Source organism: Phacochoerus africanus, chromosome X (assembly GCF_016906955.1).
Source record: "Phacochoerus africanus isolate WHEZ1 chromosome X, ROS_Pafr_v1, whole genome shotgun sequence".
Taxonomy (NCBI): domain Eukaryota; kingdom Metazoa; phylum Chordata; class Mammalia; order Artiodactyla; family Suidae; genus Phacochoerus; species Phacochoerus africanus.
The window spans coordinates 72,166,529-72,288,424 of NC_062560.1; the positions used below are offsets into that span (position 1 = coordinate 72,166,529).

The following is a 121,896-nucleotide window of genomic DNA, read 5'->3' on the forward strand; positions in this document are numbered from 1 at the left end:
TCTTTGAACTTCTGTTGTGTCCGCTGTAACGTTGTTTTCATGTCTCAATTTATTAATTTGGGCCTTCTCTCTTTTTTCTTCAATCTGGCTAAAAGCTTATCGATTTTGTATATCTTTTCAAAGAACTAGCTCTTAGTTTCAATGATTCTTTTTTCTATTTCTTAGTCTCTACTTCACTTACTTGTGCTCTGATATTCATGATTTTTTTCCTTCTACTAGCATTGGGTTTTGTTTGTCCTTTTTCTAGCTCCTTTAGGTGCAAGTTTAGGATGTTTACTTGAAATTTGTCTTGTTTTGTAAAAGAAGCTTGAATAACAATTAACTTTCCTTTTAGAAATGCTAAAAAGAATGAAAAGACAACCCACAGAATTGGAGAAAATATTTGCAAATAAAGTGACTGACCAGAGATTAATCTCCAAAATTTATAAACACCTATGCAGCTCAATACCCCAAAAAACAAACAACCCCATCAAAAAATGGGCAGAAGATCTAAAGAGATATTGCTATTGCTGGTCTCATAGATTTAGGGATGTGGTTTGTGTACTTTTTGTTTTTTTTTAATTGGAGTATAGTTGACTTACAATGTTTTATTAGTTTCAGGTGTACAGCAAAGTAAATCAGATATATTTATAGCTATATAGATATAGATAATTTTTTCCAATATATAGTATTTCGAACTGTTGAGTAGATTTTACTGTACTATACAGTAGTTTCTTATTAATTACTATTTTATACAGTTCTGAATAGTTTCACAAGAATGGGTGTTAACTCTTCTTCAAATGTTTGGTAGAATTCACCTGTGAAGCAATCCAGTCCTGGACTTTTGGGTGTTTTGGAAGTTTTTAAATCATAATTTCAATTTCAATACTTGTGATTGGTTTGTTCATGTTTTTTTTTCCTTTTTCCTTTGTCAGTCTTTAAAGATTTTACTTTTCTAAGAATTTGTCCATTTTTTCTAAGTTGTCCATTTTATTGGCATATATTTGCCTCTAGTAGGCTCTTATGATGATTTTTATTTCCATGGTGACAGTTATAACTTATTTTTCATGATTTAATTATTTTTATTTGATCCCTCTCCCTTTTTTTCCCAATGTGTCTGGCAAAAGGTTTATCAGTATTGTTGAAACTTTAAAAGAACCAGCTTTAATTTTCATTGATCTTGTCTATTGTTTTCTTCATCTTTATTTGATTTATTACCATCATTACAACCCTGAAAGTGCCTGATCTCATATGGCTTCTTCCACTTGTTGAGATATGTTTTTCATAGTTTGGGAAGAGGTAGAATTTTGATGGTGGGTTCACACACATTCACACTTTTTACACAGACAACATTCCATTTATCCTCTGTAAACCCTCCAGCACCCTCCAGGGTTCAGCTCCCCACATCAGTGGGCAGGAACCAGCCCCAGGATCCCCAGGGCCCCAACCCACCCACCTGTGAGCATGCTCTATCTTCAGTCCCAGTTACATTCATCAGGGGGCAGAAACAAGCCACAAGAAAACTGCAGTCCCACAGTCTGCAGCCCACACTAGCAGGCCAGATCCTACCCTGGGATAGACTAGGCCTGGGCTCCACCCACCAGAAATTAATACAAATTTCAAGACACCCCAGGGCATACAGTGAACTGTTTCCAGAATTGGTTCTAACCATCAGTGATCAAGAACCTGCTCTGGGATCCCTGGGCCCTGCAACTAGCCTCTAGGACCTGATTCTGCCCACCAATAGGCCAGAGCTAGACACAAGAAATGGCTTCATTCACCAGTCGGTATCCAACAGCCCAAGAAAGCTACCAAATATTATCTTGAGACTTAGCCTAAAGATAGATCTCTAGATAAGCCTAAAAATACCCAGGGAAATTTTTGGAGATATATGTTTGCCTTTGTTGTATCCCTATCTGATAACAGGTAATAACATGGCATATGAGGAAAAAACACTGGCTTGGATACAAGGGACACAGGTTCTAGAGATAGTTTTGCTGCTAATAAGGTTTATTATCTTGGGCAAATCATCATCTTTTCTGAACCTTAGTGTCTACATATATGAAATAAAATGATAGGACTTAGACTTTGAAAGTATCTCAGATTTGATGAATCAGTACACATATTGGTGAGATATTTCATAAGCATTATGAAAGCATGGGCTCTTATTTGTCTTTATAACTGTATATTCTTCATCCATAAACATTCAATAAATATTAACATTAATTGAAGTGACCCTTTCTCTCAGACTGAGAAATTGATACTCTCTAATTTTTAAAACCCAGAAGAGTGGATTTTTTTATGTACCATTATCTTATGACTCTATGATTCTCCTCTCAAAGAATAATTTCAATGCAAGAAACATTGAGCACCACTATGTGCTAAGCATTGAGAAAAAAATACTACACTCTTGGTGGAACCATTAATGGAAGACAGGAATGGAGATTGTAAAGAAAAGACCACTTTGAAGGCACACAAATTTATATTTATACATAAGTCATGTACATTAAAAGTATTTGGATAACAGTGCTATTGTTCACTACTAGCATGCACTTATTGGCATAAATAAAAGAAGAAATCTTCTCTAGGACTCCTAATTTTAGAAATCCAAAGCTATAATGAAAGTGATGTCACAAAGGCCAAAGGAATAAATTGGATATAAGCATGAGGCTGAAAAGGGGGGAGAAAACTACCTTTAACTGATAGGGTTTGGAGAGAGGGGTAAAGCATTTTTTTTAAAGTTTTCTTGTTGCAGTATAGTTGCTGTACAATGTTATATAATTTACAGGTATACAATATAGTGATTAACAACTTTTAAAGTTTCTATTTCATATATAGTTATTGTAAAATATTGATTATATTCTCTTGTTATATGATGTATACTTGTAGCTTATTTTACACCTAATAATTTGTAACTCTTAATCTCCTACCCCTGTATTGACCATTTTTCCTTCCTTCTCCTCACTATAAATTTCTCTGTACCTGTGAGTCTGATTTTTTAAGTTAGATTCACTAGTTTATTGTAATTTTTAGATTCTACATACAAGTGATATCATACAGTATTTTTATTTCTCTGTCTGACTTAATTCACTCAGCATAATGCCCTCCAAGTTGATCCATGTCAGTACATATGCCAAAATTTCATTCTTTTTTATGGCTGAGTAATATTCTGTTGTGTGTATGTGTGTATATATCATATCTTTTTTATCCCTTCATCTGTTTACGGACACCTAAGTTGCTTCCATATCTTGGTTATTGTAAATAATGCTGCAGTGAACATTGGGGTGCATGCATTTTTTTGAATATGTATTTTTGATTTTTGAGTATATACCCAAGAGTAGATGCTGGCCATATGGTAGTCCTATATTTATTTTCTAGAGAATCTTCCATATTGTTTTCTACAGTGGCTGCATCAGTTTACATTCCTACCAACAGTGTATAAAAATTTCATTTTCTCCAAATCCTTATCAACGTTTGTTATTTCTGGGGATTTTGAAGATAGCCATTCTGACAGGTGTGAGGTGATATCTTATTGTGGTTTTGATTTGCATTCCCCTGATGATTAGCCATGTTAATATATTTTGAAAATTAATGAGAAGTGGTAAGTTTAACTCCTAAAATCATTTAATTAAATCATTTTTATTAAAACTTGTAATAGACATTTTCAATTTAATTTTTAATTATAAATTAAATCTCTCTGGCTGTCTTACAAGGAAAATATTTTATTTTTAAAAATTTTATTAAAGTATAGTTGATTTACAATGTTCATTCAATTTCTACTGTACAGCAAAATGACCCAGCCATATATATATATACATATATATATATGCATATATACACATTCTTTTCTGTACAGTAGGACTCTATTACCCATCCATACTAAATGTAATACTTTGCATCTACAACACCAAACTCCATTTCCATCCCCTTCTGTCACCTCTCCCCCCGGCAAACACAAGTATGCTCTCCATGTCCATGATCTGTTTCTGTTTTATAGACAAGATCATTTGTGCCCTATTTTAGATTCTAAATATAAGTGATATCATATGGCATTTGTCTTTCTTTTTCTGACTTACTTCACTTAGTATGAGAATCTCTCATTCCATCCATGTTGCTGCAAATGGCATTACTTTGATTTTTTATGGCTGAGTAATATTCCATTGTGTATATTTACCAGATCTTCTTAATCCAGTCATCTTATCTATAGATGGACATTTAATCTATTTCCATGTCTTGGCTATTGTGAATAGTGCTGCAATAAACATAGGGGTGCATGTATCTTTTTGAATGAAAGTTTTGGCCAGATATATGCCCAGGAGTGGAATTGCTGGATCATATGGTAGTTCTATACTTAGTTTTATGAGGTACCTCCATTCTGTTTTCCATAGTGGTTGTACCAACTTACATTCCCACCAAGAGAGTAGAAGGGTTCCCTTTTTCCACACCATCTCCAGAATTTGTTATTTGTTGACTTGGTAATGATGGCCGTTCTGACTGGTGTGAGGTGGTACCTCAATGTAGTTTTGATTTGCATTTCTCTAAAAGTAATGTTGAGCATCTTTTCATGTGCCTGCTGGTCATCTGTATGTCTTCTTTGTAGAAATGTCTATTTAGGTCTTCAACCATTTTTTAATTGGGTTGTTTGTTTTTTTGTTGTTGAGTTGTATGAGTTGTTTGTATGTTTTGGAGATGAAGCCTTTGTTGGTTGCATTGTTTGCAGAGATTTTCTCCCATTCTGTGGGTTATCTTTAATTTTTTATGGTCTCCTTTGCTGTGAAAAAGCTTTTGAGTTTACTTAGGTCCCATTGGTTTATTTGTGTCTTTATCATCGTTATTTTAGGAGGTGGATCAAACAAGATGTTGCTGTGATTTATGTCAAAGAGTGTTCTGCCTACGTTTTTCTCTAGGAGTTTTAGAGTATCTGGCCTTACATATATGTCTTTAATCCATTTTGAGTTTATTTTTGTGTGTGATGTTAGAGAATGTTTTAATTTCATGCTTTTACATGTAGCTGTCCAGTTTTCCCAGCACTACTTATTGAAGAGACTGTCTTTCCTCCACTGTATGTTCTTGCATTCTTTGTCATAGATTAGTTGATCATGGGTGCTTGGGCTTATTTCTTAGCTTTCCATCCTGTTCCATTGATCTATATTTCTATTTTTTGTGCCAGTACCATGCTATTCTGATGATTGTAACTTTGTAGTATAGTTTGACATCAGAGAACCTGGTTCCTCCAGTTCCATTTTTTCTTTTCAATATAACTTCGGCTAGTCAAGGACTTTTGTGTTTCCTTGCAAATTTTAAAGTATTTTGTTCTGTTTCTGTGAAGAATGCCATCAGTAATTTAATAGGGATTGCATTGAATCTGTAGATTGCCTTGGGTAGTATACTCATTTTGATCATACTGATTCTTCTAATCTAAGATCATGGTATGTTTTTCAGGGAAATTATTTTATAATAAATGTTTTGATAAAATAAATGGCTTAAATATCTAAATGAATTTTTTCATATTGTCTTCAAAATTTCAAGAGAAAGGTCTTGTCTTCTAAAAATAGAAACAAGGGTCAGTATTTCACTTTCATCTCTTAGGATCTGTCATATTCTGAGTTTATTTCTGTCTCTGTAAAATGTCAAAACTGTATATCCAAATAATGAAAAATTCAACTAACCAATTGCTTAGCCTGTGCTACTTTGGGAAAGACACATTCATGATAGTTTTTTAATCTTTCAGAGAAGATATTATGTACAGCCTACAACATTAAAAATATATTACTGTACTTCTCACAGAGTAATGAGCAGAAATAGATGTCTTCATTTTAAACTAATTATAAAAGAGAAAATGTTTGTTATTAGAGGTTTGAGTGTGTTTGTACAATTCTACCACTCTGTTCTCCCCTTCATAGTCCTCAACTAAAGAGAAATTTCTCAACCTCAGCACTATTGACATTCTAGGCCATGTAATTATTTGTTTTGAGAAAGTATCTCATGCATTGTAAAGTGTTTTAGCAGCATCCTTTGCCACTACCTAGATGTCATCTCTAAGTTTTGATGACCAAACATGTCTCCAGATTTTGCCAAAAGTCTCCTGAGAAATTATCTTCTACTGATAGCCACTGGGCTAAAGAAGTGCTATGTACAGAAAAGAAAACAATTGGGGAAAAAAGCACTACTTCATTAATAATGGTCAAGTCCCTAATATATCTCCAACTTCATACCTTTATTCCCACTAGTAAACTGTGATGGAGTACTTGATTTAGGACTAGAGATCTAAATGAGGCTTTCTACTCCCTCCTTGTGTAATGCTTACCACTCTGGAACCAGAGGACAGAAGAAGGAAATTGTAAGCTAGCCCCAAATATCTAAAACCAAAGAAGCCAATCTGATGGAAAAGAGGAGCTAGAAGAAATGAAGCATAGCATAGTTGTGTCAATTTATGCTAAGAACATGAATGAAATATAGAGTAATAATTGTCCTGTACTCTGAGAGATTTAATTGTTCAGCAATTGTAATTTTTATTTCCAAGTGGGAGCTCATGGTCTCTGGTTGATTCTTTTTCATAACAGTCTGTGCTTATTTTATAAGTGCCGTATTATTAGATTTCTCTGAGAATAAATTTAAAAGTCTTTTTTTATGTTCTTTTATGATCCCTAAATTATGTCTCTTCTCTATGGGGTCAAACTTTCTAGTTATCTTGGTCTTTCTCTTCCTTTCAATTTATTTTGATAGATATGCTTTCTTCCAATTTTTTTAACTTAAAAATTGTTTTTTCCTGTTTATGACTGAAGAAATATGAATATTTCTTTGGGCTGTTGTGTCAATGGGTGGTTCTTGGTGACTGGCAGTCTTTCTTTAAGGGCAAGACTTCTCAAATTAAGGTTCGTAAATCCTCAGAAAGCATACCATGGATAGAATTCAGGGGACCCCATGACTTGGACAGTTGAAAAAAATACATTTTATATTGGTTAAACTCTACCTGAAATTTAACATTACTTTTAATTGTGAGTGAATGAAACAATAAACCATAATAGTATCATCAATACTGATGATTTTTTAAACAATTGAAATTACAGATATGTTCATATCACATATCATAACCATTGCAAATAACTCAAAATAACTTAAAATAATTTCAATGTTACAGTAATTGTTATACTGCTTCTGTTTTATTATTTCACTGTAGACAATTTTTCAGTGTTGTGTGAACTGTTTTTCAACATAACTGATTCCCTTTGTAATCCTATATACTTTATTTTACACATTTAAAAATATTTTGAAAAATAATCTGAAAATGAGTTTACAAACTTCAACAAAAGAGTTCTATAGCACAAAAACCTTGATTTTGGCATTGGGGAGGGATGAGGAGCTGCAACTTAGCCTGAGGTCTCTCAAAATATCAGAATAATTGTGTAACGAAATCTAGCATGTATTTTGCTTAAAGACATGTTAATCATATTAAATATCAATTCTATCTTTGGGCTTTCCATATTTATATATTTCTGTTTGACTTGGATTTATTAATTAATTACTATTAGTCTGTTATAGTTTGAATAGTAATAACCATAATTGCCATCATTTATTATGCACCAACTCTGTGCCAAACAAAATTCTAAGTGAATTATATTATTTTCTATACTGTGTTAACATAGAAAGATCACTGGGCTAGGGAACAAGATACATTGATCCAAAAGGCATAGCTGTCTCTGCTCTGCCACTGTGATCTTAGAAAAAAATCACTTTATCATGGTTAAATTACTTTCTCATCTATAACATAGGAATAGTTACATCTGTTATACAGGCATAATTCACAGATACTGTGGGTTCAGTTCCAGACCACCACAATAGAGTGAATATTGCAATAAAGCAAGTCACGTGCATTTTTATTTGGTTTCCCAATGTAAAAGTTACGTTTATGCTACACTGTGTTCTATTTTTTTTTATTTTATTTATTTATTTATTTATTTATTTATTTATTTATTTATTTATTTTGCTTTTTAGGGCCGCACCTGTGGCATATAGAGGTTCCCAGGCTAGGAGCTACAGCTGCTGGCCTACACCACAGCCACAGCAACACCAGATCCGAGCCACATCTTCAAACTACACCACAGCTCATGGCAACACCAGATCCTTAACCCACTGAGCAAGGCCAGGGATCAATCCCACAAGTTCATTGTTCCTAGTCGTATATGTTTCTGCTGTGCCACAATGGGAATTCCTACACAGTGTTCTATTAAGTGTACAATAGCACTATGTCAAAGAAGTATATAACAATTTTAAAATATTATTTAAAAATGTTAACCATCAGCGAGTTTGCAATGGTATCTTTTTGCGGTAGTAAAATCAAAGATCACAACATACAGATCATCATAACAAATACAATGATATTTTTAAAGTGTAAAATATTGTAAGAATTATCAAAATGTGATGCATAGTCACAAAGTGAGCTAATGCTGTTGGAAAAACTGCAAGTAGACTTGCTTGATGTGGGGTTGCCACAAAGCTTCAATTTGTAAGAAATTCAATGTCTGTGATACACAGAAAAAATCAAGCACAATAGAAGGAGGTATGCCTGTACCCAATTTATAGGATTTTTGGATGATCAGATGAGACAATGAATGTGAAAGTGCCTGAAAAATATTATGCACTATGGAAGCTTGGTAAATATTTTAATAGTTGATAATTAATTGTTTATATAATTAAATTTTATCTCCTGAAACTAAAAAAAAGAAATTAGCATTAAAAAGGGACATGCAAAAATATCTGGAGAAAATGAAAATAAATATCATAACACAGAAAATTGCATCCATTTCCTTAATAAAATTGTATTCTTTTAATGCCTTAAAAATAGTAAAATCTAGAGTGCCCATTGTGGTTCAGTGAGTTATGAACTGACTAGTATCCATGACGATGTGGGTTCAATCCCTGGCCTTACTCAGTGGGTTAACAAAAATTGGGGGAAGGAATGAAAAGAGGGAAAGTAATGAAAGTGTGCTATGTTTCTTTTATAGAAAATTAAAAATCATAGATCGCATATGAAGTTGATAGATCAAGGTTAGAGGCGCAGCATATTAGAGTATGAAGACAACTGCAAAAAGAACTAGAAATAGAAACTTTATTATGTTTACTTGTGTGTAATGAGGTTCTTGGTGATAGGTATGTGGCAGGAGGATTTCAGGTTTTATTGTTGATATGTTTAATATTCTTGTTATCATTAATAAAGATTACAAATACAATGAAATGAAAATCTTCCATGAAAAATGGAAAAGATCAAAACTGACATAAGAAAATTCAGAAAATATTAAACACACCAATGACTATATAAGAAATGAAAAATGTTATCAGAAACACTTCCTTAAAAGGATACTGACACAAAAGTGTTTATGAACCATATTTTTCTCACATTTTAATACAACAGATCATTTTGATGCTGTGTAAACTTTTTTGAACTAGTATAAACTTGTTACCAAAAAATTAAACAAAGGAAACTAATAGCATGGTCTATTTTATAAATATAAATACAAAACTTTGAAATATGTGGTACCAAATTGATTCAGTGGTATATTAAAAAACAACACAACATGCCAACATATGTTTACTCCAGAAATTCAAGAACTTAAGAGTCAAAACAATTAATTTAATTAATTGTATTAAGATTGAATAATAAAATCTATATACTAGCAATTATATAGCTATAGAAAAGTTGATACAATTAATGGTAATTCCTGAGCTAAATAATAACTCTTCTGTATTATTTTTAGATGCTTTGTTATGTTGTGTATTACTTCTTTAATTTTAAATGAAGTTAAAATGTTACTATTGCCTAGTCTAACAGAGATAGCAACTTAATCATTATAAACACATTCAACCTGGTGGATTAATTAGTTAATTTGCATGTCCTTTTCTTTATAGGATTTTATAAATTTTTTCATGAAGGCAAAATCCCAAAACTGGCCCAATTGTAAGTTTCTGTTTGTTGGCTCTGTTCCCTTTTGTTTCCTGTAAATATGTTTTCCTCAACTGCTATTTACATTGAGGCACTAAAGCATAATTGCTGATGTTTGACTCTATCTCAGAGGTGCTACAGAATTTTTTAATGGTCACATGAGCAGATATTTATTTATATATGTGCATGCCAAATCAAAATTGCCTGTTAGCAAAAGTCATTCAATGGAGGAGTTCCCATCATGACTCAGTGGTAATGAATCTGACTAGCATCCATGAGGATGCAGGTTCAATCCCAGGCCTCACTCAGTGGGTTAAGGATCTGGTGTTGCTGTGAGCTGTAGTGTAGACTGTAGATGCAGCTCAGATCTGTGGCTGTGGCTGTAGTGTAGGCCCATAGCTACCGGTCTGATTTGACCCCTAGCCTGAGAACTTCCATATGCTGTGGGTGCTGCCCTAAAAAAGAAAAAAGAAAAAAGTAATTCAATGGACACATCTGGGGTCTAAGAATTGGACATGATCAAACTTTAGTCAAGTGCATGTATTTTCCTTTTGTCAGTCATTTTTTCACGTTATCCCAGTTTCATAATGTAATTTTAGTGGAATTAAAGTAGAACACATAAAAATTGTATAAGCAATAGCTATTAGCTACAACTATCCATTTATCCAAACCTGCTATGCCTTAACCACTTATTGGTCTTCTGCCTGGCTTTAACCATTTATTGATAGCATCACACAAATGGTTTGGTCTTACTGGATAATTGGATTATAAATTTGGGTAAATGATATGGATCAATAAAATAGGTTTAAAAATAAAGATGGGCAAAATAATCTGACTGCTAATTAAACTTAAAAAATCATCAAGTAGCGGTAGTGTTTTGTTTTTAACGTTGTGATGAGATCATTCTTATAAGAAGCCCACCTTTTGGTGAGTCCTAATAATTGAACAGATTTTCACTGTCATGATAATTTTAAGAAATCTGACCTCACTGAACAAGATCTGCATATCAAAGGTGACATTTTCATAAACAATTAGAATGTTATCCTTAATTTGAAACCCTACAGACTCTTTAAGAGAATTCTAAACAATCTCACCAGGGATTAGTAGACCAAGATAGGCAACTGGTATAATAAGAGATTTGGGTTTTCAACCAAACTCTGTCAACAACTAGCACATGTCACTTGACTTCTGTTAGATTTCTTTCTTTATAAGTAGAGCAAAAAAAAACAAGATAAATTATCTAGAAAGTCCCTTCTAGCTTAAAGATTTTGTAGTTCTAATATGCTGGAGAAGACTTTATCTGGAAAAACCTTCCTTCTATAGTAGAGGGAGGAGGTAATGGCCATAATTTGAGGAGTAATTTTACAAAATTATTGCAATCTTAGATGCCCCCCAAACATTTATATCAGTGTGAACTCACAGAAGGAAAAGGTGGCCTACTGCACAAGTAGTACCATGGTTTTAGAATTCTAAGATAAATTGTCCTCTTTAGTAACATTTCCTTAAGAGGTAGCTGACCACAGGAAAAAATGTGTAGCTTGGTTTGGCTTTGTGAAAAGGCCTGTACTTTGAGCATAAACTCTTCAAATAAAAATGACTTGGACTATCCAACTGAAACCTGCCAGAAAACTTGTTCATATTAGTAAAACCCTGTGAGATTAGAGAATATTATAAAATTGAACAGGATAAAGCAATAGTAATTTGATAATTAGTGTAACTATTACAGGTTGGACTGTAGAGATATGTGTTTCTAAAAATGCACTAAATTTAATAACATTATATAGCTGTAAGACCCTTATAATCAATATAAAAATATCAACTGGATTTTTAAAGAAAATGTCTAATATTATAAATTTAGGCTTTTGAGGAAAAGCAATATATGCATTGGGGAGGAACTCAGTACATAGAAGTATGCTGAGATAAAATTTTCATGTTTATTATATTGAGATGTTTTGAAGGGATGAAAAAAAGCCTAATTCCATTCTCAATCATGTTCTTAATCTTGTTCACTTGGTACAGACAAAGATTGATTTATGTCCAACAAGTGTTATTTTCACTTAAACCAAAGCAAAATTTTTGGTACAGCTTTATTGTTTTAGGCTATTTATCTACACATAGAATAAGAAACCCCAAAATATTGTGATTAAAACCATTTGTGCCATCTATTAAATAACAGTAATAAAATGATAGCCAGGAATATAAAGAAAACTTCCAAGATACTAACAAACTATAAAATACATAAGAACAAATTTAATATGAAACATATAAGATACACATGGGGAGAAATGCAGAATTTTTCAGAGAGGAACAGAGATAGTCTTGAATAAGTTTTATATGGCCATGTTCCTGCCTTAGGAAACTCATCATAAATATGACAAATCTCCTGGAATCAATTTTAAGTGTAATTCTACTTCAATCAGAAGTTTAATGGGATTTGTTTGGAAGTTGATCCTAACTCTAAAAGTTTATCTGTGGAAAAAAAGCATCAGAAAAATCCATGAAAAAAATTCTAAGTTTAATTAAGAGGTAATTAATTAAATAAATTAGGATAAATAAATTAAACCCTAAAAAAATCCTCAAATATACTCTAAGTGTATAATGATTAATATACTGTTGTTATGGCAATAATATATACAAAATGCATATATAAATATATATGAACATCAAAATGAAACAAATTAGAAGATCAAGAAGCAGACTAGTATAAAACATAATTTAGTATATTATGAAGGCAATATTTCAAATTATGGAGAAAAGATGGATTATTCAATAGATAATGTGGGGCAACTGTCAAGACATTTGGAGAAGAAAAATATACCTAAATCACCATATACCATATACAAAAATAATTCCAGACATACTAATGATTTGAAAGCAAAGAAAATTAAACACTTCTAAACACGATGCTAAAATCAGAAAACAATATTAATATCTGTGACTAAATAGTTAAAACTGTATACATACAAAATGCTATAAAAGTAAAAGACAAGATTTTGGGGGGGAAACATTTATGCAACATATATGACAGACAAAAGGTTAATATCCTCAATATATCAATCGGTAAGAAAAGATTTACAGACCAATAGGAAATAAATGGCTAGAAGATAGTTAAGAAATATAAATGGCCATAAGTAAATAAAAGATAAACATATTGTCATTTGTAGTAGAAAGAAAAATTTTGTCCAATATCCAAGGGTTGCTGGATTATGTTAGACTTGTGAAAATGTAATTATTTAAAATCTGCATTGTTATGGTATCCAAACTGATTTTTATCCTACGTTTTTGCAGTGTCTTGTTTTAGAAGGATCTTGCCCTCATTTTTCTCTGAGGAAGACCATTATTTTTGGTCTAGAACTCAATTTCATGCAACGGCCTGTACTGAATTGGGTCATGGGAAATGAGAGGGATGGCTTTGGATAAAAAGACAGTCTAGAGGAATCTCCTTTTTTAGTTGGAAAAGATACTGGTTTATTTTGAAACAGTCAACTCTCTACTGGTTGTCACATCTGAATGTAAGTGTACCGGGAAGGAAAGAAAATCTATGTATTATCACTGAGTTAAAATAATCCTTAATCTTTGTACTAATATTAGAGAATATCTGACAAATAAAGGTATGCTCATAATATCTAATATTGAGAAATAGGTCACTGATGTTACTTTCTGTTAGAAAATAATTTATAGGGAAGACATTGTAATTAATGATTTTGAAACCCAAAACACCTGGTTTGTAATCCAGGTTCTTGTGCTTATTAGCTTCGAAAGATTGGGCAAGTTACTTCTCTGAGACTCATTTTCTTCATTTTCTCAAAGCAAATAATAGTATTTACCAAGTATTTTCATCTCTCTCTTATATATCTCTCCCTTTTAAGTGGATCCACCCTATAGACTTTTAAACATACTGAAGTCTTTCTATTTAAATAAAAGGCAGATAAATGACGTAACTTTTAATGATTTTGAATGCGCCCTAAGACGACTATTTTGTGCAGAGGAGAAGGCCCCAGGCCTCATATGGATCCCATACCTCTCCAGTCACATCTTGTTCCATGCACTCCTGTGGTTTTTACCTTCCAGCCACACTGGCCTTTTTTAAGTTCCTCTAATGTGCTATGTTCCATCTATCTATAGAAACCTTCCATACTCCCTTCCTTCTTCCTGAACCCCTCACCTGATTAAATCCTAGGCTTCCTACAGATCTCACTTCAATATATCAATCTTTTAGGATAGCCTTCCCTGATCTTTTTCCCCTGACTTGATCAATAATTATTAATTCATGACATCATGTACTTCTCTTTCATAGCATTTAACATATTTGTAGTTTTGCTTTTTTTTGGATTCTTGTATTAAAGTCTATCCTCTATGAATCATAAGCTTTCACAAGTTTCTCTCTGTCTCTCTCTTTCTCCCTCACTCCCAACCCCCCATCCCCAATAGATCAACAGTGTATCCAGCTTGTGGCACAATATATATGCTCAATAGATATTATCTGAATTAATGCAAAGTTGTGATAATTAAATGAGTTAATGTATATAAAGTACCTTTGCACAGTGCTTGTCACATAATAAGCCCTCAATAAATGTTACTTCCCATCATATTCTTCTATCCCCTCTTCCTAAACCAATGTTAAAAATGTTCTATTTCAGGAGTTCCCATTGTGGCTCAGCAGTAATGACTAGTATCCATGAGGATGCATTTTTGATCCCTAGCGCCACTCAGTGGGTTAAGGCTCGGCATTGCCATGAGCTGCAGTGTAGCTCACAGACACGGCTTGGATCATGCTTTGCTGTGGCTGTGGTGTAGGCTGGCAGCTGCAGTTCTAATTTGAGCCCTAGCCTGAGAACTTCCACATGTCGCATGTACAGTCCTAAAATAATAAATAAATAAATAAATAAATAAATAAATAAATAAATAAAAATGTTCTATTTCAAGTGTGAAATATTTTGAGTTATGAAATATTAAATTATTTCATCTTGCTTTTATAGCCTCACATGGTGAACATCATTCAACTTATCCTTGTCCAAAGTAAACAGGAAAAAACATAGTAAATTCTTTCTGTAATGTTTTAATTTCATTGACAGAATATTCTTAAGATTAATTAGCTTAATACAAGCTGAATCAAAGTTGTAGTGCCTTTTTCTTTTTTTAATCATTTATTTATATATATATATTTTTTTCTACTGTACAGCATGGTGAACCAGATAGACATACATGTAAACATTCTTTTTTCTCACATCATGTGCTCCATCATAAGTGACTAGACAGAGTTCCCAGTGCTACACAGCAGGAACCCATTGCTGATCCATTCCAAAGACAACATTCTGCATCTATTTACCCCAAGCTCCCAGTCCCTCCAACTCCCTCCCCCTCCCCTTGGCAACCACAAGTCTGTTCTCCAAGTCCAACAGTTTCTTTTCTGTGGAAAGGTTCATTTGCACCATATATTAGATTCTAGATATAAGTGCTATCGCATGGTATTTGTCTTTCTCTTTCTGACTTACTTCACTTAGTATGACAGTCTTTACTTCCAGCCATGTTGCTGCAAATGGCTTTATTTTGTTCTTTTTTATGGCCAAGTAGTATTCCATTGTGTATGTATACCACATCTTCCTAATCCAATCATCTATCAGTGGACATTTCGGTTGATTCCATGTCTTGGCTATTGTGAATAGTGCTGTGATGAACATGCGGGTGCATGTGTCTTTTTTAAGTAGAGTTTTGTCTGGATATATGCCCAAGAGTGGTATTGCTGGGTCATATGGTAGTTCTATGTATAGTTTTCTAAGATACCCACATACTGTTCTCCATGGTGGTTGTACCAGCTTCCATTCCCACCAACAGTGCAAGAGGGTTCCCTTTTCTCCACAGCCCCTCCAGCACTTGTTATTTGTGGACTTATTAATGATAGCCATTCTGACTGGTGTGAGGTGGTACCTCATGCTAGTTTTGATTTGCATTTATCTAATAATCAGTGATGTTGAGCATTGTTTCATGTGCTTGTTGGCCATCTGTATATCTACCTTGGAGAAATGTCTATTCAGGTCCTTTGCCCATCTTTCAATTTGGTTGTTGGCTTTTTGCTGTTGAGTTGTATAAATTGCTTGTGTATTTTAGAGGTTAGGCCATTGTCAGTTGCATCATTTGAAACTATTTTCTCCCATTCTGTAAGTCATCTTTTTGCTTTCTTTTTGGTTTCCTTTTCTGTGCAAAAGCTTGTCAGTTTGATGAGGTCCCATTGGATTATTTTTGCTTTTATTTCTGTTGCTTTGGGAGACTGACCTGAGAAAATTTTTTAAGGTTGATGTGAGAGAATGCTTTGCCTATGTTCTCTTCCAGGAGTTTGAAGGTGTCTTCTCTTATATTTAAGTCTTTAAGCCATTCTGAGTTTATTTTGGTGCATGGTGTGAGGGTGTGTTCTAGTTTCATTGATTCACATGCAGCTGTCCAGATTTCCCAGCAATACTTGCCCAAAAGACTTTCTTTTTCCCATTTTATATTTTTCCCTCCTTTGTCAAAGATTAATTGACCAAAGGTGTTTGGGTTTATTTCTGCATTCTCTATCCTGTTCCATTGGTCTGTCTGTCTCTTTTGGTATCAGTACCACACTGGCATGATGATTGTGGCTTTGTAATATTGCCTGAAGTCTGGGAGAGTGATGCCTCCTGCTTGGTTTTTGTTTGTCAGAATTGTTTTGGCAATTCTGGGTTTTTTGTGGTTCCATATAAATGTTTGGATTGTTTGTTCTATCTCTGTGAAAAATGTCATGGGTAATTTGATAGGGATTGCATTGAATCTATAAATAGCTTTGGGTAGTATGGCCATTTTTACAATATTGATTTTTCCAACCCAGGAGCATGGAATATCTTTCCATTTCTTTACATCTTCTTTAATTTCCTTGATTAATGTTTTATAGTTCTCAGCATATAAGTCTTTCACCTCCTTGGTCAGGTATATTCCCAGGTATTTGATTTTTTGGGGTGCAGTTTTAAAAGGTATTGTATTTCTATATTATTTTTAAATATTTCATTTTTAGTATATAGAAACGTGACTGATTTCTGAATGTTAATCTTATATCCTGCTTATTTGCTGAATTTGTTGATCAGTTCAAGCAGTTTTTGGGTTGAGTCCTTAGGGTTTTCTATGTGTGTTATCATGTCATCTGCATACAGTGACAGTTTTACCTCTTCTCTTCCTATTTGGATGCCTTTTATTTCTTTCGTTTGTCTGATTGCTGTGGCTAGGACTTCCAATACTATGTTGAATAACAGTGGTGAGAGTGGGCATCCTTGTCTTCTTCCAGATTTTAGCGAGAAGGCTTTTAGCTTTTCTCCATTGAGTATTATATTTGCTGTGGGTTTGTCACAGATGGCTTTTATTATGTTAAGTTATGTTCCCATTCTACCCACTTTGGTAAGAGTTTTTATCATGAATGGTTATTGGACTTTGTCAGACGCTTTCTCAGCATCTATTGAGATGATCATGGGGTTTTTGCCTTTTCTGTTGTTAATGTGGTGTATGACTTTGATTGATTTGCGTATGTTGAACCATCCTTGTGAACCTGGGATGAATCCTGCCTGGTCATGGTGTATGATCTTTTTTATATGTTGTTGGATTCGCTTGGCTAAAACTCTGTTGAGAATTTTTGTGTCTAAATTTATCAAACATATTGGTCAATAGTTTTCTTTTTTGGTGGTATCTTTGTCTGGTTTTGGAATTAGGGTGATAGTGGTGTTATAGAATGTCTTTGGGAGTGTTCCTTTTGCTTCAACTTTTTTTAACAAGTTTAAGGAGAAATAGGTATAAGTTCCTCCTTGTATGTTTGGTGGAATTCACCTCTGAAGCCATTTGGTCCTGGACTTTTATTTTTAGTGAGTGTTTTTATGACATATTCAATTTCATTTCTAGTGATCAGTCTGTTCAGTTGATCTATTTCCTCTTAATTAAATTTGGCAGGCTGTAGGTCTCTAGAAAGATGTCCATTTCTTACAGGTTGTCGAATTTGTTGGCATAGAATGGCCTATAGTATTCTCTTATGGTTTTTTTGTATTTCTGTAGTAACCATTGTGATTTCTCCTTTTTCATTTCTTATTTTGTTTACTTGGGTTGTTTTTTTTTTTTTTTTTTTGCTCCTCTTTTTGGTAAGTCTAGCCAGAAGTTTGTCTATGTTGTTGACCTTTTCAAAGAACCAGCTCTTGGTTTGACTGATTTTGTCAATTGTTTTTGGAAGCTCTATTTTACTGATTTCCTCTTTGATCTTTATGATTTCCTTCCTTCTGTTGACTTTAGGTTTTGCTTGTTCTTCTTTTTCCAATTCATTTAGGTGGTGGGTTAAGTTGTTGAATTGAGATTTTTCTTCATTTTTCAGGAAGGCCTATCTTGCTGTGAACTTCCCTCCGAGCACTGCTTTTGCAGCATCCCATAGATTTTGAGTGGTTGTGTCTTCATTATCATTTTTCTCGAGGTATTTTTTAATTTCCTTCTTGATTTCCTCATTGACCCACTGGTTTTTCAGTAGCATGTTGTTTAGTCTACATGTAGGAGGTTTTTTCTCACTTCTTTTCCTACGGTTGATTTCTGGTTTCCTGCCATTGTGGTCAGAGAAGATACTTGAAATAATTTCTATGCTCCTAAATTTGTTGAGGTTAGCTCTGTGCTCCAGGACGTGATCAATTCTCGAGAATGTTCCATGTGCCGTTGAGAAGAATGTGTATTCTAATTTTTTGGATGTAATGTCCTAAAGATGTCAATGAAGTCTAACTTTTCTATTGTTTCCATTAGAATCTCTGTTGCCTTATTGATTTTCTGTCTAGAGGATCTGTCCATTGATGTGAGTGGGGTGTTAAAGTACTGCTATTATGATTGCATCCCATCAATTTCTCATTTTATGTCAGTTAATATTTGTTGTAGGTATCTGGGTGCTCCTATATTAGGGTCATATATATTGATGATTGTAATATCCTCATCTTGAATGGATCCTTTAACCATTAAATAGCGTCCTTCTTTGACTTTCTTTATGGCCTTTGTTTTAATGTCTATTTTGTCCGATATGAGTATTGCAACTCCTGCTTTCCCATCTGGTCCATTGGCATGAAACATCTTTTCCGCCCCCTCACTTTCAATCTATAATTGTCCTTTGCCCTAAAGTGAGTCTCTTGTAGGCAGCAGATTGAAGGTTTTTGCTTTTTTATCCCACCTGCCACTCTGTGTCTTTTGATTGGAGCATTCAGTCCATTGACATTTAAGGTGATTGTTGATAGAAATGTATTTATTGCCATTTTAAACCTTGTTTTCCAGTTGGTTCCATGTTTCTCTTTTCGTCCTTTCTTTTTTTGGTTGGATGATTTCCATTTATGTTTGGATACTTTTCTTTTCAGCTTTTGTGAATGTAATGTTCAGTTTTGATTTGTCATTTCACTGTTTTTTAAGTACGTTAACCCCTTCCTATATCTGCTTGCCTTAGCCTTAAAATCATATAGGCTCAAACACGTCCTTAAAAAAAATGAAAAAGAATCTAATTTTTCTTACTTCCCTTGCCCACATTGTATGAATTTGATGTCTTTTTTTTTCTTTTTCTTTTAACGTCTTCACGTTTAGGTCAGTATGCTGGCTTATTTAAGCGATTGCTTTCCAATTGTGGTTTCCTCCATCCTAGATTTTCTTCTTCTTTTTTTTTTTAAATTTAGAGAAAGCCTTTCAGTATTTCTTTTAGAATGGGTTTTGTAATGCTGTACTTTTAGCTTTTGTTTCTTGGAGAAATTCTTTATTTCCCCTTCTGTTCTAAATGATATTCTTGCTGGACAGAGTATTCTAGGTTGCAAATTTTTTCCTTTCAGCTCATTAAATATATTGCCACTCGCTTCTGGCCTGTAGTGTTTCTGTAGAGAAATCAGCTGATACCCTTATGTGGGTTCCCTTGTAATTAACACTTTGCTTTTCTCTTGCTGCCTTTAGAATCCTCTCTCTAACTGTTGCCATTGTTATTATAATATGTCTTAGTGTGGTCCTGTTTGGGTTCAACTTGTTTTGGGGTCTCTGTGCTTCCTGTATCTTGATATCAGTATCCTTTAGATTTGGAAAGTTTTCAGCCATAATTTCTTCAAATATATTTTTCAATCCCCTTTTCTTTTCTTTTCCTTTTGGAATTCCTATTATGCATAGATTGGCCTACTTTATATTATCCCATATGTCTCTTATATTGCTTTCATGTTTCTTCATTTGGTTTTCTGTTTGCTGTCCTGATTGGGTGATTTCCATTATTCTATCTTCCACGTGACTAATTCATTCCTCTGCATTATTAATTCTGGTCTTTATTGCTTTTAGTTCAGTTCGTATCTCTGCAAATGAATTTTCTAGTTTTTCTTAGCTCCTCCTTATATTTTCTAGTTCCTTTCTGAGGGAATCTTCATTACTGTTCATATCCTCTTTTTTTTTTTTGTCTTTTTGCTATTTCTTTGGGCCACTCCCGTGGCACATGGAGGTTCCCAGGCTAGGGGTCGAATCGGAGCTGCAGCCACTGGCCTACACCAGAGCCACAGCAACGCGGGATCCGAGCCGCGTCTGCAACCTACACCACAGCTCACGGCAACGCCGGATCGTTAACCCACTGAGCAAGGGCAGGGACCGAACCCACAACCTCATGGTTCCTAGTCGGATTCGTTAACCACTGTGCCACGACGGGAACTCCCATATCCTCTCTTAATTCCTTCAGTATTTTCACTATATCCCTTTCAAACTCAATGTCTGTCAGACTGCAGAGGTCTGTTTCATTGTTGACTGCTTTAGGTGAGTTCTCTTGTTGTTTTTACTGGGAATGGTTTCTGAGCTTCTTCATCTTGCTTGTGTTGTTTTTGTTTTTTGGTTTTTTTTTCTGTGAATTTGGGGAAGCCAAACTGTAGTCTTTAAGTCTATTTCTATTCAAGAATACCCGTCTTTTTTGGCGTGGGTGTTTGAATCTTTGCTGTCTCTTTCTTTGGTATGAGCAGTCTGTCATCCCCAGGATGCTACGTGTGTTTTCAGGGAGAAGGGGGCAATGGGTAGGGCCAGCAGTCAGTGCCTGATCATTGTGCTCTCAAAATAAGCAGAGACCTGCAGGAAGGTGGCACAGGATACTCCTATATGCAGGGCCCTGGGCAATGCTAATGTGCTCTAGAGCGATCTGCAAGGTGACCAGAGAATTTGGCTGTAGCTGCAGCAGGGTGCATGAGTTCCCAGAGAGGTGAGAGCAATAAAGGCTTGTGTTTGATTGCAATGCCCTCCTTTGAGGTGATTGGAACCACAGGTGGTGCCTGTTCAGTGGGAGTGGGCCATGATGTCTCTAGCTTCTGTGATAACTGTGGTGGTTTGCCTCTGCCACCTGTAGACCATGTATGAGGTGATCCATCTTACTTAGCCCACATAGGAGGTGCTGCACAGGCTGTTCCTAGTTGTAGGATCCTGGGAAGTGACAGAGATCTGGCATATGGATACTGCCTGAACACTCAGTGGTGGCAGCAGCAGGGCCAGTGTGTTCACAGGGGTACATGAGCACCAATAGTTGATTCGGTCACAATGCCTTCCTCTTTGATGCCCTTGGGGTGAATGGGGCTGCAAGTGGTGCCTATTCACCAACCCCTAGTGGTGTCGGGCCACTGCCACCTCTGGAGCCAGAGATAACTGCAGCGGTTTGCCCCCACCACCCATAAATCATGCAAGAAACACCTGGTCTTCCTTAGCCTCCACAGGATGTGCTCAACAAGGTGCTCTTAGTTACAGGTTCCTAGGAAGGGACAGTGATCAAGCGCGTCTGGGCCCCTCCCAGAATGTTTGGCAGTGGCAGCTGTGGTGCCCATGTGTGCTCCTGGGGGAGCGAGAGCAACAGCAGGTGGTGTTCCATTGTAGTTTCCTTCTCTGTGATGCCTTCTGAAGTGGTTGGGGCTGCAAATGATTTTTTTTCAAATATCCCAATGTGTGGTAGGCCACACCCACTTCTGGAGTCAGGGATAATTGCAGTGGTTTGCTCCCACCACCTGCAGGTCTGGTCCACTCTAGGCTAACAAGCGGCTTCCTACTGCTGGAGACACCAGGCCTATGGTGGGCTGGCAAGTGACTTCTGGTCATGAGGGGCTGAGCCTGAGAGGCAGAATCTAGGTGGGTAGAGCCCCTGCTTCCTATGGGGAGCGATATAGATCAGTACACAGCTTACCCAAGATCAAGGCAGGCCCCAGAGCACTGCAAAGTGGCTCAGGCTTTCTGTGGGGCAGATTGAGGTGACCCGGAGCTATGTGGAGCCACACAGGGCTTTCCCCAGGTTGGGGCAGGGCTAGAGTCCTCCAAATTGGCATGCAGCTTCTTGCCAGGTCGGGGCGCAGCCCGGATAGCCGCTTCACCGCTTCCCAGTTGGCGGGGGGGTGCTGTTCCCGGGATACTCCACCCTCTGCCATGGGGGTGGGCAAGCGCAAACCACCTGGGGTGCAAGGAATTTTCTATGGTGGTTGCCTGCCCCTTCTCCTCTCCCCTCTGCAACAATGACGCCTTATCTCTCCTGTGGGTCCTAACCTTCTCCCATGATCCCTCTGCTGTGGCTTTCCACTCACCAGCCCTTAGTGTACCACTTCTCCCACCCATGGCGCACTGCTCCCTAGACTCTTAGGCTGTCTCCACACGGTCAACCCCAGCCAGCTCCCAGGGACTGACCCCCAGAGTCTAAGTCTCAGCGCCCAGCCCCCACCGAGTTTCTCAGGCTGTGGTGTCTGCACCAGTGGTTCAGATGATCTGTGCTTCTCTCACTCTGCTTCTGGGTTCTCAGACCTGCTGCTGAACTTTCCTTGGTGTTTTGGAGATCCCTCTGACTCTGCAGATGTTTCCGTTGGTTATGTGGCTTCCCAGGGTGTGGGTTGCCTTTCTCTTTCACAGCTCCCTCTTGGGAATGCTAGTCCTGTCCTGATTCCTTTTCTCTTTTTTTCTTTTGTCCCATCCTGATTACTTTTCTCTCTCTTTTTTTTTCTTTTGTTCTACCCAGTTATGTCAAGGGTTTCTTGCCCTTTTTGGAGGTTTAAGTTCTTCTGCCAGCATTAAGTTGATGTCCTGTGCAAGTTGTTTTACATGTGGATGTGTTTTTTTTTATGTGCTTGTGGGAGAGGATGAGTGTGTCCTCCTACTCTTCCACCATCTTGCCTCTCTCCTCTCCAGTGCCTTTTTCAATGGATCCATTTTTGTAAGTATTTTTTCCAGGTGACCCTTTGTTAAGTTGATATTAAATAAATGATATTATGATATTTTTAATTCACTGATTGATAATTTTATATTTTCCTATAACTTGAATATTTCTATAGAAGCTTTTACTTAGAGATTACAATGTGTGTTACAAACATTATGACATATTAATACTCTGTTCCTTTTTCTTATGCTTGAAGAAATTGTGACTCAGAAAGAGTAAGTGACTTGATAGGCATTGGTAGAATTACAATGATCAGATCTTGCTGTGTTCCATAAATACTTTGGAAGATATTATTAAACCGTATCATGACAATTTCTTAGAAATTTCTTGGGTTGCTTGCAGTGTTAGAGACAGGAAGAGAAAAATAGGATAAGACAGACACGGGGAATAAATGGCCATGTTACAAATACTGGCCTCTGATGCTTGTACAGCAAAAAATTTAATGTTTAGTAATTATATATATTTAGATTTTTGAAGAGCTTTAAAAATGAAAATAATTGTATGTGTGATCACCATTCTATATTAAACAACTTAAGGTTTTAAAATGTGTTAAGTTTGCCGTAACTGCTGCCTTTGCTTGTCTTTGTTGAAATATCATTTGTCTGCTTTGAGTGCCCTAATGATGTTGAAAGCTGTTTAAGTATTTTGAAATAACTTTTTATAATCATTAACAGAAGAGTTTGTTGTTACCATCGTTGGTTTAGTAAATGCACAGTCCATTTGCTTTGCAGAAAGCTATTTCAAGTGCATGATAAGCAAACTACATTCTTGAGTAAGCTGTTGTTGCGAGACATGTTTTTATAGTATTTTCTTAGCCTCTTTGCTGAAAACTCCATCTTGTCCTTCCTTACTTTGTCCTGTCTTCCTGCTTGAGAAATAGTCTCGGTGACGGTAAATGACTTAAGCTTAAGAACAAAGACCTAAGGGCAAGGGTTATTCGTGGGGTCAGCTGAATGTGGATATAATACAATGGTCTAGGCGCACTGGACCTGTGCAGAATGGCATGCCATTTGCACAAGCATGATATGTCCTCTAAAGAATAAGAGAAAGAGGAGCCTCATGACCAAGTGGTTTATGAGTGGTCGTTAACAGAATATGCATTAGAAAAGAGAACCAAGGTGCAAACCTGGGCACCCAGGGTTGCCACAACTAAGCATGCCTTTTGCAGAAGCACAGTGAGGATTCTCTGAAATGCTATGCATAGATAGCTAACTCAAATGCTAATGATTCTTAAATGCCTAAAGTTTAGAGTAAAAAGTTTAACCATTTACCAGCTAAGTGACTTTTAAAATAATAAAAAAATAATAAAATAATAATAATAATAATTAAAAAAAACTATACCCTGCACCTACAACCCCCTTTTCGAGAGCACAATAAAAGCAGTGTGGTTTCTTGAGGCGGGGCTCTTGGTCCCTGAGACCTTGAGTCCCCCGGTTCCCACCTTTACTTAAGATAAATGTCTCTATGTCTTGTTTTAGGTTAACTTTTTTTCCTTAAGTTCCATAGCACCCATTCTTCAGCCCCATCCTGCTGAGCTGGTCTCGGCAAGCAGTCTTGAAAAATGTCTTCACCCTGGTAAACTGGCTCTCAGCTCTTCAAGTTCTAACTCTGTCTGCTAAGTCTTTTCCTTACAATATCTTATACTTTCATTTTCCCATTTTTTTGTAGGATACCAAGGCTGACGGATTTATATATCTACCTGAATTCCGAATTGACTTGGCTCCACATTGCGGAAGAAACTGATAATTAGTAGTAGATCCTCAAGTCCAGGGTCCAGACCAGCACTACACAATAGAAATATAGTGCAAGCCACATGTAGAATTTAGAATTATCTGGTAGTCATATTCCTAGTCCTTCAGAAAACTGGAATTCTAGAATTATGTTGTGATTGGACTTTGTGGTTAAGGGATTTCTTAGGATTAACACATTATTTATATTACTTTCAAATTAGCACACTACTCTAGTGTATTTTGTTTTACCTGCCTTCATTTTATTTGCAAAATACTGAAAATATCTCTTATCCTTCAGAGGAAGACTCATAATACATAATTTTCATTGAGTCTTTATTTGTCTTACTACAATACCTACAATTTTACAATGTTCTTTAAGTGATACATTGTCTTTCCCATCACCTGATTCCTGTAGTTAAAGAATGTAAGCATAAAATCATTAGCAAGCTTGGGAGGAGCTAAGTCAGTCAGCAGTTGTTATTTTTCCTTTGTTGATTTTTTTATGGCTTAAGTCACATACATGAGCTTAGCTCCATCAACTAAGGGCTTATAGGAAATCATACAAAAGATATGAAAGAAGTATGACTTGCTTCTGCTCTAATACTGTAGAAGATATTTGATAAGTTAAATATTCTACCAATTTTGAATAAATTTAGTGTGTTTTAGAACTTAGGGACAAAAATCACTACCATTAAAATAGCAGAAAAGCCTCTGAAAGCCAAAATTATCCCTTTAAAGCTATTATATCTGTAAAATTAAGATCTTAAGAGGAAGGCAGTATAGAGCTAGGAGATATTAAAAGAGGAAATATATATAACTTAATGTTATACCTTCTCTATTGTGTTAGTCAGACTCCTTTTTTTGCATATATTTTTTATCACATTTCAGAACAGATATAATGAAACTAGAGAAGGAACAGGGAAGATAACTAAATCCAATCAAGGGGATCTAAAAGTAGATTTCCAAAGAAATGTTAAAGAAATTTGTATGGTTTAGAGGAAGAGAGAGTGATGTAATTCATTATTTTAATGTAGAACTTTTAAAATTTTACAGAAGGACAGAATATACAGTTGAACAATTGAAAAGAAAACTGCAAAGAATTTTGTTTAAATCAAAGCAGAAGAGCTTAACATAGAATTGGCTACTGAGGAAGGTGGTATAGTGTCCACCTTTTGTTATCTTAAACTCTCTCAGAGACTAAATATTCAATCCTAAAATAAGAAGTAGAAACAAATTTTTCTCTTAAAAAGCTTTCCAACTCTAAGATTGCACACCTTCTTTAGTGTGGACTTAAGAGTGTGTGAAGACAATACTTATCGGCATATAAGGCATTGCCCTGGAAGAGAGCATAAATTTTTCACATCTGGCCTGTGATATAAAGGAGTGACCTACTTTTTTTCTTTTTGGCTTCACCCACAGCATGTGGAAGTTTCCAGGCCATGAATCAAACCATGCCACAGCAGTGACTGGAGCCTGGAAATTTTGGTTCCATTCCTAGGAATAAAATGTGGCTTATGCCATCTAGAGGAATACCATCAAATTGTCTTTTTAAAGTGTTACTTACCTACTCTTTGGTTTTGGAAAACAAAAATCAAATCATTATCAGAACTTGGTAATTACTTGTAGTACTATGTCTCTTTATATCAATCAGACCTATGTCTTTCCTTTTAAATCAGAGTTTCTGCTTATCTTGGTCACTCCATGGAGGCAGAAAGAGTCCTTTACCATCTACCTTTGAACTTAGTGCTGATATCAAAACTGATAACACCATACAAATACCCAATCAGAAAATATTTTATTATTTACATAATGACATTTTCTGGGGTGATGAGGACAGTGCCCCTAAATTAATCCAAATATAGCTTGAGAGAGGAGCAAAAGGAAACTGGCTTGGCTTTTCTGGTGGTTAGAAGCTGAGGCTAGGGTGAAGAAAGGAAAGAGGGACAGTAGGGTTTACAAGCTGTCAGCCGACAAATATCATAAATGGACTTAGAGTCTTTATTGCCCTTCTCAAGATGTATATTGTCCTATTTTACTATATTTAAATATATAAAAGGAAAATATAACTACATAATTTACATTGTCAGTACTAATAGACACTTTCTCGGCAAATATTCTCTAGGAATATTACTCAGGTGACCCACACAAAAATAGATAGAGACAGCCACTTGCCCATTTGTATCCTCCAACTTTGGCTTGCTTTCCTTCCTTTTTATGCCATTGATAAGTGAGAATTTGTAGTTAAAAATATGTAAGTGTATTCCTCCTGTGCTAGACATATGTATATTCTAATACCAGAGTTTAGAGGCCATTTGCAATTGAAAAGATCTCTCTTATCCCAGTTAATAAAGGAAACTCAAAACTCTAAATCAGATCCAACTAGAGTGATATCACACCTAATCAAAGGTATATAAATAAGTAAATAATCAGTTAAGGAGAAAGATGTAGAACCACTGTGCTAAGCTTTGATTCATAACCCAAATAGCATAATCATTCTTATTTTCTCCAACAAGGTATGCTTGCCTATACAGTAAACATTCTGATGTTATTTGCAAATATTAATATCTATACCTTCTTAATCATTCAAAAATAGACAAGTGAGGAAGAAATATTTGTAAGATAAAATATGAAGTAGGATATACCAGCAGTTTCCATACTTCTCTTTAATCTGTTATGTGAACTAAATATTAAATTAATTCCCTCAAAGTGGACTATTCTGCTGCACAATGTAAAAATACTAATGCTGATTCTATGACAGCAAAATTATTCAACTGCAGAGAAGAAAATATTTCTATTCAGTTGTACAATGTCACCTAGTATGTGAATACTTAATACATTTAAATTTTCAATTTTTAAAATGGATAAATTAAAAATTAATACTTCGTATTCTAAAATATCATATTACAAAATAATCCTTATTTTATTTAAAAAAAAACCCTGGGCTTTTTTATCAAGCACTGAGATTTTTTTGGACAAACTGTTTGTAAAGTGAGAAACAAATATGAATGCCACACACCTTTTAAGAATACATTCATTGCAAGGACCATGATATATTTTTAATTGATAATTTGCATAAACAGTAAGAAATATCACCCATTTTTACTGTTATTTTATTTTATCCAAATTCATTTTTTTTGTCTTTTTGCATTTTATAGGGCTGCACCCTCGGCATATGGAGGTTCCCAGGCTAGGGGTCAAATCAGAGCTGTAGCTGCCAGCCTACGCCAGAGCCACAGCAACGCGGGATCCAAGCTGTGTCTGCAACCTACACCACAGCTCACAGCAACACCAGATCCTTAACCCACTGAGCGAGGCCAGGGATCAAACCCGCAACCTCATGGTTCCTAGTCAGATTCGTTAACCACTGAGCCATGACAGGAACTCCCCCAATTCATTTTTTAGATAAGCCACACCCTCAACCTGGAACATATTGAACTGTCTAATTTTTAATATCATAATCCCCTCTGCCTTTCAAAAACAGCCTGAGTGCCTTAAACTGTAACACTTGCCTTGAATTTCCCTTGCAGGATTATAACCTAATTGTTGAATTTTTCAATTTTAATAGGCATTCAGTGTTCAGATAGGCCTTTTGTCAATTACAGTATATTTACATTCACTTTACAAAAACATAGGAACATTGCACCTTAATAGATTTAATATTAGGGAACATTGAAACATCAAAGAGTTTATGATGTTGAAATATTGATATGGAGAGAAAGAACATTCATTGAATTTGATTTAAATAGAGTAAAAACAGGAAGGCTGATTCTTATATGAATCACCGGATATTTTAGTTTTGGTAACAGGAAAGTCAAACTGGTTCAAGCCAAGAGTAGTGAATATGCTACTGACACTGTATGTCATAGAATGCATAAGGAAAAGTTTGCTGAGTAAAAAAAATATCAGTTGCTGTTGATGCAGCAAGTCTTTTTTAACTTAAAATTCCAGAACTTGGAGTCCTGATTGTGGTTCAGCAGGTTGAGAACCCCACATTGGTCTGTGAGGATGTGAGTTCAATCACTCACCTCGCTCACTGAATTAAGGATCCGGAATTGACACAAGCTGCTATGTAGGTTGCAGATGCAGCTCAGATCCAGTGTTGCTGTGGCTGTGGCATAGGCCTGCAACTACAGCTCTGATTCAACCCCTAGCCTGGGAATTTCCATGTGCCACAGGTGTGGCTGTAAAAAAAAAAAAAAAAAAAAAATTTAATTGAAATTAAATGTATTTATGTGGTGAGCCAATGAATTAGCAATAGAACTGTTGGGGATGATCTTGTTTAATTGTACATTTTCCCATAATATAGCCTTTTAGATAACTGTGAACTCCATAAATATTTATATAATGATATCTTTTAGCTTTATATAAATATTTTGTGATTTAGGCTGTTTTAATATATTAAGGAACTATTCTACAAAAAGCTAGTCTTCAAAGATATTAGCAAAAGATTAAATTACTGAGTAATGCATCTAAAAGCTAACAGCAAGCCCTGGCACCTGTATCCTTTGCCTAATCCCAATAAGTCATCCCACTTAAAATACTTAACAGCCTTCCCTCTGATTTGACCTGTACAAACCAACAAGATAAAATAGTTTTCTATTCCAAAATGCCACCCTTAATAATGAAAAACTTTAATAAAGGAATTAATTTGGACAGATTTCCAGCATAAAGTGTGTTCCTGAATACTAAATGACAATTTTTGATTTCCTGAAAAGTTACAAGCAGAAATGTGTTAGCAGAAGCTATGTGGAGTTCCTGTTATGGCGCAGTGGTTAACGAATCCAACTAGGAACCATGAGGTTGCAGGTTCGATCCCAGCCCTTCCTTAGTGGGTTAAGGATCCGGCGTTGCCATGAGCTGTAGTGTAGGTTGCAGACGCGGCTCAGATTCTGAGTTGCTGTGGCTCTGGCGTAGGCTGGCGGCTATGGCTCCGATTCGACCCCTAGCCTGGGAATCTCCATATGCGCAGGAGCAGCCCTAGAAAAGGCAAAAAAAAAAAAAAAAAAAAAGCTATGCAGTGACCCCCTTAAGCAGGCTCAGAGAGAGAGGTTATTTGTATACCTTCCCATCTTTTTTTTTTTTTTTTTTTCTTTTTTAGGGCTGCACACATGGCATATGAAAGTTCCCAGGCTAGGGTTCGAATGGGAGCTACAGCTGCTGGCCTAAAGATCTGAGCTGCGTCTGCGACCTGCACCACAGCTCATAGCAATAGTAGATCCTTAACCCACTGAGCGAGGTGAACCCACATCCTCATTGATCCTAGTCAGTTTTGTTTACTGCTGAGCCACAAAGGGAACTCCTTCCCATCTTTTAATAAAAGAAGGGAACTCAAATATTTCCACAGATACACCCTATGAACCACAAAGTGGAACTGAATCTAAAGTTGAAGATATAGCCCCTCATCTAGATAAGTGCCACAGCCAAGAAGATTTTTAGCAGAAAAATAGGTTTGTGTATAAAACCCCAAACATTGGGGTAGTGGGAGAGCTGCAGAACTTAAAAAGGGAGCAGTAAGAGGAAATGTAAGATATGAACCATAAGCGATGAAAAAAAACCCTACTGAGTTAGGTAAATGACAGTGGAAAAAAGTGATCAGTATTTCCTCAATGCCTTTTCTTTTTTTACTGGAAAGTTCATGTGCCAATATGGATACATGTCATTTTTTGTGTGTGTGTGCGTGTGTCTTCTTGGGGTCACACCCATGGCATATGGAGCTTCCCAGGCTAGGGGTCTAATCGGAGCTATAGCTGCCGGCCTGTGCCAGAGCCACAGCAATGCCAGATCCCAGCTGCATCTGCGACCTACACCACAGCTCACAGCAATGCCAGATCCTTGACCCGCTGAACGAGGCCAGGGATGGAACCCGCAACCTCATGGCTCCTAGTCAGATTCACTTCCACTGTACCACAATGGGAACTCCCAATTTTTTCTTGAAAAGAAAATTTCAAATAATTATAAACAGAAATATCTGTACATACTCAAAAATGACTAAAATTAATGAATGACAAACCTGTATCGATTAGATAAGAGAAAGTTACAAATTTCGCTGCACATCTCTATTCATTTAAAGCAATATTTAAAGAATGTCTTTTGTGCTAGAATCAAAACTACACGTTTAATCCAGAGTGGCAATTCCTACAGTGAAATGTGTTAAGAACCTTTCTTGATCAAGTTTCATACCCTTGTTTTACAGAAAAGTACTGTTAGAAATGTTCCATCAGGGCCTAGCAAAATGCCTGGCAAGTAGTGTCCACTCATCAAATTTATATTAACTTAAATGTATTTAACTGGAGAATCATACTATGTTGAGAGTAAAGTCCTAATAAATCAAGTAGTGTCAGTATCCTCCTTTCTTGCTAAAGTGGAGTGCAACTATGGGAACAAGGCAGTTATAGACATGGTTGTTCTTGTAAAAAGGTGTTTCAGGAAAGTCTCAGCACATTAAAGTGCCTTGCAAGCAATACCCACAAAAAACCTATCCAGGGCTTAAGTTAGTATAGAGATAAACAAAAGCAATATTGTATTTACCAAAAAAAAAAAAAAGAAAGAAAGAAAGAAAGAAAGAAAGGAGTTCCCAAAATGGCTCAGCAGTAAGGAACTTGACTAGTATCCATGATGACGCAGGTTCAATCCCTGGCTTCACTCAGCTTTGCCATGAGCTGTGGTGAAGGTCACAGACATGGTTTGGATCCCCGTGTTTCTGGGGCTGTGGCATAGACCAGCAGCTGTATCTCGGATTTGACTCCTAGCCTTGGAACTTCCATGTTCCACGAGTGCAGCACTAACAAGATAAAAAAAAATTTTTAGGAATTATACATAGCATAAGTTCAGCTTTTGACTGACTAAAAGGAAACTCAATTTTCATAAAATCCTCTAATATTACAGATTAGCATCTATTACATCTATTATACTGAAATAGATGCTGATGGAGGTATAGCTGTCTTATCAGAAGTTGTTTTTAAGAAATCTGAAATTATGAATGCATTCATTGATTAATGGAGCATTTACAAAGAAAATTTGTTAATTCTAATAACATTTAAATGAATGAACCCTCAGTGTACAAAGTAGAAGGATATTCAACACTGCATTCCATGTGTAATTACAGTTGCTCATAAAGGAAAATTATTTCAGCTATTTAAAAGGTGTAAGATCCTCAAATAATAATAATAATAAATAATAATTTTTTAATATTAGGGCAAATTTTAGATCACCTGTAAAATATATCACTACCATTCAAATGTTTTCTCTCTCTCTCTGATAGAGTGCTAGAAAAGTGTACAAAAGCAACCAGCAAGAATTAAATGACAAAATTTGATTAAAGAGTCTTTGCCTCCTTTCCTCCTCCATTCTACACCATTCTGGGGTGGGGGGACTAATGAGTGTTATTTGGAAAACCTCAGTAATGCTTATTGAAGAAGGGTGAATGAAGTAAACGAATGGGAAGAACTATCTACCAATAAATAATGGAGAGGTAGCTACATCTTTAAGTTTTAAATTTGAAGGTTTTTATATGGAAGCTAAAAGTTGCATTATAATTGCCTGGGACTTCCACATGCCATGGAGGGGGAATGAGAAGACAAGAAAGCCATTAATCTTCTATAACAAACAAAGAATATTCTCAGAACACTGAACTAAAAATCAGTGCCCTAATTAAATCACTACCTTATTAACTTTAGCAAGTTGTTTAATCTCTCTGGACTTCAGTTTACTTATACACAAAATAAAGACAGTACTGTGTGGTTGCTGCGATCCCTTTCTGGTTGTACTGTAAACTGTTTCCATAATTGTTGTAAAGAAAACTGAATTCTTTGCTTTCTGTCTTTTTGCTTCTAGTGCTTTCCAAGCCTCCCATGCAGAAATCAAGAATTTCTACTTTGCTCTGAATATTCAGATGAGATGAATTAGTAAGTAGTTATCATTCATTCATTGCTTCAACTTTATTTACTGAGCTTCAGTTACATGTCAGGTACCATCCTAAATCCGGATAATACAATGTCATGTTTTTTATAAAAAGTAAAATGATATTTTTTTCAATCCTGCTAGAGCTTAGTATAGTTGAGTAGATCTATATTAACTGAAAGAAAACTAATATGCTGGACTGTAGAGGAAGGGGTAGCATGATGCAAGTTGAGGATTTGAATTTTAAAAGAATGAACAATAAAATTTAAAAGTTATGTCATGTTTATCTTTATCATTTCACTGTCCATAAGCTGGCAACCATTCTGTGCCACTAGTTTAAAGCTTATCATCTTTTCAAGTAAATCATATGGTATCTCTTTGTATTTCAAGCATAGTCCCTACAGAATTTGATAAATGCAGTTTTTACTTTTGTAACAAAAAATTTTCCATGTGAATAAAATATGCACTATAAGACTTAATTCAATTAGAGAAAGCAACAGATTTTTGTTATCTTAAATTACATCCTACTGATTTTAGAGTATGTTGCCTAATGTCATCAATGCAATTTTGATAATAAGAAGCTCTTATGTTCATGTTTAATTTAGATTAAAAAATAATTAAATTACCTATAACTTGAAAGGGAAAATTGCTTATATTTATATTCAACGTGCCATAAAGAGGGATTATTCTTCTCTTAGTGAATTTATATAGCCCACTCTCGATCTTATTTGTCAAATTTAATCCTAATTGCTAGTCTATTATTTATGCCCCTGAGACCCAAGCACAACAACATTCTTATTGTCTTGAGAAAAAAACAACCTGACACAGCACTTAAGTAATTAAGTTGTCATAAAAACAAAATAAAATTCTGACAATATTAGAGATGCTATGTGAATATTCCTGTAAAAGGGCTGAGTCATGAGTGTAGCTCTGAACCCTCTGAAAACACTGGAAATACACAAATGTGAAAACAGTATGTTCATTCTGTTCTGTTGAGAAGTGAAACAGGAAAATTATTTGGCTTCTGAAAGACAATAAGGATTAAAGGAGAGTGTTCTTATTTTATAAACGGGAAAATATGAATATATTTACTGGCTTAAAGGAAGGAGCCAATTAGGGGAAGATTAAAAATATATTGTTAATAGACTTGTAGTTGCTGAGGGGGAGGAGGAGGGAGTGGGGTGGTTGGGGAGCTTGGGGTTAATAGATACAAACTATTGCCTTTGGAATGGATTAGCAATGAGATCCTGCTGTGTAGCACTGGGAACTATGTCTAGTCACTTATGATAGAGCATGATAATGTGCAAAAATAGAATGTGTACATGTATGTGTAACTGGGTCACCATGCTGTACAGTGAAAAAAAAATGTATTGGGGAAATAACTATTAAAATAATAATAATTATTATTATTATTACTGTTAAAAGAAATGGCTGATGAAGCAGAGGCAAGAGAGGATGAGATCAAAGATGTATGTCAGGAATTAAGTTTTTAAAAAGAGTAAAAGAGATGAGGATGGATAGAAATGCAGGCAACTGGAGTTCCCGTCGTGGCGCAGTGGTTAACGAATCCGACTAGGAACCATGAGGTTGCGGGTTCGGTCCCTGCCCTTGCTCAGTGGGTTAACGATCCGGTGTTGCCGTGAGCTGTGGTGTAGGTTGCAGACGCGGCTCGGATCCTGCGTTGCTGTGGCTCTGGCGTAGGCCGGTGGCTACAGCTCCGATTCAACCCCTAGCCTGGGAACCTCCATATGCCGCGGGAGCGGCCCAAGAAATAGCAGCAACAACAACAAAAGACAAAAAAAAAAAAAAAAGAAAGAAATGCAGGCAACTGTGTAAAGAGTAGAACTGAAGGTTCATCATGCTTTTTGATTTCCTATTGTCTTCATGAAGAAGGAGGCAAGGTTCTCTGAAAGCTAAATCCATTAAATATTTTTAAAATGATACTAGAATAGTAAAGATGTGTCATTACACACAAAGAGAATAATAGAACTGAGTCTGAAACATTTGAATATTTGCACTAAACCACATTACAACAATATGAATGATTTCAGGTAAAAGGAGCTTTTAGCTTAGACTATTAAAAAGTTGCCTAATTCACCTTGATTTTCAAAGTACAAGCACAACCTAAGCGAATACATTCTGTAATCAGTAAACCAGTAGAAGAACTGTGATAGACTTTAAGAATCTTAATGCCTGCTTTGTTCTCTCCATCAAAATTATTTTCTCTCCTAGTTATGTTAGAGAAATTTTAGAATTATTCTATGATAAGCCTTTGTTGATTGAACTTGACATATTGATTGTAAAGCAAGATTGTAAAGTAAAATTCTTAACCCTCTTTCAAGAATTTTATGTAATTTAGAAATTTTCAGAAGTCATTTGGTTTAAAACAAGTAGTTATATTCTATTATTTTTTTTCTCTGAAAACACTATTTCTGTTGAGTTATTTCATTGGGAAAGTGAAAGGAGAAAGTTTAGAATTGTTTCAATTAAAATATATTTTATCTGTCTAGATAGAAATATAATTTCTTTCAAATTACACAACTGTATAATGAAAAATAAATCATTGAGAATGGATTGCTTTATGTTACATGTTTTCTTTTGAAAGTGAATTAGAGCCTCCATAATTTGAAAATAGTAATAATTGATGCAAAGAAACTATACTGAGTTTAAAAGATCATGACTAAATATCATCCAAATGAATGCAGTTTCTATAATCTATGCTATGATATAAAAATATATAATAGGAAAAGGCTTTTAAACTAAATTCAATCTTACTTTAAAAATATATCCAATATGGGAGCTCCCGTCGTGGTGCAGTGGTTAACGAATCCGACTAGGAACCATGAGGTTGTGGGTTTGGTCCCTGCCCTTGCTCAGTGGGTTAACAATCTGGCGTTGCCGTGAGCTGTGGTGTAGGTTGCAGACGCGGCTCGGATCCTGCGTTGCTGTGGCTCTGGCGTAGGCTGGTGGCTACAGTTCCAATTAGACCCCTAGCCTGGGAACCTCCATATGCCGTGGGAGCGGCCCAAGAAATAGCAAAAAGACAAAAAAAAAATCCAATATGATTTTCTCTTGAAGAAATCTTAACATATATTAGCATCAAATTTTTCAAAGATTGTGTGCCTCTTCATTTTAACAGATGTGACATCTGAGACACTGATTGGATTAAAAGTTAGGTCCCAGATTTGGCTATCCATGTTAGAATACTTAAGATTTTGTATAACCCTGGTTCTTCACTCCATGTATATAAACTTTTCTTTTATAAAATGATATATAATGTTTCTATTTTGTTTAAAATATTGTTTTTACTTTATTATGTAATACAAAGTTATTAATATTATTAAAGTATTTATACAGGGCTGTTTGAACATAAAACTAAAGAGGAAATTCTCTGCATAGACATAAAAGAGTCATATGTTTGCTTGTTAATTAGATTAGCTACATAGAAAGAAAATATTTGCACACATAGCATGAATTGTTATGTTCACTTGTCAATGGTTGGGATGTCTAGGCAAGTTCATCTGATTATTTCTTTCACAAATCTAAGTAGATATTGCTTGAAAAGAGATCAACAGAATCAATTTTCAAATCAGATAAAGTACTTGATCTCATGAGTAGCATTACTTCTAAAGACTCAGAAACCTTAGAAAATATGATTGCTCTTAAGATTTGACTAATTTGGAAAGATGAGCTCATTACAGAAAGTCTGTATACTTTTGTTTCTGTTTGGAAAGTCAATTATCATTTTCTTCTTGGTAAAATGAAAAATAGAAAGATTGGAAGCTAGAGTTGCTGGGTAAACTTATTTGATCAGTAATACAGTTTAAAACAACTCAGAAATTTCTTACATGCTTGTAAAATAGTAGATGCAAGATAAATTTATCTTTGATTTTTGATTACTTACACAAGATGATAAATACCTTGGCATTAAAGCAGGAAAAAACATATATAATGTGGTAAGATATAAAAATATTAAAATGCTTCCTTCACTTATTATCCAAAATAAAAAAGAGTGCCTACGGCAAGAATAAAGAGTATCTCAAGATACAACATTACAAAATACATACCATAGATATTAATACAAAGAAAATATGAAAGGCAGTCACTACAATTCATGTTTTAGAATTAAATGAAACTTGTGATGCACTAAGTATCTTATTCTTAAAACCAACATATTAATTTTGGCTTCTACCAATATATTGCATAATTTATTTAAACAACAAAATAGATAACATATTGATCCAAAGTAGTCTAAAAATTGACTGATTAAATGAACAATCACTTAGATACACTAGGTGTTAACTAACCCCACCAGTTAATCCAATCAAAGTTGAAGAATTATTGGCATCCGTAGATAGCCTTGCTTGTTTGTTTTTATCTAGGAGTTGTTTTATATTCAAGTACTGAGTTTATTAAATTACTTGTATATGTTTATGTAAAGAAGTTTCTAATAACATTTCAGGGTATATTCTGCATCATACCCTCATATTATCCTAGTCACTCTATCAAGTGCGAAAAAGAATATTCTTAGTGTTAAGTATTGATAAGAAAAAACATAAAAATAATGAGCATGAACATATTCTAAACAAGTTTATCTTTATGTATTTGTTTTTCTTAGACATCATTCAATGGCCCCTTTAAAAACCTCAACAACTTACCTTTTTCCTGAGTTTCAAATTCTAGTTTTTATACTTACATAGAAAATTTTCAAATTTATCTTGTTTCAATGTGATTTATATTTTCTATATCTCCAACAGTATTATATCTATTACAAAGGCAATATGATTAGGAATTTCAAATATATTTTTGCTTGACTGTCATATAAGAAATAGATAGGGGTAAATTCTATTTCCAACTACGATGGGATAACAGGTGCCAGACTTCACCTCAAGCCTGAAATAACTAAAAAACAGGACAAATTATATGAGAAATGATTTTCAAGGCATTGAAATGACAATAAATGACGGTAATCCCAGAGACATTGGAAACAAATATAATTAAGCCATGCTTCTTGTCTTGAGAGAGTTTCCAGGCCAAAGAACAAGGAAGGGAAACCCAAGCAGAGCTTGACAATTCCCTAAAATGAGGAGACAGATCTAAGAGTTGAGGGAGACCAAGAAGACTGTAATTTGTAGAGGAGCATACTGTAGAGGAAAGAACTATGCAAAGAAAGAGCCTTGTAGATATGTATAAGTTCCACCTCCAGATTCAGCAGAGTACTGTTCAGCTCATGCCCGTGAGGAAAGGTGGCAAGGGTGGAGAAAGAACCTTCTGAAAGGATTAGATGAAATCTCCCACACAGGAAATTCACCCTAAGGACAGAAACAGAAGGACAGACAATGCATCCAAAGTTCTGACTAGTCTGGGAGTTCCCTATGGGACTGTTATCTGCTTCATCTGTCTCAGAGCATTGACAGGACTGGCAAACTTGTTTTGAAACTGCTGAAAACAGTGATCTTTATGGTACATTAGGGCTTCAGGTGTGCAGACATACTCCAGGGGGAGCAAGAGAATATGGGCTGCTGAAAAGAAACAAGAACAAATCACTGTGATAGCTGAATTTTGCAAATGACTTGACTAGACACTTCTCCAAAGATGATATACAAGTGGCCAACAAGCATATGAAAAATGCTAAAAATCACTATTAATCATAGAAATGCAAAGTAAAACCACAATGACATATCACTTCACATCCACTAGGATGGCCACTATCAAATGAACAGAAAATAGCAAATTTTGATCAGGATATGGAGAAGTTAGAACACTTGTGTTCTACAGGTGAGATGGTAAAATGGTACAACTACTATAGAAAAAAATATGGCAGTTCCTCAAAAAATTAAAAATAGAACTACTTTTTGATCCAGCAATCTAACTTCTGAGTACATATCCAAAAAAAATGAAAGCACCTTTTGGAAGAGATATTTGCACACCCATATTCATAGCTGCACTATTTACCATAGCAGGAGATTGAAGTAACCCAAATGCCCTCCAACAAGTGAATGGATAAACAAAAATGTTGTATGTATGTACAATGTAGTACTATGTAGCCTTTTAAAGTAGGGAAATCCTGTCACATGTTAATAACATGATGAACCTTGGGGACATTACACTAAGTGAAATAAACCAGTCACAAAAGGACAATACTGTATAATTACATTTATATGAAGTATCTAAGTTAATCAAATTCATAGATATAGAGAGTACAATAGTGGTTATCAGAGAATGGAGGTGGAGGAAAGTGGGAGTTATTTAATGCATAAGGAGTTTAAATTCTGCAAGATGAAAGTTTCTAGAGATCTGTTTCACAACGTTGTAAGTATACTTAAATAGTACTAAACTGTAGACTTAAAAATGATTAAGATGGTAAATTTTATGTTTCTTTCCGCAATAGAAAAAAGCAATGTATTTCATCATAATAACTAAAAAGGAAAAAAAATGAACATCTCAATACAGAAAAAGCATTTGACAAAATGTATTCCTAATAATGACTCACAGTAAACTAAGAATAGAAAGGAATTTCCCTAATTAGATAAACAGTACCTATAAAAATACAGCTAACATGATACTTAATCATGAAATACTGCAATATTTCCCCCTAAGATCAGGAAATAAGCATTGATATTCATTCCCACTTCTCTTCAACATTATACTTGAACTTTACCCAGTACAATCAGGCAAGAGAGAGACACTAAAAGTATACAGATTGGAAAGGACTAGAACTATCTTTATTTGAAGATGATGACATGATTACCTATGTAGAAAATCTGTTCAAACCTACATGAAAGCTACATGTAACAATTAATGCCACATGCAAAAACTAATATGTGAGTTTAACAAGGTTTCAGGGCCTAAGATAATATACAGAGATCATTTCTACGAGTATCAATCAGAAATTAGAATTTTTACATGTCATTTAAAATAACTTCAAAATATATTAAATACTTATGGATTACTAAAAAAAAAAAAAAAAGATGTTCAGTATCTTTACACTCAAAACTACAAAACATTCCTGAGAAAAATTTAGAAAAACCTAGATAAGTGGGAAAATACATGGTGTTCATGAGTCAGAAGACCCAATATTAAGAAGATAGCAGTCTTCCACAAATTTATCTTAGGTCTCATTGAAATCTCAAAGTTTCAGCAGGAAATTTTTTGTATAAATTTTCAAGCTGAATCTAAAATTCATATGGAATTCCAAAGAACCTAGAATAGGTAAAACAATTTTTTTTCATTATTTAAAGTTCTATTGAGGATGGGATTAAGATGGTGGAATAGAAGGACTGGAGATCAACTTCCCTCCTAAAAACAACAAAATTCACAACTAAAGACTGAGCACTCTTCACCAAAATGGAACAGAAGCCTTAAAAAGATACCCTACTCCAGAAGAAAAAGAGAAGGCCACATCAAGAGGTAAGAGGGGCGATTTCACAATATAAAAAACCTCATACCTCCCAGGTGGGAAGCTCCACAGACTGAAAACTAACTGGTTCACAGAGACTCACCTACAGGAGTGAGAGTTCTGAGCCCCACATAAAACTCTCACATGTGGGGATCTGGCATAGGGAGAAAGAGCCCCGGAGCATCTGGCATTGAAGGTCAGTGGGGCTTGTGTGCAGGAGCTCCACAGGACTGGGGGAAACAGAGACCCTATTCTTAAAAGACACACACAGACTTTCACGTGCACTGAGTCCCAGGGCAAAGCAAAGTCTCCAAGGGAATCTGGGTCAGTTCTTGGAGGACATCCTGGGAAAACAGGGGTGAATGTGGCTTGTTGTGAGGGAAGAACACTGAAAGCAAAGCTCTCAGGAATATTCAGCTGCCGTGCCTTTCTCTGGAGGTGGCCATTTTGGGAAAATCTGGCCCCACCTGTCAGTCAGTGCTGAGTAGCCCCAGGGCAAACAACAATTCAGGTGGGATCACAGCCCTGACCATCAGTCAACAGGCTACCTAAAGACCTCTCAGGCACACAGCTGCCTTGAATCCCATCCAGAGGCAAAGCCCCACCCACCAGAGGGATTAGAATCAGCTCCACCCACCAGTGGGCAGGCATTAGCCCCTCCCATCAGGAAGCCTACACCAAGCCCCCATACCAACGTCAGCCACAGGGGGGCAGACATCAGAAGTAAGAGAGGCTACAACTCTATTATCTGTAAGAAGGTCACCACACCAAAGACCTATAAAAATGGAAAGACAGAGAACTATAACTCAGATGAGGGAGAAAGAAAAAAACCCAGAAAAACAGCTAAGCCATGAGGAGATTCTCAGCCTCCAGGAAAAAGACTTCAGACTGTTGATGCTGAAGATGATGCAAGACATTGGAAATAAACTGGAGGCAAAGATGGATAACTTACAGGAAACACTGAGCAAAGAGATACAAGATATAAAACTGAAACAAGAAGAGATGCAAAATACAATAACTGAAATAAAAAATTCACTAGAAGGAGCTAACAGCAGAATACAGGAGGCAGAAGAACAAGTAAGCGAGGTGGAGGGCAGATTAGTGGAAATTATGGATGTGGAACAGAAAAGAGTAAAAAGATTGAAAACAAATGAAGAGAGTCTCAGAGAATCTGGGACAACATTAAATGCACGAACATCCATATTATAGGGGTGCCAGAAGGAGAAGAGAGAGAGAAGGGGACAGAAAAAATATTCCAAGAGATAATAGCCAAAAACTTCCCTAACATGGGGAAGGAATCACTCACTCAAATCCAGGAAGCACAACGAGGACCATATAAAATAAACCCAAGGAGGAATACACTGAGACATATTAATCCAAATAACCAAAATTAAAGACCAAGAGAAAATCTTGAAAGCAGCTAGGGAAAAGAAACAAGTAACATACAAGGGAACCCTGATAAGGTTATCAGCAGATTGTTCAGCAGAAACTCTGCAGGCCAGAAGGGAGTGACATGATACACTTAACGTGATGAAAGGAAAAAATCTCCAACCAAGATTACTCTCCCCAGCAAGGCTCTCATTCAGATTTGAAGGAGAAATCAAAACCTTCACAGATAAGCAAAGGCTGAGAGAATTCAGCAACACTAAACCAGCCTTACCACAAATACTAAAGGAACTTCTATAGGCGGAAAAGAACAAGAGAAGAAGGAAAGAAAAAAGAGCAACAAAAGCAAATCCAAAGCAATGAATAAAATGGCAATAAGAACATACATATCAATAATTACCTTAAATGTTAATGGACTAAATGCCCCAACCAAAAGACATAGACTGCATGAATGGAGATGAAAACAAGACCCATATATATGCTGTCTTCAAGAGACCCACTTCACTTCTAGGGAAACATACAAATTGAAAGTGAGAGGATGGAAGAAAATCTTTCATGCAAACGGAGGTCAATAGAAAACTGGAGTAGCAATACTCATTTCAGACAAAATAGACTTTAAAATGAAGAATATTTTAAGGGACAAAGAAGGTCATTACATAATGATCAAAGGATCAATCCAAGAAGATGTTATAACAATTTTAAATATCTACGCACCCAACATAGGTTCACCACAATATGTAAGGCCACTGCTAACAACCTTAAAAGGAGAAATCAACAATAACACAATCATAGTGGGGGACTTTAACACCCCACTCACAGCAATGGACAGATCATCCAGACAGAAAATCAGTAAGGAAACACAGGCCCTGAATGATGCATTAAACCAGATGGACTTGATATTTATATGACATTCCATCCAAAAGCAACAGAATACACATTCCTCTCAAGTGCACATGGAACATTCTCTAAGATTGATCACATCCTGGGCTGCAAGTCCAATCTCAGTAACTTTAAGAAAATTGAAATCATATCAAGCATCTTTTCCAACCACAATGCTATACGACTGGAAATCAACAAGGAAAAAACTGCAAAAAACACAAACACCTGGAGACTCAACAACATGCTACTAAACAACCAATGGATCACTGAAGAAATCAAAGAGGAAATTAAAAAAGACCTAGAATACCATGACAACAAAGATATGACACCCCCAAACCTATGGGATGCAGCCAAAGCCTTTCTAAGAGGAAGAGTTCTTAGCAATAGCAAGCCTTTCATTCTTTTTCCTATGATAAATAAATCTTTGAATGATGCTTTTTTGTTTTGATCTTTTTAGAGGAAAAAATCATTAATTTTATTTTAGTAATAATTATTTTGTACTTGTTTTATAAAAACTCAGTTGGTTTACCATGAATGCACACTGAACATGGTACAAAATCATCAATAAAATCAATCCACTATTCTCAGAATGTCATAATGGACAACATCCTAGAGATTTGGAGTAAATTTATCACTGGTCAAATAAAATCTAATTTTTACATATTTACCATTGTAGTTTCTTATATCTTTTTTCTTTTCTTTTTAAAAACAACTTATGCCAAATTATCATATTCCCAGATTCATTTGTCCAAGTGCATAATGATCAGTAGTCTATATTTTTCAAAAAAAAATGAACTGAAAAAAAAACCCTTACTTTTCCACCCTTTTAGATACTGCCCTGTCTTACCTTTGTTCATAAGAAGACTTATTTATACTATTGCCTCTAATTCTTCACCTTTTTAAATCATTATTTATACTAAATATGTAATACATGAATCCACTCTCATCAGGAAAATTTCAACTGATACAGAAATATGGAACATTAAAGTTGTGTTCACTATCCATACTTATATTTTTATGGCCCATGGTATTTAGATTATTCATTGTAGTACTTAGACTATCTTAACAACTTTTTTACATATTATTGACACACTTCCTCCAATAATTAATTTTTGTTCATCAAAGATCTAAGGCAACCAAAAAGTAACAATAAAATACAAATTTAACAAATCAAAGAAACAATGCAAATGGTGGAAAATACACTAGGGAAGTGAAACTGAAATATTAAGTAGAAATTAAATGAGATAAAATGTCCTTGATGGGCACATATAATCTTTGTGTACACACTAACTAGTAAGAATATAATGGGATTTCTAGAAAAATATTATATAAATATGTGAACAAAATTATTTTCTCATATTTTTCTTTGAAACTTCCAAATAATCTTGAGATAACTAGGAGAAAAACCACTCTATGCTCTCCCTGAGCAACCTCATCTGTAGATCACCTATATACAAGATTAAAAAATCTTTGTAGACAGTTTGGATCTCTCATCTGAGTGCAACTGAATGCCCCACAAATATCTCATACTTGGCACATTCAAAAGTGAACACATATCCTCCTTCACTCCACTGTATAACTGTCCCTGGCCACATTTAATTGTGAGAAACAGAAATTTACTCAAGGTTGATCAAATTTTTTTAAAAATTTCTTGAAACCCAACTGGTTCAGGGCAGAATAGTTATAGGATTTTTCTTTTCTGCTTTAGCAGTGAGATCCTCTTTTATCCAGATTGAGAGATACTTGTAAAAAAAAAGTATGGCGTATTTAATGCTCCTTTCCAGTAAAGGAAATTTTTATTTCCAAGGATTTGCGAAGGACGCGAAAAATTAAAAATTAATGTATTATGAAGGACTGGGGACACCAGGCTCTTTATTATGATCATCAGATCCTTTCGTGGTGTAGAGATTTTATAATAAAGTCTTTTATGAATAAAAGCCTAAAGAAAAAGTGGGTAGGAACAGTGGGGCAAAAGACAGATTGAATCCTGGCCACATTCTTGAGTGCCATAGACTGTAGTCTGGAAGGTGCTGCAGCTGGTGGGTTGCTATGAAAGGCACTGTGCAAATACCCCAAATCTCTGATTAAGCGAAGAATTCACACCAACACCATACCCTAGAGATGACTCACCTGGTTAGGTCACTCAACCTGGGTGGGAACTTGCCATGTTGTATCTCAAAGTATTGCAATGAGACAGGCTAAGACCTGGAACCTTGGACCCTTTGCTGCGGTACTTGCATCTGGACAAATATCTCCTCAAGCAAGAGAGTACAAAGACATTATAACTGCACAAGTGCACAGTTGGGATAAACTATGAGCAAAAAGGTACAAAATGACCAAAACCCAACCGACACTTCTGAAGAGTCAGGGTACTGCACAGGATCCCTGCACACAGCACTCCCAAGGGGGTGGGCAGACAACCTAAGCTGCCCCTCCGGCCCAACCCATGAGTCAACCCCTACTCTCACCCCATTTAAGAGATCAGCTCATCCCCCTTCAGGGAGCAAGCGAGGGAACTTGTTTCTTGTTCTCATTCTGTCATGCTGCAGGAGAAGGCCCAGTAAAGCCTGGCCTGAGTTTTCCTGTCAGGCCTCTTATCAATTTCTACTGATTAAAGAGTCCAAGAACCTGGGTTAGTAACAGCAATACGGAATTAGCATAGGAATTGGGCCTTCCTGCTACTTCCTACTATTCATAACCTCCAGAGTTTGGGCTGCAGGTTATGTGTGTGGTCTAAATATTTAAAAATCAGAATATTTTGTTTTGAAAACTTGGAACTGAGTAGAAGGGACTGCTCTAATGTTTGCCAAAGTATCTCTCTTTCTATTGTGGGCCTGAACTAATCTTGAACTAATCTTCTTTTATTTGTAACTTTATTTCTTTCAAAAATGGGAAAATTCAAGGTAGGCTCAAAAAAGCTATATATTTCTTACACGTCTTGTCCTTCACTCATTTACACTAACAGATTTTGAACATTTCTGTGACAACATATTTGACAACAAAGATGAAATTAGAGAAGTCAGTACAACTATAACTCAACATACACATCCCTAAAAATCAGTGTACCATGAAAACACATAATAAAAACTGCAGAGGCTATGGGGAGAATAAGATTAGGGTTTCAGCCCCCAAGCATTTCATCAGTGACACATTACAAAAATATAGGAACTTAATACACATTTTTCTTTGTCTTCTTAGGGCCATACCCATAGCATATGGAAGTTCCCAGGCTAGGGGTTGAATTGGAGCTGAAGCTGCCAGCCTATGCCACAGCAACACCAACACAGGCCATGTCTGTGACATATACCGCAGCTCTCATGGTAATGCTGGATCCTTAACCCACTGAGCGAGGCCAGGGATTGAACCTGCATACCTGTGGATACTAGCTGGATTTGTTACCACTGAGCCACAACAGGAACTCCAATAAACATTGTATTACACTTTCATGCATGTTAAAACAGTTAAGAAATGTATAAATACTGTATACAATGCATAGCAAAATTACCTAAAGTTTGCTTTTGGAAGTAGATGTATGAAAAGTTGCAGCCTGGGAGTTATTGTGAAGTAGTTTTACTTCAGATATCAAAAGTTGCAATATTCACAGCCTTAAATCCTAGATCATACTATTCTTTCTTTCAAATGTAAGCCCTTCAAGAGATGTATATAATAGATAACTATTTCATTAAAATTGAAAATGTAATCCAAAGTAATCCTTTTCCTTCAATTAACAAGTGTTTCACTGCTAGAAATTCTTCTGTAGCATCACCCAAGGCTGAAAGCTTTGGAAATTGCACCAATGTTTTAAACCACCACACCAAACACTACTCAAAATTAAAGGAGCCACTTCTGGAGGATTCGACAATTTTCATTTAAAGCCTTTGTGTATAGATAGTGCCTTCTCATTGATTAAGAGAAAGATTGTTCCCCAATATTCTACTGTTTAGTCTTCAATCCATAGACTCATCAATCTTTTCATTTCTTCTTTTACTTTAGGCTTCATTCATGATTTTATATTTATATTTATTTTATTTTATTTTATTTTATTTTCCCACTGTACAGCAAGGGGATCAAGTTATCCTTACATGTATACATTACATTTACTTTTTTTCTCCCCCACCCTTTTTTCTGTTGCAACATGAGTATCTAGACAAAGTTCTCAATGCTATTCAGCAGGATCTCCTTGTAAATCTATTCTAAGTTGTGTCTCATAAGCCCAAGCTCCCGATCCCTCCCACTCCCTCCCCCTCCCATCAGGCAGCCACAAGTCTCTTCTCCAAGTCCATGATTTTCTTTTCTGAGGAGATGTTCATTTGTGCTGGATATTAGATTCCAGTTATAAGTGATATCATATGGTATTTGTCTTTGTCTTTCTGGCTCATTTCACTCAGCATGAGAGTCTCTAGTTCCATCCATGTTGCTGCAAATGGCATTATGTCATTCGTTTTTATGGCTGAGTAGTATTCCATTGTGTATATATACCACTTCTTCCGAATCCAATCCTCTGTTGATGGACATTTGGGTTGTTTCCATGTCTTGGCTATTGTGAATAGTGCTGCAATGAACATGCGGGTGCACGTGTCTCTTTTAAGTCGAGTTTTGTCCAGATAGATGCCCAAGAGTGGGATTGTGGGGTCATAGGGAAGTTCTATGTATAGATTTCTAAGGTATCTCCAAACTGTTCTCCATAGTGGCTGTACCAGTTGACATTCCCACCAACAGTGCAGGAGGGTTCCCTTTTCTCCACAGCCCCTCCAGCACTTGTTATTTGTGAACTTATTAATGATGGCCATTCTGACTGGTGTGATGTGGTATCTCATGGTTGTTTTGATTTGCATTTCTCTTATGATCAGCAATGTTGAGCATTTTTTCATGTGTTTGTTGGCCATCTGTATATCTTCCTTGGAGAACAGTCTATTCAGGTCTTTTGCCCATTTTTCCATTGCTTGATTGGCTTTTTTGCTGTTGGGTTGTATAAGTTGTTTATATATTCTAGAGATTAAGCCCTTGTCGGTTGCATCATTTGAAACTGTATTCTCCCATTCTGTAAGTTGACTTTTTGTTTTCTTTTGGGTTTCCTTTGCTGTGCAAAAGCTTTTCAGTTTGATGAGGTCCCATGGGTGTATTTTTGCTCTAATTTCTATTGCTTTGGGAGACTGACCTGAGGAAATATTCATGATGTTGATGTCAGAGAGTGTTTTGCCTATGTTTTCTTCTAGGAATTTGATTTTTATATTTCTTGAAGTATTTCCAGCCATAGATGTTTCTTTTATCATCACAGTATTGTCTCAGATGGTTCAAAATGAAGATTTCTCTTCCTCCTGCTCAGGAGCTATCATCTATTCTCTTCCTTCTTTCAAAATGCTTGATAACATCAAGTGGCTTTGTAGTATAGTGGTGAGCACAGCTGCCTTCCAAAATGCTTGATTATTTCAAACTTCACCTCAATATTTAAAACTTTCCTTTTTCTCACAGCACTTGGTGTTTTTGATCCAGAGTACTTAGACACATATGGGATATTTAATGAGTGTTTTATTACATAGAAAAGCTCAGAAATAAAAAATAATAGAAAAACACATCTTTGAGGGATAACACCTGGGTGAACCAAGGTATCTGGTAGATGTTTGAGGAGCCTGTGTGTGTGTGTTATGTATTACACAATTTGATTGAGCTAGGTGCTCAATCTGTACCCACATAGTGTTTCTGCACCCACATTGTGTTTCTTATGGGTGAAATAGTGCATGAGTTAACATGAAATTTATGTAATTTTCAAATTATTTCCTAATATATTTGTTATATTGAAACAAATTCAACTTTTATTTTATTCTGCTTTTCAGGGCTACACCCATGGCATATGGAGATTCCCAGGCTAGGGGTCGAATCAGAGCTACAGCTGCTGGCCTACACCAAAGCCACAGCAACCACCAGATCCAAGTTGCATCTGCGACCTAAACCACCATTCACGGCAATGCCAGATCCTTAACCCACTGAAGCAAGGCCAGGGATCGAACTCACAACCTCATGATTCCTAGTCAGATTTGTTTCCTCTGTGCCATGATGGGAACTCCAATTAAACTTTTAAAAACAAGTATTGGAAGTTGGCATGTGCTGGAGTGGGTTGATGATCTAACATTGCTGCAGCTGTGATGCAGGTCACAACTGCAAGTGTGGGTTCAATCCCTGGTCCAGGAACTTCCACATGCCATGAGTGTGGCAATAAATAAGTAAATTAAATAAAAACAAGTGTTATTGTAGAACTGACTATACAAAACTCACCAAAGCAGCCATAAGAAGAATTGGAAAATTTGAGCATTTTAATTAATTTATTTATGTATTATTTATTTTTTATTAAGGTATAGTTGATTTACAATGTTGTGCCAATTTCAGCTATACAGCAAAGTGACCCAGTCATACATATATTCTTTTTCTAATATTATATTTCATCATGTTCTATCCCAAGAGATTGGATATAATTCCCTGTGCTGTACAGTAGGACCTCATTGCTTAATCATTCTAAATGTAAGTTGCATCTACTAACCCCAAACTATTTGTCCATCCCACTTCCTCCCCCCTCCCCCTTGGCAACCACAAGTCTGTTCTCTATGTCTATGAGTCTGTTTTGGATTTATATTAAAAATCTTATTACAGAGAAATCTCTAGGCCCAGATGGCTTCTTTAGTGAAATCTAGTAGACATTTAAGGAAGAAATAATGCCAATTTTAAACAAACTCTTCCAAAAAATAAGGGGAAACTCTTCCCAATTTGTTTTATGAGGCCAATAAAACATTAATACCAAAATATTAAAAGAAAATTACAAACCAATAACCATCATGGACATAGATGTAAAAAAATCCTAAAGAAATATTAGCAAATGAAATTGAGATATATAAAGAGGAAAATGTATCAGTCTGTTTAGGCTGCCACAACCAAATATCATAGACCTGCTGGCTGAAACAACAGAAATATATTTTCTAATAATTCTGGAGGCTAGAAGTCCCAGATCAAGGTCCAGTAGGGTTGGTTTCTGGACACCATTAAAGAGATAAAAAGACACATCACAGTGTGAGAGAAGATATTAATAACACGTATAACTGCAAAGTGCTTGTAGAAGGTCTTATAAAGAATACCTATAAATAAATTAGAAAAATGGACAACACAATAGAGAAGTTGGCAAAAAACTTGGATAAGCACTTTATGAAAGATAACATCAAAATAGCCAGTTGAAATATGAAATGGTGATCAATTTCATTAGACATGAGGGAAATGCAAATTAAACTTGAATGAGATACTACTAAACATCCACCTGAATGGTTAAAATAAAAAACGACAATGCCAATTGTTGATGAAGGTGTTGAGCAACTGAAATCTTCAAACACTACTGGTGAAAGTGTAAATTGGTACAATCCCTATGGAAAAATTTTTGACTGCATCTACTAAAGTTGAAAAAAGGCATGCAGTATTATCTAGCAATTCCGCTCCTGTCTTCTGTCCCATGGCCAATTTCACTAAGGCAAAAAACAGCTGTAAATGGATTCCCATTGAATTCACTCTGGGTCAATCTGATGGTCCCTCACCTCATGCTCATGCTATGCTCTTTTCACCTTGCATCCCAGGGCTCCCCTGTTGACGTGAAAGCATGTGGTGCTATAGACCCACCCAACTATAGACCATCTAAATTGGTGGGTTGGTTAATGACATCCTAGTTACTCACTGTTTAAGACTTTTTCAAACTGGTCTGACAAATCACTGATTCTGACAGTGATCCTTGTAGACTTTTCCCTAAATGGTTGGGAATCATGCAATTATTTTTTATGCTACTCTCCTATCACATAGCCTTAGTCATAGACAAAGAATGCCTTTATGGTAGACAGACTTCTGAAATGGCCCCAAATGATTTGCCTCCTGGTAGTCAAACACTTTATAATCCCCTCCCTTTAAATGTGGGCTGGAACAAGTGACTCACTTGTAAGAATAGACTGTGGCAGTATGTCACTTATAGAAGTGATTAAGCTGCCTCTTTCTAGACTATCTCTTTCTTGCTGACACACTCTTGTCTTCTTATTTGCTTTGATGGTTTTCTATGAAGAGGTATATAGATCAAGTAACCTAGAGAGGTCCTCTGGCCAACAGTCGATGATGAACTGAGGTCTTCAATCCAGCAATCCACAAAGCACTGAATCTTGCCTACAATCACATAAGTGAACTTGGAAGTGGACCTTTCTTCAGTATAGCCTTCAGGTATGACAACAGCCCTGGCCAACAACTTGATTGCAGCCACGTGAGAGACCCTGAAGCAGAGGACTCAGCTAAGTCATGCTCAAATAACTGAACCACAGAACCTTTGAAATAAAAAATGTCTATGTTTTTAATCCGTTAAGTTTTGGAGTAATGTGTTATACAACAATGACTGATACAGCCTTATCCTTGACTTTAGAAACCTTGTAACTGTTTCTTCCATTACTTGGTGGTTGAAAAAAAATCGCTCAATCAGAGTAGTCTACACTCAGTTACTTGGACTTCTCCCTTGAAATATTTATCATCTAAGATGAGTTTAAAACTGCCTATCTTCTCTAACCTACTTTGATCTGATTAAGTTCTGTATATGTATTATTTTGAAGCACCATATATTATCTCTAGGGAACTACCTCACCTCTATCAAATGCTGTCAATTAATGATTTTAGAATTATCTATTTAAAATACCTACCATCCCTAGCTAATAGGTGAACACATAATCCAAGATGGACCAATCAGGCACTCTTTCTGTGGAATTTAAATTTTGAGCACTGTAGTAGACATTATTGGGGGGTTTGGTTGGTTGGTCCTTTTTTCTTTTTTCCTTTTTCTTCTTTGTTTCTGCTTCCTTCCTGCCCTCCTTCCCTCCCTCCCTCCTTCCCTCCCTCCTTTTTTCCTTCCTTCTTTTTCATTACTAAGACCTAACCCCCTACCATTGGGTGGAATCCTTGATTCTTTGAGTTTTTGTAGGAGGCATACCCTACCTCCCAACCTCCCCAAGAAAAGAAAATATCAGCTATTTCCTCTTTCAACACTTTGACATGGGCATATATTTAGGCTTGTCCAGTGGGAGGCTTTCATATGGGACTTTGAATCTTGAAGGAATAACTGAAATATGCATAGCTATCCTGTGTAGCAACCTTAGCTGTGTTGCCTGCATCTTAGCCTTCACTGATTCCTGCTCACATTTCTGATCCTGTCTTTGGACTTTCTCTTAATTTGGTTAATTTCCTAATATCTTCCCAAATTATTTTATATTTAATTTAGCTAAAACTGCTAACAACTATTGCTTACAACTAATACTTATGATGGATATAAGCAGATTGCACAAAATTGAAAATTGTTAGAACACACGCTTTTAGACAGTGAGGCCTGAAACTGATTTCCAATTAGTTTCTTCTATCTAGGTTCCTCTTGCTATCTTGTTTGCTGTCTTTTTAAAGGGATGGTTATTTAGCTTTTCTTTTGATTCTGTTATTTATCTCTAATAAGTTCCATTTTTGTTTATATTATCCACAACTGGATATTATTGCTTGCAATAAAAAATGCTGACCAATACAGAGGATGGTATCAGAAACAAAGAGTAGTCCAGACAGAAAGGTGTAGGGATTTTGAATTCTCTTAGGCCTCTAGATCCTCCCAGATAGCCCCATTCAAATATTAGACTATCACCCTTTCTTGCTCAAAGCTTTAAATTTTCACATAAATGACCCATCAAGGTTAGGTATAAATTCAACTGAAATAATTTTAGAAATCCAAAGAATCAAACTTTGAGTTTGGCTTTTAAAAATCTCAGATTTTTTTGCCATGAGAAGTAAAGGGACTTTTATTAGTGTGGCCACCAAAAGTCCTTTAGATTTATCATATGCCTTGAGGTAAATTTAAGAAGTTGCACAAACTTTTCCTCTCATGTTAAATTAATGCCATCCTGACACACTGGCCTTTTTATTATTATTATTATTGCTGTTCCTCCTGTGTAGGACCTTCTTCCCTAAATTCCTTGAGGACTTTTCTCAAATATCAAGTTATGAGACAGCCTTTCCCTAACCTATCTAAACCAGTAAATTCCCACCCCATCCCATACTGTTTTATTTTTCTTCACAGCATTTGGCACTTTGCAACGTTTACTTGTTTCTCTTCCTCCTGGAAGCTTAAACTCCGTGAGGGAAGATACTATGTTATGTACTTTACTTTGAACAAGTGCCTGGCATATAGTAAATGCTTAGTGATACAGTCTTAGGCTGTATGAACTTGCCCATGTATTGCAGAGGTGACAGGTTCTTTTCATGACTAAACCACTATTTAAGATAGTTGGACTTGGATTTTAAGTCCTCATCTAGACAAATCACTTATGCCTAAAACAACAAATATAATGAAAAGTTCTCCACCCAGCAAAGTAACGTTCAAGTGGACTGTGGAGAATATTAACGGCGTTACCAGGAATAGCGACAATCAACCACATGGTTGAACCTTTTCTCCGTAAGGGAGCTGGTGAGCCGCAGTAGCTTCCCAGAGCCGCACAGGAGAGCTGGGGAAATGGGCGGAGAAAAGGCGGAGCCGACCAGCGAGGCGTGGGACTGGGAGGTGCAGTCGTGCGTAGAGCCTAGTTGAACTGTTTTGTTCCTTTCCGCTCTCTGTGTGAAGACCTGGGCGGAGAGGGTCACAGATATGGCGGCCTTTAGGGTAAGTAAAAGGTACCTTAGTTTTTCTGGGTTCCAAGAGTACTTCAGTAACTATAGAAGTGATCCTCCTAATTTCAGAAGGGAGCTCCACAGCTAGAGGTGAGGTGGAGGTGGGGTTGTGAGAGAATTGGCGAGGTCAGGGACTCTTTAACGTTTGAGGCCTCAAGACACCTGCCTCTCCGCTTTAAAGTTTCCTCAGCCTGGGAGGATACTCTCTCCTCAATTCTCTGCGGTCGACCGTTTATACTGCGGCAGAGTGAAAACTGCCAAACGGCTGAGTGAAAATGGCCGACCGGGGCAACGAGCAGAGGAGACTTGGGTTTGAACTGAAACAAAGAGAAAGGAATCCCGGGCAGTTGTCTGGGTGCACGGGGCGGGGCCTCACGACCCTTTGAAGGACTTTGTTCAAACGTTATTATTTAGGGTGATAGAGACCAGGATAGAGACATCCCAAGTCTCTGTGTTGAGCGGGTTTGTATTCACTGTTGTTATTCTCCGAGTTTGAATAACAAACGTAAGTTTCTTTTGAGTTCCATAATGGGAAAAGGTGCCTTTACTTCGGAATCTCTGTGCAGGAAATGACTCAACCGGCTGCTAGCTGCAGTTCCCTAAGTAGATTTCATTAACTGTAGTGGATACAAGTCTACTCTCCTAGTCCATGATTTTCTTTTCTGTGGAAAGGTTCATTTGTGCTATATATTAGATACCAGATCTAAGTGACATCATATGGTATTTGTCTTTCTCTTTATGACTTACTTCGCTCAGTATGAGAGTCTCTAATAGATTTGTGGTTGGGCGGGGAGGGATTGGGAGTTTGGGGTTAACCATGCAAACTGTTGCTTTTGGAATGGATTAACAATGAGATCCTGCTGTGTAGCACTGGGAACTATGTCTAGGTACTTAAAACAGAGCACGACAATGGGAGAAAAAATTATGTATACATGTATGTGCAACTGGGTCCCCATGCTGTACAGTGGGGGAAAAAACATGTTGGGGGAAATACCAACAAAAAATAAAAAATAAATTAAAAAAATAAAATAAAAATAAAAATAAACTAAAAAATTTTTTTAAAAAGTAGTCGACAAATATCAATGAGTAGATGAGTATCTGTGAGTAGATATTTGTACCAGGTTTTAAGTATAGAATGCACTGTGCTTGCAGGAGATACAAATATAAATAATTCAGGCTTAGTATCTGTCTCGATTCACCATTCTCAATCCATTTCTCTTTTCAGAATTTATCTGAATTATCACAACACCCTTCTAACTGGATTGCTGCCTCTAGCCTGGCTCTCATGGAATTTATTTTCCTCTGCACTGCCAGAGTACTAAAATGCAAATCTGATTATGCCCTTCTACTACTTAAAGACCTTTATTGGCACCCTGTTATCTGCCCTCCGGGGTCAGGTCAGACTGCTTTGTCTAGGAGAGCCTGGCTTTCCAGCTTCATTTTCTGTCTTTCAGGATATCTTCCAACATCTGTACTCCAAACCTTTTTCATGTCCTTTCTCTGAGCCTGAAGTATCTATCCCATCCTCATCTAGTTAGTTCCTACTCATATTTCATTCATTCACTTAGCAAGGATTTGTGTGCTGCCTTCTCATATGCTAAATACAAAATGCCTTTTCCAGGATAGTGTCCCAGACCTCCCCAGTCTAATTTAAATAACTCCTTTTTGTGCTCCCAGAGGACCTGGGTACACTTTTACCATAGGACTTATCACACTACAAATAATAAGGGTATTTACTTGTCAGTGCTACCCTTTTAAACTGTAAGGTACTTGAGGACAGTGATTGTAATATATTAACTCTTGTATTCTTAGTACATAAATGCCAGGTAATGAAGATAAAAGAGATTAAATTAAGCAGTGAAGGTGGGTCATACAACAAATGTGATTCAGAGTAGGGGAAGTGCCTGCCTCAGGAGAAGTAGAAAGTGACCTGAAGGTTCTGAAGAGAGAGCTCACACCTGGTTGAAAAGAAAAAGAGATCATGAAGGAAGTACAGAGAGAAAAGGACGGGTCAGTGGTTAAAAAGCAAACCTGAATAGTGTGTTGTCACTGAAGCCTAGAGAAGGAGAAAGTTGAACAGTCTTTTGATTTGGCCATTAATAAGTCACTGGTAGCTACCATTTATTAAGTGCTTACTACAAAGCCAGGCATCATGCTAAAATACTTTGCATGTGTTATTTCGCTTAATTCTCAAGACAACTTTATGTTGTAGATATTATCATCACCATTTTGCAGATGAAAAACTAAGGTTTAGAAAAGTCAGTGGGTAGTATCCCCATTTTTTTTTTGTCTTTTTGGCATTTCTTGGGCCACTCCCGCGGCATATGGAGGTTCCCAGGCTAGGGGTCTAATCGGAGCTGTAGCCACCAGCCTATGCCAGAGCCACAGCAACGCAGGATCCGAGCCGCGTCTGCAACCTACACCACAGCTCACGGCAACGCCGGATCGTTAACCCACTGAGCAAGGCCAGGGATCAAACCCGCAACCTCATGGTTCCTAGTCGGATTCGTTAACCACTGCGCCACGACGGGAACTCCAGTATCCCCATTTTATACATGAAAAACTTAGGAAAAAAAATGCTTGCTGCAGGTTATACAGCTACTAACTTGAAAAACAAGGTTCGAACACAGGTATATTTCTCTTCAAAGTCCCTGATCTTTCCACTACTCCTTGCCTCTGAAAGGGAGGTCTTCAGAGAAGTCCTCCTTAGTCTTACTCATTAGTCTTCAGAGAAATGTGGTGAGAGGTAGGAAAGAAATCTTGAGATGAGGTAGCAAATTCCAGAAAAGGTGTCTTATTGTTTTAAAAAGTAGAAGACTGTGTGCCAAATAAATCTCATTAAAATGGGGGAAAAAATGTCAAGAGACCTGAGCAGGTTTGGAGACAAGGGGAAATGTGCCAAGAACTAGTATAGAAGAAAGAATTAATAATAGTGATCATAGCTGTTTTATGCTATTGAACACTTCCTGTTCTAGGTATTTTGCTAAACATTTGTGAATTTTTGCATTTATGCTTCACAGTGTCCCTATGAGTAAGTGCTATTATTACCAGCATTTTACAGATAAAGAAACTGAAGCTTAAAAAGGTTGAGTAATTTTCCCAAAGTCACACAGTTGTAAGTGGTAGAGCTGGATCTGAAATCCCACCATATGAGTCCAGGTCATGAGGCTTAAGCTTGAGGATGCATCTATGAGGCGGAGGTATAAAAAAGGGTAATCTGTGGTAATTTTGAAGCCCCAGAGTTTTAATAACAAGGATTAAGTTAGAGAGGAGTCCTGAATGTTGGAAAATAACTCTGAAAATAGTTTACATATATTTTGAAATATAAGAGCTTTTTGAGCGGATGTGATTGTGAAACACTGATTTGGAATTAGCTTTGAGAACGAGAACTGTACTGATTTATCCTCCTGACTTCTTCTTAGGTGAGTGTGGTCATCATACTACACCATGGAACCCATCTCCTCCTGACTTCTTGAATCAGAGAGAATGGCTGGAGGACTGTAGTAGTGTTGAAAGCCAAATTTCATTAATGCCAGAGATTGAGTGAATATGAGGAAAATTTGGGTTCTGAAAGGTACCTGTTTATAATAGAATGTTTAATATTGAAATATGGCTATCATGTATTGAGTATTTCCTTTGTGTCAGACACTGTACTACACTGTTGATGAATATTATTTCATTTAATTCTCAAAAAGTTTTCTATGGTAGATAATTTTATTAGTTCAAAGAACAGTAGTAGAGCAGTAAGGAAATCAAACCTGGAATAGGGGATTGTATTTAGAGAAAAGTTTGTTGAGTTTAGGATTTTAGCTATTAACAAGTTCTGGGGAATGGTAAATTCTGGGTGTACTGATGGAGTGGTTAACCACAGTGGAGTGAATACGAAGGTCTAAGAAAGTGAGGTCAAAGAACAGTCAGGTGAGGCTTTTGAGTGATTTGCCCACATGGACATTAAAGTCACTCAGAGTTATGGCAGAATTTAGGGTATAGAAGACGACCATTAACCAGAATCTTAAATCTTTTATGTGATGAAGTAACCAGGAGGCAGGTGCTAAGGATGAGTAGATGAGCCTCAAAGAAGACTTACTTTTCTTTCCTTTTTTCTATTTTTTCTATTGAAGTGTAGCATACATACAATAAGGTACACAAATCATAAACAGTTTGGTAAGTTTTCAAAAAATGGTCATACTTGTTCAACCAGAACCACCTCCGAAAAAGAACATTACCAGTAGCCCAGATCTCCCCTTTTTTCCTCCTTCACTGTAGATTAATTTTGCCTGTTTTTGAACTTTATGTAAATGGATTACACAGCTTTCTTTCTTTTTTTTTCTTTTGGCTTATTAGGGCCTTATCTGCAGCATATGGAATTTTCCAGGCTAGGGGTGGAATTTTGGAGCTGCAGCTTGCCTACACTACAGCTCATGCCGTCGCTGGATCCTTAACCCACTGAGTGAGGCCAGGGATTGAACCCTCATCCTCATGAATACTAGTCAGGTTTGTAACCCACTGAGCCACAATAGGAACTTATTTACTCTGTTACACCTGGTTTCTTTTGCCCAGTATTATGTTTATGAGATTTAGCTGTTATGCATGTATATTAGTTCATCCATTCTTATTGCTGTATGATATTCTGTAAGATGAATATATCATGATTTATTTATCCATTCAACTATTTATGGACATTTGAATTATTTTCAATTTGAGCTATTAACAAATTATGCTTTTATGAACATTCTTATGTATGCCTTTTTGAACACATTGTGCATATTACTGTTGAGTGTACACCTAGGAGTGGGATCGCCAGGTCATAGGGCATGCAGCTTTGGTAGCTACTGCCAGATAGTTTTCCAAAGTGGTTGTACCTCAAGGGACAGTCATATTTCATTTCAGGCAAGGAGCAAAGAGAGTAGACACAATGCAGGGGCATTTGGAGTTTGGGGGAGTAGAAGGAAGTTTGGTTAGTGGAGAGAAAATGCAGAGCACTGTAGGGATTAGAGATGATAGGTGACTCAAGAATTGTGTTTTGGGGCTGGAGCCAAGGATGATGGGGATGGGAAGGAACATGGACAACATAGACCTAAAGGTTTCAGGATCCTTGATAATACCAGCCATATATTCTTTTGTGTCAACTTTAGTCCTTGTCTCTTTCCTCTTCTTTGTTTCATGTAACTGATACCAGAAAATAGTTGGAACGTAACAAAGTGAAGTTCATTTTCAGTGTAACTTTGAAAATTATTGCTTTGGAACCCTTAAACATACTTGATATAAGTTCCAGGATGTTGCTTTATGCCATAAAGTGAAAATGATCTGTACTTTGCCTCCTCCCACACCCATATGACTGAACTAACTCTTCCCTGAGATGCCATCCTCACATATGGCTATTAGGTGTTCTGTGAACCTCATTTAATATGGAAATAAAAGATTACTTGACGTGGACCCTAAAATTTTTACACAATAGACTCATGTGAGTCAGTATTTCTTAGTTTTAGCTGTGCATTAGGATCATCTGGGAAGCTTAAAAATGCCTGAGCCCCACCTCAGATGGGGCCTTTTAATGTTTTAAAAGCCCACCAGTGATTTAGATGTGTTGTTGGGTTCAAGAACCAGTCTTTTATACAAGTTATAGAGAAAAGAGTATTAGGCATTTTCAGTTGATGAAGAACAGGCAGGTTCAAGTTATCTTCAAGTAGTAGTTTAATGGAAAGATATATAGATAAGGAATAAAACCTAGGAAATTATCTCACCAGCTAAACAAATCTCCAGAAGAACCATTCAGGATACCATAGCAACTCAGGTATTTACCATTCTCATGGCTGTTCTGCTTCTGCTAATGTTATGTTTCACATCCAGACTTTCCTAGAGAGAGGATCTGATTGGGTTGGCTAGTCACTAACCACTGCCAAGTACCCTTCTTAGGCAGAAATTGCTCATTAGACCCCTTTGCAAGGCAGTCTTTTGTTGACTGCCTTTGGCTCAGGTACCAATCCCTCATCCATCCAGTTTTAATCAGTGTATCACTCCCATAGTTCACAGCATAGTGACATATGTTAGGAATTACAGAAGGGAGCAATATAGTTGTCAGATGTTCCAAGGCTTCTTAAAAGGGGCAAGCAATGGATGGATACTTTTGGGATTCATGGTCTGTCTGGTACAATTTACTTTTGAATAATTTTCAGAAGTAAGTAATAAAGTTGTTGAAAATATGGTGGAATATATTTAGAGTTGCTATTAAAAGCTAACTTATTAAGATCTTATAATTTAAATTAGGAAATGGTTTCCCAAGGATAAAAAAACACTGAGACAACCAATGTAGGTAGCAGTCTATGGTGGGTAATAAAATTTACTTAGGTATAATTTGGAACATGTTCGGGGCAGGGGGGACACATAACCCATATCTGTAATCTCTCCTGAGTGGGACCATCTGTTACATAGACTTGATGGATATTAGTACTCTGAGTTAAGACATGAGTTACATACTGACTGTAGATTGGCCTGGCTGATTTTGGATCTTTTCTCTCAATCATTCTGAAACTCACCAGGGATTTCTAATATCACTAGGCTAACTAGTACTGCCCCATCCCCTCCGTAGGCTGGCTCTTTGTAGTTCACCTCATTCATTCATATTTCCAAATTCCTACTTGACATCTTTGGGTACATTAAATTCAGCATGTCTAATGTTTCTTTATCTTTACCAAATTTGATTATTCTGCTATATTTCTTATTTTATTTAGGAACATAAACATCTAATCTTGGGGTCATCTTTTTTTTAATTTTTAAAAATTTTTTATTAAAGTATAGTTGATTTACAATGTTGTGCCAATTTTTGCTATACAGCAAAGTGACACTTTCAGTAATGCGCACACACACACACACACATATATATATATATATATATATATATATATATATATATTCCCTTTCTTATATTACCTCATATATTATCTTCCATCATGATCTACCCCAAGAGACTGGATATAGTTCCCTGTGCTGTACAGTAGGACCTCATTGCTTACCCATTCTAAATGTAATAGTTGGCATCTACTAACCCCAAACTCCCAGTCCATCCCACTCCCTTCCTGCTTCCCCTTGGCAACCCCAAGTCTGTCCTCTATGTGAGTCTGTTTCTGTTTTATAGATAAGTTCATTTGTGTCATATTTTAGATTCCACATATAAGTGATATCATATATTTGTTTTTCGCTTTCTGACTTACTTCACTTAGTATGAGAATCTCTAGTTGTATCCATGTTTTTGAAAATGGCATTATTTTGTTCTTTTTATGGCCAAGTAGTATTACGTTATATATATGCACCACATCTTCTTAATCCATTCATCTGTCGATGGACATCTAGGTTTCTATGTCTTAGCTATTGTGAATAAGTCAGCTGTAGTGAACATAGGGGTGCATGTATCTTTTTAAATTATAGTTTTGTCTGGATTTATTGCCCATGAGTGGGATTCCTGGATCATATGGTAGTTCTACTTTCATCTTTCTGAGGAACCTCCATTCTGTTTTCCATAACAGTTGCACCAATTTATATTTCTACCAACAGTGTAGGAGAGTTTTCTCCCCACCCTCTATAGCATTTGTTATTTGTAGGCTTATTAATGATGGCCATTCTGACTGGTGTAAAGTAGCACCTCACTGTAGTTTTGATTTGCATTCTCTAATAATTAGTGATGCTGACTGTATTTTCTTGTGCCTACTGGCCATCTGTATGTCTTTTTTGGATAAATGTCTGTTTAAATCATCTGCCCATTTTTTGATTGGGTTGTTTTTTTGTTGTATGAGATGTTTGTATATTTTACAGATTTACCTCATCAGTTGCATTGTTTGCAACTGTCTTTTTTTCCAATTCCATAGGTTGTCTTTTTGTTTTATGGTTCCTTTGCTGTGCAAAAGCATGTCAGTTTGATTAAATACCATTGGTTTATTTTTGCTTTTATTTCTATTGCCTTGGGAGACTGACCTAAGAAAACATTTGTATGGTTTATGTCAGAGAATGTTTTGCCTATGTTTGCTTCTAGGGGTTTTATGGTGTCTTTTCTTATGTTCAAGTCTTTAAACCATTTTGAGTTTATTTCTGTACATGGTGTGAGGGTGTGTTCTAATTTAATGGATTTACATGCAGCAGTCCAACTTTCCCAGTACCACTTACTGAAGAGACTGTCTTTTTTCCATTTTATATTCTTGCCTCCTTTGTTGAGGATTAATTGACTCTAGGTGTGTGGGTTTATTTCTGGGCTCTCTATTCAGTTCCATTGATCCATATATCTGTTTTTATATCAATACCACAATTTTGATTACTGTAGCTTTGTAATATTGTCTGAAGTCTGGGAGAGTTATGCCTCCTGCTTTATTTTTCCTCACAATTTCTTTGACAATTCTGGGTCTTTAATGTTTCCATATAAATTTTTGCATTGTTTGTTCTATTTCTGTGAAAAATATCATGAGTAATTTGATAGGGATTGCATTAAATCTGTAGATTTCTTTGGGTGTTATGGCCATTTTTAATGACATTAATTCTTCCAATCCAGGAGCGTGGAATATCGTTCCATTTCTTTGAATCCCCTTTAATTTCTTTGATTAATATTTTAAATAGTTCTCAGCATATAAGTCTTTCACCTCCTTGGTCAGGTTCATTCCTAGATATTTAACTTTTTGGGGTGTGATTTTAAAAGGTATTATATTTTTATATTCCTTTTCTAATATTTCATTGTTACTATCCAGAAATGTAACCAATTTCTGAATGTTAATTTTGTATCCTGCTACTTTGCAGAATTTGTTGATCAGTTGGAGTAGTTTTTCTGTGGGGTTCTTAGGGTTCTCTATATATAGCATCATGGCATCTGCATAGTGACAGTTTTACCTCTTCTCCTCCAATTTAGATACTTTTATCTCTGTTTTTTTCTTAAAATGTCCCCTACATTCATACTGTTAACAAGTCTTGTGGGTACTTTTTTCTTTCATACATTGTAATTCTTCTATACCTTACTTCAAAAAACATCTTAATGCCTATAACATACAGGAGATAGTGATAAACATTGGGGATACAAAAATTAACAAGATGTGAACAAGAACTACACAGAAGAGAAAACACTAAATCTAATAAGCACATGAAGAGATGCCCAAATTAATTAATGGATAACTGCATATTAGAACAATGGATAACACTTTATTAAGCTAGGGGAAAACAGAATGCTGGTTAAGTACAAAGTTGGTAGGGATATTGGAATATAATCACCCCCATGTAGAAGTTCCTATTGTGGCTTGGCAGGTTAAGGACCTGATGTAGTCTTGTGAATAGTGGGTTCAATTCCTAGCCTCAGTCACTGGGTTGAGGATCTGGCATTGCCACAAGCTGTGATGTAGGTCACAGATAATGTCTTGGATCCAGTGTAGCTGTGACTGTGGTGTGGGCCTGCAGCTGCAGTTCCAATTTGACTCCTATGCAGGAACTTTTATGCCATAGCTATAAAAAGGAGAAAAAAAAGTATCCCCATGTACTACTGGTGGGAGTGTTGACTGATAGAGCCACGGCGGTGATCAATCTGATATTATTTGGTGAAATTAAGTATATACACATATCCTATGGCATGGCAATTCTGTTCTCGTGTGTATATCACAAAGATAGACAAGTTCATGAGGGCTCTTGTAGAAGGATATTCATTGCAGTGTTTTTTATGGTGATGGGGAGCTTGAGGCAATATAGGTGTCCCTCACTGACATTGGATAGATGAAAAATAGATATACATCATATAAAATTATACAGGAGCTAGAAGAAATGGGCTATGTGTACATATAGAAACACAGGTAGATTTAAAAAGCTATGCTTTATGAAAAATGGTAAGAAACAAAATAATTATACCATTTACATTGTGAAAAAAGAAAAAATGAGACATGTGACAATTAAAAACATGTATGCATTACTACAATATGCATTTTGCAAAAGCTCAAAAAAGATAATCATTAAGTATATTGATATAGCTATGTATGGTAGGTGAATTATAGTGAAATTTGGGGACTAAAGGAAATAAATTAATTTTAAAAGAAGGAGGACAAAGAAGAACAAGACCAAAGTATTATTTTCAAAGAATGGACTCTAGTGGATGAATCTGAGAAATAAACACAAATTCTATTCAAAATAAAAAATATGTATATAATATATCTAAAAGTTACTGTGGGAGAAAAGAGAAGGAAATCGTTTAAATGCCCACAGAACATAAGGCTGTAAGTTGTCTTTTTGTTTGTCTTTTTTCCTTTTCTGTGCAAAAGTTTGTCAGTTTGATGAGGTCCCATTGGTTTACATTTGTCTTATTTCTGTTGCTTTGGGAGACTGACCTGAGAAAACATTTGTAAGGTTGATGTCAGAGAATGTTTTGCCTATGTTCTCTTCCAGGAGTTTGATGGTGTCTTGGCTTATATTTTAAGTTTTTAAGCCATTCTGAGTTTATTTGGGTGCATGGTGTGAGAGTGTGTTCTAGTCTCATTGATTTGCATACAGCTGTCCAAGTTTCCCAGTACCACTTACTGAAGAGACTGTCTTTTTTCCATTTTATGTTCTTGCCTCCTTTGTCAAAGATTAATTGACTGTAAGTATCTGGGTTTATTTCTGGGTTCTTTATTCTGTTCCATTGGTCTGTATGTCTGTTTTGATACCAGTACCACACTTACTGTGTCTTTGTGATATTGCCTGAAGTCTGGGAGAGTGATGCCTCCTGCTTAATTTTTGTTCCTCAGGATTGCTTTGGCAATTCTGGGTCTTTTGTTGTTCCATTTAAAGTTTTGGATTGTTTGTTCTAGTTCTGTGAAAAATGTCATGGGTAATTTGATAGGGATTGCATTGAATCTATAGATTGCTTTGGCTGGTATGGCTATTTTTACAATATTAATTTTTCCAACCCAGGAGCATGGAATATCTTTCCATTTCTTAACATCTTCTTTAATCCTTGATTAATGTTTTATAGTTCTTGGCATATAAGTCTTTCACCTCCTTGGTCAGGTTTATTCCCAGGTATCTGATTTTTGGTGGTGCAATTTTAAAAGGTATTGTATTTCTGTATTCCTTTTCTGTTTCATTTTTAGTATACAGAAATGTGACTGATTTCTGAATGTTAATGTTATATCCTGCTACTTTGCTGAATTTGTTGATTAGTTCAGGTAGTTTGGGGGCTGAGTCCTTAGGGTTTTCTACATGTAGTATCATGCCATCTGCATACAGTGACAGTTTTACCTCTTCTCTTCCTATTTGGATGCCTTTTATTTCTTTTGTTTGTCTGATTGCTGTGGCTAGGACTTACAGTACTATGTTGAGTAACAGTGGTTAGAGTGGGCATCCTTGTCTTCTTCCAGATTTTAGTGGGAAGGATTTCAGCTTTTGTCAAAGGAGTTTTATGTTTGCTGTGGGTTTGTTGTTGTAAATTGCTTTTATTATGTTAATGTATGTTCCCTCTCTACCCACTTTGGTAAGAGTTTTTATCATGAATGAATGTTGGACTTCATCAGATGATTTTTTGCATCTATTGAGATGATCATGTGGTTTTTTGACTTTTCTTTTGTTAATGTGGTATATGACATTGATTGATTTGCCTATGTTGAACGATCCTTTGCACCTGGGATGAATCCCACCTGGACGTGGTGTATGATCTTTCTTATATGTCATTGGATTCAGTTGGCTAAAATTTTGTTGAGACTTTTTCCGTCTATATTCATCAAAGATATTGGCCTATACTTTTCTTTTTTGTCTGGTTTTGGAATTAAGTTGATGGTGGCATCATAGAATCTTTGGGAGTGTTCCTTCTTCATCCTTTTCAAAAAGTTTAAGGAGAATGGGTATAAGTTCCTTTTTGTATTTTTGGTAGAATTAACCTGTGAAGCCATCTGGTCCTGGACTTTTATTTGTAGGGAGTGTTTTTATGACATTCAATTTCATTTATAGTGATTGGTCTGTTCGGTTGACCTATTTCTTCTTGATTCAGTTTTGGCAGGCTGTAGGTCTCTAGAAAGTTGTCTGTTTCTTCTAGGTTGACGAATTTGTTGTAATATAATTGTTCATAGTATTCTCATATGGTTTTTTGTATTTCCACAGTATTTGTTGTGACTTCTCCTTTTTCATTTCTGATTTTATTTGGGTTTTTTCTCTCCTCTTCTTGTGAGTCTAGGCAGACATTTTTCTATTTTGTTTACCTTTTCGAGGAACCAACTCTTGGTTTTATTGATTTATTTCTATTGTTTTTGACTCTACTTTATCGATTTCCTCTCTAATCTTTATGATTTCGTTCCTTCTGCTGATGTTAGGTGTTGTTTGTTCTTCTTTTTCTAATTCATTTAGGTGGTGGGTTGAGTTGTGTTGAGATTTTTCTTCTTTTTTGAAGAAGGCCTGTATTGCTATGAATTTCCCTATGAACACTACTTTTGCAGCATCCCACAGATTTTGAGTGATTGTGTCTTCATTATCATTTGTCTTGAGGCACTTTTTAATTTCCTTCTTAATTTCCTCATCGACCCATTGGTTTTTTAGTAACATGTTGTTTAGTCTCCATGTGGTCAGTTTTTTCTCATTTCTTTTCCTGTGGTTGATTTCTAGTTTCATGGCATTGTGGTCAGAGAAGATACTTGAAATAACTTCTGTACTCTTAAATTTGTTGAGGTTAGCTTTGTGCCCCAGTGTATGATTGGTCCTTGATAATGTTCCATGTGCACTTGAGAAGAATATATATTCTGATTTCTTTGGATGTAATGTCCTGAAAATGTTGATTAAGTCTAAATTTTCCATTGTGTCATTTAGGATGTGTGTTGCCTTATTTATTTTCTGTCTAGAGGATCTGTCCATTGATGTGAATGGGGTGTTACTGTCTCCTACTATTATTTTATTCCCATCAATTTCTCCTTTTATGTCTGTTAGTATTTGTTGTAGGTATCTGGGTGCTCCTATATTAGGGGCATATATGTTGATGATTGTAATAGCCTCTTCTTGAGTGGATTCTTTAACCATTAAATAGTGTCCTTCTTTGTCTTTCTTTATGGCTTATATTTTAAAGTCTATTTTGTCTAATATGATTATTGCAACTCCTGCTTTCCCGTCTTGCCCATTGGCATGAAATATCATTTACCATTCCCTCACTTTCAATCTGTAAGTGTCCTTTACCCTCTGGTGAGTCTCTTGTAGACAGAAGATTATAGGTTTTTGCTTTTTTATCTGATCTGCCACTCTGTATCTTTTGATTGGAGCATTCAGTCCATTGACATTTAAGGTAATTATTGATAGATATGCATTTATTGCCATTTTAAACCTTGCTTTCCAGTTAATTCAATGTTTCTCCTTTTTTTTTTTTTTTTGGTGGATGGTTTCTATTTATTTTATGCTTGAGTACTTTTCTTTTCAGTTTTTGTGAATGAAATGTTTGGTTTTGATTTGTGGTTGACTTTTTTTCTTTAAGTATGTTAACCCTTTCCTGTGTCTGCTTGCTTTAGCTTGATGTCATATAGGCCCAAACACGTCATTAAAATTTAAAAAAAAGGATCTAATTTTTCTTACTTTCTTTCCCCACATTGTATGATTTTGATGTCTTTTTTTTTTAACATCTTAATATTTAGATCTGTATGCATGGCTTATTTAATTGATTGCTTTCCAATTGTGATTTCCTCCATCCTATTTCTTCTTATTTCTTTTTTCTTTCTTTTTTTTTTTTTTTTAGAGAAGCTCTTTCAGTATTTCTTGTAGAATGGGTTTAGTATTGCTGTACTCTTAGCTTTTGTTTGTTGGAGAAATTCTTTGTTTCCCCTTCTATTTTAAATGACATTCTTGCTGGATAGACAACTCTAGGTGGAAAATTTTTTCCTTTCAGCACCTTAAATATGTCTTGCCACTCCCTTCTGGCCTATAGTATTTCTATAGAGAAATCAGCTGATAGCCTTATGTGGGTTCCCTTGTAATTTTCGCTTTGCTTTTTTCTTGGTGTCTTTAGAATCCTCTATTTCTCTGTAACTTTTCCATTTTTATTATAATATGTCTTGGTGTGGTCCTGTTTGTTTTTAACTTGTTTGGGTCCCTCTCAGCTTCCTGTATCTTGATATCACTTTCCTTTAGATTTGGAAAGTTTTCAGACATAATTTATTCAAATATATTTCCAATCACCTTTTTATTCTCCTTTTGGAATTCCTATTACGTATAGATTGGCCTGATTTATATTATCCCATAGATTTCTTATATTGTTTTCATGTTTTTTCACTTGGTTTTCTGTCTGCTGTCCTGATTGGCTGATTTCCATTATTCTATCTCCATGTCAGTGACTTGTTCCTCTGCATTATTCATTCTGCTATTTATTGCCTTTAACTCAGCTTGCATCTTTGCAAATGATTTTTATAGTTTTTCTTGGCTCCTCATATTTTCTAGTTCCTTTCTGAGGGAATCTGCATTACTGTTCATATCCTCTCTTAATTCCTTGATGTTCAGCCTTATTTCTTCGGTACTTTTACTATCTACCTTTGTCTTTTTTTTTTTTTTTTTTGTCTTTTTGCCATTTCTTGGCCTGCTGCTGCAGCATATGGAGATTCCCAGGCTAGGGGTCTAATCGGAGCTATAGCGGCTGGCCTACACAGAGTCACAGCAACACGGGATCCAAGCTGTGTCTGCAACCTACACCACAGCTCACAGCAACGCTGGATCCTTAACCCACTGAGCAAGGCCAGGGATTGAACCCACAACCTCATGGTTCCTAGTTGGATTCGTTAACCACTGCACCACAACGGGAACTCCACTGTCTACCTTTTGAACTAAATGTCTGTCAGACTGCAGAGGTCTGTTTCATTGTTGACTGCTTTAGGTGAGTTCTCTTGTTGTTTTTACTGGGAATGGTTTCTGAGCTTCTTCATCTTGCTTATGTTTTTCTTTTTCTGTGAGTTTGGAGAAGCCAAACTGAAGTCTTGTAAGGCTACTTCTATGCAAAAGCACCTCTTTGTTTTTTTTTTGGGGGGGGGTTACTATTTATTTTTGATGTGGGAGTTTGAATATTTGCTGTCTCTTTCTTGGGTGTGAGCAGGCTGTTATCCCCAGGATGCTCAGTGTGTTTTCAGGGAGAAGCAAGCAATGGGTAGGGCCAGCAGTCAGTCCCTGGTCACTGGGCTCTCAACAGCAGCAAGGACCTGCAGGAAGGTGGCACAGGCTACTGCTAGTTGCAGGGCCCTAGAAAGTGGTAATGAGCTCTACGCAAATCTACAAGGTGACCAGAGCATTTGGCAGTAGCAGGGTATGTGACTTCCCAGAGGAGTGAGAGTAACAGCTAGTGTTCAATTGCAATGCCCTCCTCTGAGGTGATTGGATTCACAGGTGGTGCCTGTTTAGGGGTCCCTAGTGGTAGTGGGCCACGCCCACATCTGGAGTCAATGATAACTGCGATGGTTTTCCCCCGCAACCTGTAGACCATACACAAAGCCTCCTGTCTCACTTAGCCCACATAGGAGGTGTTGCACAGGCTGCTCCTAGTTGCAGGATCCTGGGAAGTGACAGAGATCAGTCGTGTAGATACTGCCCAGAGCATTCAGTGTGGCAACAGCAGGGCCAGTGTGTTCCCAGAGGTGCAAGAGCACCAACAGGTGGTGTTCGGTCACAATGCCCTCCTCTGTGGTGCCCTTGAAGTGATTGGGGCTGCAGTGGTGCCTGTTCACGGACTGCTAGTGGTGGCGGGCCACTCCCACCTCTAAAGCCAGAGATAACTATGGTGGTTTGCCCATGCCTCTTGTAGACCATGCAAGAAGCACCTCATCCTGCTTAGCACCCACAGGAGGTGCTGCACAAGCTGCTCCTAGTTGAATGTTCCTGGGATGGGACAGTGGTCAAGCGTCTTGGCACTGCCCAGAGCATTTGGCAGTGGCAACAGTAGGACGGGTGTGCTCCCAAGGGAGTGAGAGCAACAACAGATGTTCTGTTGCAATGTCCTCCTCTGTGGTGCCCTCTGAGGTGGTTGGGGCTATGAGTGATTTTTGTTCAGTGGTGGTGGGTCATGCCCACATCTGGAGTCAGAGATAACTGTGGCGGTTTGCCCCTGCCACCTGCTGACCACTCAAGAAGCACCTGTCCCACTTAGCCCACGCAGGAGGTGCTGCACCAGCTGCTCCTACTTGTAGGGTCTTGGGAAGGGAGAGTGACCAAGTGTCTGGGCACCTCCCAGAGTGTTTGGCAGTGGCAGCTGCAGGGTGGGTGTGTTCCCGGGGTAGTGAGAGCAACAGCATATGGTGCTTGGTTGGCACCACATCGTACTTATCCCCCTGATGCCTTTAGCCCACACAGTAGGGGCCTGGCCACTGGTAGCCTGCACAAGAAGCACCCAGTCTCCTGTAAATGAGCAAGAGACTTCTCGCAGCCTGCAGCTCGCGCCAGAGCCTCCTGGTCTCCCATAAACTATCAAGTGGCTTCTCTGCCCGCAGCCTGTGCCAGAGCCCCCTGGTCTCCCATAGACTAGTGAGTGGCTTCTCTCTTCCTGCAGCCTACACCAGAGCCGCCCGGTCTCCTGTAGACTAGTGAGTGGCTCCTTGCTGTCCGCAGCCTGCACCAGAGCTGCCCTGCCCTCTGAGAGACCGCAGGCATGTGCTCTCATGCTCAGGCATGGGGAGTTTCCAATGGCAGTCTGCCCCTACTCCTGTCAACCTCCCCAACAATGGCGCCTTGCCTCTCCTGCAGGTCTGGACCTTCTCCCGTGTTCCCTCTGCTGTGGCGTTCCACTCCCCAGCCCATAACGTACTGCTCCCCAACACATGGCACACTGCTCCTTAGCCCCCTTAGGCTATTTCCACACCACCAACCCCAGCACTCTCCCCGGGACTGACCTCTGGAGCCTGAGTCTCAGCACCTAGCTCCTGCCCAAGCATCTGGGCCAGTGGTTCAGGTGATCTTTGTGGCTCTCACTCTGCTTTGCCCTTCTCAGTCCAGCTGCTGCACTTTTCTCTGCAACTTTGAGTCTCTGAGATCCCTCTGACTAGACTGATCTTTCCATAGGTTAGGTGGCTTCCCAGGATGTGGGTTTCTTTTCTCCTTCACAGCTCCCTCTCAGGAATGCTAGTCCTGTCCTGATTCCTTTTCTCTTTTTTTATTTTGTTCTACCCAATTATGTCAAGAGTTTCTCGCCCTTTTTGGAGGTTTCAGTTGACGATCTATGTGAGTGGTTTTACATGTAGATGTGTTTTTTTGATGTGTTTGTGGAAGAAGGTGAGCGCGACCTCTTCCTACTATGTCATCTTGTTCCACCTCTGTTATATCAAATGCTTTTTGCATATCTATTTATATGGTCATGTGTTTACTGTCTTATTTTATTAATATGGTATATTATATTGATTAATTTTTGAATGTTGAACTAACCTTGCATTCTTGGTATATGTCTCACTTGCTCAGATGCATAAGTCTTTTCATATGAGTCTATATTCAGTTTCTATTATTTCACTGAGGCTAATACATATTTATAAGCAGTTTCGGTCTGTAGTTTTCTTGTGATGTCTTGATTTTGGTGCCAGGTCAATTCTGTCCTCATAGAATGAGAAGGTAAGTGTTGCCTTCCCTGCTGTTTTTTTGGAAGAGTTTTTGAAAGATTGGTGTTAATTCTTCTTTAAACATTTGGTAGAATTTACCCATGAAGCAATTTGTGCCTAAGATGGCACCTGCCAGAGTTCCCATTGTGGCATAGCAGAAATGAACCAGACTAGTATCCATGAGAACGCAGGTTTGATCCCTGGCCTTGCTCAATGAGTCAAGGATCTGACATTGCCATGAGCTGTGGTGTAGGTTGTAGAGGTGGCTCGGATCCTGTGTTGCTGTAGCTGTGGCATAGGCCAGCAGCTGTAGCTCCAACTCAACCCCTAGCCTGGGAACTTATATATGCTGCAGGTGCTGTCCTAAAAAAAAATGGCACCTCTCAGGAGCATATTGTTTCTATAGGAAGTGTTTGTTGAGTTGTGTTCATGGATAGAAGGAGTCAATGTTATCAAAATGACTATACTACCTAAGACAATCTACAGATTCAATGCAATCCCTATCAAATCACCAAGGACATTTTTCACAGAACTCGAACAAAATATTTTAAAGTTTGTTTGGAAGCACAACAGACCCAGAATAGCCAAAGACATCCTGAAAAAGAAAAATGGAGCTGGAGGAATCAGGCTCCCAGACTTCAGACTATACTGCAAAGCAACAGTCATCAAAACTGTATGGTACTGGCACAAAGACAGAAATATAGATCAGTGGAACAGGATAAAAAGCCCAGAATTCAACCCACACACCTACAGCCAACTCATCTATGACAAAGGAGGCAAGAATATACAATGGAGAAAGGACAGCCTGTTCAACAAGTGGTGCTGGGAAAACTGGACAGCCCCATGGAAAAGAATGAAATGAGAACACTCCCTAACACCATACACAAAAATAAACTCCAAATGGATGAAAGACCGAGATATAAGAACAGACACTATAAAACTCTTAGAAGAAAACATAGGCCAAACACTCGCTGACATAAACGACAGCAACATCTTCTCAGATCCACCTATCAGAGTATTGACAATAAAAACAAAAATAAACAAATGGGATCCAATCAAACTTCAAGGTTTCTGCACAGCAAAGGAAACCCTAAACAAAACGAAAAGACAACCCACAGAATGGGAGAAAAGCTTTGCAAGTGAATCGCCGGAAAAGGGATTCATCTCCAAAATTTACAAACACCTTCTGCAGCTCCATACCAAAAAAACAAACAACCCCATCCAAAAATGGGCAGAAGATCTAAACAGACAGTTCTCCAAAGAAGACATGCAGATGGCCAAAAAACACATGAAAAGATGTTCAACATCACTCATCATTAGAGAAATGCAAATCAAAACCACGATGAGGTACCACCTTCCACCAGCCAGAATGGCCATCATCCAAAAGTCTACAAACAATAAGTGCAGGAGAGGGTGTGGAGAAAAAGGAACCCTAGTACACTGTTGGTGGGACTGTAAATGGGTGCAACCACTGTGTAAAGCAGTATGGAGATTCCTCAGAAAACTAAACATAGAACTGCCGTTTGATCCAGCAATCCCACCCCTGGGCATCTACCCAGAGAAAACCACGACTCGCAAAGACACATGTACTCCAGTGTTCATTGCAGCACTCTTTGCAATAGCCAAGACATGGAAACAACCTAAATGTCCATCGACAGAGGAGTGGATCAAGAAGATGTTGTACATACACACATGGAATATTAGTCATTAAAATGAACAAAATACTGGCATTTTTAGCAACATGGATGGACCTAGAAACTATCATGCTAAGTGAAGTCAGCCATACAATGAGATACCAACATCAAATGTTATCACTTACATGTGGAATTTGAAAAAAGGACAGACGGAACTTCTTTGCAGAACAGATGCTGACTCACAGACATTGAAAAACTTATGGTCTCTGGAGGAGACAGTTTGGGGGGTGGGGGGATGTTCTTGGGCTGTGGGATGGAAATCCTGTGAAATTGGATTGTTATGGTCATCATACAACTACAGATGTGATAAATTCATTTGAGTAATAAAAAAAAAACTCGAATAACTTTTAGACTTCTTGCCTTTAAGAACAAAGTATCCTGTTTAGAGAAATATTTAGTAATCGTACAAAATAAGATGTGGTTAAATTCTAAATTATCACAGGCCTTCATAGACTTTATGTCCTTTGTCTGTAAATTTTCCCATCTCTTCGAAATACCTGAAAATGGGGATATATGTTCCTTATCTCTGCCCCCTAAATAGAATAGGTCAATTCCTTCTCTGTGTCCTCATTGTACACACCACTGTTATACTGGATATAACCACATATTGCATTTCTTGTGTTTTTTCCCCTAAGTTGAAGGTTTCCTTAAAAACAGGGATCATGTTTTATTCACATTTCTACCTCATGTCTCTCATAATTATAGTTTAAAATGTATTAATTGCCAAAAAGGTTAATGTTAACATGAGCTATACTTAATGTATTTTTTTCAAAACTTCACTTGAAAAAAAATTGCTTTTAAAAATTACTTCTAGTGACTTGAAGGTTGAACCTTTATTGATATTTATTGATAATATTTCTGCAGGCCAGAAGAAATATTTGAATAAATAATGACTGAGACTTTTCCAAAAAGAATGATATACCTCAAATCACAGATCTAAGAAGCAGAGAGAACCTCATATAAAATAAATACAACACATACATACAAACACATCCCACTATGCTGTACACATCATTTTCATACTGCTGAAAAATAAGAGAAAATCTAGAAAACAGCCAGAGAAGAAGCATTACATAAAGAGGAACAAAAATGAGCATTACAGCGTATTTCTCAGAAAAGTACACAAACTAGAGTGTTTCTTAAGGAGAGTTTTCTTTGTGATTGCAGCTGTAACTCAGACTTGTTAAATTATATTTTTACTTTTCTTTTAAATAACTGAGTGTTCTCATCTTTAAAACAAAAATAACCCCAACTTCAAAATCTCCCCCTTATTCTAGCAAAGGAAATAATTAATTGTGCTTTATACTGGATTTAATATCATGGTAATCACACTTCAGCTTCCTTATCTTCAAATAGAGGCATGTGGTTACTTTTTTAAGACTGTATCTTTAACATCATTCCAAGATGGGGTATTTGGTTTGTCCTGAATCTCTGTTATTAACTTGCATTTAGGAATTCCTTATTGAATTAAAGGCTGAATTATCTGAGGGTTCTAGCTCTATAAAATGCCTCAAGTTCTGTTCAACAGTTTAAAGATTATACACTAAGTATAGTATAGATGTGCACAAAATCTACAACATCATTTCTTCTCTTAAGGAATTTACAGTTTTGTTGACAGAAGACATATCTACATGCAATGAATAGTGTTATGAGAGCATATATTTAAATACTATAACATGTAATATATATAGTAAATCCTTAGCAATTCCAGAAGTGACTCATTTATGATAGTTTAAAGCCTCTCAGACCTTAAATGATAGTATCTAGATTACTAAGACTGAAGCAGTTAGCCTGTCTGCATGGCTCTAAGTTGAACATTAAGTTCCAGGAACTTGAGGCAATTAGGCTGGCTAAATCAGAAAGGTTAATTTATGTTTACTTATGGTGGAAAATGGTGGAGTGTTTGACTGTTAGGATAAGTTGGAATTTTATTTTGAAGGCAGCAAAGAGCCATTGAAACAAATCCAATGATTTATGATTTTTTAATTTAAAATATTACCAATGTACAAAGAAGTATTAATGAGCACTGCAATTACAGTTGAAACATCCTATGTATCCCTCAAACTCTGATTGTATTTCCCTCGCTCCCTGAATTCCCTATAGCTACTCTCCTCACTTTTGTATTTAACATTGCTCTGCATGCTTTTAGACTTTTACTATATATGCATGTATTCCTAAACTTTATACACTATTGTTTTGTATGCTTTTAAGCATTTTATAAATTGTATTTATGCTGCTTATGTTCTCCAACTTGTTTTTATCAAAGCATTGCTTGTGATATCTATACGTTTGTGTGTGTAGCTCTAGTGCATTCATTTTCATTGTGTGTAGTATTCTGTTGTAAGAATATATAGCACGTTTATTTCTCTGTTCTCTTAATGGAGTAATTGAGTCACTCCACCCACCCTTTTTTCTGTTAAAAATAATGCTGTTGTGAACAATCCTATACAAATCTCCTTCGGCTTGTGTGAGAATTTCTCTGTTCTACTTGCTGTATGACTTTGGTCAAATCACTAAACCTATCTAAACCTTAGTTTTATCTGAACAATTAGGATAAGAATAGTCCTTATTTCATAGGGTTTTTTACTAGGAATTACTGAAAAGATGATAATGATGTGCACAATAATATGCCTGGGCTATATAGCAAATATCCAGTAGTTCCTAGCTGCTATTTTTGTCTTTATTAGTATTTAAATCTCTATATTCATAGCACCTAGTATAATATTGAGTTTTCCTGACCTTCAGATCTCAATTTATGTCACACTTCCTTCGTGCCAATGGACTGATAAACTGTTTCTCATGACAGAAACAGTAGTCTTGAGCAAGTAAAATAGGAATTAATCGTGTTATATTATCAATTTTTATTGAAATGAATATATATTTACAGATTTGTTTCTTCTTAGGCTTATTTTGATTTCTTTCAGACCCTTGGTTATTCATGATATTTTTAATGACAGAAACTGTCTTTAAATGCATAAAATATGTTTACTTGGTTACCATACCATTATGTGTAAAATATTCTCTTTCTCTGTCATTCAAAAAAAGCCACTAAGCTAGAAATTTGAATGCACAGGTTATTGCAGATTGTTTACTAAAAAAATATCCAGTGAAACCTGACTTAAAAGCTTCTTTAACAATAATCCAAATTGGGAGTCCCCCTCATGGTGCAGTGGGTTAAGGATCTGGCATTGTCACTGCAACGTCCTGGGTTATTGCTGTGGCACAGGTTCCATCCCTGGCCTAGGAACTTCTGCATGCCACAGGTGCAGCCAAAAAGAAACTGAACAACCCAAATTGAAGGATTCTATTGATAAAATTCTAATAGAGTAGGAATCAGATTACCATTTTCTTTGATCATCTGTGAAAGCCTAACTGATCAGAGTGTAAATTAAGGCTTACTGGAGTCTCCAACCTTTGAGGATTGAGATACTAAAGGCTTTATAGTTTGTGGCTGTTTTACCCCTATAACTTTTCCACAGGTTCTTCATTTTTTATCTGAGTATTTCAGTCCTTCGAAATAGACTTTGAAATGCTGACATGGAAGGCCCAAATTGTACAGATACATTTTCGTAGTTTTATTATTTGTTCTTCGTCACCACTATCTTTTTCAAGAATTTTATGAGAAAATGCAGGCAGAGTTTTAAAATTTCCTGTTTCAGCAAAGTATCTGCTTTTTGTGTACCGGTATAATAAATTATCCTGTAGCTGATGGTCTCTGCTGTTCTTAGTAGATTTAATGATAGTTTATTCTCTTAGAGATGATTCACCAACTCATTATTTTCTGAAGAAAATAAGCACCATGATATATACAGACCTTCTGTTAGTGACTCACTGGTGATTACTTTAAAACAAGGCATCCCTTTGTGAGACTTTTATGTTGCTGTCAAGAAATAGCTCTTATGCTATAGCTACAAAATGAAGCTTTAGCACCTTTTCTTGTTTCAATTTTAGTAAGGAAAAAGATACAGTAATATCTCTGTTAAAGCAGAAGATGAGTTCAGTGGCACTTGCCATTGTCAGAAATTTACCCTTGGAAAGTAGTACAGGGGACACAGGAGTGCATTCCAGAAGTTAGTAATGGGGAATTAAAATGTGCTTTTGTTGGCAAGAGTGGCCGGGCCTTTGCCACATGACCCAAAGGAATGGAAGGCTGCAGGTGCAGCCAAAAAGTGAAAATTATATGTATATGTGTTTCAGTTGAGACTACTAAAGAATTTTCTCATAGAGCTGTAAAAAGATGGAATGATCTATTTTTTTTTGTCTTTTTTTTTTTTTGTTGTTGTTGTTGTTGCTATTTCTTGGGCCGCTCCCACGGCATATGGAGGTTCCCAGGCTAGGGGTTGAATCGGAGCTATAGCCACCGGCCTACGCCAGAGCCACAGCAATGCGGGATCCCAGCCGCATCTGCAACCTACACCACAGCTCACGGCAACGCCGGATCGTTAACCCACTGAGGAAGGGCAGGGACCGAACCCGCAACCTCATGGTTCCTAGTCGGATTCGTTAACCACTGCGCCACGACGGGAACTCCTGGAATGATCTATTAGCAGAGTTTCTCGTTACTGAAGGGGGTCATACATAGACTGGAGGGTCACTTGGTAGTGTGTTTTAGAAGGGATTCTATCATTAGAGGAATGGTTGGACCAGAAGATCTTTAAGTGCCCTTTGCATTTTAAGACTGAACCTCTAGAAGAAAGAAGGTGATATGCCTGAAACACAGCCCTATATTTTCAAACCAATTCTCTGTTTTACCATTTTATGTTGAATTAAATAATCATTAGTTTATTCAGAGCAGTGCTTGATCTTTCAGGCCAATTTGTGTTCTTCCTACCTCCTACCTAATATTTCAGAAGAGACTCAACTTCATCAGTTGTATAATCATGTCCTGGTGTTTACTTTCCTTATGAGTAGTTATATACTTTAGATCTGTGGGCAAAGGAAATCACCCAGAAAGAACAGTACTGATGTAGTCAGTCACAGTCTTCTCTCCCTTGATGATAAGGCACGCTATTAGCCCTTCAGATCTACCACAGAAAGGAAAGGGAGAAAGAAGGAAAAGTAGGAAATAGAGGTAAAATAAGGATTGAAAAATAATTGGAACAAATAGTTGCTAAAAAAAATGGTGGAGGAAAGAGGTGAGAAGAAAGAGCAAAAAGTGGGAGAAATTAGAGATGAGTAAGCTACTTCTTTTACCAGGGATGGCAGACTGTAACTTCTCTCTTTTCTCTACCCAAGTCTAGTGATCTAGAGTCATAAACAGCCCTGTGGTGATTAAGTTTGCCTTGTGAACAGCTTTGCCGGCACCAGCCCTACACTGAGAGGGATACTTCTTTTCATACCTTTCTAGTCCCCTCCATGTATGAATCTCTTGATCTCCAAAAACTGAGGCCTTTTAAAAACTATATTTAAGCAGCTATAATATAAAAGAATGTTTCCCTAAAGGAATTCCTTAAGCAAGTATTATCAACCATTCTAGCTAAAAATGCATCAATTTAGATAGAAAGTGTTATATTTTAAGGTATTTATTTGATACAGTATAATAATCATTACATTGATTTAACCAAGAAATTCTGTCATGGCTTGTGCAAAATAGAATGTTGTTTCTAATAAGAAAGAATCAGGCTTCCTCTCTTATCCACTTACAGTCTTCAGAAAGTCAAAATTTAATCAAGAAATGTTATTAGAATACTGCCTTCCAGAGTTCCCCTCATGGCTCAGTGGTTAACTAATCCAACTAGGAACCATGAGGTTTCGGGTTTGATCCCTGCCCTTGCTCAGTGGGTTAAGGATCTGGTGTTGCCGCAAGCTGTGGTGTAGGTTGCAGAGGAGGCTTGGATCTGGCGTAGGCCAGCTGCTACAGCTCCAATTAGACCCCTAGCCTGGGACCCTCCATATGCCACAGGAGTGGCCCTGGAAAAGACAAAAGAAAGAAAGAAAGGAAGGAAGGAAGGAAGGAAAGAAAGAAAGAAACTCTGAGATATTTCACAACACCAAAAGCACAAAAGATAAAATGTTGAAAGCTGATTCAAAAAAAAAAAAATACTGCCTTCCATTTATCTAACTCTAAACAGTTTATAAACTTTTCATCTATTTTGGTATTTGATTCATAGAACATTCCTGTGAGGGTTTTTTTTTTTTTTTTGTCTTTTTATGGCTGCACCCATGGCATATGGAGGTTCCCAGGCTAGGGGCCCAATCAGAGATGTAGCTGTTGGCCTATGCCAGAGCCACAGCAATGCGGGATCCGAGCTATGTCTGTGACCTACACCACACACAGCTCATGGCAACACCAGATCCTTAACCCACTGATCGAGGCCAGGGATCAAACCTGCATCCTCATGGATGCTAGTTGGGTTCATTAACCATTGAGCCACTATGGAAACTCCTCCCCTTTTTTTCATGGGCTGCACCCACAGGCATATGGAGGTTCCCAGGCTAGAGGTAGAATTGGAGTTGTAGCTGCTGGCCTACCTCATGGCCACAGCAACTCCAGATCCAAGCTGCATCTGTGACCTACACTGCAGCTCTCTGCAATGCCAGATTCTTAACCCACTGAGCAAGGCCAGGGATCGAACCCATGTCCTCATGGATACTAGTCGGGTTCGTTAACTGCTGAGCCACAAGGGGAACTCCCTTGTAAGAATTGTTAATAAGGAGAGGAAATATACTTTAAGGCATTTATACATGTATCATGATAAGATGTATTTGTGATAAATTTTAGTTGTGTTGAGGCTGGATTATTTGAGTCCTCAAAAGCTTCAGAGAGTATGGTAGGACCTGCAAGCATATGCAAAATTTTGAGAATAACTGCATTCAGGGGGACTATAGTGGATAATTTTCATTGGATTCACAAAAAATTAAAACCATCGAATCAGTCTTACAATTTTAGGTTAGCTTTAGGACTTTTAGTTATCATTTGCCTTTACAAATGCTTGGCATATAGGTATTCAATAAATGTTACATAGAAAAACTTGGTAGGTTACCTATGTATACTGCCTTATTTAAACCTGTGAATTATTTTATTACTTTTTTGAGATCCTTAGTCCTATAAAGCCCTTTGAATACAAAAAGACATAAGACTGTTCATAAGGGCCCTACATTTTAGCAGGGAAAAAAAAGGCTATATATGTTTTAAAAGCTAAATAATAATAAAACAATATGTTAAATTCCAAGTTAGTATTTCACACAAATAAGAACTGTATGAAATCAGAGAGAGAACTCTGAATGAGCTAGTAGTACTTGAGCTAGACCTTCAATAAAGGGCAGGGTTTAGGTAAGTGTATTTACCCAACAAATACTTTTTGAGTACCTGCTGTGTGCCAAGCACTTAGGTGAAGGAGAGGGGAAGACATTCTAGCAGGGAAAATGAAGTGAATGAAGGCACTGAGGGAGGAATATACTTGGCATGTTTCAGCCTAGGAAGATTAATTTGGCTAGAGCCAGAGAGACAGGACATTTGGTTTATAAGATATTTGGACAATAGCAAAAGGTCCTTGAAATTTGGTCCTATCTAAAACATCCATGAGTTAGAGTTCCCGTCATGGTGCAGCAGAAACAAATACGATTAGGAACCATGAGGTTGCAGGTTCAATCCCTGCCCTTGCTCAGTGGGTTAAGAATCCGGCGTTGCCGTGAGTTGTGGTGTAGGTCTCAGACGCAGCTTGGATCTGGCATTGCTGTAGCTCTGGCATAGGCCGGTGGCAACAACTCCGATTAGACCCCTAGCCTGGGAACCTCCATATGCCGCGGGTGCAGCCCTAAAAAGACGAAAAAATTAAAAATAAAAAAAAATTAAAACATCCATGAGCATATTTGGTCTGTGCCAAATGGTGTTGGACAGGACCAGATATCAAGGACCTTTTGGCTTAGACCAAAGGTCTTATGGGCATTTTGAATAAGATCAAAAATTTACTAACCACAGACGGTATATTCAGAGGGATAGACTAAGATGGTTTATTTGTTTATGGAGCCAGGAGAACAAAGCAACATTTTAGAAAGCTGAATTTTATTTCCTGTGTAGTTTATTCAAACCTATTGTGAAATACAATAGCAACTGGAATCTAACTCCTTGGAAATCATCTCTTATTACAGTCTTCTCAAGTAAATAGAATGCTTTCAATATTCTTTTGCCACATCCCTACAAGGTAGATATAGCCTAATTTCCTTGATTCGTGTGTGTGTGTGTGTGTGTGTGTGTGTGTGTGTGTGGCATGCATATTTGTACATATGCATGTGAAAAAGGTAGCTGTTAGGTGTTTTTAAAATTTAGCTACCGATTTTGACAATAAGTTAGTATTTGTCTGACTCTGATTATCATAAACTGACTAAAGTGAATTATGCCAGTCTCTGTCGCTATTTCTGGAGGATTTTTTTAAAAATGTTTATTTGTGTAACTACTGTATTCCCTGTTTTTGTTTTCATTTTTAAATTTCTACTTATTTTTATTTAAGATAAACTTTTGACATTTTCAAGTATTATGCAGTAATAATTACATCACAATTATTGAATGTTCATAAATTCCAAAGTAATTTTATTCTTTCATACAAATCATAATTAAAGCACTCGATGCTTGAAATGCTTTAACATTTATGTTCTATAATTTAATAAAACACTAAAAACCTTATATATCCGATCCATATTGAGGTGGGCAGTTATTTGTTCTGGCTAATTTAAGATTGGCCTTTTAAGTGGTGGAGCGTTAATTTTGATGCTTATAGTTCAAGTGTACCATATACTTCCCATCCATCTTAAAGCAGAGAGAATTTAACCCATTCTTCATCATTCAGTATCTTCATTATTTAACTTTGCCATTTGTAACAGCTATAGCTGTTATTCTTAAGATGCAATATAGATAGTGAATGGTGTTGAACACAGAAATAGCCTTAAAATATGGTATCTTGAAAACATTTCTGGTGTCATTTTCTTTTTTCCACCGAAATGTGAAATAAAATATATGCAGCCTCTTAGCTTTGTGGACAGTGTCACTTGCTCAGTGAACCAAAGGCAGCCTTTTTTTTAAGGGTTTTTCTGTCTTTTAAAGGTCACTAGTGATACTTGTATCCTTTTACTTTTCTGCCCCCATTGAAAATATTTTGTATGTTTTCTGTCCCATTAACATAAAATACTTTCTCATGCACAATAGACATTCAAAAAATAGTATTTAACCCTTTCTTGTTATTAATGTATTAGAACAAAAGTATTATTTTGTCAGCACATTCATATTCAGGTTATTTCACTTTTACAGATATGCTAAAGGTCACTGTTTTCTCTTAGTATTCATTAATATTTAATTTCCAAGAAAAGACCAGACCCTATGCACCACTTAAAATGGCATTTTAAATATAGGCAACAGAGCAGAGAGATGGATTAATCTGAGTTTTTGATAAGTCACTGAATGAATTCTAAATTTCAGTCTACTTCTAGATTTCTTATTATATGAGAGAATAATGTTTTGTCATTGTTGAAGCCAGTTTGAGTTGGGGATTCCAAAACCTTAGCATAAACTATTCTAAGTCCACAATATTGGATTGTTGTGAAGATTAAAAGACTTGATATACATATATATATATGTATACATATATATATATATGTATACATATATATATATATATATATGTATACATATATATATATATATGTAAGTACCTGGCACATAATAAATGCTCCTTAAACACAGAACCCTGTCTCCAGGGATCCCTTGTATTTTCAGGAACACTATATTAAGGCATAGCACAGGTACCACTACCAGATTGTAGAGCTGTTACATCATCCATTTTTAACTTCATTGCTGGTTCTATTTCTTGCCTAGCGATAGTGTGTGCCTCTGCTACTGTCTTTCATTCTGCTTTTATTCTTTCTTGTCTTGTCTATTTCTTGTTAATTCTTTCACTTCTTGGCTTTTCTATGATAAATCTAGCCTTTTATAAATACAACTAGCCAATTGGAATACCTGTGCTCAGCTCTTTGATTCTTCTCCCTTTTGTTTGTTGGTTACTGAATGTTTAGGGCAGCTTTTCGGCCATAGGAGATCTAAAACATGAAGTCTTATTTCTTTTCCCTCTTTCCAGGTTTTAGAACTCCTTTAGATACCTGAAAGTTTTAGGTAGCAAAGGTCATACTGTACCTAATAATAAGCTTGATTTATAAGAGAGACAGATTTCCAAAAGCTATAGGAAAATTAATCTCCTTACATTGGAGCCATACCATTTTTCTTAGTCAAGTCCAACTGGTATAACAGAATACGTAGACTGGATCATTTAAACAGCAGACATTTATTTCTCACAGTTCTGGAACCTGGGAAGCCCATGATCATGGTGCCAGCAGTTTTGGCACCATGGGTTGCAGACTGTTTCCATCAGGCTATGTGCTCACAGTGACCTCTTCTTTGTGCGGACTGGGGAGAGGGAGAGGTTTCATGTCTCTTCTTTTTCTTATATGGACACTAATCTTGTTATGGGGCTCCACCCTTGTGACTTCTAAACCTAATCACCTCCCAAAGGCCCCACTTCCTAATACCATCACATTAGAGGTTAGGATGTCGTATGTGAATTTGGGGGGATAAAACATCAATCCATAATATTTTTTAAATTTAAAAAATCTTAACATTAGTCAAGTTTGGTAGCACTGGGAAAAAATATCTTTTATGTCTTTTTTTGCAGAATGTCTCCCCACCACCCTCTTATTTCAGTTTGGGATTGCATTTGATCACTATGTGTCCCCACAGTGCTGTTAGACTAGAAGTAATAAAACTGCTAATCAAATATTTTATAGATATTAAGAAAACACTAGGTGATAGTGGATAACTATCATAGAAAGTAGCCTTATGTTTATAATAAAAGTAACAGACTTAATTTTTCCCAGGTGGTACTTTTTTAGTTTTGTTTTTAGCAAAAATGTTAGTTCGGGGCTAAAAGGAAAATAAGCAAATTCACGATTTGACAGGTTTCCTTTCAAACAAGACGACAGACGGTTCTCTAATACATTTGAGGTTTATTTGTAGAGTTTTGATGACCATTAATAAATTAAACCATGTTCGTATTTCATAAGTCTTGTCTTTCATACCATAACATTTTTTTAAAATTTTTTGTCTTTTTGCCATTTCTTGGGCCGCTCTCGCGGCATAAGGAGGTTCCCAGGCTAGGGGTCTAATCAGAGCTGTAGATGCTGGCCTACGCAGAGCCACAGCAACGTGGGATCTGAGCCACATCTGCAACCTACACCACAGCTCACGGCAACGCTGGATCCTTAACCCACTGAGCAAGGCCAGGGATCGAACCTGCAACCTTATGGTTCCTAGTCAGATTCGTTAACCACTGTGCCACGACGTGAACCCCTATAACATATTTTAGATGAGAGACTTGTTTGAGGCATAAATCTGGCTTATCCCAAGTTTAAACCTATGGAATAATATATAATAATATATAAACAAGTTATCTTGAATATGCTAATTTTTACCCCCTCCTTTAAGTTTTAATGCTTCAGAAAAGTGGTAATGAATTGTAGGCCAAATGAAAATCTAAAGAATGGATAAAGATATGATTCTTCTTTTTTTGTTTTTTTTTTTTTTTTCTTTTTAGGGCCACACTCATGGCAGCATATGGAAGTTCTCATGCTAGGGGTCGAATCAGAGCTACAGCTGCCGGCCTATACCACAGCCACAGCAATGCAGGATCCGACCCACATCTGCAACCTACACCACAATGCATAGCAGCACTGGATCCCCAACCCACTGAGCAAGACCAGGGATCAAATCCATGTCCTCAGGTACAATAGTCGGATTTGTTTCCACTGTACCACAACGGGAACTCTGTGATTCTTCCTATTTTAAACCTTAGATCTTATACTGTCCAAGGATAGGTTACTTTGACCTGATGATTTGCTATCATTAATTTATACTAAATTTATACTAAAACATGTACTTGATACAAGGATGGAGTAGCTACACTACTAAGATTTAGTCATTTAAGGAAAATGTGATTTGTGGGGTTCCATATAAAGTGAAAAAACAAATCTAATTAGAGGGGTACGAAAAACTACATGAAGAGTTCTATATATAAGTAGTTAAGAACAGCCAAGATTTAGTAGAAAGGGTATTCTTGGGAGTAATGATATGGAAACAGGCAACCAGTTGAGTTTAGTAACATCAAAGAATTCCTGAAGAAGAATAGTGAACAGAGACAAGGATAAAAAAGTAATAGTGAATTTCCCTTCAGTTCTTCTGCTATTTTCAGGTCAGCATATATGTCCTGAATGGATGGATATAGAGTTAAAGCTAATATATTTAAAGCAAAAATCATGTAAATATTTTAATTTCTTCTATTTTTATTGAATAGATTTGACATGTAACATGTAGTTTAAGGTATACAGTGTTACTTTGATACATTTATATCTTGTAATATGATTGTTAGAACATTTATCAAATTCCATAATTTTAGTACAGTATAACCTATATCCATTATGCTGTTGTACATTTGATTTCTGGCTTATTTACTACTCGTGACAAATTTGTGAGCTTAAACACCGTCCGTCTTATTCCCCTCCCCTACACTTCTGGTGACCACCATTTTACTCTTTTTTTATATGTTTGATTTTTTTAGATTCCACATAAAATTGGTATCATCCGAAACTTGTCTTTCTCTGACTTATCTTGCTCAATATATAATGTTCTCAAAGTCCATCTGTGTTGTTTCAAATGGCAGGATATCCTCCTTTCTCATGGATGAATAATATTCCATTATGTATGTACTTCCACATCTTTTTTCTTTTTCTTTTTTTTTTATAATTTTTTTTATTTTCCCACTGTACAGCAAGGGGGTCAGGTTATCCTTACATGTATACATTATAATTACATTTTTTCCCCCACCCTTTGTTCTGTTGCAACATGAGTATCTAGACAAAGTTCTCAATGCTATTCAGCAGGATCTCCTTGTACATCTATTCTAAGTTGTGTCTGATAAGCTCAAGCTCCCGATCCCTCCCACTCCCTCCCCCTCCCATCAGGCAGCCACAAGTCTCTTCTCCAAGTCCATGATTTTCTTTTCTGAGGAGATGTTCATTTGTGCTGGATATTAGATTCCAGTTATAAGTGATATCATATGGTATTTGTCTTTGTCTTTCTGGCTCATTTCACTCAGCATGAGAGTCTCTAGTTCCATCCATGTTGCTGCAAATGGCATTATGTCATTCGTTTTTATGGCTGAGTAGTATTCCATTGTGTATATATACCACCTCTTCCGAATCCAATCATCTGTCGATGGACATTTAAGTTGTTTCCATGTCCTGGCTATTGTGAATAGTGCTGCAATGAACATGCGGGTGCACGTGTCTCTCTTAAGTAGAGTTTTGTCCAGATAGATGCCCAAGAGTGGGATTGCGGGGTCATAGGGAAGTTCTATGTATAGATTTCTAAGGTATCTCCAAACTGTTCTCCATAGTGGCTGTACCAGTTGACATTCCCACCAACAGTGCAGGAGGGTTCCCTTTTCTCCACACCCCCTCCAGCACTTGTTATTTGTGGATTTATTAATGATGGCCACTATGACTGGTGTGAGGTGATATCTCATGGTAGTTTTGATTTGTATTTCTCTTATAACCAGCGATGTTGAGCATTTTTTCATGTGTTTGTTGGCCATCTGTATATCTTCTTTGGAGAACAGTCTATTCAGGTCTTTTGCCCATTTTTCCATTGCTTGATTGGCTTTTTGGCTGTTGGGTTGTATAAGTTGTTTATATATTCTAGAGATTAAGCCCTTGTCGGTTGCATCATTTGAAACTATTTTCTCCCATTCTGTAAGTTGTCTTTGTGTTTTCTTTTGGGTTTCCTTTGCTGTGCAAAAGCTTTTCAGTTTGATGAGGTCCCATGGGTTTATTTTTGCTCTAATTTCTATTGCTTTGGGAGACTGACCTGAGGAAATATTCATGATGTTGATGTCAGAGAGTGTTTTGCCTATGTTTTCTTCTAGGCGTTTGATGGTGTCCTGTCACATATTTAAGTCTTTCAGCCATTTTGAATTTATTTTTGTGCATGGTGTGAGAGTGTGTTCTAGTTTCATTGCTTTGCATGCAGCTGTCCAGGTTTCCCAGCAATGCTTGCTGAATAGACTTTCTTTTTCCCATTTTAGGTTCTTGCCTCCCTTGTCGAAGATTAATTGACCCTAGGTGTCAGGGTTTATTTCCGGATTCTCTATTCTGTTCCACTGGTCTGTCTGTCTGTTTTGATACCAGTACCACACTGTCTTGATGACTGTGGCTTTGTAGTATTTCTTGAAGTCTGGGAGAGTTATGCCTCCTGCTTGGAAATAGCCATCCATCAAATCACTTGCCCAAAGCCATACCACTAGTAAGTAGTAGAACTAGAATTTGAATTTGAGTTTCTGATTTCTTGTATTTTCATACTAAATTTTCATGGTGTCTTTTGACATATTTTTCAGTCTTCCATATTTCTTTTATCATGATAATGTAGGATGATCAATTGATAATTCTTATTCAAGTTCAGAACTATAGGATCTTGCTTTAACTTGATCAATCTTACATCTTTCCACTACTGAAAATCCAAATCCTTAAAATGACAGTATATTTAAGTAGATCATTGTAAAATATACACACAGCAGTTTCATAATAAAATGCTAAGGCTGCCAGCGGCAATAGGATTATTAAATTTTAAGATTTGTTTGTTTTTTTGATGTTTTGTCTGTTGGGTATATAGCCCATTATTGATGGACAAGTACTGGTTGTAAATTCACATTGAATTGTTCCTGTCTGTATGATTATTGCCTCAACATTGTTTATTTCATTTCCCATTTAGTTTTTAGGGCTTAACTTTTTTTTTGTCTTTTGTCTTTTTTGTTGTTGTTGTTGTTGCTATTTCTTGGGCCGCTCCCGCGGCATATGGGGGTTCCCAGGCTAGGGGTTGAATCGGAGCTGTAGCCACCGGCCTACGCCAGAGCCACAGCAACGCGGGATCCGAGCCACATCTGCAACCTACACCACAGCTCACGGCAACACCGGATCGTTAACCCAGTGAGCAAGGGCAGGGACCGAACCCGCAACCTCATGGTTCCTAGTCGGATTCGTTAACCACTGCGCCACGACGGGAACTCCCTAGGGCTTAACTTTTTAAGTTTCAGTTTTGTTTTATACTTATCACAGGAGTCTTGATTTAGTCAAATAATTTTTTTACATGATATATATGTCTCTAAAGCAGAATTAATGATTAGGATTGATTTTAAATTAGCCTATAATAAAGATATGCTCTTTATTACAAAATAGGTAACAAATTCTTAGAGAACTTCAAATTTCAATTTTGTTAGTAAAGAAAACAGATGTTTTTGTTCCCAAGTGAAGTTGGACCAGTTAATGCTTTGCCTTATTTTTTTAGCTCTCATACTGTGGACGAGTGTCCCTTTTGTGGTCTAATTAGTACTGTTTTCACTTTTTTTGGAGATGCTGCTGTTTAAAATGTCTCCATGCATAGTGCAGAAGTGCTATTTTGTGTTCTTAAAATGCAATAAAGCTGTGATATGCCTTAGAAAATATGTATGTTGGATAAACTTCATTTGGGCATGAGTTATAGTGCTGTTGGCTGTGAGGTCAATGTTAATGAATCAACAATATATGATAAATAAGGTGTCTTTAAACAGAAACACTTTAAAACAAGGTTATGTATTGATCAGTTGATGAAAATGTAACCAGAGCCTCCCAAGAAATTAACACTGTATTTTCCCTAGAAGCATCCGTTCAGTATTCCATAAATCTGTGTTCATGACTACTTTATGGACTATTACTACTGCAGATAGTAAGAATCAACTATACTTTGATTATAGAAGCAATTGCAAGCATTGAGTCTCATGGGGGAGTTAGCTGGTGCTTATCTTCAGTCTTGTTATCTATAAATCTGTATATGATAGAATTCTGTTCTAGGGCCTGTTTGTTATCTTTAGGAGGAAGCCAGTTTTTATCTCTCATTGATTTCAAACAATGCATGTATAATTTTCAATTGACAAGTCATTATTTTGAAGTTACAAATAATTTCAACTCAAGATCTTACCTTCTTGTGAAAACTAGGCTTTCCTCTGCTCAATTTTAATGCTATTTAACTAACAGCCTTATGAGCCTGTAAATTTTTATAACACCCCCAACTCTGATGCTTTTTAAATATCTTATTTGATTTTCTTTTTCTTTTTTTGTCTTTTTGTCTTTTTGTTGTTGTTGTTGCTATTTCTTGGGCCGCTCCCACGGCATATGGAGGTTCCCAGGCTAGGGGTTGAATCGGAGCTATAGCCACCGGCCTACGCCAGAGCCACAGCAACGCGGGATCCGAGCCGCATCTGCAACCTACACCACAGCTCACGGCAACGCCGGATCGTTAACCCACTGAGCAAGGGCAGGGACCGAACCCGCAACCTCATGGTTCCTAGTCGGATTTGCCAACCACTGCGCCATGACGGGAACTCCATTTTTTTGTTGTTGTTGTTATTTGATTTTCTAAATCAGACATTGGCAATTTTTTTTTTTTCAGTAAAAGGATAGTAAGTATATTAGACTTTTAAGACATGTAATGTCCCATATTCTTTTTTTGTTCTTTATTTTTGATTTTACAAATTTCTAAAGTTTTAAAACATGTTTAGCTCAGAGTCCAGGCCAGATTTAGCCCAAGCTGTAGTTTTCCAAATCATATTCTAAATTTTTCAGTGTGGCATATAATCAGCTGCCTCTCTTTGGATAGTAATGCCTTTTTCATCAGTATAACCTGTGTTTTGAAAAGGCCTGAGAGTGCCAATCTGCTTGTTTTTTTTTTTTTTTAATCAAAATCTTGGCCTTTTTGTGTAGAGGCAATAATATGCTATATTTTTTTTTATTATTATGGTCCTCACTAGAGCCCGATCAACATCAAATTCGTGTGAGAAGAAAAATGGTGAGTTAGCACGGCTATTTAACATCTTTATTCATCAATCAGAAGGAATGAGGAACTAAATTGCCCATTGACCATATGCAAGCCATTTTTATGTAATTCTTTAATCCTCAAGATAATCATAAAAAGGAAGGCACTCTTTTTTTTTTCAGATATATAACCTGAGATTCTAAGATAGCACTGTCCAATAGAACTTTTCTTCAATAATGAAATTATTATATATCTATGCCCTGCGTTATGTTGTTGAGCACTTAAAATGGGGCTCATGTGATTAAGGAACTAAATTTTAATTTTTTTTTCTTTTTTCAGCCACACCTGCAACATATGGATGTTTCCCAGCCAGAGATCAAATCTGAGCCACAGCTGTGGCAACGCCAGATCCTTAACCCACTGCACACGGCTGATGATCAAACCGGCAACACCAACCACAGAGATGAGCCAGATCATTAGCCCACTGCCCCACAGTGGGAACTCCTAAATTTTATTTATTGTTAATGAATTTAAATTTAAATAACCACTTGCAGCTAGTAATTACCACATTGGGCAGCATAACTCTTAAGAGCTTAAGTAACTTGCCAAGGTTTAGACAATAAGTTCCACAACTGGAGTTCAAAGCCAGGTCTGTGCAACTCCTAAGCTTATGTTTTTTCCATTGTGCTACACTGCCTTATCAATAAAAGTCAAGGTAGATGGATACTGCCCTACAGAGTAAAAAATGTAGCAGAGATCCTTAGGCATTTTTCAAGGTATACTGTATTAACTTTTTAGGCCACTAGTTCAGTTAGTTCACACTCTGAAACACTGGATCATAATGATTAAGTAATACCTTTGAACTTATTTTAGAGTCTACATATTATTATTTTTTCACTATGTGAAGTAAAATAACTATACTCTGAGAACATAGGGTGTTGAAAATTTTCAGATGTTAGCATACTTCAAAAATGTTTTTGTTATATCTAGGGAGTAAAGTCTAATCAGGTATTGTTTAAATAGCTTTTAAATATTGTAAGAAATGAGATCCTTCAAATAATCACTTCAGAGCTTTATTAAAAATATTTTCAGCTACATGGAAGAACATCCTTCCTGGCATCAGTTTTAATATGTTTTTTATTGATACCTGACATAGATATTGAATGGAAATCTTGTTATTTCATTAGTAAATACCTACTGGGTATAAGAAGTCAAAAATAATATCTTTTGGGAAGGCAGGCCTAAATAAATCATTTTATGATGCTGACATATATACTAGAGGGAGGCCTGAAGGGGAAAAAACAGTGAACAAAATTTCTCTTATTAGTGTTGTCTTTATCTTACCCTATATTTCTGGAGTCACAGTCTAAATCAGAGTCATGCCTAGTTTAAACAGAAAGTTGCTTAATTATTGCCTGTAGTTTCCCTTATTGTACCCAGAAAATATTGAAAAATATGTCAGAAATGAAGTGCAGACACTATCACTGTTATCAGAGAACATTTAGAATCCCCTGTCCAGTGTTTCTTCCAGTTCTTGAAAAATTCCACTGTGTGTAAGCTAGAGAGACCTCTTCCATCTGGATGTCTTTTATCAATTTCAGCAAGCCTCCTTTTCCATCTAGAGAATTAAGCTCTTAAAATAGTCATTTCCTGAAAAGCTTTTCATTTTGCCTTGTTGAACGGATAATCTCTATGAATTATTTTGGTACTTGGATAAACATTTTACTGGAACATTTTCTTCTTAGAGCCAGTAATTCTCCTGCCTTTTTTGTTGTTGTTGTTGTTGTTGCTTTTTTAGGGCCAAACCCATAGCATATGGAAGTTCCCAGGCTAAGGGTCAAATTGGAGCTACAGCTGCCAGCCTATGCCACAGCAACGCCAGAACCAAGCTGCATCTGCGACCTACATCTCAGCTCATGGTGACGCTGTATTCTTAACCCCCTGAGTGAGGCCAGGGATCAAACCCACATCCTCATAGATGCTAGTCGGATTTGTTTCCACTGTGCCACAATGGGAACTCCTTTTCCTGCTTTTTTAATTCAAATCAAATTATATCCCAAAGATCACTTTGTCTTTGGATCAAGCATGAGAAGGGTAAAAAGGAATGCACTGGGAAAGTTAAGGGCAAAAGATTTGTAATGGAAGTTATTTTTATAAACAATATAATTATACATTTTACTTCAAGATGCAACCTGAGTCACCCAGTACTTCAGATCGCACTTATCCTTTACTTTCTCCATAGCATTTACTGATTTGTAACGTACAATATAATTTATTTATTGTGTTTATCACCTGTCTCTACTCCACTAGAATGTCAGCTCCATGAGAGCAGGAATCTTGTTTTATTCCCTAGTCTGGCACCTAGTATTTGTTCAATATTTGTAGATGAGTGATTATCGTAATCTGTCCCACTTCACCCCTAATATTTTGTATTCACTTCTTCCTGGTAAATATTACATTACTATATTCCATATGAAGTAGGTAATTAACAAATTGGTAAAAATAATACTCTGGGAGTTCCCGTCGTGGCGCAGTGGTTAACGAATCCGACTAGGAACCATGAGGTTGTGGGTTCCATCCCTGGCCTTGCTCAGTGGGTTAAGGATCCGGCATTGCTGTGAGCTGTGGTGTAGGTTGCAGATGCGGCTCGGATCCCACGTTGCTGTGGCTCTGGCATAGGCCGGTGGCTATGGCTCCAATTAGACCCCTAGCCTGGGAATCTCCATATGCCGCAGAAGTGGCCCTAGAAAAGGCAAAAAGACCCCCCCCCCAAAAAAAAAAAAAATATATATATATATATATATATATATATATATATATATTACTCTGCCATCTAGCATGAGAAGAGAATTTTAGGAATTAAATCCTAAAATATGTGAAGTAATTAGGAGTGTTTGACTTTTTAATAATATTAAATGAAATTCAGAGTGTTCCTCAGATGCGCCCCTCCCCCCCCCCCGAATTTATCAAGAAATGGAGGATGGGAAGCTTTTCCATTGAAAATACCTTTTTATATATCTTTCTCAGATGAGAAAGCTGACAACCATGCCAGTAGGTCTAATATGTGCATCTGTAAGTGTGCATGTGGCCAAAGAAGAGGAATCCAGAAAGCAGCTAGTGAAACCAGAGCAGGTAACTTCCCTACAAAATTTTGTGAATTTTGTAAAACATAAATGTGATGCAAAAGCTGTGAAATTTGGTTTTGTTGTTGTTGTTGTTTTGAGTTTACTGATCAAAAATGTCTTTGAAGTGTTTGTTGGGCATGTTTTATAAGTTGAGAGAAATAGTTACAAGGTGTCTCACACACTGTATTATATTTAGCCCAAACATCTAAAATCCTAACTCTAATGAAAAACAATTGGTGATTTTTTAAATGAATAGTCAATGAGTAGTACAGAGTTTTAGTACTTCTAAGCAGTCTGATTGTTCTTTCTTGAAAATTTTATACAGGTAGACCTAATATTGGAAGCCCTAGTTTAAGAAATTCATTAAGATCTCAGTTTTGAAGGAGATCTTAAGTGTCTTCTAGTTCAGCTTTCTCTGTGGTACTGTAATCCCCTCTACAGTAGGCACACTAACTAGCTATTTCTACATGAATAAAATTCTGGATTTAGAAACCTAAGTCCTGCACTGAAATCACCTAGTAACAACATCTTCTGGGGGGAGGGGGAAGGAACCTAGGGCAACCCATTCCATTTTCTGGCAGCTTTTGTTCAACTTAAGATTCTTTCTTATGCCAAACACAAACCTGTCTCATAATTAATAAGTTATACCCATTGGCCCTGTGCCTCTTGCATTGGTGCCATACAGAACATCTCTCTCTCTTCCACAAAAATAGTTCTTCAGATGTCTATTACAGTTTAAATAGCTTTGCTTCCTGGATAAGTATATTAGTAGTTTAACCATTCTTTATAAGCTTTGAGTTCTTTCACTTTCATGATCATTCTCTGCCAAACATGTTCAGGATGGTTAGTTTTTTCTTGAGGTATAAGAATCCTGACTACTGTAGTAGAGTCACATTCTGACTTTTTTTGTTCTAGATAATACATTTCTATTAATACTGCCTAAGATCACATTTGTTGTTTTATTTATTTTTGTTTTGAGTCCTCACAATCAACCTTGCCTATAATCACCCATTGACTGTGCTACAGTGAAGTGCAGTTCTCTAAAGTTGATTAAATATTTTTAAATGGGCTACTGGTAATCTGTGTCTTTTCCCAGTTTGTACTTATGCATTTATAGACTTTTTGTACTTAGTTACAGGTACATTTATGCCTTTTAACTTTTATCTTGTTGATCTAGTCTATCCTGCCAGCTTCTTGGTCTCTCATTGTGGTTACTGATTCTATTTACCATTGTACTTTTCATCTTTTCTAGCCTCAAGTCACCCTTAAGATTTATCCATGTAATTAGAAATGTATATGTGTCAAACAGGCCTGAATCTGAATCCTGACTCCACCACTGACTAACTGGTTGGCACTGGACAGAATTCTTAATAGTGGCATAAATGTTCTGTTGTATGAATATAACATTTTCAAATTACAATGTCCATAAATTTTTGGAAATTTAACGTATTTTAGGTAATTTTCCTGTTGTAATCAGTGCTTTGTCAGAATGCCTTGTACATAAACATTTAACTATTTCCTTACAATAAGTTTCTAGAAATGGAATTGTAAGTTAGAAAGCATGAAAAATAATTGCCAAACAATGCACTGCCAAATATGTATTGTCAAATTGCCGTGCATAAAGGTGATATTTATACATTCATTAGACAAAAATTTCCTGAGCTCCTCTTATATATGTGTTAGATGTATTCACAAAGCACTATGTAAAGTTTTATTAATTTTCCTTAGCAGTATAGAATAGATTCAACTCTCCTTCATACTTGTTGACTCAGTATTCTTTCCACCTTTTTTTAATCTTAGAGAAATGTTTTTTAAGTCTACCTTGAAACTCCCACCTTTGGGAAACTCAAAATCTAGGTTGGACAATAGATAATTAGCATTTGTCCCTAAATAGCTGAATTTACATATTTCTGAATTTTTAAATATGTGCTCTTTGCTATATTATGAAATACACATGATTCCTTGGTATTTATTGTATTCCCCAGTGCATTTTAAATAGAACTTAATTGAATTACCTATTAAACAAAGTTGATAATGCTGGTACCATTTTTTCCTCATTCTGACCTAGGGACTATTCACAAAATCAGGATTCAATCCTTGAGGAACTTAAAATTGCTGAAGGAATGAAAATGTAATTTGTATGAAATATTTCCAGGTACTTTCATTGTGTAAAGTGAGTTATGCCTTTGTTTAAATCAATTTACAAAAAAATACTTTATATGAAGTATTCTGGTTAATTGAATCTTCTGGTAAACTTGTGGCTAATCATAAAATCCTTTTTAAGTTCAGCTCATCTTGTTAGACATCTTCTTTAAAAGTAACAATATACTTTTATATAATTTTACTTTTATATAATTAATAAGATGGTCTTATTAATTACCATCTAGTGAATATAATTAAATCTTTCATTTTTAGAAAACTGCAGAGCTATGAGGTGACCTTTTTATAAAACCATAAAATTCACAGTATTCTGACTAGAAAATAACTGGCAGTTGGGTTGTGTGGATATAGTCAACCACATACATTACTGGATGTTTCTTTTTAAAGTATTTCTATAATGCGAGTTTGACTTTTCTTGTTGTTTTCTTGTTTTCAGCCAAAAAATAATGGAAGAAATATTAATTTGAGAGTTCTAGTTACTTTGGTTCAATTTAAATGTTGTTAGTTTACTGAATCTTAGCTTAAATTTTTTTGTTCCTTTTTAGGGCCACACGCACGGCACATGGAAGTTCCCAGGCTAGGGGTTGAATCTGAGCTACAGCTGCTGGCCTGTGCCACAGCAATAGCAACACAGGATCCGAGCCTCATCTGAAATTTATACCACAGCTCATGGCAACACCAGATCCCTGACCCTCTGCTCGAGGCCAGGGATCAAACCTGCATCCTCATGGATACCAGTCATGGGTTCGTTTCAGCTGAGCCATAACGAGAACTCCTCTTATAATTTCTAATCAGGTACAAACAAGTTGTACTTATACAGTAGATGGCATTTAAGCCAAGGGCCTCCAATCCATGATGAGAATGTTCTTTCATTGGTCAAGACAAAATTCTCAGAATGGAGTGGAAATCCCAGCTATTGTATATTTTTGACATGATGATTTTTTTTTTTTCTTCTAGCTCCCTATATATACTGCACCACCTCTTCAGTCTAAATATGTTGAAGAACAGCCTGGTCGTTTACAAGTGGGCTTTGCATCCATTCGCACTACAACTGGTCATTATCTTGGCTGGTGCAAGGTAAGTGAATTCTAACAGTGGTTTGATGTTGGAGGTTTTTTGTTTGTATTACATAACAACTGTTCCAGTTATCCATTGATGTATAACAAACTTAGTGGTTTTAAACATCAACTATTCTAATACATCTCATGATTTTGTGAGTCAGAAACATAATCAGGCTTTAAACAGGTGATTCTTTTGTTGCATATGGTATTGACAGAAGTCACTCAAAGGTACTCGTCAAGTGAATGGGCTGACCTAGAGATTCAAGAAAGCATCACTCTCAACCCTGGCACCTTGTCACAGATGATCGAGGCACCTACACCTGGACTCTCAGGTAGTCAGATAGCTTACATGGACAGTTCAGGGCTCCTAGTGAAAATGTTACAAGAGACTCTTGTCAGAATTTTGCAAGCTTCTTACCTATCTTAAGATGTCCCAGAAAGTCACTTCTACAGCATTCCATTGTTGAATCAAGTTGCTAAGGCCAACCCAGTTTTTAGGAGAGGAATTAGATCCCACCTCTCAATATGAGTAGCAGCAAAGAATTTGTGGCCATATTTAATCTACTGTACCAGCACTGCATAGATTAAAGTAGTTTAGCAAGCATTTATGTCACGTAGCATGTATAAAACATTGCTTGACCTTTTAGGTGAAATTCTGAGATTCTGTATTGTTCCTTATTTGGCTGAGTAAAAAGTTCACTTGGGATAAGACCATTCTGACTACAGTCAGCTATTGGGCAAAATAGAGTTTACCTTATTTTAATATTTAGTCTTCCAATCAGCATTTTCCAGCAGCAGAGTGGTGGAGTAAGCTAGTACAATACTACTGTTCCATTATTTTCTCATCCGCGTAGGTGTTAGCATCAGCATCTCCATTGTTAGTGACATAATGATAATGCTGGTACCATTTTTTTCCTCATTCTGACCTAATAACCACATAACTTTTCCTCAAATCTGACCTACCCAATTGTGAACCCTTGTGCTTCTTGTTTTTAATTCATTTTTAAAACGAGAAGTCTAATGATTTTATGAAATATCAAATCTGTGAACTGTGCTCATTTCAGATGATATTTCAAACATCTAATGAATACATGGTGTTATTTTTTTTATTTGTGCCTGTCAAACAATTCTAATAGACTCTTAATACACTCTTAATAGTTTGACTAGTACTACATACTCTTAATAGTTTGGTCAGCAGGAAATAGCTTAACTAACTAGGTGCTTAGTCACGTACCCGAGGCTATATGCCAGTAGCTGGATGATTCAGACTGAAGTCTCTTGAGACTTTTTCCAAAGTTCTCAAAGTTGTTTCAGTGAGGTAAATTGTTCCTGAGAGATTGTTAAGTTGTTCCTGAGAGATTGTAAATTGTTCTCGAGAGATTGTTAAATAGAAAATTTCATAGCAGCTAGTTCAGAGAAGGAGACCATGTATTTGGATTGTGTTTTCTAGTTCCATCGATAGAGTACAGCATGACTATGGGCATTAACTACTGGTAAATCATTCAGAAATATGCTGAAACCAAAAGGTTAAAGAAGGGTGCTTTAGAATGCATTTCATCTTTGATGTAAGCATTTCATCTTTAATTTTATCTTAAAAACGTAATCTATTTTTTAAAAATTACCTCTGACTCAAATTACATTCTGCGTTAAACTTAGACTCATGTAGGGCAAATTCAATTCCTATTCCTACTCCTTACTGTTTTAAAATTTAGATAGCAGTGACCTCCAGTGGTAAAAGTGAATTTCTAAACACACCTAAGAAGAAATTTCCCAAAAGAACTGACTAGTTTTCTTCCTCAACAGTTACATGATTCCCAGACAACTGGTCAGTAAGTATTGTAACTTTGAAGGTGAAATTTTCTCAAGAGCCAATCCCTTAAAAGAAGTAGCTCATTAATAGTTAGGATATGTGTTGGTTTGTATAGCTTTAAACCGTAATGAACAGGATAAACTTCTACATTTGATTATCATGAAAATATCTGAAGCAGTTACTAATACCAAGATCTGTCTATAGCAATAACATTTCTTTCCCATCTGATAAAATCATTTCTATTTTCTTTGCTTTGAAAATCTGTTTTGTTGTTTTTTAATCCCATGGTTTCATAGCAGCTAGTTCAGAGAAGGAGACCATGTATTTGGATTGTGTTTTCTAGTTCCATTGATAGAGTACAGCATGACTATGGGCATTAACTGCTGGTAAAACATTCTTTGCCTTTGTATTTCTTCTAATGTAATTGAGATTGTACCTATCACTTAATAAATGTATGTAGCAATATTTCTGGCATTAGCTTAAGTTAGTTAGAAACAGGTAATTTAATTTAAAGCCCTAATCCTTCCAATGGGTAAATATAATCTTGATTTATAGAGAATTTATGTTCTTACTGAAAACAAGATGGGCACTAGTCTGTATAGGATGATTTCTATCCTGAGATAAATGTTTTATTTAGAGTTTTTTCTCATTCTCATGCACACTAAGGAAAAAGAGAAGATGAAGTACTTTTCTTTATGCTTTTTGTTGTTGTTGTTTTCTCCACAAATCATTGTTGTTGCCGCCACATCTTTATTAATCAGATATTGCTTCTAAGCTGAAATATTCATCTCCTTGTTTTATTTAAGTTCCATTCATTTTTCTAGTCTATCATAAACTAATATGATAACTCATTGTATTTCTGCAATAACTTTTCTGTGAGCTGCTCTGATTATTATATAGGTATTGCTTTACCCATTTATATGAGGAAATTAGTAAACAAATGTTATCCATGTTAAATGGAATGAAAAACAAATGAAGAGAAGCTAAGTTGAATAAGTGCCCTCATAGAGAGTAAATAGGAAAGCTAGATTTAGATTTGGGTGCATGCTAAATCAGCATTTTCCTATAATCTCAGAGACATGTTCTGTTTGATCTAATTATCAAATTAGATAATTATCTAATTATCAAATTATCTTAAAAAATGCTGATGTCCTTTCTCCCCCCTTTTATTTAGAGTGCTTATGTCTTCGTGAAAAATGGGATAAAGGATACAGTACAATTCGGAAAAGGTAAGTTAGTGAACCATCAATATAATTAGAAATGTTGTATAGTCTTTTTAACTTGCAAGGTTTAAATGTTAGAAAAATTAACTTGGTATGTTATCCATTATCATGTTTTACTAACTCAGAAGACACCCTGTATAGGAGTTTATAAACAAAGCACTATTTAGTATCCATTATTTAGCAGTTATTATATGCTAAGGCACTATGATAAGCATTTTATATATCTAATTTAATTTTGTATCAAATACCTGAGTGTTGGTATTATAATTATTCTCATTTTATAGATGAGGAAATGGGTTTGGAAGGATTAGGTGGGTTACCAAGGTCATATAGCTAGTAAGTGGCAGCATCTGGACTCAAACTATGGTCTGTTTTAGCTACAGAACCCGTATTATATACTCATGAAGCATAAATTAGAAACATAACTCCATTGTTATCAATTAGTTTAAGTAAGTGCTATTTGCTGTTAAAATACATGATATTTTGCTATTGATTGCTAGGAAAGACTACACCAATTAGTCACCCTAGATATTGGAGCTAATGTTGGAAAACAATTGCATTTGACTCTTTACTTTGACAATGGTGTTTGGCAGCAGATATAGCTTCCTAATATCCTTATTCTAAGCCAGTTGTCAAAATAAATGTGTGTGGGGTACGGAAGGATCAAATAAAATTTTAAATGTCTCCATCATGTTGATGATCTATATATGTATTATATTTAATGTGTGTGGTAATTAATTCTGAGCTATAATCCTTATTAACCTTGAGGAATATGACTTTAAGTGATCACTATTAATAACTATAATAGAAGAGTGTGTTTTTGGATTGTATGGAACCGGAAATAATTTAAATATATAAAAAGCCAAGATACTGGGACCTCTGCCCACTCTCCATCTGTTTTTTTGTGTAGGCTCACTCACTTCTCATCTTGATCATTGATTTTAACCAAGAGCAACAGCTGCTCCGAGGTTATTGTGGAGTAGTGACAAGCAGCATACAGTGACTTCATGTTTCCCTAGACTGTTATTCAAAGTTCCCTGATAAAGTTTCTATGTCAGTACTGAATCCTACCAATGTTTGAACAGATAAGGCCAGAAGCATTTCTACTACAGAGGTATAATACATACACAGTCAGGAACTTACTTTATAGTAATCCATCATAAGGTGTACACTCCAGCATCATATTTCATTAAAGTATAGTAATCACCTGTGTTAAGAAAATACCATTAATTCAGCTGTGGAAGAAAGATTTTATTTTGTAACCAGTAACTATCATAGCTGGCTTTTTAAGTTGCTGCTCAAATCATTTTTTGTAGTTCTTTTGAAGAGTATTTAAACCGTCTGTTATTATCTTAGCAAATCTGTAACTTTTCTGCATTGTACCTATATAGAATGCCCAATTATAGTGAGTTATTTATATTATGTTTTAACTGATTTCTTAAGATGTGTATGTCTATTTGAAGAATCCACCTCGAGACTTTCTGCCAAAAATTGGAGTAATTACAGTTTCAGGATTGGCAGGCTTTGTTTCAGCGAGAAAAGGTAAGGTTAAAAATATATGTATTCTCTTTCAATGCCATTATATTTCTGAATTTTACTGTTAACAGGAGAACCTCATATCTCTTACTGAATATTATTATGATAGGCCACCATAAAATTTTTTAGATTCTATAGTACAGTGTATTTACTTTTGTTAAGACTTTTGTGTTTTCAAAAATACAGCTATTCCCAAGAGTTCCTGCTGTGGCACAGTGGGTTAAGAATCTGACTGAAGCAGCTTGGGTTGCTGTGGAAACATGAGTTTGATTCCTGGCCCAGAGCAGTAGGTTAAAGGATCTGGCATTGCCACAGCTACAGTTCAGATTCAGTTCCTGGCTCAGGAACTTCCATATGCTGCAGGTGTGGCCATAAAAAATAAAATACAGCTATTCCCAAAAAGTTCAGTATCATTAGTTAATAGGGAAATGCAAATGAAAACTACAGTGAGATACCACTATATACCTATTAGAATAAAATTAAAAAGACCTACCATACCAAGTGTAGCCAATAATGTAGAGCAACTGACACTCTCATGCACTACTGGTGGGAATAAAAAATGGTATACCCATTCTGGAAAATGGTTTGACAGTTTCCCATAAAGTTAAGCATATAATTACCATGAGACCCAGTAATCCCACTCCTGTATATTTACCCTGAAGAAATGAAAAACCTGTATACAAATATTTGTATTAATTCCATTCATAGTCACCAGAAGCTGGAAGCAACTAAGTGACTTTCCAAATAAACTGTGGCACATTCATACAAAAGAATACTACTTAGGAACAAAAGGAATGAGCTATTGACACATGTAGCAATATTGATGAATCTTGAGTTTAAAAAGCCAGTCTTTAAAAGTTACATATTGTGTAATGCCATTTATATGACTTTCTCAAAAAGACTGAACCATAGTGACAAAGAAGTAGTCAGTAGTTCTCAGAGGTCTGGAATGGAGAAAAGTTATGACTGCAAAGTGATAGCATAAGAATTTGGGGGGAGCCATGCCTGCAGCATGTGGAATTTCCCAGGCTAAAGATCAAAGCTGTGCCACAGCAGTGACCTGAGCCACAGCACTGATATCACCATATCTTTAAACCACTGAGCCACCAGGGAACTCTGAGATATTTTTTAGGAGTGATAGAACGTATTGTGATTGTAGTTGTGGCTTCATGACTCTCTACCTATATTAAAATCGATAGAACTCTACCCTAAAAAGTTTAATTTCCTGGTCATTTAAAAATAAAATTTGAAAAACATATAGCTATTCCTATTAAAATTATGATTTATCATTTCATTTCTCATTTTTTGGATAATTTTATTTTTTATGAGATCTTAAGAGTCTCTAGCTATTAAAAAAATCTTGAGAGTTTCACATTAATATAATAATGTATAATAACCAAACTACTTTTCTCTACTTAGTTATGACCACCCATATTTGGGAGACTATATTGAGCATTTAAGACAGAGATGCCAGTATCTCAGAAAAAAATATATTCCCTCTTGGTCTCATCCTGATCAGGGTTTTTGGAACTGACATCAGCTATCGCAGAATGTAGGCTTTTTTAAGTAAGCACCTCACTCACTGCTCTTATCCAACACGTGAGGGTTAAGATATTTGATTTCTTTTCCTCATCTTTGTACTCTATACCAACTTTGTCCTTCCTTCCCACTATACCACTTGTGTAGAGGGTCCTCAGGACCAATCCCAGGTATGATGGTTAGCTCAGAAAACTCAGAGGATTCAACCTATAGTCCTAATCATGGCTAAGATTTATTACATTGAAAGGATCCAAAGTAAAATCAGCAAAGGGAAAAGATACGTGAGGCAAAGCTTAGAGGAGACCAGGTACAAACTTCTAAGAGTTTTCTCCTAGTGGAGTCATATAAGATGTTCTTAATTCCTCCACTAATGAGATGTGACAATAATTGTGAGATGTTGTCAACCAAGGAAGTCTCATTAGAGACTAAGTGGCCAAGGTTGCTATTGGGGTTGGTCACATAAGTACTATCTGTCGAGCATGTACCACAATTCCAGAGTCCTAGAAGTAGTTGTTCAGCATAAGTCATGTTATTGATACAAACAGTTTAAGTACAGCATACCACTCTTATGGTTCAGGGAACATTTTCTGTTATTGTAGTAAACCTCTTACTAGTCAAGTTCCCAGATGCCAGCCAGGCCCAGTCTTGCAAACAGGCCTTTCTAACAATGACAGTCTGGCTCTTTTTTGTACATCATTAAATAACTTTCTTTGGTAAGCGCATAGTGAATTTTGTTTTTGCCCATCTTCCACCTCTGGGTTATGGAAATCTCCCTCAGTAGGCATTATTGACTCCTGTCTTCACCTAAGCCCTTACTAAACTGGTGCAGTTCTCTGCTCAGTAGCATTTTAAGTACCTTCCATATATGACCTGTCCCCCGATGTCCGTCATTGTCCCCAAACTAAATTACATGTGGTTAGAAGTCACAGTTCTGAACCAGTCTGCAATCTGACATCAGATACCTTATAGTTGGTTTGCCCAGCTTTTTTCCTTAAAGTACACGTAATTAGATAACAAACCTTGTGGGAATTATAAGGACATTCCAGCATTCTAACTCTAGTCCATATGTCTTAATCCAAAAGACCTAACCCTCTCCCTCTAGCTAATATAAATGGCTCCTTGTATCATATTTGTTATTCTAACACTATATGTAACTTCTAATTGAATGCATATTATAAATTATTTATTAGGAAAGACACTGAAAATCAAGATTACCATATGTAACAATAAGACAAATAATTCTATTTTGAAGGAGGGAAAAAGAATGTGTATACATATGTGTGTGTGTGTGTGTATACATATATATGTATGACTGGGTCATTTTGCTGTACAGCAGAAATTGGCACATTGTAAATCAACTATACTTTAAGAAAATAAAACCATAAAAATAAATAATAAAATTTGAAGGATACTGGCTAAAGCATATTACTCAATTCTCAGTGAGAAATTCATAATTCACTTGTAAGAGAAAATGTTCCTTAGGTCATTCACAGTGACTCCAAGTATCAGAGCTAGAATAATCTAACCAAGTGTTTTTCAAATTGTACAGTTCAGCTTATAGATAGGTAGTGAAATAAATATAGTTAATCTCAGGGCACATTTTATTAAAGAATGAAAATAGATAATAGCAAATATCAGAGTGTTCTTTACTCAGTATAAATAAATGTTGTTTCAGTGGAGTGTGTATGTGTGAGAGAGACAGAGATAGAAATAGACGGAGAGAGAAAAATATGTCGTAGGGCATAATATAAAATTTATTCTTTAATATAAGTCATGGTCAAAAAAGTATGAAAGCTATTCGTTTAGTTTAATCCTCTAATGCTACAGATGGAAGACCAGAGAAAGGAAATCACTCAATGATTTCATAGTACATTTTTTTTTCTTCTAAGGGCTGCACCTGCAGCATGCAGAAGTTCCCAGGCTAGGGGTCAAATTGGAGCTGCAGCTGCAGGCCTGTGCCACAGCCACAGCAATGCCAGATCCAAGCCACATCCATGATCTACACCACAGCTGGCAGCAACACTGGATCCTTAACTACTGAGTGAAACCATGGATCAAGCCCACATCCTCAGGGATACTAGTCAGGTTCTTAACCCACTGAGCCACAGTGGAAACTCTCTCATAGTACATTTTACATAGGTAGTTAGTTCCTGTGTCTAGAGTCCTTTTCTACTTATGAGAGTAGGGCTATTACCCAAATAAATTTTATTTTCTTGTTGACTGGCTGTGCATATCAAGTAAAGAGAGGATGAATGTTAAGTCTTTTTATTATTTAAAATGATAAAGATGTGATAAACACATATACACACACACAATGGAACATTATTCAACCATAAAAAGAATGAAAATGACGCCATTTGCAACAACATGGATGAACCTAGAGCTTATCACATTAAGTGAAGTAAGTCAGAGAAAGACAAATATCATATGATATAACTTATATGTAGACTCTAAAAAAAATGATACAAATAAACTCATTTACTGAATAGAAAATGACTCACAGACATAGAAAACAAACTTATGTTTACCAAAGGGGAAGGGAGGATAAAGATACATTAGAAATTTGGGGTTAACTTATACACACTACTATAAATAAAATAGATAAACAGCAAGGGCCTACTATATAACACAGGGAACTATATTTTCAATATATTTTTTTTTGTATTTTTAGTGCCACACCCATGGCATATGGAAGTTCCAGGCTAGGGGTCTAATCGGAACTATAGCTGCTGGCCTACACCACAGCCACAGCAACAGAAGTGCCAGATCTGAGCCATGCCTGTGACCTACACCACAGCTCACAGCAATGCAAGATTCTTAACCCACTGAGTGAGGCCAGGGATCAAACCTGCATCCTCATGGATACTAGTCAGATTCTTAAACCACCTGAGTTACGATGGGAACTCCTCAATATCTTGTAATAACCTATAATGGAAAAGAATCTGAAAAATTATATATATATATATATAAACTGAATCACTTTGCTGTACACCTGAAAACTAACACAACATTGTAAATTAACTATACTTCAATTTAAAAATGGTTTAAGAAAAGTATAACAATTACAAAAATAAAATGACACATCAAGGAAAAACTACCACCTTCCAAGTCTAGGAGCAGCACAATTAGGGGAATTTGGCCAAATCAAGGAAACCTACATCAAGAGATTTTTAGGTCAGTAACATCAAGAACCAAACTACAGATACTAGAATAATAGTGAGCCAGGACTAGAGTAAAGGAACAACTTAGGACATATTTTAATACAATTAGACTCTCTTTCCCAGTATAACAAAACCACATCTCTATCTAAAGGAAAGCTAGCCTAAAGGTTGAAGCAGTCTAACACCCACCCAGCCCCAATGCTCAGTCTGTTGGAGACATGACTCTAGAAGGCCTTCTTACTAATAGTTAAACCAGAGAAATACCTCTTGTTCTTACCTTCCCTAAACTGCAAAGTTGCCTGCAAACATTGCTGGGTATTTTTCATCATAGTCTTTACTGATAGACCAGATAGACTGTATCATTTTTAAATTAAGGGTTGTAAGAGCTGTTCCAGAGAATAGAAGTACCTACCCCAATTAGAAATCCCATCATCTGATGGCCTTTGTATTTAGAGTCCAGGGTTCCCAGAAGAGTATTTGAGATAGATATTGTTTTGGACTAAGGGTCTGTTGGAAGTAAAGTACTGCTGAGAGTGGTGGGTTTCAAGCTATTATATAGAACCTAGGGTTCCATGGAAGTGTTTAGGTGTGGTACAGGGATAAGGGAAAAGCCATGTAGGTAGGGCTTGTTCACTCTCCCAGGTGTTATAACCAGAGTAGCTTCAAGTCTGCAAGTTTTATATGTGAAGTTCCTAGTGAGATTCTATTTGGAAGTTTTTTTAAGGACTTCGTTATTTTAAAAAAAGTTTGTAAAGGACTCTTAGATGCTTAATTAAGGCACTTTTCGAAATAATTGAATTATCACAGGTTACTTGCAATTATTAAATTATTAATTCAGTATTCTAAAATCAGTGAGATGAAAGAGTCATGTACATTTTAAAATTCTTAGCTGATTAAATGGTTGGATCCTTCAGCTTTCTAAGGACTTAATCAAAAAAGGATATATGAAAAGAGTCCATTTCAGTTTAACAGTGGTGTCACAAACATGATAGTGATTAATTCTCTGTATTATCATGCATCATTAGATACTTGAAAAAAATGTGGTTACAACTCTGGATTCTTAGGACATGAAAAAATACCTAGTTTTAAAAGAAGAAAATCATCAACCCCCTTTGTGTAGGTAATTATCAATGTTAGATTGAGAATCCTTTTCTTAAATTGGACATGACAACTAAGGGCTATTAATTGAATTGTAATCCTTAAGTACATTTTACCTATCATCTTGATTAGTATTATTACCTACAGAATAAATTAATGTAGGATAAAGGCTTAAAGGGGAACAAAGAAAATATTAAAGTTATAAAAGCATCAAGTCTCTGATAGTATCTATTTGGAGTTTAATAGTTTGTTTGACTGTCATAGGTTCTAGGTTTAAGAAAATTGCTTATCCACTGGGACTGGCCACTATAGGAGCAACTGTTTGCTACCCTGTTCAATCAGTAATAATTGCAAAGGTAAGTTCTTTTTAAGTGATAGCTTCATTTCAGTATTTGTTTAAACTCTCAGTATGACAATATTTAAATGTCATACAGCACCTGCAACATTTAATTTTCGGAGAAATATTGTTGGTATCAACTCTTATGTTGGCAAAAATCACATTAGCATCTTATCATGGTAAATGCCATTCTTAATTACATAATTATCACAAATAAATAGGATGTATTTGTTTAAATATAATTCAACAGTATAAATGCTGATTTGAGGATTAGGTTAGAATTTATGTGGAGAAATACTGTTCCATTGTTGAGCTACGTAAAATTCATATTTTAGTTAATAGAAAATTACACCTGCTAAAAGTTGCCAGTTCAGCAGATTAACACGGTGCAAGAAACAACCAGTTGATAGATAACAGAGGCTTCTGAGGAGTAAAAATATACACACATATATACAAACTCAACTTTGAAATCTGTATTACAGTTGTTTTGTCATTTTCTTGTGAGCTTACCCTACAAATCCAAAGATTCTTCTCATGATTTGAACAGTTTGTGTCAGTGGTTTTATTTTATTTTATTTTACTTTATTTTATTATATATATGTATATATGTATATATATTTTGCTTTTTAGGTCCACACCGGTGGCATATGGAAACTCTCAAGCTAGGGATAGAATCGAAGCTACAGATGCCTGCCTACGCCATAGCCACAGCAACATGGGATCGGAGCCACGTCTGTGATCTACACCATAGCTCACAGCAGCACCGGATCGCTGACCCACTGAGCAAGGCCAGTGGGGATGGAACCCGCATCCCCATGAATAATAGTTGGATTTATTTCTGCTGTGCCACGACAGGAACTCCTTGGTTTTTTAATTTTAACAAATATTTGGATTGAGAAAGGCAGCTTTGGGATATACAGTTTTTCTTTCTATTTTTTCTTCCATTAATTACCAGTATTTAACATTTCTCCCTCACACTTGAAGCAATGTGTAGTGTTACCAGAAAGACTTTCCGTACTTGTATTCTCATTACTGTATCTTTTTAATTATTGATGTAGATAAAACTGCCTATTCAGTATTTTAAGAATGTCAAGGATATAGTGCCCTATGTAGTTTGTAATAGGATCAAGCTGCAAAAGCTTACAGCAAAGGAGGAAAACATTATTAATTAAATCTAGTAAAACTTAAGATAATTGATGGATAAAATGATAAACTTATTTTAAAAATTATTTCCTAAGAATTTACATAGGAATTAGCCACTTAAATTCATATAATGTTAGTGCTGAAAGAAATCTTTGAGCTCATTACATTCAACTTCCTCATTTTCTCATTTGCCAATAAGGAAACTGTGGCCCAGAAAAGTTTCAAAGTGACTGATTTGTCCAGGGCTCTATTCAGCTTCATAGGTCTTGCTTCCCTATCTATTTCTCTTCCCAGTGCATGATGCTGCCACTGATTGTTATTGTTCATTTGTTTAGAATAATGACTTTGCTTTTTTTTAAATAAAATTGATACCCACTTATTCTTCAATAATTTAAGCATTACAAAAAAGTGTAGGAAAAAACCCAACTAACCAACTGAAATTTTTTCCTATCCAGAAAAATGTCAGTATTAACATTTGATAGAATATTATTCTAGATATTTCTTCATTCATACATAGACATAGAATGATAGATGAGTGAATAGGCATATATGGTTTTATAAGAGGATCCTAGTGTAGTATGCACCTTGTTTTTTATTTTAAAAATGAAGTATTAAATTTAATTTTACTTTAAGAGAAAGAAAATAAAAACAAAATGCAAAACTTGGGAGTTCCTGTCATGGCTCAGTGGTAATGAACCTGACTATGTCCACGTGGTCATGGGTTCGATCCCTGGCCTCTCAGTGGGTTATGGATCATGGCGTTGTCACAGATGTGGCTCAGATATGACATTGCTGTGGCTGTGGTGCAGGCTGGAAGCTGTAGCTCTGATTTGACCCCTAGCCTGGGAACTTCCATATGCCACAGGTGTGGGCCTAAAAAGTGAAAATAAATAAAATCAAATGAACATTTAAAAACATTACAATAATGTGAGTGCAGAATCCTCTTAGATTTTTAGTATTTCTCTTAGCCTTTTGTCTTGTGCACCTCAAGTTTGATAGTTTTTTTAGTAATTCACTTTTGAGTCTTTACAAAACTTAATTTTTGTAAATGCAACAATTCTCTTTACACTTATATTTCATCCTGTTACATTTAAATTGTTTAGTTATAGTAAAACTTAATTATCCTGAAAACAAATACAACTTATTCTTTCTTTTTTTTTTTTTGGCCACATCCACAGCATGTGGAAGTTCCTAGGCCAGGGATGGAACTCACACCACAGCAGTGACCTGACCTACAGTGGAGACAATGCTGGATCCTTAACCCACTGAGCCACCAGGAAACTCCTAATATAATTTATTCTTGATAAGCATACAAATCACTTGTGAAAGACAGTAGTTGGGTATATTGTAAAGTACCTACTAGTAATGAATATTCAGCATTCTATAAATATCACTTATACACTTTTAAAACAGCTTTTTGTTAATCAGACTAGTCTCTTTAAAAAATGTCAGGTAAGAGCTCTTCTGTTATATGTGTATTTTTGGAAGGAAGCAGCTCATAGATTTTAAGAGATTCTTTAAGAAGTCTGTAATATAAAGAAGGTTACAAAATGATAGTCCAGAAAGTTCTTTGAAAAATAAAAGTCACACTCCAGTTACTATTTCAGAAACGCACTTCAAGATGAAATTGCTTTTCGCTTTTTATATTTTTCCTCACAGTATTTTCGTTATTAACTTTTTTTTTTTGTAAAGAGTAACAAGAAATCTGTCTTTGAAAACTAACATATCTAGGAATAAACTTGATAAAATCGAATTTTAAAACTTAGATTTTAAAAACTATTAAACTTTACTGAAGGGCATTTTTTAAGCTTGACTACGTTTTGTTCTTGACTAGACTTGTTTTCTGAATGAAATGATTCAATATTGGAATATGGCAGGTGTTTTCAAATTTATTTGGTTCTTACAAAATCCCTGGATTTGGAGGGAATGTGACATTCATCCAACCAGTATTTGCTGTCCATGTGCAATGTGTATGGAACAATACTAAGTTATAGCATAAATAATAAAATATACCAAGAGAACAAAAGAGAATGTTAAAAAATATATCGAGTGTGTCTTTGTATACGTTGTGGGGTGTGGGGGAGGGTATGGTGCAAGTGGCAGTTCAGATCAGTGTGTAAAGAATGCGTGGACAGGAGTTCCCGTCGTAGCTCAGTGGTTAGCAAACCCGATTAGCATCCGTGAGGACATAGGTTTGATCCCTGGCCTCGCTCAGTGGGTTAAGGATACAGCGTTGCCGTGAGCTGTGGTGTAGGTCGCAGATGCGGCTTGGATCCCGCATTGCTGTGGCTGCGGCTGTGGCGTAGGCCAGTGGCTACAGCTCTGATGCAGCTCCTAGCCTGGGAACCTCCATATGCCACGAGTGCAGCCCTAAAAAGACAAAAATACAAAAAAAAATGCATGGACTATTCAAGAAATGTATCAAATAAATTCCAAGTGGAATAAAGATCTAGTGGTAGGAGTTCCCATTGCAGCTCAGTGGGTTAAGAACCTGACTAGTATCCATGAGGATAAAGGTTCAATCCCTGGCCTCCCTCAGTGGGTTAAGGATCTGGCATTGCCACAAGTTGCAGCTTATGTCACAGATAATGGTTCAGATCTGCTGTTGCTGTGGCTGTGGTATAGGCCAGTGGCTGCAGATCCGGTTTGACCCCTAGCCCAGAAACTTCCATATGCTGCAGGTGTGGCCCTAAAAAAAGAAAAAGAATCTAGTGATAAAATATAATATTATAAAATATCAGAAAAGCGGAATATTTGTGTAATCTTGAGATAGAAAAGGCCTTAGGCAAAACATAATCCAGAAGCCCTCAAAGAAAAAAATTAATAGATTTTACATCAGAGTAGTATATTTCTGTTGATCACAATATACCATATACAAAGTTAATGAATGAAAAATGGGGAAAACAAGTTGCAGCATGTATAACAAAGGACTAAATAATAGTATCCTTCTGTATAGTAAAAGTTTCTATAAATCAGCAGGAAAAGGATAAATGCTCCCCTAAGAAAATGAAGAAAGTATATGAATAAGTTCTACACAAATTAGAAATATAAATGGCCTAATATATGAAAGATACTTAATTTCATCAGCAATCAAATAAATTCAAATTAAAAAAATCATTTAGATACTGGTTTTTAGCCTATCCAAAGATTTAAAACACTCATAACACTGCTGCTGATAAACAGGGTTGGAAAATAGATATATACTCTTGGTGGGAGTGTAAATTGCTACAGTACATTGCTTACTTTCTGGGGGCAGTGTGGCAATATTGTCAAAAATTCAAATATATATGATCTTTAATCCAGATATTTCACATCAAATTTTTCCAAAGAAATACCACAAGGGTATATAGTCCCAGTTGTTTGTGTAGGGTGGTAATTTGCAGCATGCTTATAATTGCCACAAAGGAAGTATCCCATATGCCCATCAAAAAGGGATTTGTTAAACAAATCATAATGCCCATATGCCCATCAATAGGGGATCTGTTAAGCAAATTGCAATGTACCTATTATAGAATACTAACTATCCAGCTATTACAAGCAGATCTAATGGCATATAAACTGATAACATCTCGATGACATATTGTTAAGCTTTAAAAAAAAATCACATCTCTGAGTTCCCTTGTGGTGCAGTGGAGTAAGGATTTTGTGTCACTGAAGCGGTTTCAGTCACTGCCATGGAGTGGGTTTGATCCTGGCCCAGGAACTTCCATATTCCACAGATGCAGCCAAAAAAAATCACATTTCGACATAGTATGTATCATGTAATCCTGTTTGTGTTTAAAAAAGAAACAGTGTATGTATGTGCAGTTTTCCTAAACATTAATTTAAAACATAATTGAGATTGTAGTTTATAATCTATTCTCTGTTCTCTTTTTTGCAATTCAGTAGTTCATCATGGTTTTCTATCCATGTCACTGCATATAGATCTACCTCATCCTTTTTGGTAGATCTATAAGTATCAACATTCCATTTTATTTTATTTTATTTATTTTTAGGCCTGCACCTGCGGCATATGGAAGTTTCTGGGCTAGGGGTCAAATTGGAGCCATAGCTGCCAGCCACAGCAACATCAGGTCTGAGCCGCATCTGCAACCTAAACTGCAGCTTGCAGCAACGCCAGATCCTTAACCTACTGAGCAAGGCCTGGGATCAAACCCTTATCCTCATGGATACTAGTTGGGTTCTTAACCCACTGAGCCACGTTGGGAGATCCATCATTCCATTTATTTTTAAATGCTATGCATGTGCACATATAACATACATATTAGACTAAAAGTTCAGGAAAAATATTCACACAACTGTTAAAAAAGGTTACATCAGAGGGAGGAGGAGGACTTTCATACTAGTGGACTGACTGAATTTTCTTAAGTACTGCTATCTACTTAGCAAAAACAATAAAAATATTTCTATTTAAGGAAGAAAAAGATAGTTTTTGAAAATTTGTGTTTATATAAAGTGTAATCCTGGAAAGCTCCCCCAAACCTCTTTAAAATTTGAGAAATCGATAGCTGTTGACATAACTTTAACCATAAGGAACAAAAGGGTAGGAAAAGAATCAAAAGAAGGAATCATAAGATTTTCAAAGGGAAAAAGATATGAATGAAAATAGCAGCTTCAGGAATTCAGTCAGCATTGTAGCCTCTGCTTTAGTGTGTTTTTAGTTCACTTTGTATTTCACGTTTCTACTAAAAAAGTATTATTCTGTGGAGAAACACATTAATTATTTTTCTTTCTGACTGGAGAAAGCACCATAAAAATTCAAGCAAAAGCATTAACTTTGTAGCATCTTAAAATCTTATTTCTTATTTCTATGTCAACTGTTTATTATTTGGAACTGTCTTTCCCAAACTCCTATTAAACAGATAGTTCGTTGTTGTGTTTTGTTTTTGTTTTTGTTTTTGGCTGTGTCCACAGCATGCAGAAGTTCCTGAGCCAAGGATCGAACCCACACCACAGCAGTGACAATGCTAGATCCTTAACGGTTAGGCCATCAAGGAACTCCAGACATAGTTTTACATATGTTACAGTGTGAATGGAAACTACATGTTTAAGACTATTATTTTTTTAGCATATTTTTAGATTCACAACAGAATTAAGGAGAAAGTATACAGATTTCTGGTACACCCCCTGTACCCACACACGCATAGCCTCCTCCATTATCAACATCCTTACCAGGGGTACATTTGTTGTAATTGATGAACCTACACTGACATATTTTACGCTAAGATTCACTCTCGGTGTAAAACTTATATACTTCCATAAGGCAAATAATATTTCATGTAAGATATAGAAAATGAGGCTTTGTGTTATATGATCTAGAGATTTATATCTTCACTATTGATTCTAACCTGAGTGTTCATATAAAATACCATGTGTAAGTTTTTTAATATTTGTTATTTTAACTTTAAAAAAATGTATTATTTGACTCACTTTTTTTAAAATTAGGTAACTGGGAAAAAGGCATATACTACAAGCCAGGAAATTTATGAAGCAGTTAAATCATTGTGGACAAAAAACAGCAAAAAAGAGTCACTTCCTGAACCTAAAGAAAAAACTAAGGTAGAGTTTAAATGGTCCAAAAAGGTAGACTTTGAGTTTTGTTTGGGTGGCTGTTAGCTTGTAATGGGACTCCAGGACAGAAGTCAAGGATGGAATGAAAGGAAATGAAAGAGCATACTACTACCTTGGCATGCTGTAATTTTTTAGGACATTTTATTCTTTTAGTAAAATAATTTACTTATGAAGGAAAAATCTTTTTTTGTAAACAGCTGGGAAACTCTGCCAAAATAGCAATACCTGCAAAAACAACTCAGAACCTGAAACAGTCAGTGCCTTTGCCAACAGAACTCAGCTCTGAAACAAAGACCAAATCAGAATCCACCTCAGGTTTGTTTGAAATAACTCAGTTTTAATTTCTTAAATAATTTTATAGTATTATAATTAGTAGTTAGAACTTATTTATGTTTTCTTCATAAGTGTTTTGTCTCCCACATATCTGTAATCTGTATCTTTTAAAGTTAAGTATTCAGATACCTAATTGCAACATAACTCATAATATAGATCTTTGCAAATGAGAATATGGAGTGGCACTGGTAGGTTGAGTGAGTGAAGCATTTAATATCACTTTATAAATGTGAGCTTTTTAATCAGGTGGAGGAAAATGTGTCTTTCTGGATTCTATCAGTTTAAAGGCTACAACAATGAATCATATCTACATAAAAAATATCAGCTTTGCATTTCCTTTTCTTTCTTCTTTTTTTTTTTTTTTTTCTTTTTATGGTCGCACCTACAACATATGGAAGTTCCCGGGCTTGGCATTGAATTGGAGGAGCTGCAGCTGCTGGCCTACAACATAGCCATAGCAACGCCAGATCCAAGCCACATCTGTGACCTACACTGCAGCTTGCAGCAATGCCAGATCCTTAACCCACAGAGTGAGTCCAGGGATCAAACCCACATCCTCATGGATACTAGTTGGGTTAGTTACCATTGAACCATAGTGGGAACTCCCAGCTTTCCATTTCTTATGCTATTTACTCCTTTCAGTCTTGGCTTATTCTATCAGTTTAATTTAGTTTAGATACTAGGAGAACTTTCAGTATCATACTAAAAATAGCATCAATTAATTAATAATAATGACTAATAAGTAATATATTTACCAATATAAGGTATAGGCAATTAATACTTTGTGAGACCAAATGATGACAATTATACTTTCTAGGCAAATTCTACCCAGTTTTACTGTGATCAGAAAGAAAGAAAGAGTGTTTACTACTATTTCAATAGTATATTTACATAAATTCACCATATTTTTATCTGTACCAAGTAAATGGTACTACCCATCAAGTTATCTTATTACAAAGGAAATAGGACCAAGTCAAAGGTAGAGAATTAGGGAATAATGAAAATATCTGCCCTTTACTGAGCAACTACTGTCGTGCAGAGAGCTGAAACTACAGTATGTTATTCAATCCTCACCAACCCACTCCAGAAAAAAAAAAAAAAAAACCTCTGGTGTATATGTAATTTTCATTGTTTTATGGTGAAGAAACTGAGACTCAGGGAGCTTAAGTAACTTGCCCAAATTCATACAGTTTGTGAATAGAGTTGTGTTTATAGCTTGGATATTCCTGATGCCAAAGGCCAAGCTTTTTTCACTGCTTATAGATTATCTAATTTAAAACCAGAGTTTGGTCTCTAATTTCAACCTCCTCTTCTCTTAGTTTTTTTTTTTTTGTCTTTTTGCTATTTCTTTGGGCCGCTCCCACGGCATATGGAGGTTCCCAGGCTAGGGGTCGAATCGGAGCTGTAGCCACCTGCCTACACCAGAGTCACAGCAACGCGGGATCCGAGCCGCGTCTGCAACCTACACCACAGCTCACCGCAACGCCGGATCATTAACCCACTGAGCAAGGGAGGGATCGAACCCGCAACCTCATGGTTCCTAGTCGGATTCGTTAACCACTGAGCCACGACGGGAACTCCTCTTCTCTTAGTTTTTATTAAAGCTGTCACTGAGAAATCTGATTTTGAGTTCTACTGAATTCCTGTCACCTCTCCTTTCTAATGAAGATAAGTTATACAGTTTTAGACTCTCTCTAAATAATTCACAGTTGACTATATTCCCACAAGTATATAACATAACCAGTTTTTCTAAATGCCTGTCAACTCCAGAGATCTTTGTGGGGATGTTATAGCTTAACAACGTCAATTCTTTTCTTCACACATCTGGATTCTAGAACCTTTTAGCTACCTGTCATGGGTTATGTAGTATATGAAAAGCATTCTAAGGAGGCATGTAGAGGAGAGAGACACCTACTATTATTCATCCTTATCATATATCATTCAGAATTGAGTGTACATCAAGCTCATACTAAGTTCTCAATGAGTGTTAGAAGAGATCATTAGCATTTGACTGAGTAATTAGCCGTTTTGCTGATAAACACATTTATTGTCATTGAGCACACTTTGGGAGCACATTACTTAGCTAGGGAGCCTAGTCATGCCACCACTTCTTAGCATACAGAATAGACTGGGTATACTGTCCAACTATATATCATGCCTTTGAATCTCAATTTAGTTTTTCTTTATCATTCATATACATTCATGGTGACAGGTATTATTTTGGTAATCACAAATTTAGAAATTTGGTGATATGGACGTCTTCAAAATCTGATAAAAGCAGAATGAAATCTCTCACAGTCTCACAAGATTAATGTCCTTCTTAAACAGAGATTGACAAACAGTGGACCTTGTGCCAAATTTGGCTCACTATTTTTGTTCATTTCATAAGCCAAGAATGATTTCTATGTTATTAAGTAGTTTGAAAAATCAAAAGGAAAATCTTTCCTGACAAGTGAAAATTGTATGAAATTCAAATTTCAGTGTCCATAAATAAATAAAATTTTATTGGAACACAGCCACACTTACTCATTTATGTATTGTCTGTGGCTGCTTTCACCCTGCAGTGGCAGAGGTGAGACAGTAATTCATTGCTGTTTTATAACTTTAAATATCTTTATTCTTTTCCTGTTTGTTGTAACACCAGCTTTTTAAAAATTCTGCTGAAAAAAACTTTAAGCATAAATTGTTTTACAAAGAGATTAAAAATATGATAAAGTGCAAAGAAAAGCATTATAATGATTGGGGAGTTGAGACTCAAGAATAGTTTTATGACTGCTAATTCTTTGGGAGGACTAAGAGCCCTTGATCAAAAAGAATGAAAAAATTCTAAGAGAAAAAATATAATTCTTAATTACTCCAAAAAGCATGAGATGAACCTTTTTAAAAAGGCAGAAATCATGGAGTTCCTGTTTTGGTGCAATGGATTAAGGATCCAGTGTTGTCTCTACAGTGGCATAAGTTCAGTCTTCAGCCTATCTCGGTGGGTTAAGGATCCCACATTGCTGCAGCTGTGGCATAGGTCACAGCTGCAGCTCGGATTCAATCCCCGTCCCAGGAATTTCGATATGTGCAGGTATGGCCAGAAAAGGGAAAAAAAAAAAAAGGCAGAAATAAAATGACCAAGGCTAGTTCTAAACCAGCGGGATCCACATCACAATTTCTTGAGTCAGAATCTCCAGAGATGAGGCCTCCAAGCAGGTGGGTTGTAAGAAAACTTCCATGGGGATTCTCTATGCCTGTTCCTCTAGTTAATAATATATGACATAAGCTGTGGAAATCTGAAGGCAAAGGGTAAGTTAATAAACTTTTAACCAGGAGTTCCCGTCGTGGCGCAGTGGTTAACGAATCCGACTAGGAACCATGAGGTTGCGGGTTCGGTCCCTGCCTTTGCTCAGTGGGTTAACGATCCGGCATTGCCCTGAGCTGTGGTGTAGGTTGCAGACGCGGCTCGGATCCTGCGTTGCTGTGGCTCTGACGTAGGCCTGTGGCTACAGCTCCGATTCGACCCCTAGCCTGGGAACCTCCATATGCCGTGGGAGCGGCCCAAGAAATAGCAAAAAGACACACAAAAAAACTTTTAACCAGATCTTAGACAAGAGTATAAATTAAGGAAGTGAGTTAGAGAACTTAGTCAATTGATGGATATTGTTAAGCAAATTAGACACATTCAGACTTATATAAAATAATTGTCAGTGCTTACCATATGTCTATTTGATAAAAAGTGTTAATAAAACTATTCCATTGTACACTTTTTACTTGTACTTAGCAAAGGCTTCCACCAGGTGGCAGTAAAGATGCATTTGAAAAAGGAGTAGGCAGAACCAGTTTCTTTTTTCTTTTTGCTACAAACCCCTTCTCAGAATGTTTTTAAATGGCATAAATTAAAATACATAGTAATTATGAGCTTCCTAATTGTATTAAATAACAATATCTAACAACATATCTGATAAAGGCCATAGTTTAGAAGTAGTAGTAAGTGTTAATATTTCAAGATATCTGCAACTGCAGTGTGATATGAAAATATCTGTGATTTCTATTAGTGGCAGAATCAAGGGTACAGTTAATATTAGTATGGTTTGTTGCCTGCATTCATTTTTGAAAAAAAAATGTTCATTTTCAATTAGAGGTTAATGAAAATAAGGACAGCTTTCCCCTATTCAAGTTAATAGATTGTTATGAATTATATCTGCAGAAACTACCCCCCCTCCTCTAAAGGGATCCCAAGTTAAAAATCTCTATCTTACAGAGCACTATATTCATGTCATAGGTAGTGATTATTTAAGATCTGGCTGTTTTTAAAATATATTTGGTGGTGAAGTTACACATAGTTCTGTCACAGTCTATAAAACAGAAACTGTTTCTGAAAAGATAGGTGTAGGATTTCCCACTGTGGTGCATTGGGTTAAGAATCCAACTGCAGTGGCTCAGGTTTTTGCAGAGGTGCAAGTTCAATCCCAGGTCTGGTGCAGTTAACCCAGATCTGGTGTTGCCACAGGTGCAGTGTAGATCACAGCTGTGGCTCATTTTCAATCCCTGGTCTAGGAACTTCCGTAGGCCTTGAGTGCAGCCATAAAAATAAAAAAAAAATGAAAAGATAGGTGTAAAATAAATAGTTATGTAAATTATTTCTCTTTTATTTTCATCATAAAACTAGAAATTAAATTCTTCTATGGGAGTTCCCGGCGTGGCGCAGTGGTTAACGAATCCAACTAGGAACCATGAGGTTGCGGGTTTGGTCCCTGCCCTTGCTCAGTGGGTTAATGATCCGGCGTTGCGGTGAGCTGTGGTGTAGGTTGCAGACGCGGCTCGGATCCCGCGTTGCTGTGACTCTGGTGTAGGCAGGTGGCTACAGCTCCGATTCGACCCCTAGCCTGGGAACCTCCATATGCCGTGGGAGCGGCCCAAAGAAATAGCAAAAAGACAAAAAAAATAAAAAAAAATAAATTCCTCTATGAAAAAATGTTATGTCTCCCAAATGTAAAATGAAAATCATTTCAGAATGAATTGGAGTTAGGAAAAGATTTAAAACAAAAATTTGTGAAAAATTTTTAGCCTTATGTCACAAAATAAATACAAAAATTGTTCTTACCACTTTGTATTATTGTAATGAATATTAAAAGTAATTGTATGATATTGTTACCTCTCTACCCCCATTTTACAGAATAACCAGGGATATTGTGTTGGGGGTCAGACAAAACTGGATTCAGTTCTGGCTCTACTACTTATCATCTGGATAACATTGGTCAAATTTCTTAACCTCCTTAAATTAAAATTTCCTATCTGTAAAACAAAGATAACATAAAAAATATCATCTATCTCATGGTATTATGAGACAACACGTGAAAATAATGTAGCGTATTGCCTGGCACAGTTTATCAAGATCACAATTTATCTACACACTGCCAAATCCAGGAGTCCATTCTCAATCTCTATGTTAGGTAATCCATCAGTAACTTCTAACACGAGTGATTACTCCATCCTCCTTGAAATAATCTCTTCAGTTGGCCTGTGGGATATCACTTACTCTTGGTTCTCTTGCTTCACCAACTGGCTGTTTCTTCTAAGTCTTCTCTGCTACATTCTAATGTTCTTAACCTCAAAAAGTTGGAATATCCAAAGGGCTCACTCCTTGGACCTCTTTTCTTACTTGCTAGATGATCCCATAGTTTTAAATGCCATGTATAGGCTAGGATTGGGAGGGTGCGAATAACACATACACACTACTGTATAAAATAGATGATTAAAGAGACCCTACTGTTTAGCATAGGAAAATCTATTCAATAGTTTGTAATAACCTGTGGGAAAAAAGAATGGATATATTTATATGTATGACTGATTTGCTTTTCTGTAGATCTGAAACTAATACAACATTGTAAGTCAAATATACTCCAATAACTTAAAAAAAATAAAAATAAAATTTATAAACCAGCCCAGGTTACTCCTAAACTCTATAGATTCATATTTCTAGCTGCTTGTTCAATGTTTGTATTCAGATGTCTAGTTAGCAATTCAAATATAGGACATCTGAGACACTTCATTTGCCTTCATTGCCCCAAACATGCTTCCACATTTTTCCCTATCACAATATCAATTCCATTCATGTGTTTTCTCAAGATAAAGAGTCTCTCACACAACATAATCCTTTTAGAAGATCGTATCCATTCTACCTTAAGAAGTTATCCAGAGTCCCAGTTCCTTCTCACTACCTCTACTGCTACTGCCCTAATGAAAGCTATCAGTGTCTCCCTCCTGGGGTACTACAGTAGCTTCCTTACTAGTCTCCCTACTTCCATGCTTCTACCCCTATAGTCTCTTCTCCCCATAGCCAAGAGCAGTCTTTTAAAAAACATAACATCTAGGAGTTCACATCATGGTGCAGCGGAAGCAAATCCGACTAGGAACCATGAGGTTGCGGTTCGATCCCTGGCCTCGCTCACTGGGTTAAGGATCTGGTGTTGCCATGACCTGTGGTGTAGGTTGGAGACACGGCTCGGATCTGACGTGGCTGTGGCTGTGATGTAGGCCTATGGCTACAGCTCCGATTAGACCCCTGACCTGGGAACCTCCATACGCTGCAGATGTAGCCCTAAAAAGACTAACAGACAAAAAAAAAATCTATCATCAATGAGATCCTGCTGTATAACACAGGGAATTATATCCAGTCACTTGTGATGGAACATGATGGAGGATAATAGGAGAAAAAGAATATATATATATATATATATATATATATATATGTATGTATGTATGAATGGGTCACCTTGCTGTACAGTAGAAATTGACAGAACACTGTAAATCAACTATAATGGAAAAAAATAAAAATCATTTAAAAAAACATAACATCATGTCACTCCTCTGCTCAAAACTATCCAGTGACTTCTTGTTTCACTCAGAGTAAAAAACAAAAACTTAGGCATTCTCTGGTGGCATAGCAGGTTAAGGATCTGGCATTGTCACTGCTGTGCTGAGGGTTGCAGCTGTGGTGAGGGTTCAATCCCGGAAACTTCTGCGTGCCCTGCCTCCCCCAAAAAAGAGAAAAACTTTGCCATGGCCCTAAGCGGCCTAGCCTTCTATTCTTTTCTAATCTTGCCTCCTACCACTCTCATTGGATTCACCATCATTACGTCTTGCCAACTCTGTTCCAGCCATATTGGCCATTTTATGGCTTCTCAGACATGCCTAAGGTCCATTACACTTGCCGCCTGCTCCTCCTGTAAAGAATTTCCCTCAAATATCTATAGGACCCCCACCTTCACCTCCTGAAGTTCTTTTCTCAAATAGCACCTTTCTAGAAGGCTTTCCCTGGCCACCCTATTTAAAACTGCAAATCACCCAAGCACTCCATATGCCCCTCCCTGTTGTATTTTTCTGCATAGCACTTACCACCTTCTGATACATCTTTTGCTTTATTTATTCTCTCTCTCAGCCAACTTGAATGTAGGTCCATGCTGGCAGAGATTTTTATCTGTTTTGTTCTAATGTATACCCAGTATCAACATGAAATGTGTTAAATGAATGACTGATTTTGTTCATTTTAATACTTTATCAGGTGCTACACAGTTTTTGCTTGACCCCAAGCTCATAGATCATGGGCAGTCCCATCCAGAAGATGCAGATATGTACAGCACGAGAAGCTGAAATAGTCTGCACAGAGAACCACGAGATGTATGAAGTTGCAAATAACGATGGAAAAAATCATGTAATGGGTAACCGTGATGCATAGAGTATACAAAAAGTTTTCTCCTTACATCTTCTAATGTATAGTTTAAGGAATCACACAAGTGATTAAAACACAAACTGTGATTACAATCCAAACAATATCAAATGATCAATGAGAAGGTAGATAGATGTAGAAATATTAGGATGCATCTGATGAATTTTAAGGGTGTTTATTAAAAAAATAAGGAGTAAATGTATGAACACTGATGACACTAAAATCTGAGAAAATATGTATGTGTATATATAAATATTTATATATATATACACATATATATTTGCTTTTACTTTTTCTGAATTAATGTCAGCTAAATAGGAATGGTGCCTGGAAGGATGTGTTCCCTTCTCAGCTTTCATTTTTCATTTCCTGGAGCTGGAATAAAATATCCATATTTTATCACACTTGAACTGGGCTTTGTCTTTTTGTTTTATTAATGTCAACTCCTCTTAAATGTCCCAAAGTATCTTTAACTACTTAAGAGGGCTGTATGCTGCAGACCCCCAATTTTGTAGAATTGGGACCCCCAATTCTGCTTAGCATCCCTTCTACTGATTCCTAGGTGTTTTTCTATTCTGTTCTCCAGGAAAGGTATTACTAGCCTTTTTTTTTATTATTTTATTTTATTTTCCCACTGTACAGCAAGGGGATCAAGTTATCCTTACATGTATACATTACAATTACATTTTTCCCCCACCCTTTGTTCTGTTGCAACGTGAGTATCTAGACAAAGTTCTCAATGCTATTCCAGCAGGATCTCCTTGTACATCTATTCTAAGTTGGCCCTAGCCAACTTAGGCCCAAGCTCCCGATCCCTCCCACTCCCTCCCTCTCCCATCAGGCAGCCACAAGTCTCTTCTCCAAGTCCATGATTTTCTTTTCTGAAGAGAT

At 36.4% G+C, this 121,896-nt stretch overlaps 1 protein-coding gene across 5 annotated transcripts; it reads left to right on the forward strand.

The window, feature by feature from the left end:
* Nucleotides 1-52,968: 52,968 nt before the first annotated feature.
* Nucleotides 52,969-121,415, forward strand: APOOL (apolipoprotein O like). 5 transcript variants are annotated; one of them, XM_047765198.1, is made up of 10 exons: nt 52,978-53,094; nt 56,525-56,676; nt 92,222-92,326; nt 95,437-95,556; nt 98,525-98,579; nt 100,017-100,115; nt 106,172-106,263; nt 112,833-112,946; nt 113,156-113,273; nt 120,841-121,415. In XM_047765198.1, the coding sequence occupies exons 3-10, from the start codon at nt 92,222-92,224 to the stop codon at nt 120,927-120,929; spliced, it is 792 nt and encodes a 263-aa protein (XP_047621154.1). In that variant the 5' UTR covers nt 52,978-53,094; nt 56,525-56,676; the 3' UTR covers nt 120,930-121,415. The 5 variants fall into 5 exon arrangements, with proteins under 5 accessions (XP_047621153.1, XP_047621157.1, XP_047621156.1 ...); XM_047765197.1 differs by lacking the exon at nt 56,525-56,676 and having other exon boundaries at nt 52,969-53,094; XM_047765199.1 differs by lacking the exons at nt 52,978-53,094; nt 56,525-56,676 and adding an exon at nt 94,388-94,474 and having other exon boundaries at nt 92,248-92,326.
* Nucleotides 121,416-121,896: the final 481 nt, after the last annotated feature.

Coding starts and splice junctions, on each gene's coding strand:
- APOOL (XM_047765197.1), top strand. Junction 92,327..95,436: donor AGCTAGTGAAACCAGAGCAG/GTAACTTCCCTA, acceptor TTTTTCTTCTAG/CTCCCTATATATACTGCACC. Junction 106,264..112,832: donor AATCAGTAATAATTGCAAAG/GTAAGTTCTTTT, acceptor TTTTAAAATTAG/GTAACTGGGAAAAAGGCATA.